The 123,883-nt window shown below is 42.3% G+C and overlaps 2 protein-coding genes across 7 annotated transcripts; one reads left to right on the plus strand and one right to left on the minus strand.

Annotated features, from left to right (window-relative positions):
• The first annotated feature begins 46,252 nt into the window (after positions 1-46,252).
• RAB1A (RAB1A, member RAS oncogene family) lies at positions 46,253-79,233 on the plus strand. The gene is made up of 6 exons (XM_045978623.1): positions 46,253-46,607; positions 64,428-64,500; positions 70,025-70,120; positions 74,516-74,611; positions 77,043-77,174; positions 77,407-79,233. Exons 1-6 carry the CDS (start codon positions 46,585-46,587, stop codon positions 77,602-77,604), a joined length of 618 nt encoding a protein of 205 aa, XP_045834579.1. The 5' UTR covers positions 46,253-46,584; the 3' UTR covers positions 77,605-79,233.
• Positions 79,234-81,511: 2,278 nt separating this feature from the next.
• CEP68 (centrosomal protein 68) lies at positions 81,512-105,890 on the minus strand. 6 transcript variants are annotated; one of them, XM_045978617.1, is made up of 7 exons: positions 105,760-105,890; positions 94,291-94,696; positions 91,112-92,626; positions 89,622-89,744; positions 86,706-86,802; positions 83,343-83,515; positions 81,512-82,401 (listed from the first exon to the last, which is right to left on the minus strand). In XM_045978617.1, exons 2-7 carry the CDS (start codon positions 94,651-94,653, stop codon positions 82,381-82,383), a joined length of 2,292 nt encoding a protein of 763 aa, XP_045834573.1. In that variant the 5' UTR covers positions 94,654-94,696; positions 105,760-105,890; the 3' UTR covers positions 81,512-82,380. The 6 variants fall into 6 exon arrangements, with proteins under 6 accessions (XP_045834573.1, XP_045834574.1, XP_045834576.1 ...); XM_045978618.1 differs by lacking the exon at positions 105,760-105,890 and adding an exon at positions 102,438-102,573; XM_045978620.1 differs by lacking the exon at positions 89,622-89,744.
• Positions 105,891-123,883: the final 17,993 nt, after the last annotated feature.

The following is a 123,883-nucleotide window of genomic DNA, read 5'->3' on the forward strand; positions in this document are numbered from 1 at the left end:
TGTTCCGTGGGGAGTCTGCTTCTCCTCTCTCCCTTGATCCTGCTCTCTCTCTCAAATAAAATAAATAAAATCTTTTTTTTTAAAAAAGGAGCATCAAAATATATAAAGCAAATATTAATGGACCTAAAAGGAGAAATCTACAATAATACAGTAATAGTAGGGGACTTAAACACACTACTTGTATCAATGAATAGATTAATAAGGAAAGATCAATCTTAAATAAAACCAAATGGATTTAATAGACATATATGGAACATTCCATCCAAAAGCAGCAGCTTATTTTCCTCAACTCAAAATGGACTATTATCCAGGATTGGTCATATATCTGGTGACAAAACAAGTCTCAATGAATTGAAGATTACTGAAATTATATCAAGCTTTTTCTCCAAACACAATGGTATGAAACTAGAAATCAAGTACACAAAAACTGGAAAAACTGCAAAAATGTGGAGCTTAAACAACATGCCACTGAACAACCAATGGGTCACTGAAGAAATCAAAGAACAAATAAAAATATTTGAGAGAGACAAATAAAAACAGGAAAATGATCTACCAAAATCTATGGGATACAGCTAAAGCACTTCTTAGAGGAAAGTTCATAGCAACACAGGCCCACCATAAGAAAAAAGGAAGATCTCAAACAATCTAACTTTACACCTACAGGAACTAGAAAAAGAAAAACAAAGCCCACACTTAGTAGAAGGAAGGAAATAAAGAGCAAAAAATAAATGAAATGGATACTAAAAAAAAAATAGATCAATGAAATTAGAAGCTGGTTCTTTGAAGAGATGAACAAAATTGACAAACCTTTAGCTAGACTAAGAAAAAAAGAGGACTCAAAGTCAGAAATAATAGAGGAAAAGTTACAACTAATACCACAGAAATACAAAGAATTTATCATAATTACATGCCAACAAACTGGACAACCAAGAAGAGATGGATAAATTCCTAGAAACACACAGAATTCCAAGACTAAATCATGACAAAATAGAAAATCTGAATAGGTTGATTACTAGTAAGGAGATTGACTTAATAAAAACCTCCCAAAAACCAAAAGTCTAAGACCAGACAACTTCACTGGTGAATTCTACCAAACATTTAAAGATTTAATACATGCTGTTATCAAAACTTTGCCAAGTCTTGCTCAAACCTACACAGTCTGATCTGGAAATATGGCCTTGATATGTGATGTCAGTGTTTCCGTCAGTACTCAAAAAATACAGATTTCATTAAGCTGGATTAAATGAACTTCCTTAACTGCAGATATCCAAAATACCTACCTTACTGCCAACTCCTTATACATAAAATAAAAATACTCTAATTATGAGTGCTTTAATGTGGGGGAAAAAAAAAAAGGACCTTGGGCAAATTGTAGACATTTGGGAAAAATGTACAAAGAATGTACATTCCATCACTTGCATAAATTATTTCCTGCTATCATCTTTGTAGACCCAAAATACACACACAAACAGGGACCATGCTGTACATATTTGCTTTCTGAAATACACATTTCACTTTCTGAAATACATTAAGCACATTTTTTCCATGTCATTAAATAACTTTCAAAACCGTGAAAAAAATGCCCTCAGAGCTGAGATCTGATCTAACTTACATATTATCTACATGCTATCTTGTCTCTTTTGAGTCACTTTTCTCTTCTTTATTTTCAGGGTTATCAGAAAAATCAGAGTGCTATCAAAAAGGGAAGGTCTTTATTGCTCCTTGCAGCAATGTGACCGTAATAAATGCATGTGTTCTAGATAGTCTAGTGACACAACATTGAGCTCTGTCATCAGCCTACGAAAGCTGACACTTTTGCAAAAATACAATAAGATGAAGCGTTGCCGTGGCATATGGCTTTTACCCCGGTTCGATAAATCATTAACTCAGGTACTGTGTGGTACAGGATATTTGACTAACCTTGTAAGCCACGCCAGGGAGCAAAAGTAGAGTCTGTGGCAGTCTTCCCCTCTGAAGCAACAAGGGAAGAAAAATAATTTAGTGAAGAGTTCCAAGCACCATGTGCCCCAGTCCAGCTTTTGGTTCTCTCCCTAAACAGGTCTTCCCACCGATCTGTGAGGAAAAAAACATCGTTAGGAAAGGATTTTAGAAGATCTCTTTTCCCTCTTCAGTTAACTAGGGGGAAACTTTCAGGGGGAGCTGAGCGGGCTGTTGATTGATCTACTACACAATGTCAAAAAATGATCTAAGGAAAGTTGAAATGTTTTATCTTTCCCCAAAATGAGCTTTCCCTTTTCGTGGCCAGGCAGCGATTTCTGGGTCAATGCGTGCCTCCTTGGGCAGCTGCAATGAGTAAAACAGATCATGTGGTGATGTGAGCTTCCTCAGCCAGAAGGGGGCGAGCAGGAACAGATGCCGAGGATTTCAATGAAGTCAGGTGTCTACTGTTCACATCCACTGGAGGCGGCCGGATTCACTTACCTGAAATGAGCCAGGGTGAAACTGCCTCAGAAACTTAGAGCAGCTCTCCACAGCTCAACAAATTAAGTACAAATTCTGTGTTCTTCAAGGCTGGCTGCGGAGAAGTACTTCAGTTAAAGCAGCTCGTGTGTTTTGGTCCTTGTTGAGGAAGTGCAAAGGCAGACCCTGGCGATTGCAAAAGTCTGAGTAGTGAGGGCAGCGACAGTTTTGTTAAGCAACCACGCTTCCTCCGACCAGCTTCGCTGTGAAAAGTCTATTGCTCTTGAGGGAGGTCCCTGTGAGAAGAAAGCAGAGAGAGCCAACACTGGTAAGGAAAGATAAAACACCCAAAATGGCTTTCTCTGGATTCAAACTTAGGCAATTATTTTCAGCTAGCCTCAACACTCATCCCTGGATCTTGTTATTACCTGGAAAGAAACTAGAATACTTTCAGGACTTCCCCATTTCTCAGCGACCACCAGGTGCAAGTCATGGATTAAAAATCCTCATCTGATTTCACTTCACCAAATGGGAGAATATTTTTCTACTTCCTGTTAACAAAATATCAAATGCTAGGCTAGCTGCTGACTAACGATTCTTAGTGGTATCTACATTTCTTTTTCATCAGCTATATAGGAAATGTTTGAAGACAAAAGTGACTTCAATTTAACTTTCTGACCTGTGTAGGAAACTCCCAGCCCAATCCAGGGTATTTGTCCATGTCCCATGCAGTGTTGGAATATAGTGCTTTCCAAATAAATCTAAATATGAAAAAGTAAAGTGGGGCATCTGGATGGTTCAGTCGGTTAAGCGTCTGCCTTTGGTTAAGGTCATTATCCCAGGATCCTGGGATCAAGTCTCGAATTGGGCTCCCTAATCAGTGGGGTGTCTGCTTCTCCCTCTGCCCCTACCCCCTGCTTATGATCTCCCTCCCTCTCTCTTTCCCCCACTCAAATAAATAAATAACATCTTCAAAAAAAAAAAAAAAAAGGAAAGTCAGTGATGACTGGGTGGCTCAGTTGGTTAAACAGCTGCCTTCAGCTCGGGTCATGATCCCAGGGTCCTGGGATCGAGTCCCACATCGGGCTACTTGCTCGGCAGGGAGCCTGCTTCTCTCTCTGTCTCTGCCTCCCACTCTGTCTGCCTGTACTCGCTCTCGCTCTCTCTGACAAATAAATAAATAAAACCTTTAAAATAAAAAATAAAAAAAAGAAAGTCATAAAACATTAGAAGAAAATATGAGAGAATATTTGTATGACCTTGAGGGCGCAGTCATCTTCTTAAGGAAAATGAGAAACCCAGAAAATTTAAAGGACAAAAATGGCCTTGTTTGACTATATAAAAATTATTATTTTTTTTTTGCAAGGCAAAAGATACCATAATCAGAGTCAAAAGAAAATCTGAGGGAAAATGTTTGCAATAAAAATGATGGAAAATGGCAAATGTCTTAATAAACTAAGGTTTTGACAAATTAATAAATAAGAGATAATAAAAAATGGACCAGGGTTATGAAAAGTCAACTCATAAAAGAGGAAGTAAGAGAAGGTTCTCAGGCTCACTGGGAGTCAGGGAAATGTAGGAACAAAAATATATGCATGAAAAGGTGTAAAAATACCCAGTCTGTGAGGGGTTGCCTCAGGGTCCATGGACCTAGGGGAGGGTAATAAGCCTGGGATTGGAAGTCAAAAGGGCTTTCAACTTTAACTGCAATGCTTTATTTCTTCTATTAAAATATATTAAGATTTAAGGGGAATGTAATAAAAAGGTAACTTATCAAAATTGAGTTTTATCTTTTGGTTAACATTTATGTGCATTTCTGTTGAATATATGACTAGGAGTAGATATCTGTAGGTCTAAAAACATTCTGTTTCTAAATCTGGGTATTGGTCATAGGGGTGTGCTCAGTTTATGAAAATTCACTGAGATATATACTTACAATAGGTGCATTTCAGTAAAAAATTAAATAATAACAAAATAAAAAGTATAGGGCAACACTACTTCACAACCACCAGCATGACTAAATTAAAACAGCAGGAAATACCAAGTGTTGGTAAGGATATACAGCAAGTGAGTTACTCAGGTATTACTAGTGGAAATATACTTCTATACAGTCCCTTTGGAAAACTGAAATTATTTATGAAAAGTGAAAATATATGTGCTCTGTGATCTGACGATTCCGCTCATAGGTAGACACACCCGGCAGAAATTTGTCTATATCGTTACCAAAAGACATGCATAAGATTTATGAGAAGCCATTTTTTTCATTATGTTTTTAACAACTTTATTTGAAAGATCTTGGCATAATATATTTAAGATGTGCAACTTGGTGTTTTGATATATTATGATACCATTCTTAAACCATCAGACTGAGAGGAAAAGAAATTATGGCACATCCAAGATAGGAACTTTATACAAATTTATATATATGGAGTTGGTGGGATATCCCTAAGAAGTTAAATGAAGAAAACAAGTTGCATATAAATTGTCCTCATTTTTTTCAAGCATAAAAAACGAAGACAAACCCCTTTTATGTGCATGTAGATATATAAGATCAAGAAGGAAAGACTCCAAGTAAGTTAATGAAACTTTTAATATGGGAGGGTAAGGTTAAATGGGGAATGAGGAGAGAGGCAATTAGCTTTTTCTTTAGTTAGCTCTGTATTGTTTGACGTGCTAAAACTAGAATTATTGATGAGATAATTATTTTTTAGGTAATTCATATACAATAAAATTCACCACTTTAAAGTATGTAATTCAGTAATTTTAAGTATGTTCACCAAGTTACACAAGAATTGCCACTAAGAACATTTTCACAACTCCCCTCTCTACCCGCCCCCAAAAACATACCCATTAGCAGTCACTTCCTGTTCTTCCCGCCTCCTAGCCTCTGGCAACCACTAGTCTACTTTCTGCCTCTCTAGATTGTGTATCATGCACATTTCATATAAATAGAATCATGTAATATGTATGTGACTTTTTTTGGTCTGGCTTCTTTTCCTTGGCATGTTTCTGAGGTTTAAACATGTTATAGCATGTATCAGTGGTTCATTCCTTTTTGTGGCTTAATAATATTTCACTGAATGGATATAGGATGTTTTATTTATCCATTCAACACCTGCTGAATTCAACACCTATACCACTTGGATACTCCAGAATGACCTTATTTTAAGATCATCTGAATAGGAACTTAATTCCCCTTTGCCTTCTAACGCTAATATAGTCACAGGTTCTGGGGATTAGGATATGGAGAACTTTTCTCTGGGTGGGGGGTCACTATGCTGTATACCAAGTTCCATAACACAAACTTTGGATCTGGGGAACCCTCTTATACAGTTGGTAGGGATGCAAACTGGTATAACCACTCTGGAAAAGAGCATGGAGTTTCCTCAAAAAGTAAAAATAGAGCTACCCTATGACCTACCAATTGCACTACTGGGTATTCATCCAAAGGGTACAACCATAGTGATTTGAACAGGCACCTGCACCCCAGTGTTCATAGCAGAATGTCCCTAATAGCCAAAGTGTGGAAGGAGCCAAGATGTTCTTCAGCAGATGAATGGATAAAGAAGTGGTGTGTGTGTGTATATATATATGCATATATATATGCATATATATATACACACAATAGAATATTACTCAACCATCAAAAGAATGAAATCTCGACATTTGCACTGACATGGATGGAACTAGAGGGGGTTGACTAAGCAAAATAAGTTAGTAGGAGAAAGATAATTACCATATGATTTTACTCATTTGAGGAATTTAAGAAACAGAACAGATGAACTTAGGGGAAGGGAAAGAAAAAGAAAATAAGATGAAATCAGAAAGGGAGACAAACCATAGAGACTCTTAACTATAGAAAACAAACTGAGGGTTGCTGGAGGGGAGGCAGGTGGGGGATGGGTTAGCTGGGTGATGGACATTAAGGAGGGCAGTTGTTCTGATGAGCACTGGGTGTTCTATGTAAGTGATGAATCACTAAATTCTACTCCTGAAACCAATACTGCACTATGTGTTACCTGACTTGAATTTAAATAAAAACTCGGAAGGAAAAAAAAAAAGAATTAAAAAAATCCAAAACCTTGGATCTGAATGCAAATATTTTTAAATAGTTTGCATTGATGTTGGTTAAATGAGATTTAAGATCATATAGTAAGTAAGTGACAGAGCTAGGCAGAGGACACAGGTGTTTAAATTCCCTGTGTGGTGATCCACTTACCTCATTTTTCATTCAGGAAATACCTACTGAAGGGCACCCAGGTGGCTCAGTCCGTTAAGCATCTGACTTGATTTTGGCTCAGGTCATGATCTCAGGGTCCCGGGATCAAACTCAGGGTTGGGCTTCACACTCAACAGGGAGTCTGCTTGAGGATTTCTCTCCCCCTTCCTCTTGCTCTCTCTCTCTCTTAAATAACTAAATCTTAAAATAAAGAAGCATTTGGACATTGAGCATTTGGATGATGTGGCATATAACATTATGCTCTTTTAATAATGGCATTTCAGGATTAACCAGCTAATTGGGCTTTGAGTTCAAGATCTCCAAAATTTCAAACTTCTAAATAATTTTCAAAGAAAATGTAAAGACGGCTGATGACTTCTAAGGAACCGACAGTGAAAGCGTACTAGTCACATGAAGTCAAAAGTCAGTCAATGACCCAGACTGTGAGGCCAAGGCAGGGAGTGCTGGTTGGCAGGGGCTGGTAGGAAAGGAGCAAGGGAGGGGGAGCACAGTCGGTGTCAGGTCGCCAACCGTCCCTGCAGGCACGCTCACCAAATGGGCAGGGGACTTGTTTCCATTTCTAAATGGATGTTTCTAGATGCTAGATTAGATGTCAAAACAGGGAAATGTATCCATGCAATAGCAACCAGAGAAGCTCAGTCCGTGGCTGAAACAAGGGAAAAACCAACAACAGGCAGAAGAACGTGTATTTCAGAGTTAGTTCTTTCGTGTATCCAGCCCTTGAACCAGCCTAGACTCCAGTCATGGAGCCCCGTATTGCAAGCCACCTCCCAGCCAGGTGCTCCCCTGCTTGAGTGGGGCCACTCAGGGAAAGGGTGGGGCGGAGAAGTCTGTGCCCTGTCCAGACCTGCTCCCTCCCCCTCCAGCCACAGCCCTACTCACTGACTGCCACTGCCCTGCCCCAGCCCTGCCCCTGCCCTGTCCTCTTCAGTTCTCAGTATCTCCCCTTCCCCCACCTTCCTCCCACAGAGTTTGGCTTCTCCTCTCTCCACATCTCCCCTCCCCCAGCTACCAAGATAATCCTCAAACTGTAGTAAGCCCAAACAGCCCACTTCCTGGGTTGGATTTTTCAAGGAATGCAATCAGGGAGAGGCAGGAGTGGTATGCAGGCCTGGAAGAAGGCCGGAGAGGGGGTGTACAGGGCACAGTGGAAAGGAGAAACAAGAACTCTCCAGTCTCTGTCATCTTCATAGGACAGGGTAGTGAAGTGGTTAGAATCCTGTTGTCTGAAGGTTGGGGTTGCCTGGGTTCAAGCGCAGTGTTTTCTCTTGCCACCAGAACTACCTTAGACACTGTCCCTTAACCTCTTTGAGCCCATTTCCCCCACCTGTAACACTGGAAGAACAGTGATTTGTAAGGTTTTATTTCATGAGGTTGTATTCGTCACATGGCTAGAGCACACAGAGCAGCATCTCCAACATGACAGGTGACCTCTGTGTTAGCTAAAAGCATGATGTGGGGAACCCTGTGCCACCACGGCACCAGGGCGGGCCTGCCCCGTTCTCTCAGTTCTCCTCTGCAGCTCTAGTCCTGGTGGCCTGTGGGTAGCTCTTAGGCAAAACTCAACATATACAATGTCACGAGATTAACCGCGAGTCCTAGGGACAGCAGCCTAAATTCATTTTCAGTGGAAAAAGAAGGTTTGTGTCAAAGGGATAAATCTGCAAAGGTTTCCACAGCCCCCTTGTAAATGACCTCCAAGGTCATTGTGCAGAATGATTTCTTTCCTCTTCCCTCAATTTGCCTGCTTCTAGACTCCCCACCCCCACCCGGGGGGGGGGGCTCCCTCTGCCTAACAAAGCCCATTTCAGTGCCTTTCCAACAAGAAACATCCCTCGGCAACTCTCCTAGAATGTGCAAACAGCTCATTTTAAAATAGAATCCTTTTTTCTTTGGTTCTTCTACATTTAGTATACAGCGTACTAAGTGGAAAACTGTCATCATAGTCCTTCCCATTTTCTGCCGTTCTCTCTGTTCCACTCTACTCTTCTGGGTTTCTTTCCTTCCCCTTTTATTGTCTTGGTTCTCTGTTTCCTCGAATTCCTCTTTAGGGCTCTGGACTGAGCTGCTGATGGTATTGTTCTGAACGAGATAGCTGCCAAGTCTAGGAAATAGTTTCTTTTGTGAACTTGGTGCTGGGCTGGGAAGGGAGAGGGGAGTTTCTTAGGTGAAAACCCAAGGGTGGAGAAAGAAGCAACCGGGTCCAAGACAGGGCATCCCCGAGCTGACCCGTTCATTTCCGGAGCTGTCTCTCTCCAGCTTCCCTGGAGTGGCCAGACTTTCTCTCTGACTGAATAAAATGCATGATGTTGAACCCAGGCATACCCTGTTCTCCATCCAGTGTCTTATCTCTGGGTTCCAGGCTGTAGATGACATCAACTATTTTTATTTATTATAAAGTGTCTTTTTAATCTTGAATCCACATCTGATTAATTTTGTGGCTTGTTATTTCCTGAGACATGAAGGGAGAGGTTCCAGTGTTCAGGAAACACAAGAATGGATGAGATTAGCTTGATGGCTTAGCAACCTTAGAAAACTTAGAAATGGATGTTTTCAGAGTTCTGCCCAAGGATCAGGTACAGGGAGGGAGTTTGCTCTTAACCTACAGATACCCTATTTATCTCAGCTGTTGTTCGAGTATGTACAATATTTCAAAGGAAAGAAAATATTGTAGTATTTGGCCACAGTTTATTTTGTGTAGCTAGATGTGAATAGCATCTTTTAAAAGAGGGGGGGCACCTGGGTGGTTCAGTGGGATAAAGACTCTGCCTTTGGCTCAGGTCATCATCCCAGGATCCTGGGATCGAGCCCCCCACATTGGGCTCTCTGCTCAGCAGGGAGCTTCCTCCTGCTCTCTGCCTATCTCTCTGCCTACTTGTGATCTCTGTCAAATAAATAAATAAAATCTTTAAAAATATTTTTTAAAAAAGGATTAACTGTGGATTGGAACAAAAAAATCAAATTGTTATTCAACTTTTTTTTTCTAAATTAGTTTCTGAATTCAATTGATTAGTTTGTTTTAGTTTTGAAAATGGATTTATTATCATCATCATCATCATCATCATCATCATCATCATCATTTACCATTTCAGATAGCAATGCTGAGACCTGGCTTCTCCATCACATAAAGAAGAAAAAATAGTTTTTCTTTTCCTATTCTGAATTTGTGGGTGAGACTTCTATAATAAAAGACAGATTAATGTAATGAGAGAAAAACAAACAGAACTTGATTAACATCTATACCTCATTTATACCTGGGAGACACCCAGGGATGTGGCTTAGAGGTGGCTTAGAATTCAGGATTACCCATCATCTTAATAAGGAAAGGGGAGGAAGAGTGTAGGTCTCTTAAGAGAGAGTAAATGATTTTTAGGAAAGATGAGTGGGTCCTCAGAAGAACAGATGGAAGGGATGAGAGTGTGTGACGTTTGTCTAGGGGTGCTGTGGACTTCTAGTTTCTTCACCTGTGATAAAGTTAGATCTTCCCAGGTTGATGAAAATCCCGGGGAGAGGATTTTTGACAACTGAGCTCCTTTTGGAGGATCTGTCTTTGGGCAGTTGAGGTGAGTTTGGAGAAAGCCTCTCCCTGCATTATTATTTTTTTTTTAAATCGGTTTTTGAAGCACCTTCAGCTCAAAATAATCAAGATATTAAAGTAGCATCTTCTAGGGTGGTGTATTCTGCTACCTTTCAATCCTTTGTGGAGGTTTATTAGGTTATTTAAAAACAATCCGACGGGCGCCTGGGTGGCTCAGTGGATTAAGCCGCTGCCTTCGGCTCAGGTCATGATCTCAGGGTTCTGGGATCGAGCCCCGCATCGGGCTCTCTGCTCTGCAGGGAGCCTGCTTCCTCCTCTCTCTCTGCCTGCCTCTCTGCCTACTTGTGATCTCTCTCTGTCAAATAAATAAATAAAATCTTTAAAAAAAAAAAAAAAAACAAAACAATCCAAAAGAGTTATTGGATTCCTTTCACAATTACTTCCGTCTTAAGTAGAACAAGGAAAAAATAAATTGTCAGTTCCGTAAGAGTGAAGGAGAAACCCCAAAGTTATAAGGACAAATCCCATGAATGGCTTTCGTATCTGCCTCTTTACATTCTGGTAAAGGTAAGCAATCAGAAGAGAATGTCCACCACCAGCACTAAAGTCTCCTGGTTTCTGCCTCTCTCAGTGGTTGCTCCTTCTAGGTTCTTCCTCTTCTCCCAGAACCTTACCCTTGCTATGCCCCAGGGCCCCTTCCTTGGCTCCATCACTATCTGCATTCATTCCCCTGTTATCTCATTTAGTCTTAAGACTTTATATTCCTGTCAGGAATGCAGGAGTGTTCTGGGGTGAAGCAACAAGATGCCTCCAACTTTCAAATGGCTTGTTAAACAAAGAAAATAAGAACTTTTTAGAGAAATAGAGAGTTAAAATGGCAAAATGTTGATAATGATTGAAGGGAGGTAAAGGTATACATACTAAATATATCTTTTACATGTACATGTAGAAGAATAGAAATACGTAAATTATCCTCTATGTACTAACTCCCAAATTATGTCTCCTGCCCAGACCGCTCTACTGAACTCCAGACTCACATATCCAATTGCCCTCTAGTTTCCCCATTCATTTGTCAAAGTAATATACCCAAACTGAACTCCTGATCTGCCCTCCTCCCCAAAAGCCTGCTCCATCTGCAGCTTCCACACCTCAGTTGATGTCAACTCCATTTTTTGCAGTTGTTCAAGATAAAAAACTTAGGAGATACGTCGACTCTTGTCTTTCTCTCCCAGCCCCCATCCCGTCCTTCAGGAAATCCTGTTGGCTCTGCCTGCAGAGCGTGCCCAGATAGTGATCACTTTCACCACTACTATCACTCTACACCCTGGTCTAAACCACTCCCAGCCCTTCCTTGGACCATTGCAATAGTCTCTCAATTGATCTCCCCGTCTCTGCCTTATCCTCCTCAGTCTCTTCTCAACTAAGAAGCCAGAGAGACTCTTTCGAAAGAAATTCACATTGTGTTCCTTCTCTCCTCCAGAGCAGCGTCTCACCCAGAGTAGATAAGGAGAGAATGGAAGCTGAAATCCTTCTACAACCTTGGGCCCTATGGTCTCCTTTCACTTCCCTCCTAGCCCACCATGTTCTGTTCCCTCTGTCCTCCTTGCTGTTTCTGGAATAAGTCAAGATGCTCCTGTACTGGCTGTTACCTCTTCTTGGAAGTCTCCTCCCCCCAATTTTTGCACCTTTTCCAAGTCTTTGCTTACTGTTTACTTCTTAACAAAGCCTACTCTTACAAATACAACCTGCTCCTCCACTCAGGCTAGATCCATCTAACCTTGCTCTTATTTCCCTGTAGCTTTCCCCACTGTCTACTACATGACTAATTTACTTACGTAATATATTTCTCATCTGTCCCTCCCACCTGAACGTCGGCTCAGTGAGGATAGGGGCGTTTTGCTTGTTGTCAAACGCCCTGTGCCTGGAACACTGTCTGGTCCAATTTGGGGCCTGGCATGCACTGAAAATTTGCAGAATGAAAGAATTGAATGAATAGTCACACTTCGATTGTATTGCTTGAGCAAAGAACCTGGGATGTGAGCTTTATTGGGCCACAAATTAAACTTAAATCAAAACTTGTACATCAGAATCCTGAGCTACACTCTCACTCTAACTTGGTCTTTTATTTTCGTACTATGGTGGCACAAAGCCATCTGTGAATGGGTTCTTGTATGAATGATTTAATTGATCTTTTTATTCTGTATGTTGCAATTCTTGGAATGCCTGTCAATTCGGCTGTTTCATTGATTTCACTTAGTACTTCCTTAAAGTGAAAGGATACTGCTTACTATGTGAGACTCAGTGTGAATTAAAGTCCGAGTAAGAATAATCCCCTGTTGAACTAGCAGAATTCCAACAAGGGTTCCATGGGATCTGAAGATGCCCCTTTTATATCCATTCTCCCTAAAACTCACCCACACACACTCTACATTCAGTAACAAGCTGTGCTCCTTCTAAACATTACTAGTCCCTTGGGCCTGCATAAAAAATTTCTTTTTGGTAACATAATGGATTTCTCCTGACCTTTCTTGGCTGATTCTTAGATAGCAGAAGCACAGTTACCATTACAGTCCCAGGAAGAGCTATTTATATAATGCAACACCCTTCTTTTCTACAGTAATTCTGCTACTATAAATAGTATATTCTAGAAGGTTGCCCCATTTTTTTCCCTAGCTTGACCATATTCATAGACATGTTAAATGTCTTTCTTGGTTTCTCAAACTAAATCTCTTAGTTTTAAATAAAGGAAAACTCAGTGGTTGGGGAGTAGAATAAGTTTATCCTATCCTTTGTACTCTATCTCTTCCCTTTCTGTTAGAATATAAAATTTAGTGAATCAGAGGAAAATAGAACTAAAATAAAGCACTGGGGGTGTCTGGGTTACTCAGTTTTGAAGGGAGGTAGAAGGTATATGTACTAAATATATCCACATTTCTATACATGTAAAATGTATGTATAGTCTGCCTTGGGCTCCAGTCATGACCTTGGGGTCCTGGGAATGGAGTCCCACATTGAGCTCCTTGCTCAGTGGGGGGGTCTGCTTCTCCCTCTCTCTCCGCTCCTCCCCACTATTTGTGCACTTGCTCTCTCTCTTTCAAATAAATAAATCTTTTTAAAAAATAAAGTAATGCACTAAATGAAAACTAATTGTATAGAAGTAAGTTGAACAGGGCTTTAGAAAAAGGTCTGGTCCCTGAAAGAGGAAGGTAAAGCTAATGTGTCAACTGTGTTTTGGACACCTCTCTCATCTTCTGCCTGGGCACTTGCTAATAATGTACTGCTAGGGACTAAGCACACAGCAGGCAATTCATAACTACTCTTTGGGGCAGCCAAATACTATGTCTTCTGATGTAATACAAGGAAGTACCACTATCACCTATGACAGTCTGGCCAAAAATGTTTAGTTGGAACATGTTGAGCTTTTGGATTCAATTTACAGTTCTTGGGAAATACGAGGGATACAGGATCAAGCTAATACACATTAGCAAGCAATCAGACGAACCAGAAAGTGAAACAACTGGATGAGTCTCTTCACTAAGTTGGTGTCATGCCTCAGCAGTCTGGGCTAGATTAAAAGAGATTTGAAGGACAGAATAACCAGATGCAATGGACATGGGCTGAATTTTCTTTTCTTTTCTTTTTTTAATATTTTATTTATTTATTTGAGAGAGAGAAAGAGCAAGAGCATAAAGGGGGTGAGGGGCAAAAGGAAAAGTGTGAGCCAGACGTAGGGCTCAATCCTGGGACTCTGGGATATGACCTGAGCCAAAGGCAGACACCCAAATGACTGAGCCACCCAGGCGCCCCAGAAATGAGCTGAATAAAATTTTCTTGAAGAAACCAACTGATAAAGACAGCTTGGTATCTGGGAGTTAATTGAGATAAAATTTACTAAAATGGACAGAGAATGCTGACCAGGAAAAAAAAAAAAAGCAGGTTACAAAACAGTATGTACAATATAATCTAATTATGGTTAATAATTATAGAGCTAAGGATTCAGAATATGCACTAATGTGATGAGCTCTTTTTTTCTTTTTGCTTATCTGCATTTCAGTTTTTTTTACTGCATATATACTATATCTGTAACAATAAAGGGTCATTTAAAAAATGTTGGAAAGTACTTTTTTACTCCAATAGGCTAGACTTGGCTCTATTTCATCTTGCTATGATTTCTTATAGTTTATTTACTATATGAAAAAAATACTACCATTCAAAAAAAAAATACTACCATTCAAAAAGACAGTGTTCAAGTGGTTTAATTGGGAGAGGAATTCAAGGTCATATAATACATTCCTAAGCTAGTTATTCATTGATACTAATGAATGTTGCACAAAATGATGTTAGTAGCGTGCCGATGCTTATACACAACAATTCTGTTTGTACTTCATTCTATATTCCTACGGCTTTACACATTGTTATAGATACACTTGTTGTTGAGTATATGTAGGAAAAGTTAAATGAGAAGATTTGATCTTTCGTTTCCATAAGCACTACAGTTTGGAGACAAAGTTATGTGTTTCTGTCCTCATTTTCTTTTTTTTAAAAAGATTTTATTTATTTGTCAGAAAGAGAGAGAGAGAGCACAGGCAGAGGGAGAGGCAGGCTCCCTGCTGAGCAAGGAGCCCAATGTGGGACTTGATCCCAGGACGCTGGGATCATGACCGAGCTGAAGGCAGCCGCTTTACTGACTGAGCCACCCAGGCATCCCTGTCCTCATTTTCATTTTATTCTGGGTACAAGAGGATGACCTAGTTACTGTTTACCGATATTAAAGTACTTATATGCTGGCATTGGTGCTCCTGTTTTGCACTTCTAATAGTTCTACAGAGCAGAAATGGCAGTGGCCTTGGAGATAGCAAACTTGAATTCCAGTCCTAGGTCAGCAACTAAGTAGGTTAGTTTTTCACATATTTAAGGTGAAAAAGCAAGGGTAGAAGAAATCAAGGGTTCCTCCGAGCTCTAAAATTCCATAATCTTAAAACATTGCTTTCTTTTATTTTTTCCAGAATGAGATTCTCCATGTCAAAACAAAGAGGCAAACAACAAACCCCCATATATATTGTGAGGCTTTAGCCAGTATCCATTTGTATGAATGGCATCCCATAATTTGCATATGATGATTTCATAAAGAGATTAAAACAAGAAATTATTGTTTTTTTTATATTTTCAGAACAAGTAAAGCTAATAGGTTGCCTCTAGTTCTACTGATGATCCAGTATATTCCAATATATATTCCAATATATCCAATGGATAACAGACGCTCTATTATCCATCACAAGGAAATATAAGTTCGTAATTCAGGTTAGGTAATGTTTGCAAATCTAAGATACCTTTTATTTCCATGGGCTGTGGGATCAGACTAACTTGGGTTAAATGATAGTTTTGACACTTACTGCTTATTTTCCAAACTTTTTTTTAAGTTTTATTTATTTATTTGAGAAAGAGAGTGTTTGTGCATATGTGTACGGGGGAGGGGGAGAGAGAATCCTCAAGCAGACTCCCCTCTGAGCACAGAGTCCAATGTGGGGCTTGATCCCAGGACCTGAGATTACAACCTGAGCCAAAATTAAGAGTCAGAAGCTTAGCCAACTGAGACACCCAGGTGTGCCCCTCCAAACCTTCTACTGAGTTCCTCATTTCCACTTTTTTATTTTTAATTTCTAGGACCATTCTCTGAATGTTTTTTCCCCCAGTAGCACCCTGTTCTTGTTTCATGGTTATTGATTGCCTTCTTCCTGCGTTATTCGTATTTCCTACAAGTTGTTTTTTTTTTTTTTTTCTTCTGTTTGTGTGTCCTGCTCCACATTTTGACATTAGAAGCTTCTTTCTGATCTCTGTTAATCCTCAGGTGTCTGCTTTTCTTCCATTGGGTTGTCTTTGTTGTTGAGTGGTAATTGTATTTTAAAACATTCTAAACACCATACCCTTATCAGGTAAATGATTTCCAAATATTTTCTCCCGTTCTGTAGATTGCCTTTCCACTTTCTTTGTAGTGTTCTTCAATACACAAAAGTTTTAAATTTTGACACAATCCAATTTGCTTTTTTTTTTTTTTTTGTAGCTTTTGTTTTTGGTGTTATAGCTAAGAAATCATTGCTCAATCCAAGATCATGCGGGTTTTCCTGTTTTCTATTTTCTCCTAAGAGTTTTATACTTTCATCACTTATATTTAGGTCTTTGATCAATTTTGAGTTAATTTTTGTATATGGTATGAGGTGAGGGCTAATTGATTTCTTTCACATGTGCATATCCAGTTGTCTCAGCACCATTTTTTGAAAGGATTATCCTTTCTCCCATTGAATGGTCTGTGGCACCCTTGCTGAAAATCAATTGGCCATCACAGTATGGATTTATTTCTGGCCTCAGGTCTCTTCCATTGATCTATATGTTTATCTGTATACAAATACTCACTGCCTTGAATACTGTAGATTTGTAGAAAGTTTTAGAATCAGTATGTGTGAGTCTTCCAACTTTTTTTTCAAGATTTATTTTTTTTAAGATTTTATCTATTTATTTGACAGACAGAGATCACAAGTAGGCAGAGAGGCAGGCAGGGGGTGGGGGAAGGAGGCTCCCTGCTGAGCAGAGAGCCCCCTGTGGGGCTCGATCCCAGGACTCTGGGATCATGACCTGAGCTGAAGGCAGAGGCTTAGCCCACTGAGCCACCCAGGCACCCCCCATGTTAACAATATTAAGTTGCCTAGTCCATAAACATATGAAGTCTTTCTATTTACTTAGATCTTCTTTAATTTTTTTTCAGCGATGGTTTTTAGTTTCAGGGTCTGCACTTGCCCAGTTGCCTTCATTCCTAAGTATTTTATTCTTTCTATTGAAAGTGGAGTTGTTTTCTTAATTTCATTTTTGGATTGTTCATTGCCAGTGTATGGAAAGATAACTAATTTTTATGGGTTGATCTTGTGTCTTGTAACTTTGCTGCATTCATTTATTAGCTTTAATAGTTTTTTTAATGGATTCCTTAGGATTTTCTATATATAGGGTCATATCATTTGAGAAAAAGATAATTTTACTTCTTCCTTTCCAAGTTTAGTTTCATATATATATTATTTATTTTATATATTATATTATATTATATTGTATTATATTATATATTTTTACCTAATTACTGTGGCTAAAATTCCAGTACAATGTTGAATAGAATTGGTGAAAGTGAATGCTCCTGTCTTGTTCCCAACCTTAACAGTGCTCTTATTTGAAAGAGAGCAGAGGGAGACTGAAAATCTAATTTGAAACTTTGGTGCATACCTGGACCTTATTGACTGAAATTCTCTGTGATTGATCTGACTGGGCCAGTTGATTGGGAAACCTTTGATGTTATTAACTTTAGGTTTCTCTCTTCTGCTAAATTCCTTGCCTCCTGCTTTCCAGTTTCCAAAATGGTGTTGCTGTTGTCTCTTCTCCTTCTTCCTGTCCTTTTAAAAAAATCCCTTTGCATTATATTACTGTTGTTTTCCTAGGTGAAAAGTATTTACCATCTTTCCTCAAAACTTTTTTTTTAAGATTTTATTTATTTATTTGACAGAGAGAGATCACAAGTAGTCAGAGAGGCAGGCAGAGAGAGAGGGGGAAGAAGGCTCCCTGCTGAGCAGAGAGCCTGATGCTGGTCGATCCCAGGACCCTGAAATCATGACCTGAGCCAAAGGCAGAGGTTTAATCCACTGAGCCACCCAGGCGCCCCTTGACTCCAAATTTTTAAAAAAGATTTTATTTATTCATTTGAGAGAGAGAGAGAGAGAGAGAGAGACAGTGATAGCAACAGCACAAGTGGGAAGGAGAAGGAGAAGCAGGTTCCTCCCTAAGCAGGGAGCTGGATGCAGGGCTTGATCCCAGAACCCTGAGATCATGACCTGAGCCAAATGCAGAGGCTTAACCCACTGAGCTATCCAGGCGCCCCTTTCCTCAAAACTTCTGAACTGAAATTAATGGGTATTGTGCCAGTTCTCATGTGTTCTTCCTCACTGAAGCACTTGGGCTTAATTCAGTCCCATAAATAAAACATACTTTTCACTTCTCAGTAGATTTTTAGAATTTTGAATGGATTGAACGTTCTCTTTAGACATTGGTTTATTTGAGAGAGAGAGAGATTGAGAGAATGAGTGGAAGGAGGGGCAGAGGGAGCAGACTCCCCACTGAGCAGAGAGCCCGATGTGGGGCTCCATCCCAGGACTCTGGATCATGACCTGAGCTGAAGGCAGATGTTTAACCGACTGAGCCACCCAGGCGCCCATCTTTAGACCTTCTAATAACCCGGAGATACCACTGACATGACCTACTAGCCCTTACAAGTGTTGTGGCAGACTCCTCCTTTGGAGCACCAGTTATTCAGTAATGTGGTAGGAGTGAGTCACCAGCTCATAAGAGCCATCCTGCTTGCTATTTTTGTGGACTTTTTGTTTATTTGTGCCACCAAATAAACCCTAATTATGGGGGTGCCTGGGTGGCTCAGTCAGTTAAACTTCCAACTCTTGATTTCGGCTCAGGTCAGGATCTCAGGGTCTCAAAATCAAGCTCCATGTTGGGCTTTGCTCTCAGTGAAGAGTCAAACTTCTCCCTCTCCCTAGCCCTCTGCCCCTCCCTGTGTCCCACATGCATGCGCGCACTCTCTCTCTCTCTCTCTCTCTCTCTCTCTCCCTTCCTTGCTCTCAAATAAATAAATAAACAAATCTTTAAAAAAAAAAAACTTTAATTACAGAAACTTCCTGTGAATTGGCCTTGTATCAGGAAAATGTCCGTCTCGTGACCTAGTTAAGCCGTGACACCAAGAAGTCAGCAGGAGGCCCCCAGTAGAGTCATATTTAGATACTTGTCCCCTGCTTGCGTCTGGGAATCATTGGCTTCACTAGTTTTCGGGCACAGGCTCTGAACCCCGAGTACACCTGAGAATTACGTACAGAACTTGAAGAAGGAGAAAAAGAAGGAGGAGGAAGGGGAAGAGGAAGAAGAAAAGTTTGTCTTCAGTCCTCACTCCAGACTAATTAATTCAGAATATCTGGGGATGGAGTATAGACAGTGGTATTTTTTAAAGTTCCCCTGATGATTCTAAGTGCAGCAGGCTCAAGAACACTGACTTAAAGGGCCTAATAAAACTTCTGGGGCCTCTCCAGCTTGTGAGTGTATGGCCTAGGTAAGGCCAAGTCAAAGGAACCCAGGCCACCTCCCTTCTGGAAATGAAGCAACAAAATCTATTGAGTTTTCCTTTTGAAGAAATTGTTTAAAATATGCAAGTTTCATAAGAACTTAACCCTTGAGTGTGGCAAGGAGTGCTTAGGAATTATAAAACGCCACCCTGACTTCATGCTTATGTTCTTTTTTTTTTTTCTTCTCAATAGGTTCCACACCCAGCATGGACCCCAAAGCAGGACCCAAACTCATGACCTCGAGATCAAGACCCAGAGATCAAGACCTAAGCGAGAACAAGAGCCCAGTACTCAACCAACTGAGGGATCTATGTGCCCCATGAGTTTATGTTCCATAACAGGTCGTGTAACCTCTTCTATCCTCAGTTTCCTTATGTACAAAGAAGAGGATAAACATCTCATAGAGTTCGATAAATAGCAACTCTTCTATTGTTTGGGAAATAAAAATAAAAATAAAATAAGAGCTTAAAAATGGTCCTACCGAGGTAAAAGATGCTACAGAAAGGCTGTGCTGGGCATAACATATATGTTTAGCACTGTATCCGGCAGGAAGTTGTAAGAATGGTCTTACATAACAGTGCTTTGCAAACATTGATGTTCCTACAAATCTCTTGGGGATCACATTAGGATGCAGATTCTGATTCAGTAGATTAGGTGTAGACCTGAGAAGTTGCATTTCTAACAAGCTCTAGGTGATGCTCATGCTGCCAATCTAGGGACTGCACTCTATTTTTTAAATTCTTTTTTCAAGTTTTATTTATTTGAGAAATAGAGTGAAAGCAAGGGGGAGGTATAGAGGGAGAAGGAGAGAAACAGACTCCACTAAACATGAAGCCTGACATGGGGCCCGATCCCACGACCCTGAGATCATGACCTGAGCTGAAATCAAGAGTTGGACACTCAACCAGCTGAGCCACCATGCCCCTCCTGCCCCCCACCAACCAGGTGCCACACTTTAAAGAGCAAAATAGAGTCATGGTGTCTGCTGAAACTGACCTTCCTCCTCCATAGTCCTCTTGACTGCAGCCTTGGTGGGCCTCTGATGCAAGGAGTCATCCACAGGCTGGGCTTCAAAATATAAGATGATGGAGCGTGGGGGGACCATGGTCATTCCTGGGCCACTTAGGCTAGAAATTTTCACCAAAGCACAGGCCAGGCCCCAAAGGCAGTGCCTGTAGCTCCCAAAGGGCCAGAGAATGTCTACATTTCCGTTCTGTTTGTATCTAAAAACACCCTCTTCCCCTTCCCATAGTCTGGGCATTCATTCTTCATTCATTTAGTCAGTATGTATCTAGCACCTGTTTGACTCTAGGCATGATTCTGGGCTGCAGCGAGGCAGCAGAGCGCAAAGTAAGGCCCCTGTTCTCAGACAGTTAACATTCTAGGGGAAGACTTCTTCCAACCGAATAGGTGAGCTCAATGAAAGAGGGATCCTACCAAAGAGGTTCCAGGGTCAGGCTGCTGTGTTCTGCTAAATATTTGGAATGTGTTTAAGATAAAAGAACTTGTTGGGGCACCTGGGTAGCTCAGTGGGTTCAAGCCTCTACCTTCGGCTCAGGTCACGATCTCAGGGTCTTGGGATCGAGCCCCGCATCGGACTCTCTGCTCAGCAGGGAGCCGCTTCCTTCTCTCTGTCTCTCTGCCAGCCTCTCTGCCTACTCATGATCTCTATCTGTCAAATAAATAAATAAAGTCTTTAAAAAAAAAGATAAAGGAACTTGTTACAGAAGATACTGTAAGCCAAAAAGATGCAAACACATTTCAGAAGGATCAAACGAAATAATATGTGATGTAGTCCTAAGTGTCAGTGTATAAAGTATATACGCGTTCCGGTTACAAAGAAAAGAGAGGCATATGGAGGCATTCTTTAAATTTTCAGAATTGTACTTTAGAGGGCATCTGTCTTTCCTTTTTACTGTTTTGGGTATTTCTTTTTGAAGGATAGTTGACACACAACGCTGCCATTAGTTTTGGTTGTCCAACATAGTGACTCAACAAGTCTGCACGTCATGCCGTGCTCACCCCGAGCGTAGCTGCCATCTGTCACCACCCAGGGCTATAATAATACCACTGACTATATTCCCTGTGCCGTACCTTTCATCCCCATGTAAAGGGCATTTGTCTTTAAACAACCTTATCTTAAACGGATTTGGGATAGGCTATTGGTTCCCACTTTTATGTGCAGCATTTTTCAAGTATTACAGAAGGATGCGAAAAACAATCACTGTGAATCTGTGAACTCCTAAGAAACACTTCGTCTTTTTCAGTAGCATTTACTAGCAAAGTGACGAAACTGCAGTAGGGGCACCTGGGTGGCTTAGTCGGTTGAGCGTCCAACTCTTGGTTTCTGATCTCAGGATTGTGAGACTGAGCCCCGCGGTGGACTCCATGCTCAACGGGGAGTCTGCTTGAGGAATTTCTCTCTCTCCCTCTGCCCCTCCCCTAAAATAAATAAATCAATCTTTAAAAAAAAACAAAACCGTCAGCATTCTTAATAGTGTTTTATAAAGTAATATTTAGTGTGTAAAGTAGGGTAACTGGCAACATTTGGAATTCTGATGTTCCTACCCTGTCCTTGTTTTCTATGGTAGGAAGCAGTGAAGCACAGTGGTTAAGACATAAGATTTAGAGTCAAACATACTTGGGTTCTGACCCCAACTCTGCCTCTTGAGAGTCATGTGGCTTCAGGAAAGATTACCTCTCTGACTCTCAGTGTCCTCATCTGTAAAATGGGAATAATTATAATGCCAGCCTCATGGGATTTATTATAGGGGCTAAATAAAAACAATTTATATATTGGGGAAGGTATGTGCTATGATGAGTGCTGTGAACTGTGTAAGACTGATGTTTCACAGACTTGTACCGCTGAAACAAAAAATACATTATATGTTAACTTAAAAAACAATTTATATGTAATTCAGTATCTACTGACTTTTATGAATCACTGTATTCCTAAAAAGATACTCCCATCTCTTTTCCTCCACAGTGACCCAGCATTACTAGTGGGAACAAATAAAATGGTACTTCAGTAGTGGCCGTCATAGGTATTCCTGGGTGGCTCAGTTAGTTAAGCATCTGTCATGATCCCAGGTCATGAGAGGTCAGGTCATGATCCCAGGGTCCTGCGATAGAGCTCCGCATTGGACTCCTTGCTCAACAGGGAACCTGCTTTTCCCTCTGCCTGATGCTACCCCTGCTTGTGTTCTCTCTCTTTCTGACAAATAAATAAATAAAATCTTCTAAAAATTAGTGCCTGTCATGACATCTTCTCATCTTCTTCCTCATCTTGTTCACTGCTGCTCTGTAGCCTCATGGTGGTACCCCCTGATTGACAGCCCCCAAGCTGTCGTCTCTGGATACTTCCAAACTTTGCAGTTCTTAGAGCCCAAGAACAGTGCTGGGGCAGCTAGAAATGGGAGGAAGGGGCATCTCCTCTTCCATCCCTGGTTTTGACAGGTCTCTCAAAGCCTCTTTTGAAGAGTTCTATCAACGTCTGCCTCCAACTCTCTCCCAGTAGTGAACTCCAAACCAGTCCAAGGATCTAGGTAGATGCCAGAAGCCCTTCTATCTCGTTCCATTTCCCAGCTCCTTCACTTCAGCTTCTCCCCCTCCCCACACTCCTCTCCACATTCTCTGTTACAAAATAAAACTCCTTCCGTATGCACGCAAACATGCTAGCTTGTACTGACCTGGATGTAGGATCAGTGGTGGAAGCAGAGTGTCTACCCTGGCAGTAACCAGACAATAAATGCCTTTTTTTATACATAAGTGTTTGGATATTGATTGTACTTTATCGCACGTTTATAACTCTCTTTTATAACTTTTAATTTAATCGAGTAGTATAGAATATAATTGTGTACATTATGTACCCTCCTAGAGACAGACATCCAATATTTTCTGTTACTGACAAAACAAATCAATTCCATGGACACAGTGTCAAGTATTTATTAATAGGATTTTATGCAATGAAAAGAAATAGGGGTGCTGCTTCTACCTTGCTTTTCCAGTAGATGGGAGAAATAATGTTAACTCTCAACTCCTGATCATCTACATAGCTTTGAGGCTAATGAACAGAGTCCAAGGTTGGGACTCTGAAAAAAAACCAAAAACCAACAAAGGGAGTTCTTTCTTTTGAATTGTCCAAACTAGTTCAGTGAGTCCTATGGGATTGACTTGCTTCAACAATTAGATTTTAGGGATGACTGAAATGGTTGGCTTAGCCACAAATGCAGCCCAGCTGGACATCTGAAAGTGCATTTGACCAGATTCCAAGGAACAGTGGGTGTGCCCATGGATATTACATTGATGTCACGCCCTTTACCCCAGACAACAGGATTTTTTGTGAATGAGGTATTATGTTTGCATATTTTTATGTATGTAGAGTATATTCTGATTTGATTTTTTTAAATTATGGCAAAATATACACATAAAATGTATCATTTTAATAATTTTTAAAAAGATTTTATTTATTTATTTATTTGAGAGAGAGAGAAAGAGAATGAATGGGGTGGAAGAGCAGAAGGAGAGGGAGAAGCAGACTCCCCACTGAGCAGTGAGCCCAATATGGGGCTCAATCCTGGGACCCTGGGATCATGACCTGAGCTGAAAGCTGATCCCTAATTGACAGAGGCACCCGGGAGCCCCACCATTTTTATCACTTTAAACGTATAGTTTAATGGTATTAAGTACATTGCTGCGCAAACCATCACCACTGTCCCTCTCCAGAACTTTTTTGCCATCCCAAACAGAAACTCTGTACCTATTAAAGAAAAACTCCCAATTCCCCGCTCCTTCCAGGCCCCTGAAATCACCATCCTACTTTATGTCTCTATGACTTTGACTCTTCCAGGTATGTCATAGAGTGGAATTGTACAATATTTGTCTTTCGCAACTGGCTTATTTCACTCAGCTTGGTGTCCCCAGGTTCATTCATCTTGTGGCATGTGTCAATATTTCTTCCGTTTTTAAGATTGAATAATATTCCATTGTATGTATACACCACATTTTTTTTATCCGTTTTGTCCATCTGATGGGCATTTGGGTTAATCCCGCCTTTTGGCCATTATGGATATAGCACGAAACACGCAGCCATGAATATGGGTAGAGGGCAAGCTGAAAGGTATGTTTCAGCTTATCTCAAAGTCCTTTGAAAATAACTTTTGCATGAGAAAATTAAAAATAATTTAAGTAAATTCCTCAGATAACATAGAGTTATGTGCTGAAGAAAAAAATGAGAGGAAATAGGCTATAAATCTAAGACAAATATAAGAAGTTATTGGAAATGTTAGAAAAATATCAAATGCCACTCTGTGTTTCATGATGGGTAGAAGAATGAAACCTGTCATTAGGTCTATGAACCATACAGTTCAAAGATACATGGCTGCTCTTCATTGCCTAATTGAATAATCTCATTTGCACTCAAAATTCAATCAGAGGAGGGCATGGGGGACATTTTTGATCAAATTACAGAGTTCCCTTAAAGAAAGAATCTTGTATTTTCTTTCTTATATAAATTCCAGTTCTTGGTTACAACTGTTGACCTTCAGGTATAAAATGAATTGAGTTTGATAATATATTTAGAACAAACACATTATACCGGTTTTCCACTGGAGGACTTGTCCGAGATGTTTGACAATGTCTGACACCGGTTTTGGTTGTTACAACTAGGAGAGTGCTACCAGCATCTAGCAGGTAGAGGCCAGGATGCTGCTGAACATCCTACAATGCACAGAATAGCCCCCACAGGAAAGTTCTGTGGCCTGTAATATCAAGTGTCGTTAGTGCCATCGTTGAGAAAGCCAGCACTGAACAGGGTATCTTGAACAATTCCAGTCAACCAGGACAAAACTGATACTTGAAAGCACTTAATCACAATGAGTCTATATTTCCAATTCTCATTAAAAAAATGTTATTTTCTTCCTTCCTGCCTCCCCTCCTTTCCTTCTTTTTTGTAGGGACATGAAAGAAGCTTATTTACCATCAACTCTACTCATTCTGGAGTTTCAACATTATTTTAAAGTGGTAAGAAATATGAATGGGGGGTCCAAGTTGGAAGTCAGACAGCTTAAAAGAAATCCTACTACCTCAAAATAGAAAATGTTGACTTATGACCCCAGGCGTGGTTTTCCTAACCATCCATTTCCTCCTCTCATCAACAGGCTGGGCCAATCTGCCTCATGGGCTCTGCTCCTGCTGTACTGGGAGTTCCCTGCTGGTGTCACTTCTGATTGGTTCATGCCTCATTTGGGACTAGTTGGTGCCCAAGCCAAATGTTTTATTATCGCCATACAAAGTGGATATAATAACTACACTGCCCACCCAAAAAGGCTTGGAAGGATCTTGTACGGCAACTAAAAATACTTACAAAGCATAACAACCATGTGCATGTAAAGTCTTAGGGAATCAAAGGACATAAGAATACCAAAGATGACAAACCGAAGATCAAAATGTGCACAGCCCCATCTGGGGGGTCATGGTGAGGTTATTCCTAATTTGTTTTGCTTTTCAAGCTAAGTCTTTGTTTCTGCTACCATTTAATTTGGGGGAAACAAAAGCCATTATGGCCTTGAATTTTTATCTCAGCGTAGTTCAAATCTTTTTTTGGTCACAGGAGAGCAAGTTATGACAGAAAAGAAAAAAATTTTTCTAAATAATTGGGTCATCATGGCATGAATCCATGTGAGCTCTTCTGGGACAAGATTTAATCACTTCGTAAATTGTGTATGTTGGTTGTGTTATAAATAATAATCCTGTGTGCCTCATTAAACCCCAAATGCATGTCCTTGCATGAAACTCATTCTTTTCTTGCTAGCCTGACTAGATGCATTGTCTTTGGAGTTGTCTTGGAAAACAGGTGCACCTGGCTCAGTTAGGCAGGTGCAAGATGTCTCAAGAGCAGTGCAATTTAATGCTCAACAATTTTGACAGCATGTGCTCTAGATTAACTAGCAGGGCTTCTCTCTCTCTCTGTAAATTAACCGGTAGATCAATTAATAAAAATTGCCAGATAGGAAAAATAGCTTGACTCTTGAGACTCCAGTCTGTCATATTCTATATTTAAGCCTTGAGTTTTAAAAAATGGGAGCCTGTCCTAATTTCTTCTACAAAAACCATTTAGAATATATTTACTTGGAATGAACCAACTTCCTGGAAAGATAAACCATCAAAGCTGAACAGATTTTACCTTAATGTTAAAGAATGTAACAAGAAATTCCCACCTTTCGGGGCACCTGGGTGGCTCAGTGGATTAAGCCGCTGTCTTCGGCTCAGGTCATGATCTCAGGGTCCTGGGATCGAGCCCCGCATCGGGCTCTCTGCTCTGTGGGGAGCCTGCTTCCTCCTCTCTCTCTCTGCCTGCCTCTCTGCCTGCTTGAAATCTCTATCTGTCAAATATATAAATAAAATCTTTAAATTAAAAAAAAAAGAAATTCCCACCTTTCTATGGTTTTTTTTTTTTTTTTTTAAGAGACCGATTTCTTGTGAAATTGGGCAAATTGTAGTGCTACTCAAGGTGGGATCCATTGGCTGGGGCCCTCAGCAAACTGTGACTCATCTGCCCATGACAACACAGGCACAGAAATCAAGAGTAAGCACCTGGAAGTTTTATAGCAATCCAAGCATAATTATTTTTCTAGGACTTTATTTTCATTTCATTTAGCAAAAATGTCAGTTTGTGTTGGATTGAAATGAAAAACTCTGGTCCTTCACGGTAGATAGTCTCAGAAGTGCTGTCATAGGGAATTCTTTCAGCGCTATACTCTCTTCTCCAAGGACGACTATCTTCATAAATTTTTCTTGGGCAACAGAATAATACTGTTCTATCCTTAGCTGTTCTGCTTCGAGTGTGAAGACACATAATAGCCAGTGTTTTTACCTGCAAACACGAGAGCTCTGATAGAAAATCAATTTCCATTCCTTCTGCCCTTCTAGTCTTGTGAATCCTTTCCCAGCAGATCCCATTTCCTTCTAGATCTTGTGCAATATCGAAAGTGTGCCCTTGGGATCGAGCCCCGCATCGGGCTCTCTGCTTGGCTGGGAGCCTGCTTCCTCCTCTCTCTCTCTCTGCCTCCCTCTCTGCCTACTTGTAATCTCTATCTGTCAAATAAATAAATCTTTAAAAAAAAAAAAAAAAAGAAAGTGTGCCCTTGTGAATTGTTCGTGGTACTCTGGTTGGGCTCCTGCATTTAGAAGGGTGCTAAGGAAAATCTCTCTCTGGTGCCTGTACATTCCTCACTCCCATTCCAGGAGTCGGGTTATTATCATTCTTGCATCAGAGACAGGGTTAGGTTAGCTGGAGTTGTGAGGCAACTCGTAATAGGTTATGCAGTGACCTTCCTTCTTCATAGTCGGCCTTAGATTGTGAAGGAAATGGACCTGACCGAGGCACACCCCCAGGTTTTTATTTTCCAAGTGGCAAGGACACTCGGGAAGCCTCTTAAGCCTCTATTTCTCCTCTGGCAGGCAATATGGCACTGATTAAACCTGACGGGTGTATCATCCATTTTGTATACCTATATCTCCTTTCTGGAGGTGTACGTGTGTACTGGGGGCAAGGGGACCAGACAAACAATTGTTTTAGTAAAAACTTTCAAACCCAGAATTAATAAGTGCCAGTTTTATTGTCTTTTGTATTTAATTTTTGTTTGTATTTAAAGAACCAACATATTAAGTCCTCTCCAGTCTCAGTCTTCTTCCCTCCCTTCCCTGATGCATTTACATTCATGAGGTTGGCAGGTACATCTCCTGTCTCTGTTTCTATACTTTCACTATTTTATTTCTTTTAATAAACATTTACATAACACTATACAGTTATCTATTGTTGCATTACAAGTCACCTTAAAGCTTACCTGCTCAAAGTAACATCAACAATTCTTTTATTTTCTCTCATGGTTCTAAGGGTTGACTGGGCTCAGCTAGGCAGATCTCTCATAAGGTTGGAGTTGCATCGCAGCTGGGGCTGGAATCATCTCAAAGGCTTCCTCGTTCACTGACCTGGAGGCTGATGCTGGCTGCTGGCTGAGACCTGGGGCCATTGGCTGGGACACGTGCATGTGATTCTTCTCGCAGTTTGGACTTTTTACAGCCTGGTGGTTGGATTCCAGGAGGGACTCTGCCAAGAAGACCCCGTGGAAATTGTAGTACATTTTATGATCTATCTTTAGAAGTCAGATGGCATTATTTCCCTGATAGCCATAGGCCCACCCATATACAAAAAGAGGGAATATAAACCGCCCACCTTACTTCTTGACGGGGGAAACGTAAATGTCACATTGTAGGAAGCTCATGTAGGATGAGAAATCTTGTTCTGGCCATCTTGGAAAACACAACCAGCCACAGCACTTATTATGTGCCAGGTACTATTATTCTAAGTGTTTTTCAAATAGTGCATATCCATTAACAAGATGTGATACTATCATATATGTTTTTAATCTTTTTATAAATGGTAGCATTATTTTGCAACATTTTCATTAAGCTTTATAGTTTTGAGATCTACCTAGCTGATACATGAGGGCTAATTGTGTGTGTGTGTGTGTGTGTGTGTGTGTGTAAAGCGATAGAAGTTTATGAAGTGAAGATACAGAAAAAGCTCTCAAGAGTGAGAGGGGTCCCAATAGGGTTGCCCTCTTTTTTTCTTAATTGCTACTTTCTACTGTATTGTAGGAACATGTCACAAGTTGTCTATTCCCTGTGTCCATATATCTTCATTTTAAAATTTAAATTATATAGAACATATATGTGACATCCTTTTTTTTTTGAAAGATTTTATTCATTTATTAGAGAGAGAGAGGGAGATTGAGAGGGAGAGGGAGGAGCAGACTCCCCACTCAGAGAGCCCAATGTGGGACTCAATCCCAGGACCCTGAGATCATGACCTGAGTCGAAGGCAGGCGCTTAACCGACTGAGCCACCCAGGTGTCCACTTTGTGACACCCTTTAAAAAAGTACACTAAATGGCCAGTACTTTTCCATCCCACCAAATACTCTCCCAACACAAAAATTTTAGTGGCTTCATTCTATCCATCCATCATGTCAATGGAACATAATCTTTAACTGAACCCTTAGAGTTAAATCTTAAGGTTGTTTGTAATTGTTTTCGCTATTGAAAAGAAACCACCACCACCATTCATATGTATATCTGTATAAATCTTCTATTATGGGGTGCCTGGGTGTCTCAGTGGGTCAAAGCCTCTGCCTTCAGCTCAGGTCGTGATCCCAAGGTCCTGGGATTGAACCCCACACTGGGCTCTCTGCCAGGTGGGGGGCCTGCTTCCTCCCCTCTCTCTACCTGCCTCTCTTCTAGTTGTGATTTCTCTCTGTCAAACAAATAAAATATTAAAAAAAAATCTTCTATTATTTCCTTAGGAAAATTCTTTACAAGAGGAATGAGCAGATGATAAGTATAAACAATTTTGAGGCACTAATCTTGGATACCTTTTGTTTATTTTTACACTATGGTCAATACCAGAAACACTTAGGTGTCCATGCCACTTAAGAAGTAAAACAATGCCAATAGTTGAATTATCCTGTCCACTCTTCCCATTTCATCCCCCTCCCTCTTTCCAGAGGGCCCTGCTATGTTAAATAGTCTCAGGTATTTTTATGTTTATATTAATAAAATCAAAGTACATATCTAGAGATGATTTCCATGTATTTATATATTTACATAAATGAACTTGTACTATATTTATTCTGCAACTTTGATCAACATTGTATTTGTGATATTTATCTGTATTGATACTTGTAATGCTAGTTCATTCATTCCTGCCGTGTAATATTCCATTAAATGGCTATACCCTTTGATTTGTTCACCCACGGTTTGCTCCACATGGTACTATCAGATTTATCAGTTTGATGGGTGTGAATTGGCATCTCACTGGGGGTAGCACACTTTTTAAAGCCTCTGAAAATTGGCCTTAAATCCAGTAAGGAGTGCCCAGGCTGATGACAGTTTGCAAACAGATCATATTAAGAAATAACAGAAGAAAATCAAGCTGCATGGTCAGAAAAACAGGAAGACCAGTAAGAGTTATACTGATAATCCTCAAATACAGGAAAAGCAGACATTTAGAAGGGGACTTGATTCATTATTTGTCACTCCAGAGAACAGATATCCCTAGTGACTCCATTTCTCAGACATGGTCAAACAGAAGTGAAAGGCCTGGTTTCAGGAACACCCTGGAGCACTGGCAACCTTGGTGGGGGAGATTTGAGGATGGGCTTTAAGAGTCCAGTGATCCTCCTGGAGATGTTTGCAAGCTGCTGGTAAAAGTTCTGGCTGGTTCTTTGGGAACAGAGTTCTTAGAGTTGTCTTAGAGGGATATGACCTAGATAGGACAGACAGACTGGACTAGGATCCTCCCAGGGCCTATCTAACCAGCTTTGGGGTTTTGTTTTACTAGTAGGAGATGCTGAGTATTTATTGATGGGGAAAATAAAAGTGATGGAGAGTAGGGTAGGGGACAGATTGCGGGAAAAGATTATGAACTGGTCAGTTGAGGTAGGAGTAGTTTGAGAGAAAGAACAAGGATGTCTAATGGGAACTTCTGGTTGTTTGGCTTAGTTTGCCCATGAAAATGTCAGTAAATGACACTTTGGGAGTAAGGTCTACCCAATGGGCCTTTTCAGGTTGGACATGCATACCCACAACAAGAATGTTTCCACTTTTTTTTTTAAGATTTTTTAATTTTTTATTTGTCAGAGAGAGAGAGAGAGGGAGAGAGGGATCACAGGCAGACAGAGTGGCAGGCAGAGTCAGAGGGAAAAGCAGGCTCCCCGCTGAACAAGGAGCCCGATGTGGGACTCGATCCCAGGACGCTGGGATCATGACCTGAGCCGAAGGCAGCTGCTTAACCAACTGAGCCACCCAGGCGTCCCAAGAATGTTTCCACTTTGAGGGCTTCTGGGTGGTTAAGTTGGTTGGACATCTGACTCCTGATTTGGCTCAGGTTGTGATCTCAAGGTCGTGAGATAGAGCCCCACATCAGACTCCATGCTGAGCATGGAGCCTGCTTATCACTCTCATTCTCTCTCTCTCTCTCCCTCTCTTTCAAAAACAAAACAAAAAATGTTGCACTTTGTATGGAAGGTTGCAGTATTTGGCCTCCAAGCATCCTTAACTACCCATCACAATAAGATAGTACTGGTTCTCCCAGAAATGATTGCATTTTAAAAGAAGACCTGCAGAAAGTAAGCAATGCAAAACCCCAAGGAATGCCTCATTAATCTCAGAATTTCAATCATGGGCTAGGCAGGTAGATGATTAATGTTAAGGAACATCCTGATTCCTCTCAAATTGTACCACTATTGAAAACAGCCTAAAATCATAGAATTTGGGGGGCTAACCTTCTTCATTGCAAAGGTTCAAAATGGAAACATAGAATTCCCTTCCTCATGCATATGGGTTAGAATTAGTAAATGACTTCTAATAAATAGAGTATGGGAAAAAAGTAATGATTTTATATTGGAGAAATCTGTCAGATACCACCTTAACCAAATGATCAACTTAACATCACCAGTAATAAGTCATGTTACTATCATGTCCCCCCTGATATGAAGAGAAGGGCACATCACTTCTGTACTCCTTTTCCACAAAAATCCATAATTGTAGCCTAATCATAAGAAAATATCAGACAAAAAAAAAACCAAAAAGAAAATATCAGACATCCCAAAATAAAAGGAAATTGTACAAAATACTTCGCTCTTCAAAAGTGTCAAGTTCATGAAAAACAGGAAGAGACTAAGAGCTGTCAAGACTGGAGGAAGCATGATGAGTAAATGCAACATGGTGTCCTGAATTAGATCTTAGAACAGGAAATGGATGTAAGTGGCAGAATTGGTAAAATCCAAATAAAATCTGTAGTTTAGTATTGTACCAATGTTAATTTCTGAGTTTTGATAGATAGATGTGTCATGAGTATGTACATTGTTAATATTAAGAAAGTCTGGAATCTTTAGATTTTCTATGAATTTAAAATTATTTCAAAATAAAAGTTAAAAAATACAATTTCAGTTAAAAAGTACTGAAGCTCAGAGGAGTTCATTGATATTCAAGATTACACAATAGGTAAGTAGTTTACCTGAAATTAGAGTACAGGTATCTAGACCCAGACCCAGAATTATTTATCCTTAAAGCCGTCTCCAATAGGCCACCCTTACCCTGGGGTCCATCATTCTCCTGCTCATCTTAGAGGATACTTCTCTGGACTTTCTGGGTGGGAACTAAATAAGATTCTTCCAACTACAGTCTTTCCTGCAACACTACAACCCCATCGTCCCATTGTCAGAAGCAACCATTTCAAACTTTTTCCACTCCTCATTCTTCCAACCCAATCACCTTTTTCCTCATTCCCTCAGATGGCCAGATCTACTTCACAGCAAGCACAGAAGCCATCAGAGAACTTCCTCAAGTTCTGATGACCCAACCTACAAACCTACCTGCTTCCACACCCACCTGCATTTCTCCACCCCCTACCATCTCACCAAAAGAGATATTTGCCATACTGTCTCCAACTGTAACCCTCACCTGTGTCCTGGATTTTGCTCCTATTCCTGCCTCAGGGACCTCTACCTACCAATGAACCTCCCTCCTATCTCTCTAACTTCTCCCTCTCTACTGACATCTTGAGATATCTTTTCTCATCTTCAATCTAAAAACCGTATTTCCTCAATACTATAGGCACTCAATACCTTGCCCTTCATAGCCAAATATCCTGAGAAAGTCATCTAACTCATTCCTTTCTTTGCCTCCCACTGCACTATTCTTTTTCCCATTTGATTTCTCTGAGCATTTAGCACTATGAACCACACCATATTCTTCTTCCTTTTTTTTAGTTCACCCATTTAATGTGTACAATTCAGTGGTTTAGTATGTGCACAATTTTAAAATATTTTCATCACCTCACAAAGAAACCTTGTACCCCTTAGCTGTCATTCCCTTTTCACCCCATCATCCCCTACCATCCCTAAGCAATCATTAATCTACCTTCTGTCTCTATGGATTTGCTTGTTCTGAACTTTCATATGAATAAAATCACATAATATGTTGACTTTTGTGATTGGCTCCTTTCACTTAACATAATGTTTTCAAGGTTCATCCAAGTTACACATGTATTGGTACTTCATTCCTTTTTATGGATGAATAACCTCCCCTTGTATGGATATACCACAGTTTGTTTATCCATTCATCAGTTGATAGCATTTGTCTTATGTCCACCCTTTTTTTACCATGATTTTTAAAAAAAGATTTGCTTATTTATTTTAGGGAGAGAGGGAGAAAGCAAGAATGAGTGTGGTGGAGGGGCAAAAGGAGAGAGAGAGAGAGAGAGAGAATATCTCAAGTAGACTCCCCACTGATCACAGAGCTGGACATGGGGCTGGATCTCACAACCCTGAAATCATAACCTGAGCCAAAATCAAGAGTCAGATGATTAACCTACTGGGTCACCCAGGTGTCCTGGAACAATTTTTCTTAATACTAATTGTCCTCCAACCTCTCTAGCTCCTCCTTTTCAATCTTTTTGTAGACCTTTTTTCTTTTACCTTCCCCTGAATGATGGTCTTCTCCAAGGTTTTATCTTCAGGGATTGTTCCAGGCTCTCTCCCTTTTCACTCCTCCCTGTATTTCTCCTTTACTGTCTGATTAACTACTATTCATCCTTCAACCCGCCTCTCAAATAAGCCTCCCAGACTCCCCAAGTAATATCGACTTTCCCTCTTTCAGAGCACCTACCGCCATTCTAATAAACAATCCATTGTGTAATTAGTTGTTTAATGTATACCTCTTCCACTAGACCATAAGCTCGATGACAGCAGGGAGCATGACTGCCTTTTTCATTTCCATAATTCTGAGGCTGAAATAATTATTTGTTGAATAGATGAATGAGTGCATGAATGGAAAAATAAATGTATGGTTACATGATATCATCATCCATTTCCATGGTCTTGGTTTTCAGTGTATTGGTGAGTGAAAAATCATGTATTACCAAGTCTTTTTCTCTTTTGAAACTCAATAAGAAAATGATATTCAGGGAAAGTCTCTTGTTATAAACAAGTGCCAGAACATCAGAATTCCATGTAGATGTTTCGAAATGCCAAATGTCAACAAATGGGGCACACTATTCAGCTATTGCTTGATCTCGGATGTAGTCTTTACTGCCCACAAAGTGTTGGGAGACAAGTCTCCATGTGTCTCTCTTCTTTCTTCAGGTCTTGTGAGTAGAGGCACCAACAGTCTTTTGTTCTGCACTATCTTTTCTAGGACAGTATAGCCTATGAAGGAGATAGTGTTTTTCTCCAGAGCAGAAGGTAGGTTTGTTTGCTATGCAGTGCAATAAAGATAATGTCTCCCTCCGGAGCAAAGGTTGAGCAATGGGTTGCGTCCTGTCCATTATACAAAACTGAGGTTTCCTAATCTTGGGGTTCTTCTCCTGGAATGTGATTAGCTGGCACCACCTGGCTCTCATTCTGTCACCTGTAGAAACTGGAGTTGGGGAACTAAGGCCAGAAAATAATCGTTCTCTGTCTATTTCTATTTCTGTGAGTAATAAACTGTTCTTTCCGTCACTATCCCAGATTTGCCTCTGGTTAGCATCCACAAAACTGTGGCAGACTAACTTGTTAGCTTGCAAGTGGAAAAAAGATCTCAAATCCTTCATGGTTCTTGACACAAAGCAGCGATTTATAGACATTCATATTAATTGTTTGGTATCATGTGGCAAATGTTTTAAGCCTTTTACAACCTAGTATAGCTGATTATCACTTACATATAGGTGCTTTACAGTATTTTAGTTAGGACTTAGAAAACTGAGAGTCTGGGGTTAATGTATAACCGATTATACTTTTCTCCCTTTAAACTACACAAAATAGGCTCCCTGTTTGGGTTTGCACACAGAGTTTCTACTTTTCAGAAGAGCTTTTTTGCTATTGCATGGGGGATGCCTGTGCATTTGTCCATACTTACTGGTATGTGGTTTGGGAAGCGCCTTCACATACTCTCTTCAGTGTGCGTTTAGCATTGCTAAGCACTACCTCAAAGACAAGAGTCATGCTTGTTACTCTTTTGTATCTTTCTCCTCCTTGTAAGGTTTGGTACGTGCTTCTGGTCCAAATATTCTCATCATTCCAACACGGTAGATTATTCTTTCCAAACATTGCTGCAATATCTCCCACCTCTCCTGCATTGCTCTTGTGCCAAGTTAACTTGTCACTCCTTCATCAAGATGTGGCGTCAATTTCTGCATCCCCTTGAATCTGGGAAGGTCCTGTGATTGCTCTAATAGAATATGGCAGAAGTAACACAGGGGAAGTCCTAGCTTAGTATCCGACTGACCCAGCAGCTTCTGCTCCTGCTTCTTGGGATCTTTGTTCTTCGACTGCTTCCTGTCATCACTCAGCCTTCATGTTGAGAGAAGTGGGGGCCACGTGGAGAAAACAAATGCAGGTGTTCTGGGCGACAGCCTCAGCTGTGCTCCTGACCAACAGTTAGCATCAGTTGCCAGCCAGGTAAGTGAGCCATCTCCGCTGTCTCCCCTATTTGATCCTTCATGCAACTGCATGCAACTCTCATGCAACTGCATGAGAGACATCACGCAAAAACTGCTGAGTTGAACCCAGTCAACCCATGGCAGATAATAACAAATTGTTGTACACAGCCATAGAGAACCAGAGCAAAGAGGCCCCTGAATAAAGAATTTCGTTTGACCATGTGGTTCTAAACCCATCCCCAACTGCTTAGAATCCTTAAAAACAGAAAGCAACTTTCACTCAAGATTTAGGCTGGTAGCTTGTACCCCATAAACATTACTGAAGTATTCTTATGAATTAATGAATGATGGTATTTAAAACAAAAATCACTACAAAGCAGAGGTCTTAATCCCAGGGCTTTTAAAAAAATGTTGATTTGCCCACTTATAAATTAAACACTTGGAAAAAAAAAAACTCTTATTCCTTAATTTAAATTTATCTGGCCTCCTGGGCATGGCCAAATCTCCAGACCAGAATCAAGTTAACCTGTTTGATCACAAGTCTAAGCACAAGTAGGAGGATTCTAGAACTGGTTTTGCTGTTGTTGGGCAACATTTGAATCTTATGTTGTTATGGTAGACTATCATGGAGGCTCATTCATCACTCTTTTTAAAACTTTGAGAATGTTAGATTTTTGACTCTGGGGATACTGTCTTCAGATCTCAGAGCATTAAGTGTGTTTTTTGTTTTGGGGTTTTGGGGGGGTTTTTTGGTCTCAAAAATAAAAAGTCACTCTGAAGCATAACAGAGGTCAGCAATCTCTTGCCCACTCCCAGCCAATTGGCCTAAACTGTGTGCCTCTTTCTTCTCATTCCTGTACTCCAGCCTTGCTAATCTTTCATACTACATATTCCTCCCTGCCACAGGAACTTTGCACATGCTATCTTATCTTTTAACCGCCTTCCTCTCCATTTCTTCATCCTGCTGAATTCATCATTTTTGCCTCAATTCAAGTACAAGTTCCTCAAAGATGCTTTTTCTGACCTCTGCAGAGTAGGTGAGGTGCCCCAGTTACATGCTTCCATTGTACCCTATATTTATCCATCAGAGCATATTTTGCAATTATAATTACATATTTTTAGTTGTGTAATTACTTTATTTCTTTGAAGGGGTATATTTTTCACATGTTGATGGCACCATCTAAGTAGCACAGTCTCTACATCAACATGACTTCATCATTCCAGGCAACTCTTTATCAGGAAGGTAAACGTTACAAATGACTTTATTGTTGATTCCAGGACCTGCCTGAAAGACACATCTACTCTTCAAATAAAGCACCAAATAACAATTTTTATTTCAAGACTCTTTGAGCCCCATGCCTCAATTGCTGTGTCTATCAGCCCTAAACTATTATATCGTGATCCTTATCCAATGCTAACCAAGACTTCCCTTTCCCCTCAGTGAAAGATTCACATTAAACTAGACTTTTGAAGTTCAAAAATAGCCCAATTTTGTCCTTAACTTCCTTTGAGATGCTACAGAGGCTATCTCGATAATGCTTTCCCTTACATAGGTAAACAATAAACTGGGTTTTGTCTTAGCAACACATTGCTTTAGTGATATTTTTGGAAGGAATGTGTGATGGCGATATCAAATCAATATGTGTATTTAGTGTGGTAGCACTCTTTTTCCTCCCGAAAAGCTGTTATTAAGTCCATGATGGAAAACAATGATGTCTTAGATTTGAGGAAATGTAGTAGTTAACAGCTATATCACTTATGAGAATTTACATTTTTCATAAGGGCATAGACCCACTTAGTTTTTCTCATTGGTTTATCTCCATGTCAGAACAAAACAGGTGCTTAATACATAATTGTTGAATGAATGAGTGGATCAATGAGTAGATGACAGACCAAGATGAATGGATTGCCCAGCCGAGTTATGTAATACTGCCATTAGGTGAAACAGAAGTTGTCCCCAGGGTTGCCATTGTTTTAGAAGTGAATGAAAATGAGTTCCTAGCAGCATATAATAGTGTTGGTGTGGCTTGGCTAATTGAAGAGTGAAGGGTAGCAGAATATGCCGCCCTAAAATATGCCACTTTGACATAAGGATGATTTATTATTTTGCGGACCCCTTATAGTCACAGGTGTTACACTCCTCTGTGATGATTCTGAGACTTACTTAGGAAATCTTTTTTTTTTTTTTTAAAGAGACAGCTGGGGAATTTTTTTATCTGATTTTATTTGATGCATCTGTGGCCTGGCCTTGCCATTTGCTGAACACTGTGGTGACCTTGGCAGTACCCTGACCTCAAAAATATTCCAAACTGGGGACAACTCCATGGGAAGTAGAAGTCAGGGAAAGAGGTGTTCAGACAGAGGTTCTTTTCAGCATATTGCGAGTGTGGAGTTTGATATTTATGGTAGGCATAGCATACTTCAGCCAATCCTTTCCTTTGCCATTTCTTCCCACTGACCATGCCTAGATGGACAGGAGTTTCTTATCTATTACATTTTAACACATTGTTCTTCTTTCTGGGAAGATGGGCTGAACTTTATTTTTGGCTGAGAATATAGGGAAAAGGTTTAAGTAATCTTAGATATTACTAATGTGGCAATTCTTTCCTGAGGATCCAATCAATGAATATGTTGGATATTTATTAGGTATAAAGCACTGCGCTAAGTGGGAGAGGGATATAGAATTGATAAGGTGTGGTCCCTGCCCTCAAGGAGCTCATAGTCTAGCTAGGAAACTGAAACATATACACAAAAAATTTTTTACAAATGATATGTAGTGCTAATAGAACTTTCTGCAGTGAAGGAAATGTTCTTTAATGTCCATTGTCTAATACGGTAGCCACTAGCCACTTATGGCTGTTGAGCCCTTGAAATACAGGTAGTGCAACTGAGGAACTAAACTGAATTTTTAACTTAACTTTAACTTATTTAAATAGCCACATGTGGACCAAGGCTTCTGAACTGGACAGCTTCATGTGAGGCATTACATAAGCACTAACAAAAGGGCTCAAGTAGATAAGAGAGGACAAAGAGCATCCACTTCAGGTTGATGTAGACGGGGAAGGCTTCCAGAAAGGGGTGTAATTATAGTGTTCTGAGAGGAGAATATGTGGAGGATAGGACTAGCTTCTGGGAACTTTCAGAGAACACTGTTGAGGGTACCAGAGAGTAACTATTGCACAGAGCAGAGTCTTATCTTGGGTTTCATTAATCTGTTGTGTTAAAAAGATGACTGGATTTGATGAGGCAATTATCTCTCTTTAGTGCTCTGACACTTCCTCTCCAGGGGTCTGAGCAAATACTCTTAATGGCAATGGGAAGAGCACTAGACTGGGAGTCAGGAGACATAGGTTCTATTCTTACTGTGTCATTAACTCATACACAGGCTTAGTTAGGGTTTTGTTGTTGTTGCTGTTGCTTTGTTTTGTTTTGTCTAAAAAGGATCAAGGGTTCTTTAGCAAATATTCTCAAAGGTTGTTGCTGAGTGAAGTCTATTCTTCTTACCGCTTTAACAAATGTCTAGTTTTGGGGTTCCTGGGTGGCTCAGTGGGTTAAGCCTCTGCCTTCAGCTCAGATCATGATCTCGGGGTTCTGGGATCGAGCCCCGCATCGGGCTCTCTGCTCAGCAGGGATCCTGCTTCCTCCTCTCTCTCTGCCTCCTTCTCTGTCTACTTGTGATCTTTGTCTGTCAAATAAATAAATAAAATCTTAAAAAAAATGTCTAGTTTTGTCTTTTTTTTTTTTTAAGATTTTATTCACTTGACAGACAGAGATCACAAGTAGGCAGAGAGGCAGGCAGAGAGAGAAAGGAGGAAGCAGGATCCCTGCTGAGCAGAGAATCCGAAGCGGGGCTCGATCCCAGAACCCCGAGATCATGACCTGAGCTGAAGGCAGAGGCTTAACCCACTGAGCCACCCAGGTGCCCCTCTAGTTTTGTCTATCTTTCTTTCTTATTTTTTTTAAGATTGTATTTATTTATTTGACACAGAGAGGAAAGAGTGAGAGAGGGAACACAAGCAGGGGGAGTGGGAGAGGGAGAAGCAGGCTTCCTATAGAGCAAGGAGCCCAATGCCTGGCTCAGTCCCAGGACCCTGGGATCATGACCTGAGCCAAAGGCAGATGCATAATGACTGAGCCACCCAGGTGCCCCATCTTCCCTTTTTTTTTTTTTTTTAAGTCTATACATTACTCAGTGCTCATGATGATAAGTGTACTCTTTAATCCCCATCACCTATTTCACCCATCCCCCCACCCACCTCCCCTCTGGAAGCCCTTTGTTTGTTCTCTAGAGTTGAGTCTGTTTCTTTGTTTCGATCTCTCTATCTTCCCCTTGCTCATTTGTTTTGTTTTTAAAATTTCATATATGAGTGAAATCATATGGTATTTGTCTTTCTCTGACCGACTTATTTCGCTTAGCATTATACTTTCTAGCTCCATTCACGTTGTTGCAAATGGCAAGATTTCATTCTTTTTTATGGCTGAATAATATTCCATTGTATATTTATTCCATCTCTTCTTTATCCATTCATCTATCAGTGAACACTTGGGTTGCTTCCATAGTTTGACTATCATAAATAATGCTGCAAGAAATATAGGGGTGCATGTATTCATTTGAATTAGTGTTTCTGTATTTTTAGGGTAAGTACCCAGTAGTGGAATTACCAAATAATATGGAAGTCTATTTTTTCTTGAGGGCCCTCCATACTGTTTCCCACAGTGACTGCACCAGTTTGCTATCCCACAAACAGTGTAAGAGGGTTCCTTTTTCTCCACATTCTTGCCAATATTTACTGTTTCTTGTCTTTTTTATTTTAGCCATTCTGACAGGTATGAGGTGGTATCTCGTTGTGGTTTTGATTTGCATTTCCCTGATGATGAGTGATGTTGAGCATCTTTTCATATGTCTGTTGGTCATCTGGAGAAATATCTATTCTTGTCTTCTATCTCTTCTTAAATTGGATTATTTGTTTTTTGGGTGTTGAGCTGTATTAGTTCTTTATATATTTTGGACACTAACACTTTATCGGATATGTCATTTGCAAATATCTTCTCCCATTCAGTACATTGTTTACTAGTTTTGTTGATTGCTTCCCTTGCTGTGGAGAATCTTTTCATGTTGATGTAGTCCCAAAAGTTTATTTTTGCTTTTGTTTCCCTTGCCTCAGGAAACATAACCAGAAAAATGTTGCTTATAGCCAATGTCAGAGAAATTACTGCCTGTGCTCTCTTCTTGGGTTTTTATAGTTTCAGTTCCCACATTTAGGTCCTTAATCCATTTTGAGTTTTTTTTTGTGTATGGTGAAAGAGAGTGGTCCAGTTCCATTTTTTTTTTTTTTTGCATGTGGCTGTCCAGTTTTCCCAACACCATTTTTGAAGAGACTGTTTTCTTCGCATTGTATATTCATTGTTGAAGATTAATTGACTGTATAATTGTGGGTTTATTTCTGGGTTTTCTATTCTGTTCCATTGATCTATGTGTTACTTTTTGTGCCAGAACCATACTGTTTTAATTACTATTGCTTTGTGGGACATCTTGCTGGCTCAGTCAGAAGAGTATGCAACTGTTGATCTCGGAGTTGTGTGTTTGAACCCTACACTGAGTACAGAGATTACTTAAAAATAAAATCTTTAAGAAATTTACTACTGCTTTGGAATATAACTTGAAGTCTGAAATAGCAACAACTCCAGCTTTGACTTTCTTTTTCAAGATTGCCTTAGCTATTTGGGGTCTTTTGTGGTTTCATACAAATTTAAGACTGCTTTGGTTTTGTGAAAAATGCTGCTGGTATTTTGATAGGGATTGCATTAAATCTGAAGATAGCTTTGGGTAGGATAGACATTTTAACGATATTTGTTCTTCCAACCCATGAGCATGGAATGTCTTTACATTTCTTTTGTGTCATCTTGAATTTCATTCATCAGTGTTTTATGGTTTTCAGAGTATAAATCTTTTACCTCTTTGTTAGGTTTATTCCTAGATATTTTACCGTTTTTGCTGCAATTGTAAATGGGATTATTTTCTTAATTTCACCTTCTGCTGCTTCATTATTGGTGTATATGAAAGGAACAGATTTCTGTAGATTGATTTTGGATCCTGCAACTTTACTGAATTCATTTCTTAGTTCTAATAATTTTTTGGTGGAGCCTTTATGGTTTTCTGAATTTGTCTTCGACAGTCAGTTGTGTGTGTGTGTGTGTGTGTGTGTGTGTGTGTGTGTGTGTGTGTTGTTTCAGAAAGAGGACAATTTCTGGTCTTTCTAGTACTTCTACACCAGGGCAGCTTTAATTCTGCCCTCAAACTGCACAGTCTTCCACCTGTACCTCTCTCCAAGACCTTTCTCTTCTGTTCTCTGACTTTAACTGGGGCCTTGGTTTCCATGCTGGCAGGTAAACTGGATGTTTCTGGGTCACTTTTAGCACCCCCTTCTACCCTCCACACGTTCAGGTTCTACATCTTGCTCTCTGGAATCTTCCTTCCTTTCCATTCTGGATGAAACTACTCTACGTCAGGACATCAGCGTCTTGCCTAAGTGAATCTAAGTACCTTTTAACTAATCTTCCTATCTCCAGTCACCAGAGAACTCCAAAGTGCTTCTTTTAAAACACTGACATACATACATACATACATACATACATACAAACATAAAACACTGAGCTGATCACTTTCCTTCTCAGAACTTTTCTTGGCTCTCTCCCTGACCTACTGAACAAAGTTGAAACTCCTTAGAAGGCATTTGGGGCCCTCCTTACCTTACCTTAACCTAAATATCTCCTACCTTATCTACCATGGAACCTGTGATCTCTGTTCCTTAAATACATGTGTATCCACACTTCTAGGGTTATGCTCACATTGCTTTATCATTCTGGGATGTAAGACTCCCTTTTCCCCGTTTCTGCCAATGACCAATATTTTACTTTTTTCAAGGCCTAATTCAAATATCAGTTCCTTCATGAAAGCATTCTTTTCTTTTTTTTTAAATATTTTATTTATTTGACAGAAAGAAATCACAACTAGGCAGAGAGAGAGGAGGAAGCAGGCTCCCCGTGGAGCAGAGAGCCCGATGTGGGGCTCGATCCCAGGACCCTGGGATCATGACCTGAGCCGAAGGCAGAGGCTTTAACCCACTGAGCCACCCAGGCGCCCCTCATAAAAGCATTCTTAATAGGGTTTTTTCTTTTTTTATTTCTTTTCAGTGTTCCAGCATTCATTGTTTATGCACCACACCCAGTGTGTGCCCTCCATAATACCCATCACCAGGCTCACACAACCCCCCACCCACCTCCCCTCCAAAACCCTCAGTTCGTTTCTCAGAGTCCATAGTCTCTCATGGCTCGTCTCCCCCTCCAATTTCCTGCAACGCACTTCTCTTCTCCATCTCCCCGTGTCCTCCGTGTTATTCCTTATGCTCCACAAGTAAGTGAAACCATATGATAATTGACTCTCTCTGCTTGACTTATTTGACTTAGCATAATCTCTTCCAGTCCCAGCCATGTTGATACAAAAGTTGGGTATTCATCCTTTCTGATGGAGGTATAATACTCCATAGTATATATGGACCATATCTTCTTTATCCATTTGTCCATTGAAGGGCATCTTGGTTCTTTCCCCAGTTTGGCAACTGTGGCCATTGCTGCTATGAATATTGGGATACAGATGCTCCTTCTTTTCACTACATCTGAATCTTTGGGGTAAATATCCAATAGTACAATTGCAGGGTCATAGAGAATCTCTATTTTTAATTTCTTAAGGAATCTCCACAGTTTTCCTAAGTGGCTGCACCAACTTTCATTCCCACCAATAGTATAAGAGGGTTCCCCTTTCTCCACAGCCTCTCCAACATTCCTAATAGTTTGAATTAGAATTGTTTCCTTCCTCTGTATCAGCTCATATCTTTTTTTTTGAAAGTCAGGTTTATAATTGAGGTATAATATATATACAGCAAAATTCACCCCTTTCAGGTATATAGTTCTATGAGTTTTGATAAGCAAAATATGTAGTTGAGTAACTAGCCATCACCACAATGAAGTTATACAATATTTTAGAGAAACCAAAAAGTTCCATTGTGCCTCTCTGTAGACAATTCCCTCTTCCCATTCCCAGTTGCTGGCAATCACCGATCTGATTTTTGTCCCTATACACTTCATATCATTTAAATGAATTTTTGCATTTTCCCCTACAGGCCTTGCAGACAGAGAGCTGTAATCACTCACCTTTGTATTGTTCATGGTTCTAAGTACAAGTTCCAGACACACTTATTACATACCAGGTCATAAATATTTGATAAATGAAAAAAGGAAGAAAAGGAAGAATGGCAGGCCAGAAGAAAGGAAAGAAGAAAAAAGAAATGAAGAAAAGAATGAGCCAAAGAATAAATGGACAAATAGCCCTAGGAAAATTCTGATTCAGTGATGGGGCAGCCAACAGAATAAATGCTAGTTTAATGAATTATTCTGAATTATTAATCTGAACTACAAAAGCAGTTATTCTTAAATACCTAAACATAAAATATATTGAAGTTTGAATCAGCAAAACTGACACCCTACGTTTGGGGAGGAAATCTTAATGTGAATGACATAGTTGTACTAGCAGGTAGGAAAGGACCATCCACTCCCAGGCTAGGCTGCCTCTGATCTCCTCACATATCACACCACCATTACCAAGATATGAAATGTTCTGTTCTTGGTACATAGCACATGCATTTAAAACTTCCAGGGGAGTTAAGGGAAGGAGAAAGGCAATGTTAAGTGCCCCAAAGTAATGGTGTTTTATGCTTTGTACTGTTTTATTTAATTCTTACAACTACTCTCTCATTGAAGTTAAAAGTAATTAGGAGGTAACTCTTTATTGGGAAAGGAAATAGATAATTAAAGGAGGTTTAGTGGGTACTTCCTAAGGGGAGAGACAAGTTAACCATTTTTTATTTCAGCGTAAGTTCTTTGAAATTCTGAGTTTTTCTTCTGTGAAATCACACTAAGCAAGAAGGGACAAGAGTCCAGAGTAATAAATTTTTTTTGGGGGGGATGTCTGTCGTTGATGCATTCAGGGTACTTCTGGTGTGGTGACCATATTCATTTCAGAAGCCAGTATCATGTGAAGGAATGCTAGTGTGCTGTTTGATGAGGTCGTCAACAAAGGCACATGGTGGAATTTGGGGGTTAAGGAGTATAGTTACTAAGTGGGTAATAATAACTGCTTCTTTCTATATTATAGTGTCACGAGAATTTAAAGTGATTTTGCAATCACTCTTGGGAGATAATTTCTTGGTTCTTAGGATAAGCTGGAACATAAACTTTGGACAATGTATTATACTATGCCCTTTGCAATTAAATAACCCAAGATAATATGTTAACGTTTAGTGGAGATTTAAATTCCTGAGCTGATTAAAGAGAGTTAACACTATTTGGTTTTATAAATGTTATTAGTCCCGGAGTTTCTAGACACTAGGTAGTGATGAATTGCTTCTTTCCCTCACTTATTATTTTTCAATCTTGCAGAACAGCTCAGCATTAAATAACTAAAATTACAGTTCAACTTGAGGCCTGGGACCAGGGCAGAAAGATCTTAAATTTCTGGCTGACTTCGCGCTGCATCGCTTCCTGGAAAAGTGGAGCCATTGAAAACTGTGGGTTCATGATGGAAGTGCTTTTTCAGGGAAGAGAAATTTGGCTATGTGTGCAAAGGGTCTGGGGAAGAGAAGAGAGGCAGCCTCCATTCGGAGGCTCCTGTAATATCGAGACTGAGGTGATCAGAGCCGCGTGGGAAAGGGAATGGTAAAAAATGAAAACAGAAATTGGCAGTGTGGTCTGTGGCCAACACTGGACGATAACCAGATCCAGTGGGGTTGGGTAAGGAAGGAAGAGAACTGAAAGAACAGCTTCGTGTTCTCCAGAGACCTGAAGTTCTCTACAGAGGCCCCTCGACTCCTCTCACGTCCTTAGTCCTTATCGCAGACGTCCTGGGATCTGCAGGAAAGCTCAAGCTTCAGGCTGGCTCACAGGCGGAAGGAACCGCCGGGCGTATACTCCAGCCGGCCTTCCTTCCCCGCCTCTGCTATCAGGTTGCCCCTTAATTTCTACCCATCTCTTCTCACCCTTCGGAGTCCCCAGATCACCCCCCGCCCCATCCTCAGTTCTTGGCCGACACCGCCCTCTGCCCCTCCCCTCCCCCACCCCCTCCCCCTTGGGGCGCTGACTCGCCCGGCTGCCACGTCTCACTGATGACATCACCAGGGCCCCTCGGTCTTAGCCAATCCGCTAGGGGGAGTCCGAGCGAAGTCCTAGCCAGCAAGTCAGCGGGGCGGGGAACAGGGAGGGGCAAAAGGGGGAGGTGAGAGAGTGGGGAATGGGGCGGGCGACAAGCTCTTAAATACGCATGCACCAGGGGCGCGGGGCTTGGCGGGAAGTTGAGTCCTGGCTGCCGCGCCGCACCGTAGGTCTTCAGCGCCCACTGGGTGTTCGAACTCTCTTTCCCGGCGTTCCGCGCGGTGCGGCCACCCTCTGTGCTGTGTAAAGACCCCTTGGTTTAAGGCTTTCCTATTTCCTGGTTCGCCGGCGGCCATTTTGGGTGGAAGCGATAGCTGAGTGGCGGCGGCTGCTGATTGTGTTCTAAGGGGACGGAGTGGGGAAAGACGTTTGCTCTCCGGGAACAGCCTATATCATTCCTCTCCCTCAGTTACCCGTGGCGTGAAGAGTCAGGGCGGCGGCTGCAGCAGCAAGGGCGGCGGTGGCGGCGGCGGCAGCTGCAGTGACATGTCCAGCATGAATCCCGAATAGTGAGTACAGGAGAGCACCGGTCGGCTGGGTCTGTGGGCCAGCTTGGAAAAGCTTAAGGGGGGCGAGGAGGGCTGAGGCAGGGGTGGGAGCCTTGGCTGCGGTGAGGTGAGGGTCGTAGGGCAGGAGATGCTGGCGGCCGGGAGTCGGGCCCCATTGTCTGACGGAGAAGGGGCGGCTGGGGGGAGGGGAGGGGTCGGGCCGGAGGGGTGAGCTGCCCGGGCCTGGACCGGTCAGGTTGAAGGCCTTGAGTTGCCGGGCCGGTACGGAGGAGCAATCTTTTGATGGTGTTGGGGCGTTTGGGAGTCGGTGGTGGGGCGGTGGGAAGGAGTAGCTTCACGCGGAGGCAGTGACTTTTGAAGGAAGACTTGTTTTTAAGGGGAGAGGCTAGGGTGGGAGAGTTCTCCTAGAGGGCACTGTCAGACCCTGCGCCCGCACTCTGCGGAGCTGTCAGAATCGTCAGGGTGGAAACCAGCTTTACTTGTAAATCTTGAGCTTGTTGGTTCTATTCTTTCACCCTTCCGGCCAGGTTGCAGGTAATATGGATGCTTTTCAGGACTGCGTGGGATTGAGGGGAATGAGTAGATGGTGAGAAGAGATTTTAAATTTTTAGTTTTTTAAAGTTATTTCCTGGAGTTCTTAAAGAACTCAGGGGGCCCATTGCCTTCCTGAAAACCTGGACGTTTGTGAGAATTTTTTTTAGAGGACACTGAAGTCATTTTGTCTTCTGTATGTCGAGAAATAACAACTAAGACTTAGGAACAGTTTTCTGATATTATCAAATTAAAGGAAGACTGCTGTCAGGTTGAAAGAGAAACGAATGGGCTCTATGATCTGTAGGTTTTGGGTTACCTGCTTGAATGCTCAAAGATAGGGAGTGAGGTTCCATGACGTGTCATGAAAAGTTAATGCATTTCTTTTTCTTGCTTACTCAAGAAGTCACCACAGCATATGTGACACACTTGACACCTTTCCTGGGAATTGGTGTTCACTTTCCTTGGGAAGACTTCGTTGGGCTCTCCTTAATGGCCCTTTAAAATCTCCTTCAGTTTAGTATATAAATTAATGAATAATTGGAGATTGGATTAGTATGCCTCTTCAGCATCAGAAGGCTTTGGGGGAAAGAGGGAATACTTATTTTTAAAGTAAAAATCAGTATTTTAAAAGCTGAGTATATTTCTCCTTTGGTCAGTTACTGCTAAGCATTTCCCCTTAAAGGTCCACCCATCAGTTTAGCTGACTGTCATGTGTGTGTCACATGGCTCTTGCAAAACGCATTCTGACTTCAAGTTTTGTAATAAGGTGGTTTGATGCCGAAATGTCCTCCTTTGCACTAAACAGAAGCCACTGTATTTCATTAAAATTTTATATACTTTAAGAAGTTGAGTGTTCTCATAGTGCCATATTTGCTATGCTGGCCGTTTTTAATTTCTTTATCAAGGACTCCGAGGACAGAGTTGGTTTTGCACAGTTAGGGAGATCAGGGAGGTCCCTAATTTGGTGGTTTTCCTGGCAGCAGTAAAGTACATGGATTTGCCACTTACAGAGACTTGTAAACCTCCTCTTTTCAGGGAGTTTCTTATATTTGCTACATTTATGTAGTACTATAAATAGATCTTTAGGGTTACTTGAACAGAATCATGACAGATTTAGCCTCTGAATTTGTTTCTCCTTTTGTAAAATAGGATAGTAGGAGTCCTTACTCTTATCAGGGTAGTTGTGAAATTCAAGTATAGGTAAAAGAAAACATAAGAGCACTCTAGGTGGTATACTTCGTTAACATGTATGATATTCCTATAGTGCTAGGATTTAGGAATATGATCCTTACCCTTAAGGAGTTTAAAATGGGCTATAGAAAATAGATAGTTATATATGTCAGATACCAGTAGATCTAGTTTGTTCCACATGTGCAGGATGGATAAGAGCAACAAGATTTCAGAGGAGGATGGAGGGTTGTGGTTGGCCAGTTGGGTTCAGGAAAAATTTATGAAAAGAGACTTCTGAGGGAATTATTAGCAATAGGTTTAGAGAAGTAGTAGGGAAATGAGGATTTTTCAAGGGGGAGGAAGGAAGACTTGTTAATAAATGGCAGTGATAGCAGTTTTTAAGTAAAACCATGCCAAACCATCGGTTAGATTAATGACCTTAACAGAATCAAACCCAGGAATCATTTTTATACTTGTTCTGCCATTGACTAGGCCAGTACCAGGCCTACTATATTTATATTCTAGACTGTGTCTATAAAATAAGAGTTTGGAAAAACCTTTGGAAGAGCATTACTGAAAATTATTTGGAGGGAATGCGCTGGATATTTTATTGGAGAATGTCACAAAGGCAACCAGCAGGCAGATTTTTAACAATGTGACCTCAGCAGTTTTTTCATTCTGTTTTTAATGAAGTTTGTTACCATCATAAAAGTAATTAGTGAAAAATTGGAAAATAGAGAAAAGAAGGAAAGAAATTCTTAGAGTTTTATCACCGAATACAGGTCTATTTACTTTAATACCTTGTTCTGAACTTTAAAATCTTAAATTTTTTCTTAAATTCAAACTTTTAATGGGTGAGTGCCTTTCATGATTCCATGATGTTGTCTTAATACCTACCATTTATAGCTATGAGTATGTTAGGTATATTATATATAATACATGTGTGTTATAGCACACGCTTATATGCTAATGTGAGGGGGGTAGTATACTAGATAATGTTTAAAAGTCCAATCTGGGGGCGCCTGGGTGGCTCAGTGGGTTAAGCCTCTGCCTTGGGCTCGGGTTGTGATCTCAGGGTCCTGGGATAGAGCCCCGCATGGGGCTTTCTGCTCAGCGGGGAGCCTGCTTCCTCCTCTTTCTCTGCCTGCCTCTCTGCCTACTTGTGATCTCTCTCTGTGTCAAAAAAAATTTTTTTAAAGTTAAAAAAAAAAAAAAAAAGTCCAATCTGAATGTTCCTTGGTTTTGGTTATCATCTACTAATTTATCTTATTCCTTTTAGAAACATTTAAAACTGCTTCATGGGTGCCACTGAATTTAGTAATGAAAATGGGTTCTTGACAAAATAGGTTTTGTTCTCTCAAAAGGAACAGGATTTTAGATTATTGGTTGACATAGGATTACTTGTAGGTAGCTTTTTTATTGAATTTACTTTATGATCTTTAAATTGTAAGCTTGTCTTGGGAGTGAGGATGATAAATACATCAGTCAAAGGTTAAATTTTAAGCTGTCCCTTTGACTACTTTCTGTGTTATTTGGCTAATAGGGGAAATGACAACCCTGGGTTATCTTTATAGTAGAAATTAAGGGTAATGACTGATTTGTATAAATTTCAAGTACAAACAAAAAGAAAAAGCAACTGAAAGTGAAATCCGAATAGTGGAAAGATGGAAAAGCTCAGAGCTTTCATTTTTCTGGAGATCTGAAGAAAGATTTTGATTTTCTGAGCTAGGTGGTGAAGCAGGCAGTGATTATTTCAGCACACTGGTTGAGAAAATACTTAACATTATTCTCATTCCAGAAACATTTTTTTCTAATCCATTGGCTTTTAGTGGATTTTTTTAGTGTCAAGGAAATCATTTTGGCTACTTCATCTCTAAGGAATGTGTTAATAAAGTATGTGCACCTATCATGGATATTCCAGTTAACTATAATAGGAAGGACTGTAGTAGTCTACTTGGATCAACTGTAGTTCTTCAATGCAGAAAAATTTTATAGTAAATGCATTGTTTTTGTTTTGTTTTTTAATATGGCTCTGGAGTGATGTTTAAGATTATGGCTCAAGATTTAGTCAGGCTTTTAAACTTTGCTCTTCTGTCATAGTAGACTTCAGGAACATTTGACTCCCCCCCCCCCCCAGCAATGTGCTTTGTATTAATTTGTTTTTTAAGGTAAGGATTTGAATGTAAAAGCAGCTTAATCAGTTTTGTTGTCTGCGTGTCAGTATAATTTCGTTAATAAGTGTGTCATAATTGGCTGTCTTAGAATTTTTACTTAGAACTTTTTTAATTAGAAAAAAAGCATAAATCAACAATAAGTAAGTTGCTTTTTTGTTGGTTGTCGTGATGACGTTTTGGTGGTGTTGGTAGTGGTTTGAGAAATCCAGAAAATTTTAAAGAAGAATAATAACCAGTATTCTCACCATAGGGTATATGATTTCTTAATGTCTGTAGAGAATCAGCAGGTATGATTCTTTGGGTAATGTAAGTTTCTAGGAGCTCTGTAGAATCCACAGAATGAATCTTAAAGAGTTTTGTGTGAATAGACGGTCTCGTAAGATCATTTGAAGATGATGGAAATTTTGCATTTGAAAATTTCTTTTTCATAATTAAGTTAAAATGAGAGTTGACACTTTCTTACATATTCCAAATAAAATTTTTAATGTTTGAAAAGTAATAAAGATGGAAGAGCTTCAGAATCAGATGTTCTCTTGACAACTCTTTAATTGACTTTTGAAGAGAATTTTGCTTTATAAGTAATTTTATGTCTTAGATAGTTCAGTCTTTTTAATTCTGGAAGCAATCTTAGTAATTTGTGGTCTGACATTTTATATTCACATCCTTTTAGCAGTCCCTTGTGTACATGTGTTTTCTTGGCCACTTTTGACAATAAATTTAGGATAGTTTTGCTATTTGTAGTTGTAATAATTTCATTTTTAATAATTAAGAATATTCTTTTTGCTAATGTTACCTACTTTTGTCTCTAATATGTGAAAATATTTAAGGTCTAATAAAATCCTATTTAAAGTTTTTGAGTTTTGTTTTTTTAAGATTTTTATTTATTTATTTGACAGACAGACAGATCACAAGTAGGCAGAGAGTCAGGCAGAGAGAGAGGAGGAAGCAGGCTTCCTGCTGAGCAGAGGGCCCTATGTGGGGCTCCATCCCAGGACCCTGGGATCATGACCTGAGCGGAAGGCAGAGGCTTTAACCCACTGAGCCACCCAGGGCCCCCCGAGATTTTTTTTAAGATTTGCTAAAAAATACTTTGTTTCAAGATAAAAATAAACAAAAAATGGTTATAGAATGCCAGTGCATGAGATATTTTAGATGTGTCACTTACAGTTTTTTTTTTTACCACTCTGTCTGAACTCAATTTTGAAGTTTTAGTAATAGAGTTAGGCAAAAAGCCTTTTTTTTTTTTTTTTTTTTTAAATCTTGCAGGGAGAAGGGAGTGGTCAGACTATTCCACTGTTTTCCTGTAGAAGGTGGAGCTGATACTGCTTCTTTGATGTCTACAATAGAATTTAGGGAAGAACCCCTAGGTCTTTGCTTTTCTTTGGAACTGCTCTGTGTTTCAGATTATAAAATGGTAATGGTGGGGTGATATTTGAAAGGAAAAAAAAATAGTCTTAAGGAGCAAGAGAACAAGTGTTGGTGTGTTGACTGACTTTAATAATTAAAGAAATTAAAGAAATGGGGTTCAAAGGAGAAGTAGGAAATGAAGCTTTCCTTGGTAATTTTGTGACTGGTTGGCTCAGGTGGCCAGAACACTCAGCTTTATTATAATCCAAGGTTGTGATAGGTTCTGATTAAGTTTACTCTGCTCCCTGTTTGTGGACTCCTAATTATGACAAGAAGTATTATATGTAAGTGCCTTTGCTCACATGTGGAAACACCATTTTTTAATAGTAGCTAGTATTTAGCGAGTGCTTACTCTGTGTGCTAGCCGCTTGGCATAAGGTCTTTACACAGGGTATTTAATGCAGTCTGCCCTTCAAGCTAATGAGCTTTACAAATGAAGTTGAATGAATGATGCAGTTGAAGTTTTCCAAGAACAGTGATGGATTCAGCTTGTCTGAATGTATTTCCTTTGAATAACAATAGTACTTAAATGGAATTATTGTCATTTCCACTCTGCCTATAGATATTTTCCAACAACTTGATTAAGGATAATTATTCTTTTTTAAAGTTTTTATTTTAATGCTAGTATCTTAACAGTGTTATATTAGTTTGAGGCGTACAATATGGTAATTCAGCACTTCCATACATCACCTCGTGCTCATCACAAAAAATTCACTCCTTAATCCCCGTTACCTATCTCACCCATCCCCCACTCCCCTCCCTTCTGGTAACCATCAGTTTGTTTTCTATATTTAAGAACCCTTCTTGATTTGTCTCTCCTTATTTTTTTTCCTTTGCTTGTTTGTTTTGTTTTTACATTCCATATATGAATGAAATCATATGGTATTTGTCTTTCTCTGATTGACTTACTTCGCTTAGCATTATACTTTAGCTCCATCCATGTTGTTGCAAATGGCAAGGTTTCATTCTTTTTTTATGGCTGAATAAAATTCCATTAATTATAAATTCATATTTATATATCTTTTGTCCATTCATCAATCGATGATCACTTGGACTGCTTCCTTGGCTATTACAAATACTGCTATAAACATAGGGGTGCATGTATCCCTTTGAATTAGTGTTCTTGTATTCTTTGGATATATAGGGCAGTTATTCTTTTTTTTCTTTTTTTTAAAGATTTTGTTTATTTATTTGACAGACAGAGATCACAAGTAGGCAGAGAGTCAGGCAGAGAGAGAGAGAGGAGAAAGCAGGCTCCCTGCAGAGCAGAGGGCCCGGATGTGGGGCTCCATCCCAGGACCCTGGGATCATGACCTGAGCGAAAGGCAGAGGCTTTAACCCACTGAGCCACCCAGGCGCCCCAGGGCAGTTATTCTTAACCCATTTATGGTTATGTACTCCTAGGAGCATTTGATAAACTCTGTGAACCTGTTCCTTTTATGCATATATGCTCATACATTTTGCATAAAAGTGCAAACCTGAAAATGACAATTTAATTTAAAATCTGGTATTCTGAACTGATGAGTTTTAAAATGTGAGATGTGTTTGGGCATGCTTTATTTTGATGACTTATTCTGTTCTCCTTTTTTAAAATGCTACCTTTGTTTTTCTCATTAAGTTTTTAATACATGAGCCTTGTTTTCCAAGTACCTTGTTTTCCAAGAGCCTTAAAACAGAGGCATACAAACTTCACAGACCATAAGCATTCTCATGAAGAGCAATAGGTCATCTCTTTAGTATCTTTACTACCTCAGAATGCATATGGATGTAGTTAGAATAAATGCCTAACCAAGTTTAAGATAGTCAAGCTTTTGATGGAACTTATAAAAATAGTTGAATAGCTAGGTTTACAAAAGGACATTTGAAGCAGCTTTGTGAAATACATGCTGTGGGTATTTATGCTCTATTTGTAGATTGGTAGCACCTGTCTTCATGAGGCGCAGTTGGTTCATCACTTACTAAAAGCTAATGAAGTCTGAACTCTAAAATTTACCATGCTTTTTGAGCTGAGCTAACTTACTCCCTACTAATGCAGATGTCCTAAGTTAATTTAAACAGTAAATCACACTTTTCTTTATATTTGGTCAGGTCCTGTGTGCCAGTTCATAAATGGTTTGATTTCATTCTCATAGGTTTTTATATGTATGATTTAACTTACTGACATTTTTATCATCTAAGTATATAAAATAAATCATTGAAGGAAAGTGGTGTGATAAAAAACAGTTACTTGGAGTTACAAACCCTGGGTTTAAGTTCAGACTGCCAATTACCTCTGCAAGTTTTTTGTGATTTTTGAGCCTGTTTCTTTATCCAAAACCACTTCAGTTCTGAGTCTCCAGAGTAAACTGTACAGTACTATGCAGGTGTTATTTGACATGTATAATCTAATAAAGGATGTTAGAATATATATGTAAATGGCAAGTGGTTTCAGTTTTAAAGCTTTTCTCACACATGGTTAATCATCACACAATTATGTCTGTTTTTGTCTAACAGTTTTTTCACTACAGATTTTTAAAAAATCTTCCAGTAAATGCATACATATATGTGTGTATACACACGCACACACATGCACACACACTCAGAGTTAATTTAATCTTAGAAGAAAGCTTGATAAAGAAAACAGCCAGCCCTTTCTCTGTCACCAGTAAAGATTATGCTGAGGGTTGAGGGGTTTTTGTTGGATTTTTTTGATTATGAAACATGGACTCTGCTCCCAGGTCCTTACCAATTAGTTAAGAACATGACTCATGCTCAGACAAGTATAATCAGTATCATAGCATTAGCACAGACTAAATCTTGTGATACTTTCAAAGAATAGAGTGGCAAAATAGTGCAAAAGATTTAGGGAAAAGGCCTGTGATTTCTAGTATTAACGGAAGGTTTGATTTAGCTGGGGAGTAACAGAGCAATGTTGAGCAGCAGGACTTTCCAGAACCCTTGGTGCTAGTAGTGGGATGTGGTCAACAACTAAGAATTTGAGTTGTTACCACAAGCCATAAATTTTATATATGTATATTCTTTCTCTCAGTCCCAGGAAGAAATAGTGTCCTAGTTTTATAGATGGAGAAACAGAGGCAGAGAAGAGTTAAATGGCTTGCCTAGGGGCGTCTGGGTGGCTTAGTGGGTTAAAGCCTCTGCCTTCGGCTCACGTCATGATCCCAGGGTCCCGGGGTCGAGCCCCACATCAGGCTCTCTGCTCAGCAGGGAGCCTGCTTCCCCCTCTCTCTCTGCCTGCCTCTCTGTGTGCTTGTGATTTCTGTCTGTCAAATAAATAAATAAAATCTTAAAAAATAAATAAATGGCTTGCCTAAGGGCTTTCAGAGTAAATAGCAGAATTGGAATTTTAACTCAAGGGCCTGTGATTTTACAGTCATAGTATGTTGTTCTAATTTAGTGTGTGTGCTTAACTCCAGGAATTTAAAATCTGAGCCAGTTAATTAAGTGATTAACATTTCTGCGGTCAGTTTGTTTTAAAATTCATGATTAGATAGGTCTTTTTAGAAATGTTAAGGGTTTGTGAAGTACATGCTATAAGGTACATATTATGGTCTTTGATTTTCTTCACATCTTGTGCTGGGTTGATATTTAAAGCTTCTTTAGGCTTGAAGTTAATTATTGCATCCATTCTCAGTTTTTCTACTCTCCTGCCTGTTCTTGAATATTGACACTTGGGGCCTAAGAAGTCATGGATATCTTTCTGTGAGTAAAAGCAGGTGAAGCAGAGAACTGTCTTTCTTTTGCTGGAGAGGGCACAATTGCTGCAGACCCTGTTACTCTTTTATGTGTTACTAGGCTTTGGGAGTTGTGACTGGTGTGATCATAGTATGTAACAACTGTTAGTTGCATAATTTTTAAATTTTCGCTTTAGATTTCAGTAGTGAACTCATGATATTTTGTCAGCTATTTGAACAGAAGCTTGGATAAATAGCTTCAGAGTTTTTGTCAAAGCACTTGAAGGTTTTCATCAAGTTACCTTGCAGTTTGGAGAAGGGAGGAATGATAATAATAATAGCCACTTATTGTGCTCCAGTATCGTGACAGATACTATGCTACAGGTTTTAGAGGCATTATTCCTAAATATTTCTAATGCCTAATTATTTCTTACTACTTCTGTTCCTGATAAGAAGCTTAACTGGATGATAGAGGGTACTAATGGAATTTCTTACAGATGAGGAAATTGAGGCTCATGGTGGGGAATGAGTACCTTGTCTCAAGATCTGACAGCTAGTATGTGATGGAGTCTGGAATTCAAATACAGGTCTTTCCAGCTCTAAAACCCACGCAGGCTTTGAGAGATAGAAGAGGTAGAGGATAACACACCTCCTCCCTGGCATAGTTTTCAGCAAATACTTGTTTTATAGGTTGTGAGACCATCTATCTACTTTCTTGTACACTTGAATGACTTGGGATTTCTTTAGCACTACCAAACTTTCCTTCACTTTCTGAATTCCTGCTTCAAATTTTTAGAACACTGTTCTAAACAGAGCTAAAATGGAACCTGGAAAAAGTGATTGTCTCTAAATATCAAAAATGTGTAACCTTTAGGAGTAGGTTATGGGGACAGTTTTTAAAGAATTGCTTGGCTATTTCCTTAAATTTGGAGGAATGGCTCTTTTACTCTCAGATTCTTGATAATTGATTATCTTGACTTTATTTTGACTAACAGACTGCTTTTGTCCATAGCTGGAGGTTTATTTTATTTAGTGTAACCCTCAAAGTAATTAATATGTGCTTTATAAAATTCAAACAATGTAGAAACATGTGAAGGAATGAAAAGTTCTTACCTCTTTTCTCCAGCCTGATGGTCAGTTTTGAATTCTTTCCTGTGGAGCATACTTAAAGTGAGTGAGGAAGAAAAGTGGGTGTTAGTCACAATTAACTGCAGCCCAAAATTTTAATTAATCATTCTATACTCCAAAGTCTAATAATGTATAATTTAATAGTGAATTAAAATTTGGCCACTGTGTCATGATATCATAGTCATAATTTTGTTTTAGATTTTATTTATTTGACAGAGAGAATGACAGCAAGAAAAGGAACACAAGCAGGGGGAGTGGAAGAGGGAGAACTGCAGGAAGCCTAATGTGGGGCTGGATCCCAGGACTCTAGGACGATGACCTGAGCTGAAGGCAGACGCTTAACCATTGAGCCACACAGGCGCCCTGTTTTAAATTTTATATGTGAGCTTAGGCTATTCTCAAGTATGATATTTATAAAAAGGTAAAAATAACATTCCCATCATGCAAGTGAATTTGCAGATAAAAAACAAATTTACTTTCCACTGAACTTTTGAAAATAGTAGGCCTTTTCTAAGGTATATTTATATTATAGGTGATGTTATGAAATTTGTATTTTGGGGGTACTGTGTGGATAAAAACAACTTTATGTTATAGTCCTCCACTGTTTTACTTTTGCCTTTTCTTCCTTCCAAAGGTTAGGGTGATGAAAGTTTGTTTAAATGTCAGTCAACTTTCCTTTATAAAATATTCACTGACATGTGAACTGTATCTGATAAATTTTATTTCAAGGGGCGCCTGGGTGGCTCAGTGGATTAAGCCGCTGCCTTCGGCTCAGGTCATGATTTCAGGGTCCTGGGATCGAGTCCCGCATCGGGCTCTCTGCTCGGCGGGGAGCCTGCTTCCCTCTCACTGCCTGCCTCTCTGCCTACTTGTGAGCTCTCTCTGTCAAATAAATAATAAACTCTTTAAAAAAAAATTTTATTTCATAAAAGAAGAAAAAAATGTTTTTCATTTAACCCAAAAAGTTGATTTCATATACTTGTGACTGTATTGGGAATGTGCCAGTGCTATCTGCTTATAATCTCAGTCCTACTCTCTACCTGCTTAGAAATCATATCTGTTATGACAGTTACGCTGAACAAATTTGCAAAGGTGTTAAGTCTTTGAAAAACCCTCTAATTAACACTTTTTCCTCCTCAACATTTTTTTTTGTTATAAGAGTAATAAGAGCTTAATGCAGACTTTGAAAAAAGTATAAAGAAGAAAATATCAATTATAATCCTAAAATTTAGAAGTATCCATTTCCCCCCATATTTTTTATGTATGTGAAAATTTAAAAAAAAATAAACATGTGAAATGGGTTATACTAAGTAAAATGTAATTGTTTCGCATCAGAGTGTTTCACATAAACAGTCTTTTTAGAGATTTTAGAATTTCCAGTAGCATTTTATTTTACTTTATTTTTTTAAGATTTTACTTATTTATTTGCCAGAGAGATAGAGAGCACAAGTAAGCAGAGCAGCAGGCAGAGGGAGAAAGAGACGCATGCTCTCCGCTGAGCAGGGAGCCCAATGCAGGGCTGAATCCGAGGACCCTGGAATCGTGACCAGAACTGAAGGCAGCCGCTTAAACAACTGAACCACCCAGGTGCCCCACCAGTAGCATTTTAGATTCAGACATAAACAGATTAATGCCTTACTACATATTTTATGTATGCAGTTTGGTAACTTCATGAGAAGGAAACCATTTTACCTAAGTACAGTTTTGAACCAAAGTTTATTTTAGTAACTTTTTTAAAGTACAGTGCTTCATACTCTCACAGTAGTGTAGTAGTATGCTTCATACTCTTGCAGTAGCGTCTTTTTTAAAGGTACAGAAAATTTTCTGTTAGTGCTTGCATGCAAAAATGATAGAGGTATCAAGATTATGTCCAGATCTTAAATAATGGAAATAAAGAATCTCCAGTGATGCTAAAATAGACCATGAATTGAATTACAGAAGAAACTGATAGCAAAAAATTTTTCACTTGGTTTATTTTTGATGCCCCACAATCCAGTTGTTAAAGGCTGTTAATTTCCCCAAATCTACCCCTTTCTGTCTAGCCTTAATCTATGTTAGTCTTATCTTAACTTTCTTAGCTTTCTCACTAATTATCTCCTTTTTTTTTTTTTAAGATTTTTTTATTTATTTGACAGACAGAGATCTCAAGTAGGCAGAGAGGCAGGCAGAGAGAGAGAAGGAAGCAGGCTCCCTGCTGTGCAGAGAGCCAGATGTGGGGCTCCATCCCAGGATGGAGGCTTTGATCCACTGAGCCACCCAGGTGCCCCTAATCGTCTCCTCTTTAAATTAAAATGTATCATCTGCTTGTGTTGTTCCAGGTTCAAGCAGCTCATAAGAATTTTCCCTGAAAATAAAAATACATGTGCCTCAAAAGCACCTGTTAAGATTTTATTTTATGGATTATAGCAGATTTATGATTTGTTGATTTAACTTGAGAAAACACAAAGTATGTGTCTCTTTTAAAAATATCAGGAGCTAACTTTTCAATATTTTATTTATTTGACAGAGAGAAATCACAACTAGGCAGAGAGGCAGGCAGAGAGAGAGGAGGAAGCAGGCTCCCTGCGGAGCAGAGAGCCGGATGTGGGGCTCGATCCCAGGACCCTGGGATCATGATGTGAGCCGAAGGCAGAGGCTTTAACCCACTGAGCCACCCAGGCGCCCCAGGAGCTAACTTTTCAAAGAGATTTTTGTTTTGTACCCATTTAACTAATGCCCTCATACTTTGTTTTTTTAAAACCTTTTTATTTTGAAATAAATTTAGATTTATAGAAGAGTTATAAAAATAGTACAGAGAATTCCTGTATACCCTTCACCTAGCTTCCTCTAATGTTAACATCTTTCATACCAAGGTACATTTATCAAAATTAAGAAATTAACATTGGTACATTATTAACTAAACTACAGACTTTTATTGCAGTTTCTTCAGGTTTTTTTTTTTTTTTAATGTCCATTTTCTTTTGCAGAATCTAGTTCAGGATGCCGTATTGTATTTAGTTGTCCTATGTGTTAGCGTCCATCACTCTGTGAGTTTCTCAGTCTGTTTTTCAGACTTGGTCTTGACACTTCTGAAGAGTACTTTTAGGTATTTTGTAGAATGTCCTTCAATTTGGATTTGTCTGATGTTTTCTCATAATTGGACTGGGGTTTTGGACTTTGGGAAAGATACTGTAGAGGTGAAGCACTCTACTCACTACATCATATCAGCGGGTACATGATATCAATATGACTTATTCTTGGTGATACTCACCTTAATCACCCAGTTAAGGTGGTGTTTGTCAGGTTTCTCCATTGTAAAGTTACTGTATTTCCCTTTCCATATGCTTAGAAAGTAGTCATTAAGAGCCCACACTCAACAAAATGGAATTAAGTCCAGTTCAAAGAATTGGTGGACATACATTAAAGCCACCACTGCAGTAAATATTTGGGGGGACATACTTTGAGGCCATGTAAATATCCTGTTTTTCCTTAAAGTTTTATTCACAACTTTTAGCATTCACTGGTGGATTTTGCATTCAGTAGTTTCTGTGGTGATCTATTGATATGAGTTTCTATTTCTCTAATTCCTTCTACACATGTTATTTAGACTCCTGTAAAGAAGATTGGTCTCTTCTCCCATTTATTTATTTAATAATTGATAGCAGTATGAATTCATGGATGTTTATTTTATTCTTTGGCTTATAACCCAGTACATGGTTGTTTATTTTGTGGCTCTAGTTATTCTGCCTTGACCAATGATAGAACCTTCATGTTGGCTTCTCTGTCCTTTTGACATGCCATGTCCTCATCTATTTTTTTCACCTAGTTTTATCCGAAATGTTAAGCAGTGATGGCTGTAGATCTTCCTTAGTTATATTTTACAATGAAAGAGACCTGATTAAAAATGCAAAATTAAAATGTTCTCTGATCTGTTAGCATGTGCTTTGTAAAAGGCACAATGCTTGATTTTGGATACACAGAATAAGTCAGTTTATCTTCACACTCAGACAGATATGTCAGACGCTCAGGTTATGATCCCAGGGTCCTGGGATCGAGCCCCGCTTCGGGCTCTCTGCTCAGCGGGGAGCCTGCTTCCTCCTCTCTCTCTCTCTCTGCCTGTCTCTCTGCTTATTTATGATTTCTCTGTCAAATAAATAAATAAAATCTTTAAAAAAGAAAAGAAAAAGACTAGAGGAAGTTCTCATTTGAGAACAGTGAATAGGATTTACTAGAAAATCTAAAGTAGAAGAGTGTTATTAAAACTGTGACTATATTTCTAAACTGGAATAATCCAGTTTTTTCATTTAGGTCCAATTATATTGTAAACTAATCCAAGATCTTGGGGAATAGAGGAAGAATACATTTAAAGTCTCACCATTTGCTAAATTATTCTTTTTTTTTTTTTTTAAGATTTTATTTATTTGACAGAGAGAGATCACAAGTAGGCAGAGAGGCAGGCAGAGAGAGAGAGGGAAGCAGACTCCCTGCTGAGCAGAGAGCCCGACGCGGGACTCGATCCCAGGACCCTGAGATCATGACCTGAGCCGAAGGCAGCGGCTTAACCCACTGAGCCACCCAGGTGCCCCTGCTAAATTATTCTTGACTCTATACCAGAATTCTCACCTTGTGCTCTCTATTTTTAGATTTGCGTATTTTTGTCAACATTTTTACTGTGTTATTTTATAAATTATAGTTAGAGAGTATTATTAAGCAGTCTCAAATCTCTGAATTCTCTTAAACATTGAGAATATTAATAACGTAGAAATAAGGTACTACAGTAGTAGGTAATTGTATTTTATTACTATTTTTTTGGTGGTGGGTAATTTTAAATGTCCCAATACAAGTAACATGCTCTTGATCACACTCTCCAGGTATGTTTATTCAACAAGAGAAAGAAGTCTGTGAGATTGATTTTGTTTCCCATTCACCTTCATGTCTCTTATGTTAGTAAAGCTGATTGTTTGGGAGAGAACAAAGTAGTCTTTAGCAATAATTATCTCATTGCAAAGAAGAGGGTGTAACTGTTCATATTATTTATAATAGCTGTGAATCTTAAATTATCAGAAATTCATAAATTAAATATTTTATAATAACATCATTAAAGTTAAAAAGAATGTGATAATTGAAAAAGTTGATTTTTAGAAAATTGACTATTAATTTCATTTAACCATAATGTAATTTGTAACACACTTACTAGGTAGCATTCCTGTTGTTTCCCAGCATTGTGGTTACTCTGAAATAGAGAAGTTGATCTTTAAGGTAATGGATGATACCTCAGGCACATTTGTGGCCCAGTGTTGTCCTTTATTGTAATGGGTTACAGTACAGCCAATTCAGGGGGTGTTTTTTGGATGTCTGGCACAGTGCTCTGGGAGATTGGTTAATTCAGGGCATTAGTTGTTTCTAAATTTCTGTTAAAAATGAAGTAACTATAGTAGTATTAATGGTGAGATTAGTCTTGCTAACATGAAATGTAATTTGTTAACATGTACTGTGTACTCATTGCCAATGTTCAGTGTTCATCATTCTTAAGAATTTATTTAGTCTGGGATGCCTGGGTGGCTCAGTGGGTTAAAGACTCTGCCTTCGGCTCAGGTCATGATCTCAGGGTCCTGGGATCGAGCCCCACATGGGGCTCTCTGCTCAGTGGGAAGCCTGCTACCTCCTTTCTCTCTCTCTGCCTGCCTATGCCTAATTGTGATCTCTGTCTGTCAAATAAATAAACAAAATCTTAAAAAAAAAAAAGGAATTTATTTAGTCTAAGGAGCATGTCAGTAGTACTAAAGTCAGCAGCTTTATTGGCTAATAAAAATTGTTTGGTATTAGGTATTTATTAAGGGTAAATTTTATAATTATTATCCACTTCCCCTCCTTTTTTCTTTAGGATCTCAAACTGGAAATGATGTTAGTTATTTAGTTCATCCTGTGCTTCACTCCCCTTCCTAATGACTTGTTTAAAAGCTTCTTATTTCTGGGACGCCTGGGTGGCTCAGTCGGTTAAGCGTCTGCCTTCAGCTCGGGCCATGATCCCAGGGTCCTGGGATCGGGCCCCACGTCGGGCTCCCTGCTCAGCAGGAGGCCTGCTTCTCCCTCTCCCACTCCCCCTGCTTGTATTCCCTCTCTCACTGTCTCTCTCTATCAAATAAATAAAATCTTTAAAAAAAAAAAAAAGCTTCTTATTTCCTTCTGTGACTTATTTTATTGCTGACAAGGGCACTTTGGATTTTTTAAAATTTTTTCAGATATAATTAGGAACAATAAGTGTATTAAAATAACTTGGTCCCCCCCCCCCCCCCGTCCCCCTGAGTGTTCCTCAGCCTAGCATCCCTCCAGCCCAGCAGCCCTGCCCCTCCCCAGCACCCAGCTGGGCCAGAGAGAGCCGATTGTGCCAACGAGGACTGGGCCCTGCCCGGCTGCCCGCCTCAGGGATGGGCCCCTCACGCCTGTCTCGCCACCTCCTGTGCCAATGTTGTCCCACCCCCCCCACTGGGGGTGGGGTGCAGCTTCCACTCACTGGTTAGAAGACATCACTGCCCAACCTCCCTCTCTCCCTGTCTGGTGTCCTGTGCCCCCATCTGTCTGTCTGTCCATCTGTACTCCCCTAGAAGTATTTGGCCACATATAAAACCGCCGTCCTGTCCTTTAAAAAAAAAAAAAAAAAAACTTGGTAACCCTAGAAAAATTTAAGTAATATGTATCTCTGTGTAAACCTAGGTAGCGGTTGATGAATATCCACAGAGATAATCAGCACTGAAAGTTTTATATCTTATTTACATTTAAATAATAATTGTCATCTAAATTTAAATTGTGAGTGATACTATGTTTCATCTTAAGTTAAAGTATCATTTTTTTTTTTAATGACAAAGGACAAAACTGAAAATTATGAATAGGTTTCTTTTAAAGATCTGTAAATTCTGGGGCTTTGGGTCCTTTTGAAATGACTTAAAAGAATACATAGCAGTGGTCCAAGTTGAAAAGGATCTCTGAGGGATTCCTTGGGAGGCTGTGGCAGTATGTTGTCTTCAGGTCCAGGAAGCAATCCTGCTCCTGGAAGGAATCCCTGGGGCTGGTTTTTGAGTTAGGCCTGGCAGGTTAATGTGTATAAATAGAGCCTAGTTTTCAGAAGAAAGCTTTAATACAAACTTAGAAAGTTGGTAAAGTTATATGTTTATGTAAACAGCATTTGATTTTACCACATTTCAAGTCTAAAATATTTTTAATACAGGTTTTCAGAAGTTAAGTGATCCTTTTTTTTTCTTCTTCTTTTTTTAATGGAGAGAATTCTAGGTACATGGTAGGAAAGGATCATTAAAAGCCCCTACATTGGAGGATTGCCATGAAATAATGATCTGGTCTTGGAATTTGAAGGAGAGATTTATGTTTCATTGACAAGAACAATGGAAAGTTAACTCCCTATATTCTACTAATGCAGAGGAGTGGAATTTATCTAGCATAAGTCTCTTGGGCTCTCCAGGCATATGCATTACTTATATTTTCTCTCATTCTTTCCTTGGAAGTAGAAGTTCATTGATCTCAAGAGATCATGGGTGGCATTGCTTATCTTACTTTTGCAAAAATTCTGTCATGTTCAGTGATTCATGAAAAGGGCTTCTGCTCTTGGTTGCAGTTTTGGCTTCTGAAGCCATTCGTGGGCCTTTTAGAGGTCCTCAAGTGATCTGTTACTGGCCATATTTTTGTTGTAGAACTTACAGTGCAGTATGCTTTTTATTAATGTGATCTTCTTTTTCTTTTTGCAGTGATTATTTATTCAAGTTACTTCTGATTGGCGACTCTGGGGTTGGAAAGTCTTGCCTCCTCCTTAGGTTTGCAGTAAGTTGAAATTGAAATGCCTTTAAAGAAATTAATGCTGTGTGTGTTTTTTAGGTAGAGGATCAAACCATTTTATTCAGAATTAAGTAGTTCTTCCAGAATTTATATATTTAAAAGCCTCCAAGTGTACATTCCCAGTAATATCTTGGACTCTTAAGTAGAAGAAATGCTGTTGCTTTTAAAAAGAAGTTCAGCAAAGCATGATTATAAAGTTACAATGTCTGATATTTTTGGTAGAGTTCAGTTAGTTGCCCTGTATTTAAGTGACTGGATGAAAAATGAATCGTCAAGTAAAATTTTAGTCGAATAAAAGAAAAAGCAGGGCCTGGTACAGACTTTTTTTTTCCTGACAGTGGCGTAGTGTTTTATATGCTACACTTTACAAACAGGTGTATAACTTTAAACCTACTGAATAGACTCCACAGCCGCCTTCATAGCTGCCTTCAAATTTAGCCTGTTTTCCTTCTCACTGTCTAGGTCATTGGTTCTCAGAGTATGGACCCTTGGGGATAATCAAGACTTTCTCAGAGGGTCCGTGAGATTAAAACTTTTATCTTAATAATACTAAGCCATTAGCATTTACTAAGTACTTACTTAGTACTAAGACAAAGACGTTTGCCTCTGTCACTGTTGACACCTGCTCTGCTGGTGCAGATGCAGTGGTGGATAAAACTGCTGGTGTCTCAGCACCATGGTAAGAAAGCGCTAAGTGCTGAACTGTACGCGTAGGCACGTACTTACCTGTATTTATTCATGGGGCGGGTGGGTGTTTTCTCTTCAGAGTGTCTCAGTGGGTTAAGCCTCTGCCTTGGCTCAGGTCGTGATCTCAGGGTCTTGGGATGGAGACCCACGTTGGGTTCTCTGCTCAGCACGGAGCCTTTCTCCCCTCTCTCTGCCTGCCTCTCTGCCTACCCGTGATATCTATCTCTCTCTCTCTCTCTCATCAAAAAAAAAAAGATTAATTTTTAAACCTCTTGATCCTTGAGTGTTCTTTTTAACATGTTCTGTGTGAAAAAAATGAGGAGTGCATATAAAGCACTTGTACTGCACACTGAAGTATGTTGATTGCCTTGAGGAGAGTAAAAGCACTTACATAGTTGAGTGAGCCGAACTAGCTGCTTTTTCCATTTTTTAAATTTGTTTCTTTTTTGTTTTATTTGAAAGAGCAACTGACAAACTTGTAGGTATGTAGAATTTGGTGGCATTGGGCAGATATTTTCTCAAATGAACTGAGACTCATTTCAAGGAAAAAATCTGATAGCATTTGCTGCCTGTAATAAAATTCAAGCTTTCAGGGGAAGATTAGAAGTTTAAGAAAACTTAAAATTCACCACTGTGAGCTTGATAGCATATCAGATACTTACTGTGACTTTTCTGATGAGTGACCATATTAATGAATATTACTAAAAATATACATAATTCTGGGGCGCCTGCGGGGCTCAGTGGGTTAAACCTCTGCCTTTGGCTCAGGTCATGATCTCAGGGTCCTGGGATCCTGCCCTGGGATCAAGCCTTGCATTGGGCTGTCTGCTCAGCAGGGGGCCTTCCCCACCCCTCCTCTCTGCCTCCTTGTGATCTATCAAATAAATAAATAAAATCTTTTTTAAAAAATTTTAAAATACCTAATTTTTTAAAAAAGATTTTATTTATTTATTTGACAGCACAAGCAGGGAGAACAGCAGAGGGAGAGGGAGAAGCAGGCTCTCTGCTGAACGGGGGCCTGATGTAGCTTTGATCCCAGGACCCTGGAATCATGACCTGAGTCGAAGGCAGTTACTTAACTGACTGGGCCATCCAGGCCCCCCTAAAATATATATATAATTGTATTAAATGTAACAGCTAGTGAAACTAATTAACTACTAGAATAAAACATAGGCGGCTCATAATCTTGTGTGAAAATACTTTCTAACATGGAAACATATCAGGAAAGGATTGTTAAATTTGCATTAAAATAAACATCAAGCACATGAAAATGTAGAAAACATGATACTAGCAAAAATATATATATATGAGGAGGGGATGACATTCTCAATATATAAAGCACACTTACATACTAAATAAGAAAAGGATGTTTGTCCTGATGGAAATACGAGCAAATACACGAACGGGCAGTTCACCAAAGAAGAAATACAAGTTGGCAGTAAATACAAAAAGCTCAGTTTTATTTGTAATTAAAGGACTTTAAAACTAGGTAGTATTTGATTTTTATTTAGTTAGCAAATATTAAAATCAGAAATCATCCCTGTATTAGATCAGCAATGCTGGGTATGTGGGAAGAATTTGGAGTCTCTTGATGAAACTGGTTATAGCCTGAGGTGTCTGTATTTCAAAGAAAATCCTCTTTGGGATGCTTATTGGTCTAAGTCACACGTTTTCAGTATTGCCCACCTACACACAGAATTGCCTGGGAAGCTTTAAAAAGTACTGATTCCCTGGTCCCTAGAATAGAGATGAGCTGCACAAAGTATAATAAAGAAATACATAAGCTATGAGAGCACAGAAATATATAAGCTACAAGAGCTACGAGAGCACTATTGGCCAAGGAGTTAAAGAATGTTTGGACAGTATTTCCTGAGCTCAGAATCTAAGAATAAATAAAAATTGTGACCCAGGGGCTGGGAATTAGGAGGTATGCATAAAGAAATGTTGAAAATTTGGACAGAAGGAAGAGAATGTGCAGTGGCTCAGAGGCCTGCAAGTAAGGCAAATTTAGGAACGTAAATAAGAATTCTAACGAAGCATTAATAGTATTTACAGCAAAGTACATGTCATGTGGGAGTGCTAAGTGAATATTTATTGCACTCACTTTGTTCTTCGTTCACTTTCTATTGTACCTGATACTTATTAGGCACTCATTTAGAAGGAAGTAAGATTTTAAAAAAAATGAATACCTAGCAATGGTGACCAGCATTTTGTCAAATTTCATTCAATGCTTTAAAAATATCCTTTTATCCAGTGATTTTTGCATGTGTATAAATGTGAATATATGAAGAAGTCAACATGGCTACCTCTAGCTACTTGGAACTCTGACACATTTACAGTTTTTCTTTCTTTTTTTTTTTTTTTTTTTTAAGATTTTATTTATTGATAGAGATCACAAGTAGGCAGAGAGGCAGGCAGAGAGAGAGGGGAAGCAGGCTGCCTGCCTGCTGAGCAGAGAGCCTGGTGGGCCTCCATTCCCGGACCCTGAGATCATGACCTGAGCTGAAGACAGAGGCTTAACCCACTGAGCCACCCAGGCACCCCACATTTTACAGTTTTTCTTAAGAGATCTGTTTTGTTTTAATTCCATGGACACATTACATTCAACATTATGTAGACTTGCCCACACAGTTTTCATTTCTTCCCTTACTTTTTTGGAGTGTTGTAATGTGAATCCCAAATATGTCATTTCACTCCTTTATACTTTTCACAATGCATTTCTAAAAATTGGACATTTTGAGGGTGCCTGGCTGGCTCAGTTAGTGGAGTATGTGACCTTTGATCTTGGGGTTGTGAGATCAAGGTCCACGCTGCTTGGATTACTTAAAATCTTTTTAAAAATGAATAAAAACTGGGTATTTTCTTATAACAATGTCATTGTCAGCTTACAAAATAAAGTTCACTGTCTCAGAAGTGTGGTATCACAGTTGCTTTGAATCAGGATTCACACATGGTCTATACATCCCATTTGGTTGTTTGCTGCTCAATTTCTTAGAGTTTTTCCAACCCCCTTTTTTATTTATGTATTTTTCATGTCTTTTATTTGTGGCAGAGCCTGTGCAGTTCCTCATATAGATTTTCCAGCATTTTAGATTCGTCACTTTGCTTCTTTGTGGTGACTTTAAACTTGTTCCTTTATCTCTCCTGTTACTGTAATTGGAAGTCCCAGAACTGTGCTATTCTTATGGTAGCTATTAGCCCTGTGGCTTTTTACATTTAAATTAATTAAATTTGAATAAAATTTAAAATTTGGTTCCTTATTCTCACTAGCTAGTGGTTACTATACTGACTAGCACAGTTTATAAAACCTTTCCATCATCAGAGTTCTGTTTGATAGGGCTGCTCTTTTCAGTGGGTTTAGGTGGTGATAGCCTGATCTCTCCATTCACATATTTTTTCACAAACATTTTCACTTTATTTTTTTTTTAAAAGATTTTATTTATTTATTTGTCAGAGAGAGAGGGCACAAGCAGGGAGAATGGCAGGCAGAGGAAAGACGAAGAGGCAGGCTCCCCACCAAGCAAGGAGCCTGATAATGGGACTTGAACCCAGGACTCTGGGATCATGACATGAGCCAAAGGCAAACGCTTAACTGACTAAGCCACCCAGGCATCCCACATTTTCACTTTAAAGAAAAAAGAAGTTTTGTTTCCATTCTGAATGTCGTAACAGATACTTGAGGAAAACAGGTGTAATTTTAAAAGTTTATTATTGGGTTAAACATTGTTCACACAAAAACTTGTGCACAAATGTTCATAGCAGTATTATTCATAGTAGCCAAAAAGTGGAAACAACCCAAATGTCCATCAGCTGATGGATAACAAAATGTTATTCAGCCATAAAAAGGAACAAAGTACTGGTACATGCTGTAACATGAATGAGCCTTGAAAAGTTTACGCTGAGTGAAGGAAGCCACACACAAGAGGCCACATCCATTCACATGAAATGCCCAGAATATGCAAAGCCACAGGGGCAGAAATTATATCAGTAGTGGTTTCTGGGGTCAAATGGGAGATGAGGAAATGGAGAGTGACTGCTACCAGGAACAGGGTTTGCTTTCGGGGTGATAACAACATTCTGCAGTTAAATTTATGGTGATGATTGATTACACAACTCTGGGAATATGAGTTGTGCACTTTAAAATGAATTTTGTGGTATGTGTATTATATCTCAATTTTTTTTTTTTAAAGATTTTATTTATTTGACAGAAAACACAAACAGGCAGAGCAGCAGGCAGAGGGAGAGGGAGAAGCCAACTCCCCACTGAGCAGGGAGCCTGATGTGGGGCTTGATCCCTGGGATCATGACCTGAGCCAAAGGCAGCCGCTTAACTGACTGAGCCACCCAGGCACCCTATATCTCAATTTTTATTGATCCATTTTATTATATATAAGTCATAGCTAGGAAGTAAAATTGACTTCTTAAAAAAAACTGGAAGAGAATGACATGAGCATTTCTTTGTGGTGAATATATTGGATGGAGGGTCAGGGGAGCAAGAATTTTGCTGATTAGCAATTAGAAAAGTCATTTGTAATCATTGAAAATATAAAACCTTTTTTGATATGATGTATGTAAAGAATTTGCCTAGAGATGTTTGGTAAAATTAAAGAACAGCTATTGAGAAAATCCTAAAAAGAAACTGCTATTAAATAGGGTATTGTAATCAGAACATGAACTGAGTACTGGAGTGGGGTGAAGTTGCTGTTTTCAACATGTTATGGCTTATAAACTTTATCAAACTTTGTAGATGTAAGTTGACATTATATTTTCTTATTTCCTCTGTTGAACATTAATTTTATTTGTTGACTTTTTTCCCCTTCAGGATGATACATATACAGAAAGCTACATCAGCACAATTGGTGTGGATTTCAAAATAAGAACTATAGAGTTAGATGGGAAAACAATCAAGCTTCAAATAGTAAGTCATTTTTAAAGTAGAATTTGTTTCGGGAAATCATTTTAGTAAATTTAAAATGTATTTGTCACTTTTTAACATGCTAAAATTTAAAGGATCTTAATCACGCACCTGTGATAGAACGGTAGAATAAGAATTGTTAAGATTAAAAATGACTTCTCTCGTTGAATTTTATGCTCATAAAGTAAAGAAATACATATTGTAAGTTATACTTGGTTCTAGTTTTTTCTTGTGCTTTTATCAGTGGGGGGAGAGGGGGTCTCAGTTGAAGTTTACCCTGTCTTAATAGTCAAAGTAGATTGAGCTTTTCCTGATGTCTTTTACTGTGCTGAATACCGTGGAACAATAAAAGAAACCTTAGGAAAGGGTTTTCATATGTGGTTAGTGGGAGAGTTTTATTTAGTTCTTTTGTATTTATTAGATTGTATGTACCAACTCTGTAGAAACAAGAATTATTGGAAAGGAATTTAGCTTTTTAACATTTATGTTAGTGTTTGCTCAGAAATAGTTTTACAGCTTAGAAAACTAATGCCAGGAGATTTAATGACTTGCCCGCAGTTACTGGTAGAACCAAGTGACTTACAGCTTGCTTTCCTCAGTATTTTGTGTCTCTGTGCCATCCTAGCCCCCTTATCATTCCTTCTATCCCCAAACCTGAATTAAAAACAGGCGATGGTAGTAGTTCAGTTGTATCACCTTTATATAGGGTTTGGGCATTACTACTGTGGACATATCATTGGTCTTCAAAAACATTAATTTCTGGGTCTCTTTTGGTATTGACTCTTCATACAAGGTAACATAGAGAACCACTGACTGCCAAAAGGAGTTCTGGATTTGGAGTCAGAAAACTTGAATATATTATCCTCACTCTGGTATATATTGTCAAAGAGTCATGTGTTTAGCCTAGTTGAGCCTTTTTCTTGGGACTCCCTTTCTTATCTCTAAAATGACCATGATGATACTTGACTTACTAACCTTACAAGGTGGTTGTGAGAACCAAATCCAGTAGCTCTGTGTCTGTGGACACAATAATGTATGTGAAAGCCTGTTGTAAACTTTTGGGCATTACATAAATGTTATGTGGTTATGTGACATACCCAAATAAATGGATGTTTGACAGTTTTTTTTTTAGTTGCTCCCTTTTTTCATCTGCCTTTGATAAGAAAAAAGAAGGTACATTACAAAAGAACTGGATTCGATAAAAAGAGCATACTTAATACTACAAATTAGGACTTGCAAGGATATGGTAATCAGATAGCTTACTCTCAACCAGTGAACAGATAACCTTCCATATTGATTTTTCCCATTTTCTGTGGAGTGCCAACTTTATACTTGGTACCACAAAGAATGTTGCAAAAAAAGATGTACCCAGCTGTCTAACTTAGTTACTGATGTGAAATGATTATATTATATGTGATCATTGAGCTCATAAGGGGTTCGAGTGTATATTTGTGAAACATCCATTTATTGCTCCTTTTCTGTGGCTGGAAGGCATCTTACAGGTCAGTCACTCAGTCTTCCTTTCATCTTCAGTAGGAATTTCCTTTTCCTATCTTGTGCCTTTTTTTGAATACTTCTGGTAAGTTCACCATTTTTCAAAGCAGCTGGTTCCATTTATAAATAACTTCTGATTGTTAATTCTTTATATTGAGCTGAAGCCAGTTTCCTTTAATTTCTCATTTCTCTGCCTTTTGGAGCCACCTAAACATGATTAATTCATTTTCTTTTGGCAGCCTGCCCTTTAGGTTGATCTTATCACAGACTTCTACCTCTGAAGTCAGTCATTCCTTTCTGGAAGCATGCTTCCAGAACTTTTTACAGTTTGGGTCACTCTTGCACATTATAGGAGTGCCTTTTATTAAAATGTAATTCCTAAAATCAAATATGAGATAGAGTCCAGCCAGTGTGGACTACATGGGGTAAATTTTCTCTTGATTTGGACTTTGAATTATTTTCTGCACTTCAGGATTCATGCCCTTTTCTCATAATTAATCCATTCAAAGATAGATGCAAGATTACAGACATGAAGGAAACAGCCCATAGGAAGAGATGCCATTTCAGTAGGAGAGACAAACATGGAAAAATCAGTTACCCTGTGATTACAAGGGTTAATGAGAATTAGATACAAAGAGTGACCAGATGGAGAGGAAAGTACTGTTAGGATGAGAAGTCACAGGAGTTTTCAGAGTGGCAAGGAGACAATTATTTACGTTCATGTTTGTTCAGAAATAGTGTCTTCCTTTTCTTGTCTAACTTTGCTATCTTTGTGAAAGGGGTTGGTGGGTAGAGAAGGGAACTAGTATTTTTTTTATGAAGCAGCTTCTGTAATCAGGCTAGGTATTTTACAAACATTAGTTCATTTAAACCCCTTTAGCAGTTCTATAAGGTGAGTGATACCTAGGATCTGCAGTTGAGGACAATTGTTAGATGACTTTCCCTAGTGTTAAATAACTAGGAATGTAGGTTTGATGTTTTGAAGTCAGGTTGCCTTGACTCCAAAGCTCATGCTTCTCCATGGATATCCTGAAAGAATTTGAGGCTCCTCACTTAAACTGTATGTGTAAATAGTCTTCTGTGCTCTCAAGCTTAGCACTTTGGACAGTAAAGGTAATGAAACTCTGGTGACTTGTTTGCTTTAGATTAACAGTTGTTAACATTTTACCTTATTTGCTTCATTCTTTTTTTTCCTGGAGCATGCTGAATTACAGACATTACATTTACTCCAAAAATACTTGAGTGTGCATCTCTGTTTTACTGTGTAACACCATTTTCACATCTAAAAAAATTGATACTAATGCCATAATGTACTGTTAATATCCAGTCTGTATTCAGATTTTCCCCAAATTGCAACTTGTTTTTAATACCCCTGTGTGGGCTGGGTCTTAAAAAAAAAAAAGAGGAAGTGGTTTCACTGAGTGTTCCTGAACCTTTAGTTTTGCCATTTAAGATGTTAGGGGGTATCAATGTCAAGTTGATGGATATATTCCAAAACAGTTCCTCCCTTTAAAGGCTGTTGGGGTTCCTTGCTGGCTGGGTTGATGGACTGTTGATCTCATGGTCTTGAGTTTGAGCAACATGTTGGATATGGAGATCGCTTAAAAATGTTTCATTTTTTAAAAAGGGGGCTATTGCTTTTTAATCTCCATTTGTCTTAGGCATCAAGTCCATTTCTTAAAATGGTAACCATTAAGTAACAATTGTGCTATTTCCCCATCAGTATTATCTTTAACCAATTTCTTTTAGTGGGGTAGTTAGCTATTCTAATTACACAAATATTTTAAGAAGTCATTGACTAGGGGCACCTGGGTGGCTCAGTGAGTTAAAGCCTCTGCCTTCAGCTCAGGTCATGATCCCGGGGTCCTGGGATTGATCCCCACTTTGCCTTCTCTGCTAAGCGAGGGACCTGCTTCCCCCCTCTCTCTCTCTGACTGCCTGTCTACTTGTGATCTCTATCAAATAAATAAAATCTAAAAAAAAAAAAGAAATTGACTAGGAGTAATTCCAACAAAATTCTCATTGCTGTCCTTAAAACCAAGGCTTTTAAAATTTAACAGTTGAGGGCGCCTGGGTGGCTCAGTGGGTTAAAGCCTCTGCCTTCGGCTCAGGTCATGATCCCAGAGTCCTGGAATCGAGCCCCACATCGGGCTCTCTGCCCTGCAGGGAGCCTGCTTCCTCCTCTCTCTCTGCCTGTCTCTCTGCCTAGTTGTGATTTCTGTCTGTTAAATAAATAAAATATTTAAAAAAAAAAAAAATTTAAGTTGTTTGCCTCTTCATGTTTTTAACAATTAGTTTTTTAAACCCAGAATTTTAATGTAACAACATAAGCATTGTTTTCATTGCTTGAGTCTATATGGTTGAAGTGTGGTAAATGGATCTTAAAATGAGTTTTAAAAGATATGTAATCATCTTACATTGTTTTTCCTAGCATTGAGATAGTATCTTACTGAGATAGTTAAAGTGCTATCTTGACTAGTAGTTACCCGAAGGAGGTCCTTTAAGTGCATGTGCTAACAAGTGATTCTTTCTTATTTGTGAAAGGATACAGTGTTAATGGGGTGTGAGGCCAGCAGCTTTCCTAATTGAGTCAGCCTGTCTCTGCATTCATACTGAATGCCTTGCACAGTGCTAAGGGCTATAGGGAATATGAAAAGTATGATATAGTTTGTGAATACGTTTACTGGGAGCATTTCAGCAAGCCAAATTATAGGCATTACCTTCTTTTCCGAATCTTCAGGTATTTGGCATGCAGTTTAGGAGTGTGAATATTGAGGGTTAATGTTTCCATGTCAAATCTTGATAATCTCCAAAACTATGTAAATTTTAAACTCTCCTCCCTCTTCCTGCCCTTCCCCCAACTCTTATTTAATTGTTTGGATTTCTTGATTATTTTGTTAACAGTGGGACACAGCAGGCCAAGAAAGATTTCGAACAATCACCTCCAGTTATTACAGAGGAGCCCATGGTATCATAGTTGTGTATGATGTGACAGATCAGGTAAGTTCCAGGAGGAAACTGTGCTGCTGTGACAAAGTAGGAAGTTCCTACTTGATAAATTTCAAATTCTTTCAATTTTGTACATATGGCATCAGTGCTACTTACATGGCATAATACTTTGTCTACTCCCAAATATAAATGAGTCACATTGAAAAACATTTAAAGCAGTACTCTTTTTAAAACAGGTACATTGGTATTTTTCTTCCCTCCATTACTTGAATATCTAATACATTGGCCAACCAAAATTTTATATTTTTATTTTTTCATTTAGTAAATAGGAAATTTAGCAATTGGTTTTATGTTTGCTTTCAAGGGACTCTCCTTATATTTATTACCAACTAACTTTTTGATCATTTTGGCAAGAGTTTGTAGGGAGCTGTGGATCGTTCAGTGTATACTGTGTTCTTGGTGCAAAGTATTAGCAGGAATTTGTTAGTAATTAAACCTCTTAGTTCCCTGAAGTGAGATTAGAGGTCTTTGCCTATGGAGGATATGGTTCAGAAATGGAATGAGCTGGAGGAAGATTTTTTTTAAAGATTTTTATTTATTTGACAGAGACACAGCGAGAAAGGGAACACATGCAGGGGGAGCGGGAGAGGGAGAAGCATTCTTCCTGCTGAGCAGAGTCTGATGTGGGGCTCGAACCTGGGACCCTGAGATCATGACCCTAGCTGGAGGCAGACGCTTAAAACGACTTAGCCACCCAGACACCCTGGAGGAAGATTTTTAAGAGGACAGTGAGGGGGCACCTGGGTGGCTGTCTCTTGAGCAGCCAACTCTTGGTTTCAGATCATGATTTTGGGGTTCTGGGATCAAGCCCTAAATGGAGCTCCATGCTCAGCAGGGAGTCTGCTCCCATCCCTCCTCCTGTGCCTCCTCCTGCATGAGCCCTCCTTCCACGTGAGCATGCTCTTTCTAACATAATCTTTAAAAGAAAAAAAAATGAGTATTTAAGTTTAGCTGTTGAAATAATGTAGGGGGTATAGAGACAGTGTAAAGATGGTAGTCCAGGGGCCACGAGTGTTCTTTTGATCAGAAAGAAAATTTCAGGGTCCTTTTTTTCTATCAAAGAATGAAGATAAACTTTGAATATTAGAATTTATTTTTCTTGTGGCAAATTTAAATTTTACCTCAACTCTGAAATAGCTAATTAGGAGATAACTAGAATCATAGACTTTGGTCAGTGACATTAGAAGTATTGGATGAGGGGCGCCTGGGTGGCTCAGTGGATTAAGCCGCTGCCTTCGGCTCAGGTCATGATCTCAGGGTTCTGGGATCGAGTTCCGCATCGGGCTCTCTGCTCTGCAGGGAGCCTGCGTTCCTCCTCTCTCTCTGCCTGCCTCTCTGCCTACTTGTGATCTCTCTCTCTCTGTCAAATAAATAAATAAAATCTTAAAAAAAAAAAAAAAAAAGAAGTATTGGATGAGCCACTGGGTGGCTCAGTGGGTTAAGCCTCTGCCTTCGGCTCAGCTCATGATCCCAGCAGGGTCTTGGGATCAAGCCCCACATCCGGCTCTCTGCTCAGCAGGGAGCCTGCTTGATCCCTCTGTCAAATAAATAAATAAAATCTTTAAAAAAAAGTAGTGGATGAGTGATGTCAGCAGGAGAAAAAAGTGATGCTAATTTTAAAAATCTCAAGTCATTATCATGAGATACTTAAGTATGAAAATTTTCCTCCCTTAAATGTGTCTTGGAAAAGAAAACAAGCATCTTTAATAATTCAATTTTATAGTATCTTTTGATCTAGTATTCTAACACTTAGGCGCTCTTGTTCATGAACCAACATTTTTTTTTTAAAGATTTTATATATTTATTTGTCAGAGAGAGCGAGTGAGCGAGCAAGCACAGGCAGAGTGGCAGGCAGAGGGAGAAGCAGGCTCCCTGCCGAGCAAGGAGCCTGATGTGGGACTCGATCCCAGTACGCTGGGATCATGACCTGAGCCGAAGGCAGCCGCTTAACCAACTGAGCCCCCCAGGTGTCCCATGAACCAACATTATATTAGATTTCAAAAATCGGCTGTTTATAGGTGTGCTTAAATTGCATATTCCGGGATGCCCGAGTGGCTAGTCAGTTAAGCATCTGCCTTTGGCTCAGGTCATAGTCCTTCTCCCTCTCCTTCTGCCTGCTGCTCTTGTGCTCTCTGGTGCTTGCTCTTTCAAATAGCTGGAATCTTTAATTTGAGCTGTAGCTTATTGATGAACTGTATTTCTCTATTTAAGCCTTCAAATTCTAATCTCTTTTTATGTAGGTACTGATAGTCATTTTAATATATCACTTCACTTCCTTCCCAGCACTGCAGTTGTAGCTATAGCTAGAATTGTCTCACTAGTTCTTCATAGGCCAGGAAAAGACCTTTGGTTTTTACTTGCTTATTTAGAGTGGTTGTGTTCAGAATTGTATGATCATTCTTAAAAACGTCTGTCTTCTTAGGAGTCCTTCAATAATGTTAAACAGTGGCTGCAGGAAATAGACCGTTATGCCAGTGAAAACGTCAACAAGTTGTTGGTAGGGAACAAATGTGATCTGACCACAAAGAAAGTAGTAGACTACACAACAGCAAAGGTATGTTTCAAGTTTGATTTTCAAACTGAATGTGAACTGAGTGTTCAATTTGGATGATGTGTGGGTATGGAGTCACCCAACAGCCACAACCAGCTGACAGCCTTTACAGTCCAGGCAGTGTCTGTCTGGATTCTGTAAACTGCAGTCTGTCCTCAGTCCCCATTTCAGATGCTAGAAATGTACTAAGTGGGAAAAATTTTTCAGTGTTAATTAAGCCTTACTATTCTCTTAGGAATTTGCTGATTCCCTTGGAATTCCATTTTTGGAAACCAGTGCTAAGAACGCAACGAATGTAGAACAGTCTTTCATGACGATGGCAGCTGAGATTAAAAAGCGAATGGGTCCTGGAGCAACAGCTGGTGGTGCAGAGAAGTCCAATGTGAAAATTCAGAGCACTCCAGTCAAGCAGTCAGGTGGAGGTTGCTGCTAAAATTTGCCTCCGTCCTTCTCTCACAGCAATGAATTTGCAATCTGAATCCAAGTGAAAAAACAAAATTGCCTGAATTGTACTGTATGTAGCTGCACTACAACAGATTCTTACCGTCTCCACAAAGGTCAGAGATTGTAAATGGTCAATACTGACTTTTTTTTTATTCCCTTGACTCAAGACAGCTAACTTCATTTTCAGAACTGTTTTAAACCTTTGTGTGCTGGTTTATAAAATAATGTGTGTAATCCTTGTTGCTTTCCTGATACCAGACTGTTTCCCGTGGTTGGTTAGAATATATTTTGTTTCGATGTTTATATTGGCATGTTTAGATGTCAGGTTTAGTCTTCTGAAGATGAAGTTCAGCCATTTTGTATCAAACAGCACAACCAGTGTCTGTCACTTTCCATGCATAAAGTTTAGTGAGATGTTATATGTAAGATCTGATTTGCTAGTTCTTCCTTGTAGAGTTATAAACGGAAAGATTACACTATCTGATTAATAGTTTCTTCATACTCTGCATATAATTTGTGGCTGCAGAATATTGTAATTTGTTGCACACTATGTAACAAAACAACTGAAGATATGTTTAATAAATATTGTACTTATTGGAAGTAATATCAACCTGTATGGTGATAAGTATTGTTTTAATTCTTATGGTTAAAGGGAAATAGAGCCTTGCATTATACTCAAAACAGCCATTTGTGTGTGCAGCCAGGGCACTATAGATCTATCTTAGAGCAGCATCCAATATGCTTTCCAGATAATATACCCAGTATATGACCTAGGGTGGCTTCTGTGTTGTGTAGGGATTTAACCAAGCTTAGTGGTTCAGGGAGACTAAGTTGTATGGAAAACAAGTTTAGAATGTATGCTACCTAGTCTATTATCTCTGCTCCTTCTCTAAAACCATTTGAAATGGCTTCATCAATCAATATTTTGTTCTATGGTAGAGGTGGAAAGCAGCACACCTTTCTTAATTGGCAAGTGATCAAACTAAATTGTGTGTGCTCATACTGTTTCTTCCATGCTCTGAGTCACATGTCAAACTCTTTTATCCTCCACAATTACGTAATTTAGGTTGGAGGAGAGTTAAAGCATTAAAGTAGAAGCAGGAAATTTACTATTGATTGCCCTAATTTTAGGAATTATATCCCTAAAAATTAACTGAAAACACAAATGCTAGGTGGGAATGATAAATGAGAAAAATGTATTTATTTCAGTGGAATTTTGCACATGTGAAATTTTGTTAAATAGGACCTTGAAGATCCTCAGATTTGTTTTTATTGTGGGAAACAAAAGCCTCTTGCTAACGATGACATTTTGAGGTGACAGAAGTCAGAGATTGTTTCCTTGGGGTTGAAATAGCAGCCAAAACATTATCTACTTAGGCACTTGGGATGTGGCTGTTGGCAACAAGTTTTATGGTGGGATCTTTAATCCAGTGATAAAATTTAAACTAAAAACAAGCCAAAAATGATAGGTTTCTTTATTTTCACTAAACAGGCAACTGAAATACATGGTACAAAAATAACTGGTAAGATTATTGTAAATTGAAATGGACAGAATAAATATTCAATTTAATTTTTCCATCTATGAGAATTTCACAATAAAATCATAGTTTACTTTGTATTATAGATGTGCTTGTTGGATCTATTCATCCTCACATAAGGCAACTGAAAAATCCCTCAAGTTTTACCAATAGTTATTTGGGTAAAGTTTTTCTTTTTTCTTTTTTTTTTTTTAGTGCTTCAAAGGTTTGGTATTTGCCTTAATGATACATACAGAGGGGGAAAGAATTCAGAAAGTTTTCTAAAGTAGATGAATGCTACAAATGTTAGCGTGATGCTATTCAAACTGGCAGCTTATTGGTGAGTTAACAAGAACGAACATTACATGAATTTAAGATGTAAACATATTTACATACTTATTTCGTTTTGAAAATCTAGTGTTCTTTCCCCCATGGCAGTCAAGACTGGGGCTTACCGCAAAATGTTTCAGCATGCTTCCCTATTTGCTTTTTTGTGTAGGACAATAAATGCAGTTCTGAAAAAAATATACAAACACTTCAAGCTACTATGGGCTTTAATAATTTGTTCCTTAATAAGGGGAATTCCCACTTGTCGTATTTTAATGTCCCTGGCTGTCATGAATTAGTGTATGTAAGTGAAGTGTCCTAAGCCTGAGGGGTCGCAATCTCTGGGAAATCCCGGTAGAATGATAGGCACTCTGGTCTGAGCAGGAACTTCCGGTTCTTTGACTGAAATTTCCTTTAGCATATGTGTTGCCATTGCAGCATACTTGACATCATCCCTTCTGTTCCCACTGAAGCTTCAAAATAGCCCTACATTGACAGTCTTCCTATCTGCAGATGAGCCTAGCCGTGGAGCTGCAACCCAAACCCAGATCTTAGTACTACCACATCCCTGTGGACTTTGATTCTATTTATTTATTTATTTATTTATTTATTTATTTATTTATTTATTTATTTATAGGGACTACTAGCAGCTTTTACTACAGGTAAACTTGGGATCTCATAACTACTGTTATGTCTGTATAAGCCACTGCTGTCCTTAAGGCGAATGTGCACCAACCACAGTGCACTGGCCAGCCCAGCTGTTTGCTTCTAACCTGGCCACGTCTGCTCATGGACCTGCTGCTGGCAGCATCTTCCTAGGCTGAAACCATTTCAGCTGAAGCTTTAAGGGTCTTAAGGTCTTAAACTCCTTCCGGCACTGCTAAAGATAGAATTACAGCTGTGTTTAAAAAAAAAAAAAAAATTACAGCTGTGTTGAGACCTCTTCCATGGCATTCATAACTAGATCCAGAGTGCCCTCAGTCACACCTTATTTCAAAGGTTATCTTATTTCAAAATATCTTAGATGATCTCTGAGTAAAGTAGTAGTTTCTTGGGAAACAGGGTACTCTGAATAAAAAATCTGTTGAAACTGGTAATTATTAGGCTGGATGAGAACAGTATGGTATATTCAGCATTCACTTCTTGCTGTAACACTGGCCAAGTTTGTTTCCCTAGGGTTGTCATCTTTGCGGGTCCCCCCCCCTTTTTTTTAATAGAAACAGGTCTATCAAATACTAGCAAATATAAATGGGTTTAACACCTTACAGCTACCCTGTAATAGTAGAAAGGCATGTACCAATTTACAGCCACATCAAAGAGAAGGTGAAATAGATCAGTTTAAGAACAGAGACCATTATACATTTTTAAAGTGTAGGTTTTTAAGAATATTTTACACATGTAACTATTTGCTCTGGAGGTGTTTTGTCCTTTTTAAATCTCACAATGGAACCAAGATTAATATGGAGGTGGCAGAATCAAAACACAGTTGAATTCTGATCATGTCCCTGCTCCATGCCCTTGCTCATTGGTAAATCATACCATAGCAGCAGGCACTTGAAATAGTGCATTTTACATAGTCTACTTTTGTAGTTAATCTTTAAATATTAGAATTTAATAGCAACTTTTCCCAGTGACGATAAAGTCAGAGATTTTAAAGCAGAAAAGTCACATTTAATAATAGGACTTTAAGTTCACATGGAAGTAGATGAGATGGTGGTAGGATTGCATACATGGCCTTAAAACTAAAGTCCTAAACTTTTAAAAAAAGCTCATTTTATATTAAATGTTTTGTCCTAACAGGACGTCTGCTCATGAAAATAACTGTTCCAAAGTCACCTTCTTTAGGTTCAAGATGACTTGTTCATTTTTCTTTATAAACATGAGATCTTCCTTAAGAACGAACCCTCCTCAAATGAGAATGTGGAAGGAGTTTGAAAAAAGATCTTTTAAGTGCTTATTTCACACATATTTAAGTGTGAAGAATCCTTTTCTGAAGTCTTAACATTTCGCTTTAGAAAGCTACAGAACTGATGGTTGATTATATATTTTTTCTTATCAAGGTACATGTCACTCCCAAGCAATGAAGAATTTCCCTTTTTTCCTTCACTACCTACAGCCTTAGTTTCTGTAGTTAACCAGGCTGCATGACCCTATCTATGCCCTTCTCCTCCCTGATCTTGTACTACTCTTCTAAGGAAGAGCAGGAATACACGGTGGCCTCCTTCTAGAGGTCCCCTTAAGGTGTGGATAATCAGGCCACAGTCCTGCAGAAGCTCAATGGCAGTTCCCTAAGTCCCTGGCACATTTTCCTTTACCATATTAGTTAGGCAGGCAGATGGAGCCCTACTGAACCCCAAAGACAACCTAAAAGATGTCCCAAACAGCCAAAAATAATTCGTTCAGAACTTTCTATTAATTTGGAGATTTAAAGTCTCTTCTAAAATCTTCAAGAGGGACTTATAAACCTAAGTTAATTTTATAAAAAGACCCTAAGTTCTTGGCCAATAACTCGTTTTTTTCAGCCTCTTGGGTTTTCTGGTATACCGGAGAATACGGAGTATTTGGTACCTTCTCTCTCACGTGAACCTTCTTCAAAGGCTCTCAGCCCATGGACTATTTTAGGAGCTCTGTCTGGTCTTTTTAAATGGATTGGGGTGGGGCAGGGCAGTGAAAGACCTCTAAGCTTTATCAGCCTTATTTGATCAAAAGCTGCAAAACTACATGCTTTTCTAGAGAAGCACCAAAAAGAAGGATTCATTTTAAATAAAGAAGAGTGACTCAACAGCCCTTATACTTCAGGGATGAGAAAGGCATTTTAAAGCTAGTACATTACAGTTAAGTTTCCCCCTTGATTTCAGCGTTAAATGGCTCTTCCAAGGGCTTCCTGAAAGTTTCCCACCAGCCAGATTTTAGTCGACAGGTTACATATCTACTTGAGATGCCTGAAAGAGAAAGAGAAACTTCTTTTTTTACAGGCAGAATGCTGCAGAGGAAGAAATGACAATAATCACTGTATTCATTTTAGAACTAAAATGACTCTTGCTCAAATTTCTGAGGCAAGTACAGGGACTCCCTTGACATACCTTGATTTTATCCTTTACATTCTCTTGGCTACAGTGAACCTAGAAAGTCTGTGAATTAAGTACCACATTTTTTGGCTGTGGGAGAGGAAGTTTCAGAAAAAGTGCGGTCCAGCTGTGGAATCATACAGAATGTTAGGCAGTGGCAATCCCACACTGGGCACCAACCCCTCTTCCCTATCATTCCCTGTTCAACTTTCCCAAAGATCTAAAGATGTACTGTTAAGTCTCTAAGGCAGGTTACATCCTGCCTATCCCCCTAGCCCTTTTTGGGCGTTTGCAGATATCACTGTTGGGAAGGGAGGGGAGGGGGACCTATCAGTAACAGTCTCTGTGGGCACTTGGTGCTGTCCAGTTGCTTGAAGATGGAGCACCAAAGGAACTGGGCAGGAAGAGCCTCCAGAACAGGCAGCCTGACAGTGGCCCTATACTGGAGAAGCTTACATATCCAGACAAAGTTTAGGGATAGAGGAGTTTTGCAACTGTTGTCTGGAAGGGGTGGAGGGACTGCCACAAAAGTGCAAGCATGGGGCACCCTAGTCCTCAAGCAGGCAGCAAGGGTGAAAGGAAGTCATGAAAAGGCACCAGTGAGCTAGCTCACCACAGAAAGACGCCCAACCTTCTTCCTGGCAATGGTAACATCTTCCTTTTTCAGTGTCAGGGTCCCCTCCTAGCATCTCATTTACTTCAATAACTCGGTTCAGCAAGCTTCTAAGAAACAGCCAACTGTTAGATGAGCTCTGTACCCTAACTGGGCACTGGGGTCCGAGGACAGATTTTCTTCTCTTGAGCTGCCTACTTACCAGGCTCATCCCCTTTACATCAGTGCTCTTGGGTGCCACTGGCGTGTTGTCAGGAATGAGGGTGCAGCCAGCTAGCATGTCCAGAGAAGCTAAGATAGCATCATACAGGCGATCTGCGTGACTCTCCAGCTCACTGGGCTGCTTTGAGATCCTCCCGAGGACATCCTTTAACACTACCAAATGAGGTTCAAAGCAATTAGGCCAAAAAACCCTCCCAAAACAAAAACCCAACATGTAATTACATTTTCTAAAGAATCACAGAAGGCTACAACATTTTACTCAGAATAGGAACAGGGTCACAGTTTCAGGATGTCTATGCTTGCTAACAGTGACTCGGGACTGCTGCCGCACGGGAGGATCTATGTTCACTTCTGACTGGCTCCACTCTGGATTTACATAATTCACAAACAGGCACATAAGCATGGTTCTCTGGTGACTGGTGTTATCTGGCTTTTAAAGTTAAGACACAAGGCACACCCAGATCCTATGAGGCAGACTTACATAAAACAAGATGCCAAGATTAGGACACTGGGTCCTGTTATCAGGTCCTAACAGCTTCTGTTGGCTGGGGAACTGGTACTTAACATGTATACAGCTAGCCTGTTAATGTATTCGGGAACGCTTGTGAACCCTTTTTTGTGGGTCCTCAAGGAAGAGACTTCAAAAGAAAATGATCTGAAAGCAGGCTGACAAGAGGTTAGTGAAGCCAAGATTTCCTCCAACAGGCCAAGTGTTCATCTGAGGAAGGGATGGACTAGGTTCAGAGTGCATCACACACAGCAGGCTTGCTTTTCTCTGAAAAACCGTATTTCCTTTGTTAAACACAAAGGCCGCCTTAGCTTCCTGAGCCTTTATCAGCTATGTTAACACTCCCTCCAGTTTCCTGCTACAGCTGCAACATCTGCCAGCAGCGGAAGGGAAAGGGGAAGCTGCCTATCTGCAGAGGATGCGGCACGAGGAGGAACCAGGGCATGTGGCAGTGAAATCAGCCTCTACGGAGGCCAGGGCCAGAGCAGGGCCAGGGCCGTGTCATGCTGGCGGAGCCCAGGCGTGCGGGTGGTGCGGGTGGTGTGCAGGCAGTGGCTGTTCTCCACTCCACAGTCACCAGATCTTTTTCCTTAGTGTGGAATTCAGAGACCCTTTATTTTTGTTCTGAACTTTTATTTTAGGATGTTAGAATATTTGGTTGGGGCCAAGTAAAAGGAAAGCTGGGAGTGAGAATGCAATCTTTCCCAGCCAGGCTTTTGTGTTTTAATTGAATACAGACATACAGGAGCCTGGTTCAGCTTCACGCCAACAGGTTTCCAGCCATGTGATCCACCTGAACGTGGAGTTTGGGTACGAGAAAGGACTAGCAACACGTGCACGGAAGCGGCCAGGCCTACATAAGGCAAAAAAGCCTCTGGGAGGAGGCGGAGGCAGAAACATTTTGGAGGGGGAATGAATTTGGTTCTTGTCCCTGTGGTTCTGCTTGTAGCTGGAGAAGAAAGCGGGCTGTGAAGTTCAGTAGGAGATGTGTGAACTCAGGCTCTACCCATGCTGGCCTGTACCCTGGAGAGAGTCAAACACGCGTACATCTAGCTGGAGCAACTCTGTGAAGGTCAAGGGGAATGTGTGGTCTTCATGCAACGCCCAAGTTTCTGGTTAGTCGGAGCAGAGGATGGGAGGGGCAATGTGTCCATCTCAACGAGCCTGGGTGCGTATCTGAAAAATCACAGGAACCCCAGATGCCTCTTATTTTGAAACAAAGGAAAGGGGGATGTTCTTTTTCCAGATTAAGCACTGAGAAGTATTACTGGATTGGTTTTTGGATGAAGGTCAAAAAACCTGTAATTTTTAAGAGGCCTATTGTTATAAGCGGCCTCTGGGCAGAGTTTCCTACTATGGAGCTCTCTCCCTTCCTGCTCAGGCCCCCACACCTCCAGACACGGTACAGCGGCAGGGCAGTCAACATCTAGGGGGCTTGAGGCAGGCTGTCCCTGCTTGCGTGTTCCAAGGCAGGTTCACAACTCTGAGGTGAGTAATAATAACACCATCCATCTCACGATGACTAAACAGGAGGAAAACCCTGATACGTCAACTGCTGCAGCGCAGCGTCCGGGCACGGCGTTCAGGAGAGCAAGTAGCACAGAAGCCTGAAGGACTGTTTCTGCCCCAATAAAACCCAAAAACCTTAGTGCAGGAACCAAAACAAAGAACTCCCACAATTCACACTGGATAACTGCCCTGCTGAAAAGTCCTTCAGTGGCTCCCCGTCCCACTGAAACCCCTCTGCCTGTACACAGTTCTGAACCCTGGTCATCCATCTTCCCAGGGGATATCTGGCAACATCTGGAGGGAGGTGAGGCTGTCCCTGCTGGAAAGGAGGTGGAGGTACCACTGGCATCTAATGGGTGAAGGCCAGGGATGTTGCTAAACTTACTGCACCGTGTAGGGCCGCCCTCCTCACACAGCTTGATATGGCCCCAAATTCGGATACTGCCCAGGCTGAGAAACTGCTCTAGGCCACCTCGCGCGCACGGGCCCATCTGGTCTGGTCAGCGCCACCTCACCACCTCCCAAGCCCAAAGGTACGGCGCAGCTTTGCTTCTGTGGTTTCCAGCAGAAGCCCCACCTCACTCCAAAACTGAGGCAGAATATAAAGGGGATCTTTTAGCTCTTGCCTTTTAGTCTTACGGGAAATCAGGGGCTGCTTTTGGCAATCCGTCAGTTCTGCCTAGCATTCTCTAAGCTCATCCTCCATGTCCCATCTGTCCACAGCAAAGGCAACACCAATTGTAAATCCTTGCACCCTGCATGCTTAGGTGTACTCTCAAAGTCTGATTTTACGTTTTCCTAAGTTGGTAAGCCACCCCGCAAAATGAACTTGAGCCTGTCCCCTCTCATCAGCACACTTCTTCCTTCAGCCCATTCCCTTAGAATGGACTGCTCTCAAATACGGAAACGGATACTTCCTCAGAGCAGAAGACCAGAGGGCAGATAACCAGAGAGGGGTTCAGCCTGTGCTGGGAAAGGAGGGGAACCCCTGAGCGCCCCCTACTGTGAACATCCTATTAAAGAACCAAGCATGACTGGATGAAAACCAGCATTCCCATGCAGGTCAGTATCAGGGGAGGTAAAAAAAGAGTGTTCTCGCAGGCTCGACTCCGCTTACCTTTAGGTGACCGGCTGGCTGCACTGCAGGGACAGTGATGAGGTGAGGGCTGGCGGGCAGCCATCAGCATCTAAGGCAGTGGGTGCCAGGGGGTGGGGGGAGGGTGGTGCTCTTGCACTGCTGGATCCTTACCAGTGACCCTGTGGCCCCTGGACCTGCTGCTGAGAGGGAGTGGGTGCCGGCTCGATTCAAAACTTTAAGCATCTCACCTGGAGTGTTATCCAACAGGCACTGAAGAAGAATCTCCCCCTTCTGTAAGACACTCTCCGTCAGGGACTGGTGTTCATCTATATCTTTCTTGAATTGCTTAAAGCATATCAGAAAAGAAAAGTTTTGTTACTATTGTTTGATAAAACTTACTCAAAATGATCCTTTGTGGAGAGGTAGCTCAGTTCCCCTCTAACCTGAAGACAAACCCACCCAATCACCGCAATTCCCCCAGTAAGCAGTGCATTAGTTTAACTTCACCTACTATGAGCCCAAAGTAAATACCCCATCCTTTTTTCCATTTACAGTTGGACAAAATAAGAGTTTCCTTCTCCCTGACAGAGCCTGGTTCATGAATAGCTTGGGAGTCCAGGTTTCTTTCTGTCATATCTCACGGGGTTTTGGTTTTCTTTAAAAACTCATGAGGCGGGGCACCTGGGTGGCTCAGTGGGTTAAAGCCTCTGCCTTCGGCTCAGGTCATGATCCTAGAGTCCTGGGATCGAGCCCCGCATCGGGCTCTCTGCTCCGTGGGGAGCCTGCTTCCTCCTCTCTCTCTGCCTGCCTCTCTGCCTAGTTGTGATTTCTCTCTGTCAAATAAATAAAATATTAAAAAAAAAAAAAAAAAAAAAAAAAAAACTCATGAGGCTACAGGATTCCCAAAACACTTCTATTCTAACAAACCCAGTAAGACCCACAAGAGAGGGACCCCCACCCACTTCTTCCCTCAGTGTCCTCCTCTGTGCGGACCTTGGGCCTCGGGAAAGCATCAGAGAAGCTGTGAGTCTCCTAAATAGCTGATTTGTTTTCCCCTTGTGGGTACCAAGCCTTGTAGTTGTTTTTGATGTTCCTCTAGCTGCTAAGATGTGTAAAGTCAAACCCATGACGACCTTTAGTACAGGGTACAGAACTTGGTGGTTCACATTCTGGAGTTAGAATCGTAAATCTTAGGGGCGCCTGGGTGGCTCAGTGGGTTAAAGCCTCTGCCTTCGGCTCAGGTCATGATCCCAGAGCCCTGGGATCGAGCCCCGCATCGGGCTCTCTGTTCAGCAGGGAGCCTGCTTCCTCCTCTCTCTCTCCGCCTGCCTCTCTTGCCTACTTTGATCTGTCAAATAAATAAAATCTTAAAAAATAAAAATCTTAATCTTAGATTTAACTATATTCCTATCTTTAGTTTTCCTTTGCCCTAATACCTGTACTTATTGTTTTATTCTTTAGTTATTTATTTTCTGTAGTTCACATGCTGCCATAAGCCCACTGTGTTTATGGGACACAAAGTACATGAGATGGAGTCAGAGTTGACAGTATGTGAACACACACAGAGACATGCTTGTATGAGCTATCATCTCAGCAGGGGTCAAGGTAGCTCTCCCACACACATGAGGCATGCACCAATCTGTGTGGGCAAGGGGCCGACAGCAGTCCCACTCTGTGACACAGCTGTGTGGGTGACACACAAGAGGGCTAGTCTTACTGACTTGTGAGGATAACGCCCAGCTCAGATCTCAGTTCTACCCACAAAGCAAGAAAGCTCCTCTGGCTAGCCTGCATGATGATGGGGAGGAGGACAGAGTGAGGGATAAAATGGAGAGACTGGACTTGTTCTACTTGGCACCTGCCTTGATGGGGATGAAGCTCATACACTGGGCCCAGACTTCTTGGCAACTTGCAGGCAGTTTCCTCTCTCCCCACAGCGGTACTGCCCCTGAGCCCCGAAGGAGTGGGCCCTGCTCACCTCTGCACACACACTTGGAAGCTACACACGGAGGACCCTGTCCCACTCAACCTTCTCTTTCCTCAAGCATACTCTGGGCAGGGAACTCAGGGCAACCTCTCCACACAGCAGTAAACAGCACTCCCACTGAAGTACAACAGCTGGCCCATTCAGGGAAGGCCCTGCCCTTACATTTTAGTTGGTGCCACGTTGGAAAACAAAGGCTCGCTCTCCTGCCAGGGTGTGCGGGGGGGATGCTAGGGTGTGCTGCTCTGCTAAGGTGCCTCTAAAGGCAATTGCTTATGTGACAGAAATCCAAAGAACTGTCTCAGAAAACCCTTTCTAGACTAGCCTCACAGGCTCAGACCCCACACACTACCTCTGCTCCTTCAAAAAAGGTTAGAAATGCCTGGCCAACCAAGCATGCTAGAGATCTGTGGGTAGTTCAGTCAAGGTTAATGTTATACTTAGGGTAATTGTACAATCTATCATACATCTCAGAACACTTCTGAAAATGAAGGGGGACCTATTGACAACGATTCCAGAACAGCAGGCACACACTATCACACCAAACACCTACTCTAAACTCAAATTAACTAGAATTCATAATTAAAGAAATTTTTAGAATACAAAAACCTTAATGAAAAAGAGGCAAAACAAAAACAAAAACAAAAAAAACCCAAACTCAAAACACCCCCCAACCCAAAACCAAATACACTGAGAAGCAGGTTCCAGTTAGGGCTGTCCAACAGAACCTTCCATGATGATGGAAATGTACTATCTGCACTGTTCAGTATAGTAGCCACTAGACAAACATGATGCCTGGACACTTGGAATGTACTGGTATAACTGGAAAATAGGAATCTTTAATTGTACTTAAATAGCCATATGTGACTAGTGACTCGTAGTAGTGCAGTTCTACATTTAACCCTGAGACATCTGCAAAATTACATGGCAAATTCCCTTAAGTAGATCGGACTGAGGATCAATATATTTTCTCCAAACTCTGCTTGGCCTGGGAAATAGCTCCTACATTTTAGTTTCTCAGCAGTAAAAATCTGCAAAGGGCCTCTGATTAGATTTCAGATAAAACAGTCAACTGCGCCATCACATACCGGATATCAGTTATTTGAGCTTTTACTTTGTAATCAAGTATTTAGCCACCACTCTGGTGAGTGAACAGCCAGAAGCCAGGACCACATATTACCCGGTAAAGCTGCAGAGAAGACTTGAGACCTGTAAGATTGGACTTGGATGGAATCAAGTGGTCGGTAACGTCCACTACATTATACAGCCAGCGGATCAGCTCTTCCAGCTGACAGCAGAATGTCTGTGTAGACAAAAGAACACAGGTCTGGTGTTACTGACCAAACTGCGGTTTAGGCGTTCAAGCCAGGGGATTCTGGGAGACAGACTGTGCACCCTTCCTGAGCATTCCCTCCCTTGAGGAGTCAGTCTCTTCCCTCCTCCCCTGCCTGTCCCCACCCCATGATTCCAGACCTCCGTGAGGGCAATATGGTTTCGGTCTCCCCTCAGCCTTTGTGACACCAAAAATGACAGGCTGAGCGAAGCCTGCCCTGCACAAGGGGAGACCAGCCCAGAGCAGGCACACCTGCCATGCGAACCGATTCTTGGGAGAGCACCACTGCTAACTTCTGTCCCTGAAGAAAACAAAATAGATGACTATAATCGTGACAAACTGGAACCCATGGCAGGAAACAAGTGAATCCAAACTGTGTGTCCCTGTTTTGCATCTGCCTCAAAGACTGCCTTCAGTATTTTACCACAGAAGAGGCACATGCTAACATTTGTCCTTCCTGCTTCCCAGGACAAACAGAATCATACATGGCCATCACGGGGCTGATTCAAGCCCTCAAATGCTAGGAAATGTCTGCTGTGTCGGCTCTGGGTCTCGCCACCTGGCTTACTACTGCGCGTGTGCAGTGTCCGTGTGCTCACCCAGGGCCCAAGGCCACGCGTGGACTGTTGTGTGTGCGGAGAGCCACGTTCCCGAACATCCTTGTGTCGGGGACTACGCAAAGCCTTCGGCATGAATTATTTCATGTGATCCACACATCATCCCGAAGAGACAAGGCTCCACATCTCACAAATGAGCAAACTCAAAAGACAGAGCCAAAATTCCAAATATGGCAGTGCTATGGTTGAAATTCAGATCTGCCTGATGCTGGCGACCCCGTTGCACAGACTATCAATTCTACCTCCAGACAGCCCCCAGTCTACGAGAGGTCTGGTGACCAAGATGGCCAGGACACAGTGCCTCCATGACTTCAACTCAGCGGCTCCACCACTTTATCAAACTGAAGCTCTCAGAAGACCTACAGAAAGAAAACCATTTACCTTTGTTCAGTTCAGTATTTCCTAAGGGCACGTGAGCACAGACGTTTCTTGTGCAGAATACCTTTCAATCCTCCAGGTCGAAAGCCCTAGGAAGCAGCCTGGAGTGGTGGTTATTAAGTCAAGCTCCCGCCTCGGGTGGGCAGCTTACCTAACCCCTCACCGCCTTTTCTCCACATGTGAAACCACCACAGCAGTCCTTATGGGCCCAGTTGTGAGAATCCAGTAAGAGAAGGAACAGCACAGTGCCCGGCCCGTAAGAAGTGCTCCAGGTTACTACGTTTGATCCCATGCACTGGCAGAACACATCCCTCTAGGCAAAGCCCCTTGAATGTTGTTTACCTTCACACACTGCAGGAGCGATTCTTTCCCCTGCTCTCCCTTCCCGGGAGGCTGCCCTGTAGCATCTGGGTCCAAGCACGCGCGCTGGTCCCACACAGCTGGCAAGGAAGAGCGTGATCTCAGCAGTCCAGAGACCCCCAGCGCCTGGCTGCTCCCCAGACTGCCGTCCCCTGCAGGGCCCCTTGCCTGGACGAAGGAGTGCAGCAAACAGTGGTTCTGGCCCTCGGGGCCCCTGGGCCCTCTGAAGACAGTCCCCGAAGGAAGCTGGCTTTGGCTCGAGTCTGATGGGAGGGAAGCTGGCCCATCACTGTCTGACGCGTCCAGGGAGGTCTGCCCTTTGGCAGCCCCGGTGGGCAGGGTCACCAAGGTGGGAATGGAACCTAGATGTGAAACCAAACTAGAAACCTGCGTCAGCCGAGTGGGCAGGGCAAGATACTCGTCATCACTTTCTACCTCCTCTTCTGATTTCCATCTGGCCTCTGTGCAGGCAGGGTGCCAGACACCATGGCTGGCCCCCTTCTCTCTCTCCGTCCCGGGCAAGGGCCACCCTCTGTCCCATGTCTTCAGCTGGGGAGATCCCACCTCAAGGTGCCCGCCCACGGGGAGCCAGTCCTTCACACCCCTCAGGGCTGGCTCTCTGCTCTCCCAAGGAGCGTTTCTACGGCCTGGGGCTCTGGGGGTAGATGTGAGTTGGTTACAAGATGCCAGTCCCAGGCTGCCCTGCTTCTGGGGTACTCCAGAGGGCCACCGCATAAGGCTTGGCTCCCTGGGCCTAGAGAATGGCAGGGAAGCCTCTGCTGATGGGCAATTCTGGGAGCCATTAGTGGGGGACTTCAGGGTACTTGCTGGGGAAACAGAAAAGCTATCCAGGTCTACACCTGAGTCCTGCAGGACAGGGTCAGCCAGCGTGTGGCTGTCAAAGTGCTTTGGGTGCTGAGGCTTGGGCCTAAGCGGATATGTATAGTCCAGCAGATCTTCATACTCTTTATTCGGGTTCCAGAGCGGGGAGTGGCGGTCGGGGGAAGGAGGCAGGGAGTCTGGCAGCACACAGGCCCAGTACTCGGCCTGGAAGGAGAGGCGCCTCCTGCCCAGCCCAGGAGCATCAACCCCGGAAGACGCGGGCTGTGGTGACCACTGGAGCCCCGGCCCCACCACAGAGGGGGCCAGAGGAGGGACGACCAGCTGCAGGGAGGAGGAGACCTTGGCAATGGAGCAACCTGGAGGCTCTGCCTTCTCTCGGTGACCCTGGAGACTGCTACCCAGGGAGGAGGCAGAGACGCTGCAGCTGGAGAACTGAGGAGCAGGGGCAGCTTGGCTCGCCAGTGGCCTCCACCTTGGTGGGAAAGGGAAACCTGAGTAGTGGGGCTGCTGGCTGAGGTCTAGCGCTCGCGGCGACTCCACCGGGGATGAGTCATCTTCGCTATCGGCATCGTGTCCTGAGCAAAGGCCTGTGGCTCTGGGAACACGGAGAGTCTGAGGTAGATCCTCTGAGGCAGAAAGCCTGGTCTCCTCCATCTGCAATGAAAAGAGGGAAGAGAAAGCACTAAGGTGAAAATAAGCAAACCAAGTGTCTTTCTCAGAGGACAGCTGTGGAATTTTCCTTGGGGACCCAGATGATATTCAGGAGAGCTCTTGCAAACAGAGTCTGCCATCTGATGCGAGAACTGGACAGCGTGTGGCAAGTGGCCAGCATGGAAGCTCCGCGTGCTCTGGGACGCCAACCGTGGTCCCCAAACCACTCCTACCCTCCAGTCTTCCTGCAAGCAGGCAGCAAGCACAGCTCGCGCAGCTGTCATGCTGGGGCACACCACCTAACCACGGAGAAGCGTGTCCTGGGCAGCAGGAAACCCCTGCCCTGAGATACATCCACACCCAACAGGCAGGGGACCCACCAGCCCCACCTGCTCAGCTCATGCCTCTTATAAACGAATACAGTGAGTCCCTCATCTCAGCCTCTTCAACTCTGAATTTCCAGTCTGTTTGATGAAGAACTTGCCCCCGAGGAAGGTAGGACAACTCAGTAGTTAGGGGCATGGACTTTGGAACCATTCAGACTTATGCCAACCCAACTGCCACCTTCCAGCCGGAGGACTCTAGCCTTCCTTCCCTGGTCTGTCAAATGGTGACAGTAACAGTACCCCTTCCTCAGGACATGAGGATTAAAGGAACTCAGGTGTGAGAAGCACAGGGTAAGAGCTCAATGAACAACAGGTACCACAATACTAAGTCCATTTGTAGTAAGCTCACGAAACAGCTACTTCCAGGTTTGCGTACTTGCTTCCCGCCTCACCAAATCTCTGACTCACAGGTGCCCTGGGCTTCCCACCACCCCCGGCTCCCGGGCAGATGGGCCTGGCTGCTGTTTCTTCCCAGTCATGCTCAGCCCATCCTCACAGGACAGAACCACATGGGGGCAGCCTGCAGCAGCCAAAGCCACAGGGATACTGAAGAGACCAAAGCCATTCCTGTGGGAGGCCTTGGCAGAACATAATAGGATGTCAGAGCTGGGAAGGACATTCATGATCTGGGAAGTTTCATTCAGGTCACCTTCCCAATACACTGAGGGCCTGAAAGATTTGGTGATATGCCTGAAGTCACAGAGCCAAGCAGGACTGCTTGCTCCCTGTGACTTGACTAGGCAAGGCTTCCCTGCAGTCAGCAAGGGCCAAGAAATTCTTCTTACCCAGGGACAGTGCCGCCCACTACGACTACGGGGGCTCCAGGGTGGCTCCAGGGCTCTGCCAGGTTCCCTGGGTCCCAAGGGGATACAGTCTCAGAGCCTCAAGGAGCCCACAGCCCTGGACCCTCCCTCCCCAAGTCTCTTCAGGGTCCCCTCCCCCTGAAGAGTTCAGATCACCAAAGCAGAAATGGGGCCCGGCCCCCTCTGGCCCAGCCCTCTGGGCACTAGGTCCTGGCCAGAGAATCCCCAGTCTTCAGAAGGTCACACTCTTGAGGAATAGGACATGTGTAGACAGAGTCCTCCACTGGCTCCAAGGCCCAACTCTCCAAGTGAGCCTATTAAACAGAAATCATCACACCCAGATACCCCCCCTCCACCCACCAATTCCCCACCTTGTACAGGGGCTGGGAAAGCAGGTAAGATGGTAAGAAAATGCTAGAACATAATCCCAAAGGACCACATTAGTTAAACCTACAGCGCCATTTGCCTTATTACCTACCTGGCTTCGCACAGAGTGCAAAAGGTCTCTAGTCCCCGTGCCAGCAGGAGGAGGCAGGCAACCAAGAGCAAGCTGAGCTCTACCAGCCATTGGCTCCCTGCTGCTGGCGTTGGCCTGTGGCTGGCAGGCTACAGAGGGGCTGGGGTCAGCCCCATCACAGCAGGCAGGGGCAGACAGCCCCTCTGTTCCCCATACAGGGGAGGCAGGCCCTGCCTCAGCTTCCAGGCACAGTGGTGGCTCCTGCTCCCTGCTCACGAGCCCCAGGATGTCCACCTCCTGCTCCCTGCAGCTCCACTGCCCATAGGACGGGGTCTTTGTGTCCACGGATGCTTCCACCTCTGCCTTTTCTTCTCCCAAGGCCATTGAGATGTCCCTAGGTCGGGGTTCCCCTGAAGCCTTCAGCTCTCTACAAAACAGGAAAGGAAAAGAAAAAGATATATTCTCTGCATCTGTGTCCAGGAAACCTTGCCTTTTAATGGTTAAGACAGACATCTGCAATGAAGGAAACCACCAAGAGAAAGAAAAGGTAACCTACTGAATGGGAGAAGATACCTAAAAATCATGTCTCCAATAAGGGTTTACTACCCAAATATATAAAGAACTCATATAACTCAACACCAAAAAAATAATCTGATTTTTAAAAATGGGTAGAGGGCCTGAATAGACGTTTTTCCAAAAAAGACACACAGATGGGCCAAGAGACACATGAAAAGATGTTCCACATCACTCATCATCAGGGAAATGCAAATCAAAACCACAATGAGAGCTCACCTCACAATCTGTCGGAATGGCCAAAATCAAAAAGACAAGACATGGGAAGTGTTGGCAACAAGGTGAAGAAAAGGGAGCCCCACGGAGTGCTGGTAAATTCCCGAAACCAGAGCAGCCGCCATGGCACATGGTACGAAGGCTCCTCAAACAGGCGAACTGGCAGTGCCGTGTGCTGCTGCTCGCCCACTCGTGGACCGTCCCCAGAGGAAAAGGGAAACGGTATCTGAACAGATCTATGCCACCCTGCTCACCGCAGCATTACTGACCACAGCCAAGATACGGAAACAGCTGAAGAATATGGAAACAAAGAATGAAATCTGGCCATTTCTGACAGTATGGATGCATCTAGAGGGTATTAGGCCAAGTGAAATAAGCTGAGAAAGACAAATACCGTATGTTTTCATTTACACGTGGAGTCTAAAAATCAAAACAAGAGAACAACAAAAAGAAACAGACTCAGAACAAACTTAGTGGTTGCCGGAGGGGAACAGGTGGGGAATGGGTGAAGTGGATGAAGGGGATTAAGAGGTACAAACTTCCAGTTATAAGTAAGTCACAGGGATGAATGAAGTAAACAAGCACAGTACGGGGAATATGATCTATAATATCGGAATGACACTGTACGCTGACAGATAGTGACTATACTTACCCATTTACGGTGGTTAGCACTTTGTGACATGTGTAACTGTGGAACCACTATGTCGTACTTATGAAACCAATATGTCAAAAAAAAAAAGGACTTTTTCTTTTTTTTTTTTTGGTTAAGAAAAAAAAGAATAAATGGTGTTTACTTCCTCAGAGAACACAGGTCTGGCTTTTCCCTGGCCCTGGAGTTTTCTGAAGGGGACAGACGAGCAGACCATTATGTCCTCCGCTTTTACACGGCCAACACCAGCCCCAGCAGCAGGTGCCCAGGTGGGTGAATGCAGGTCCCAATCAGAGCCAAGGCTTATACTCCCCCTTTCGTCTGGGCCCCAGTGCATACGGGGCCTGGCTAGGGCCCTCCCCGTGCCAGGCCAGCCAGTTCCTTTGCTGCAATGCTGTCGGCAGGCCGCTCTGGCCTGGTTCTGGCCGCTCTGCTCCTGGGAACAGCAGGTCAGGGCTCCGGCCTGGGGTGTTCCCGCAGTGCCCACTGTGCCCAGTGGAGGGGGAAGGATCCTCTCAAAACACAGAAACCCCACCTCGGGCTGTGAGGCAGGTGGCCACCTCTCATTCCGAGGATGGCCAGCGACCAGTGAGAGGGCAAGCAGCAACTCTTCTCCCACTAGCTTGGGGTATGATGAACTTGCACCTGAGGGAAGGTGGGGAAATGCAGGTGGGTAACAAGAACAATGGCCACATAGCATGTATGCATGTAACAGTGAGAGAGAGAGAGAGCACGCGCGAATGAGCACGCGTGATGTGCACGCGTGGGCAGGCAAGCAAGGGAGACCAGGGTGAGCACTTGGTGGGGGAAGAAGGAACAATGTGGGAACTGGACCTAAAAATAACAACCATTCCTTTAAGAGTTGTAAGGATAACAGAGACCCCCTCCCCTAAGCCTAAGGGTACAGGCAACAAGTCCAGGCTGGGAGCACTGGTGGATGGGGCTGTGGCTGGTGGGAGGGGAACAGCTCCCGGAGGATTTGCAAGGGGCACAACGGAAGCCTAAGTGCCCGGGATTTCAGAGGCCACCCGGAACGCACTGGGCCAACCTGAAAGCTAGAACCTGGACAAAAATAGTCCTGCTTCCGCGGAGACCAGAGGCTGGAGGGATAGCAAGAGGAGGTGCTGGGAGCAATGGGGAAGCTGAGAAAGTGGGGTTGGCCATGGAAAGGGCTCAGCTCGCGCACTGGGAAACTGGGTGGGCACAGCTGCCTCTTGAGAGCGCTCTGTCTGCCTGGGCACACGAGGCTCCAGGTCCAGAAGAGCACACACACTTCACACGGACTCTCTTACTTCTCACAACCACCGGGTGGGGCAGAAGAACAATGTTTCTGGACAGGTAACAGGTAGTTGTAATATAAAATACACTGCCGAAGTCTCCCTCTGCCCTTGTCTCCATCCCTCACTAAAACCGGGTGAGCCGACAGTGACCCACACCCGGTCAATACTGAGTGGCAGCGGGGGTCATCAGCATCGTGGGGGGATGTGGGGCACCGAATCAGTGCCAACAAGTCACCTTGCAAGCCACAAAGGAATCCAACAGAGGGAGAAAAAACAGCCAATGTTTCAGAGAACAAAGGCAGAATATTTATTATTAGATATTCCCATAAAAATAGGTGAAGAGGCTCAGTAATTTGTGTGTATGTCTCTCATCTCTTGATGCATATGCAAACAAACACAAAAATCTTTCATCCTTCTCCCTCTTTACATGAAAGCAGTGCACTCTTTTCAGGATGTATTCTTTCCTTTTTAAAAAAAAAACAATTATCTCAGAGACCTTTCCTCAGCAGTACAAAGAGAGTTTCCTTTCTTTCATATCACTGCCTAGCACTGTATTCTGCCGGAAGGGTGCCTTTTGGTTTATTTCACAGGTCCCTTATGGGGGGATCGTGTGGTTACTCCCCATCTTTCCTCACTACAAGCAAGGCAGCCAGGAATCACCACCGGCCAGGCAGAAGCGGGCAGAGCACACAGCACCTGCGTCCAGAAGCTCAGCAGCTGAGGGGAACGCACCTGCATGTCCTTCACCTGTGTTGCCAAGTGGTCTCTAAGGGTGGCAGCGATTTACAACTCACCGCCCCCGCCCCCCGCAGTCTGTGAGCTGGTCTTCCCAAGGGAGGAGGCGGGTCCCTTCTCTACCTTCAGAGGGGAAACCAAGGCTGAGAGAGATTCAAATCCTGGATGCTATGACTCCAGAATCCAAGCTCTTTATGAACCATCAAGGGAACAAGTTACAGAGCAGATCAGCACATGGAGAAGAGGCAAGAGACAGGACAGACAGATGAGTGACCAAGGCCTGCTAAAACAGGTTTCCATGGAGCCACAGCCTCACCTTGTGGCTGTTTAAAAAGCTACACACAAAAATGTGTGTAAGCTGAGCCCGTGAGCTGGAAGAGTGTAACCTGCAGACCCCAATTTCGACTTCTTGCTCCATTCCTAGAAACTCTCAATGGCTACGGTCAGGCCATGATGGGTGGCTAATTCCCCTTCTACCCGCTTTCCCCATCCACTAAAGGGTGTGGTCTTGTGACTGGGCAGGAAGAAGATGATGCTGTGACAAGAAAAGGGTGCAAACAAATGATCACTTTGTTTTGATGATGTAATTTTTATGTCTTGTCTGGACTCATTCAAAAAAGAAGGTACCGGGGCGCCTGGGTGGCTCAGTGGGTTGGGCCGCTGCCTTCGGCTCAGGTCATGATCTCGGGATCCTGGGATCGAGTCCCCTATCGGGCTCTCTGCTCAGCGGAGAGCCTGCTTCCCTTCCTCTCTCTCTGCCTGCCTCTCTTGTGATTTCTGTCAAATAAAAGTTAAAAGATTTCTTTAAAAAAAAAAAAAAAAGGTACCCATTTATCCTGGGGGGTGGGAAGTGGTGAGCTAGAATTGTAAGCTTATTCAGGACACACCTCTACGTAATTTTTAACTGTGCATACAAACTGGAACTAGGTTAACACTGTCCCCAGAGGCCCTTCAGCAACAGGTTAAGATGGTCTGAAGTGATGATTTTCCCGGAAACAGTGCTCTGGAAAAGGCAGGTTTATTTTCTCAGTGTGGATAAACAGTCTCTTCATAATCTTACTTGTTAATCTGCCTGATGAATCATGCCCCTCCAACTACACAAATTATGGGAAGACAGACACATGTGAAGAAGACAATGAAAAGAAGTCCACAAGGGTAGTTCCAAGTTGTATATAAGATGCTACAGAGCACGAAGGATAGGAAAAAGCAGGGAAAACTCCTTGAAGTAGTGACTGTTGAAGGCAAAAAAGCATTTTTATTTTATTTTTTTTTTTAAAGATTTTATTTATTTGACAGACAGATCACAAGTGGGCAGAGAGGCAGGCAGAGACAGAGAGAGGGGGGAAGCAGGCTCCCCGCAGAGCAGAGAGCCCGATGCTGGATCCCAGGACCCCGGGATCATGACCTGAGCCGAAGGTTCAGTTCCGGAACCATGGCTGCTGACTGGGACTACCAGAGGCTTTAACCCATTGAGCCACCCAGAAAAAAGCATTTTTAAAACTTCAGTCTTGATGAAGTGGCCTAGCAAATGCTCAAGTTTTAGATTTCTGAGGTTCAATCCTGTCTGCCCTTGCCAGGCGGGCATCTGCATGAAGGTCCAGCCCTCATTTCCGTAGGGTCTAGATCTTACACATTTTCCCTTCTAACCTTCTGAGCTGAGGGTGGAGCTGCGGATTCTGCTTAGACACTTTCAATGAGAAGCAACTTACTCCTCTTTCAGTGGACAGCTCCTGATGCCGAAAAGGACTTGTGTTGTTGGACCAACACTGCCTCCCAGGCCAATAGCTTTACAGAACCTCTAACTCTATGTGGGGCCTTCCTGCTCAGAGAGCACAGATCTCAGTGTTCCTACAGGCTAGCGGCTCTGGGATGAGCAGAGGCCTCCTCCGTAACAGGGAAATACCGCAAGGTTGAAGTGAGGGCCTGGAGGTCTCAGAGTGCAGAAAATGAACAGTAAATTCCACCCTCCATCTGGAAAATGTCTATACGCACCAGAACTGCCCTGTCCTTGACCAAACCAAGACACAAGCCACATAAGCTTCAGGATATTCTAGCAACCACCTGGACTTTGCTATTAAAATTCTCCATCAGTCTCCCGCAGAGGCCATATGACCCACCAGATACATATAATTAGGAGTGAGGTAGGCTTGGCATCCGCTTGCCCTACAGTAAAAATATGCTCCCACGTCACCTATGTGGCAACGCTGACTCTGCAGGCCTGGACACCTGACCCTTCGTGGTATCAGCTGCCCCGGTCTGGTGCAGCCCGGTTACAGCTGCCAACACTTCCTCCTACTCACTCCTACCCAGGTCGGGGAAAGGAAGGCTGGGTTAGGAGAGAGATGATATTCCTCTAACTAAACCATTTGGATGGGGGCACCTGGGTGGCTCATTGGGTTAAGCCTCTGTCTTTGGCTCAGGTCATGATCCCAGGGTCCTGGGATTGAGTCCCACATCGGATCTCTGCTCATCAGGGAGCCTGCTTCCCCCTTCTGCCTGATTGTGATCTCTCTCTCTGTCAAATAAATAAGTAAATGAATCTTTAAAAAAATAAAAAATAAACCGTTCGGATAGAGGAATGAATGACCAACCAGTGAGCAATCCTCCTCTAATCAAACTGAGCACTATCTCTCAGTTAAATCACCACCTCCATACAAAATAATCTTATTTATACCAATAAAATTTGCCAGGGAAGCTGTGCTGGGGCAAGGCCCATCTCTGTCCCCAGGCACACAGCCAGCCACCTGTACCAGCTACACAGGGCAGGTGTCACTTCACAGAGCAAGCCCTACTACTGCAGCGGCCAAATGCGTCAGACTCCCCGGGTTCTCACAGGAGGCCACAGGTATGGGTGGTGAACGCCATTCACACATAGTGGCGGAATCCGACCAGAGAACCAGACAAAGAGGCTCTTAGTACTGCTCTTTCTCTAAAAACATGAAACTGCCCACAAGGAAAGGGGGAGGGGGCGGGGTAGGACCCAACATTGTCAGGTTGCTGGAAAGCTTCAGGGGGAACTATATTTGTGGGAAAGAACTTAAGGCAGAAGCCAATCTGGGCGTAGGAGGCAGCGTGATAGGGGGTAAATACATATGCAGGGGAGGCTAACAAAAGGGACAGTCACAAGAGGCCAGGGCCTGCCTCAGAACTGGGTGGATGCCAGGAATACTGCGGCTGTAAGTTTGAGAGTGGGAGGTCAATAGCCAAGAGCAACCGCCATTCTACCTGCTCCCTCCCTGGCTGTCCCAGCCCCCAAGTCCCTTAGTCTTCCACACTGACCCTGTCTTTTCCTGTGGGGCAGGTCACCCTGGGTGCTGTGTCCACCTTTTTATTTGAAGGTTAAAGCCAAGTAAAAGGAATAAGCCAAGTAAAAAGAAGGTCGGGGTGCCTGGGTGGCTCAGTGGGTTAAAGCCTCTGCCTTCGGCTCAGGTCATGATCCCATCGGGCTCTCTGCTCTGTGGGGAGCCTGCTTCCCCCTCTCTGCCTACTTGTGATCTCTGTCAAATAAATAAATAAAATCTTAAAAAAAAAAAAAAGGAAGGTCAAAGCCAAGTGAAAAGGAAGAAGAGGTTCAAAGCTATAGAGGGTAGACATGTTTCCCACGGCTTGGTAACATGCAGATGCCATTCTCAGAAAACTCTGGCACCAGCAGCCCCTTTCCTTCCCCTCAGTCTACTTCCCCCCCTCGGGCTACTTCCCTATGTTTTGCTTAGAGTCAGAAGGACTCCTCCAGCACCTGGGAAAGAGCCACTGGCTCCCTCTAAATCAAGATGGTGTGAAGGCTGTGGCCAGGCTGCTTCTCTTGCTTTCTCACTCACTCACTCACTCACTCACTCACAGGCTGGCTGGCAACTGATTGGGACTACCACACAGCCTCGCAGCAAGGCCGGTCTTCTAACTCATCATGCACGTCTGTGAAAGGCCTTTAAAGAGATGCCACTTCCCTATCTACAAGAGCTTGGCTGGGCTTCCCCTGTCCACTCAACCACGAGCTCTCTGGCCTCCGTAGCAGATTGTCCCCATCCAACAAAACTCAAACGATGAGGATACTCAGGACTCGATGTGTTAATAACCATACCGTCCGTTCCCACCAAAGAGCAACGCAGAAAAACAGCTTTTCTGTAACAAAAATCTCTCCTACTGTCTGAGCAAGCCAGTCCCGGAACCATGGCTGCTGTTCCACAAGCCACTGCTTCTACTACTGTACAGAGTGTTTTCTTTAAGGCAGTCAGGTTACACGTATTAGGACTGATAAGAATCTTACTGATAAGAACCCTGCTCACCCAACCAAAGGATACTCTTTTGGAGAAGCCACCAGAGAATTCTCTGGTCTCCATTACAAAAACAAGTGTTTCACTGAACAGCCAGTTTGTTTTTACTTGAAAGGTACTGGCGAAACTGGTAAAATTTTCCTCTTTGCTTTGACTACTAGGAAACTCAGCACCAAATCTGCAATCCTATCCAAGCAAAAAGCTTATGACAGAAAGGCACTCACCTTTTATACTAATCTTACCCTTTACTTCCTCTCACTTTTCTTTCAACCTATCTGCCTCAATTACTTCTATTAAAAATCTTGTTATATGGAAAGTATCTTGGAATGATTTCTCAAATAGTTTTTTGGAACAAAATATAAGATTGTTAAAAACAATAACATAATAAATTTTTAAAAGATCATAAATTCAAGACTTTATCTCAAAACCATAAGAAAACAAAACCTGTTTTTAGCAGTACTTCTAAAAACCAAATGCAGGGGCTCCTGGGTGGCTCAGTCAGTTAAGTGTTCTGCTTCAGGCTCAGGCCATGATCCCAGGATCTGGGGTAAAGCTCCATGTCAGGCTCTCTGCTCAGTGGGGAGCCTGCTTATCCCCCTTCCCTCCGCTGCCGGCTGCTCCTCCTGCTTGTGCTCTCTCTCAAATAAGTAAATAAAATCTAAAAAAAAAAAAAAAGTAAAAACCAAATGCAGATACTTATATTAGCATGTTTCTTTTTTTTTAAGATTTTATTTATTTGACAGACAGAGATCACAAGCAGGCAGAGAGGCAAGCAGAGAGAGAGGAGGAAGCAGGCTCCCTGCTGAGCAGAGAGCCCGGTGGGGGGGGGGGGGGGCCTCCATCCCAAGACCCTGAGATCATGACCTGAGCCAAAGGCAGAGGCTTAAGACCCTGAGATCATGACCTGAGCCAAAGGCAGAGGCTTAAGCCTCTGAGCCATCCAGGGGCCCCTGTTAGCATGTTTCTACTCAATGTGTGGTCTGAAGACCAGCAACATCCCTGGGCATCACCTCAGAGCCTGTTGGGAATGTAGATTCTCCAGCCCTACCAGAGTCTTGGAACCAGAATTTACATTTGATCAAGATTTCCAAGTGACTGGTAATGTTTCAGAAGCACCAGGTTATTCAGTAAGCCTGTTTTGGCATATTGGAAAGAACTACTACAGTGGCTTTACAACCATTCACTGTCTTTTTTTTTTTTTTTTTTTTTTTTTTTTTTTTTTTTTTTTTAGATTTTATCTTTAAAAAGTAATCCCTACAGCTAATGTGGGGCTTAAACTTACAACCCCAAGATCAAGAGTTGCAAGCTCTACAGACTGAGCCAACAACACACTCCACTGAGTGCCTATCCTATGCCAGGCACACTTGAGAAGGAAATTTATGGTCCTTGCCCTTAAAGTCTTTGCAACAGGACACCAGAGGAAGTTCACACCCTGTAGCAAGTTTTTAATAGCTAATTATAGTACGTCAGATCTGGAAAGGAGACCCCAGAAAGAATTCAGGATTCATTATGGCTACATTAAAAACTGAATCAGAGACTGGAATTCTTATGACAGTTATAAGTGAAAAGGAGAAGGTATTTGTTTTGGAGACTCCAAATAATTTAAGAGAAACTGATGTGTCAAGGGGATCTACAGCTGGAAGGAAATGTACAACTTAGCCTGCTTCCTGCCCCCAGAAAGTGGTACAGGAAAACCTGGAAGTGAGGCAACATCCCCTATATAGGGTTCTATCTGCCACCTCTAGGTCAAGACAACAGGTCTAAAGCCAACGAGGAGACTTCTTCCACTTTTCACAATGTCTGTGAATAACTTCAAAGACAGGAGACAGTTTCTTCATGAGAACACAGTTAAGTTATAAGGAGAAAAGCCACTCCAAAGCCATCTCCACAACCTCTACCTTTCTGGCTGAACCAATCATCCTGAAGATTTCTTGTTAGCCACAACAGGCCCCATCTGTTCCTCTGCTCTTACAGGACCATTATGAGTATCAGACCACACTAACAGTGTATCAACTACTACTGTAACACTTGGCCAAATTATTATCTGGCACTTCATTTATAGTAGGTGGTGAGACTCTAAATGAATAACAGATAATCAATGGAATATTTTCACTGTGGGGGAAAGTCAGAAGAGGCTTAAGGACTTTGTAAAATCAAGCAACAGAAAAGGACTAACAGGCAGAGAAACCCTAAAGGGTGAAGTATACACAGATACTTAACATGAGTAAATCTATTCAAGTATCTGTTTATTTTTATCCTAATAACTGCTAACAGCTCCTGAACATTTTCTTTGAGCTGAGCCACAAACTATCTAAGCACTTTATATCAATATCTTATTTAATCCTCAGAACCCATAGTAGGTACTACTGTAACTCCCATTTTACAGATAAGGAAACTGAGGCACGGAGAAGTTAAACAACTTATCCAGAGTTAATAACATGACAGATAAAGCCTGATTTAACTTAAGAGCCAGAAGTCAACTGCATTCCTCATCTGTAAAAAAATAATTGGCCCAACAAATTAAAAGAATGAAAATTTTTGTTTTGTCAAGTTTTGGCTACACTGCTGGTTTTTTTGTTGTTTTGGCTTTAGTCACCAAGTGTCTTCTATGTTCCAAGCACTGTGCTAGGAGCTGGGGAAACTACAATGTGATGTTTACAATGGGATGTTTAAAGCAGAGGCAGTAGAAACTAACCTAACCTAACCTAAAGGAAGACGTGATTAATTAGCTGTGGGGTGGGTGAGAGCTGTAAAAGTTGTTCAGGAGAGGTGAAACTGAGTTCTGTACTCTTTTCAGTACTGAAACTGAGTTCTGTACTCTTTTCAGCCTAGAATTGATCCAGGTGACCCAAGGAACGAGGATTAAGTGGTGACCTCTACTTCTTTTAACCAAACCCTAGGCAAAATGACCTATACATTTTGCCAAGCATCTTAGCAACATCCTTCCCACCCTAGATCTGGGAGCTGTTAGGGTATTTATGAATACTACCAATCTTCGCGCAGGCCCCAGTCCCCACGGAATTCGCAGTGAGGTTCAATCTGCCGTGGCACTGGCAGGTTTCCGCTCATTTTCATTACAAACAATACACGGAGCCCAACCAAATAATTACAAAGGACCACAGCATGTGCCCCCAGGCTGCTGAGAACAGTTCCAGTGATGAGAGTCAGAAAGAGTGGCCCTTCCAGACAAAAAAGCAAGACATTGTGCTTTTCCCCCCTCGGCAGCTGCTGCATTCACGGCACCAAGAAAGCATCATTCGTCTCCATCTTCCCTGTGGGAATGACCCTGAACGGGCGAGAGAGGGTCTCCGAGTTAGCACCGACCGCAAGCAGCGCCGATGCCTGACTCCCGGGGCCACTTGGCCCCCGGCGAGAGCGCAGGGTAAACAGCACACGCCCGAGGACAGGCCGCGAGGGAAAGTGAGTTCGGCCGGGGCCGGGGCCGACCAGCCGCGCAGCTGCTCCGGCAAGAGGATACGTGGACACGCGCGCCCCCCTCGGCCCGGCCTCCCCGCGCTCAGGCTCTTCCAACCCCGGCCTCTCGCTTCCGCGCCCGGCACTCCCCGTTCCGCCTGCAAAATGGAGGCGAAGGCACGAGCCCCCCCCGCCCCCAGGAGCCCTTTGTGCCCTTCCCAGCAGGGGACGCGGGGCCCGGCGACGCGCCCCGTTCGTAGACCCGGAGAGGCTGCTGGGCAGGGGGAACGGGCCGTGCGGGCGGGGGTTGCAAAGCCTCGACTTCCGCGCCCGCGCGCCGGAGCCTACCTACCTCGCCTCAAGCCCTCTGAAGACCCCGACCACGCCTGCGGCGACGGCACACCAACGCGGCGGCCCCAACACTGGGGTCCCAGGTGAAGACCGCGGCCCTCACGCCCGAGCCCGCTACGCCGGGGGCGGGACCGAGCGCCGGTCACGCCCCTAGGGCACGCCCTCCTCGCGCGGAGGCGGCCTTTGAGGCTGCGCGGCCAGTCCCAGCCCTAACACTGGAGGCTCGACCAATAGACGACCGGTGCCCCCAAAGAGCCCACCCCTCGTGCCGTTCTGGCCTATAGGAGGCTGGATCTTCTTCGGCAGTCCGTCCTCGCCTTCCGCGCTCGCGGCTCACGTTTGTCTGTTTCGGGAGACCGGGTTCTGCGAGGGCGCGTCCTGGAGCAGTGCGAAAGGGCGTTCTCTCCTAGCGTGTGGGTTAGGCGCTGAGTCATGCATTCGTTCATTCATTTTGCGCAGGGCACGCGGTAGCGTTCGAGGAGCGCCGCCACGCGGGAGGCGGTCCCACGGTCTTGGCGTATTCGCGTCCGCATTCGCATCTAAACACGCAGGCGTGTGACCGAGGCGCGACTCGGTGCGAGCCGGCACAAGCGCAGGAGTGGTTGGGGAAAACCTAAGGGGTGAGGTGGGACTTAAGCAGTCTCGTAAAGGGAGGCGTCTGGATACATGAGCCGGGAGCCGCCAAGTCTGATGGGGAATCCGTGATGGAGTCCGAGGGTGGACGGCTCTGATGCTTGTCCCTTTCCACCGTCACCCGCCAGCAGTGATACCTAGAAGCCCGTAATGACCCAGCTCTTTACCGTTTACTGTCCTGCGGAATCCTGGAGCATAGACAACTACCATCGGGCTGGGTGTGGGGGAGGGGAATCACAATGTTACCTGTGTTAGACCCGTTCATCCCCTCTGATCCTTTTGCTCAGCAGCACTTTGAGCAGTCTGGGTTACATTGAATGCCGCATTCGTTTATAAAATAGGTCTGTAAAAGTCTGAACCCCAGCTGTGAATAACGTACACACACCTTCTCTCGGAGCTGGGGGCCTCAGGCAGTTACGACGTAAAGATTTGGGTTTTCCTGAACCTGTCCCGATAGCTACAGCTTTTGTCTAAACCAAGAGTCACAGCAAAAGCAGAAAGTAGCACACTGATGGGTTTGTTTGGGTTTGCACATTGATTTTATTTGCCTTTTTTTTTTTTTTTCAAGATTTTATTTATTTATTTGGCAGAGAAGGAGGGAGGCAGGCTCCCTGCTGAGCAGAGAGCAGGATGCAGGGCTGGATCCCAGAGACCTGAGATCAGGACCCAAGCTGAAGGCAGCGGCTTAACCCACTGAACCACCCATGCTTTTGTTTTTTAATAAAAATTAAATCCCACGAGCACTGCTTGTGAAATAGGGTAGGAGGCAGAAGACTTTTATAAAATGAAGAGTAAAGAACAACGAAAAGAAAAACAGAAAATATCCAATTTCTGGAGCCAAGGAGTCAGCCTCATTAGGGGTGAGGAGGCCCAGAGGATTGGATTTTGGGGATTGGCTGATTAACAGGGATTAATTAACAGTCAGCCTCTTCACACATTTGTTACCTGCCTGAATACACAGAAGACCTTTGGGGGAGTCACCTAACCCCAGGAACTGAGATTTGGGTCTTTTCCAGCCCAGATACCCTGCTGGACAGAGAACGGGGCCAAGTCCAAATAGGCAACCAGGTCAAAAGGAGAATCAGTGGACCACTACCTTACACCACACAGGAAAATAGACTCAAAATGGATGAAGGACCTCAACGTGAGAAAGGAATCCATCAAAATCCTTCAGGAGAACACAGGCAGCAACCTATTCGACCTCAGCCGCAGCAACGTCTTCCTAGGAACATCGCCAAAGGCAAGGGAAGTAAGGGCAAAAATGAACTATTGGGATTTCATCAAGATCAAAAGCTTTTGCACAGCAAAGGAAACAGTTCACAAAACCAAAAGACAACTGACAGAATGGGAGAAGATATTTGCAAACGACGTATCAGATAAAGGGCTAGTGTCCAAAATCTATAAGGAACTTTGCAAACTCAGCATCCAAAGAACAAACAATCCAATCAAGAAATGGGCAGAGGACATGAACAGACATTTCTGCAAAGAAGACATCCAGATGGCCAACAGACACATGAAAAAGTGCTCCACATCACTCGGCATCGGGGAAATACAAATCAAAACCACAATGAGATATCACCTCACACCAGGCAGAATGGCTAAAATTAACAAGTCAGGAAATGACGGATGCTGGCGAGGATGCGGAGAAAGGGGAACCCTCCTACACTGTTGGTGGGAATGCAAACTGGTGCAACCACTCTGGAAAACAGCATGGAGGTTCCTCAAAATGTTGAAAATAGAACTACCCTATGACCCAGCAATTGCACTACTGGGTATTTACCCTAAAGATACAAACGTAATGATCCAAAGGGGCATGTGCACCCGAATGTTTATAGCAGCAATGTCTACAATAGCCAAACTATGGAAACAACCCAGATGTCCATCAACAGATGAATGGATAAAGAAGATGTGGTATATATACACAATGGAATACTATGCAGCCATCAAAAGAAGTGAAATCTTGCCATTTGCGATGACGTGGATGGAACTAGAGGGTATCATGCTCAGTGAAATAAGTCAATTGGAGAAAGACAACTATCATATGATCTCCCTGATATGAGGACATGGAGATGCAACTTGGGGGATTAGGGGGGTAGGAGAAGAATAAATGAAACAAGATGGGATTGGGAGGGAGACAAATCATAAGTGACTCTTAATCTCACAAAAGAAACTGAGGGTTGCTGGGGGGGCTTGGGAGAGGGAGAGGGGGGTTATGGACATTGGGAAGGATATGTGCTATGGTGAGTGCTGTGAAGTGTGTAAACCTGGCGATTCACAGACCTGTACCCCGGGGATAAAAATACATTATATGTTTATAAAAAAATAAGAAATAAAAAATTTAAAAAACAAAAACAAACAAACAAAAAAACCAAAAGGAGAATCAGGACACCAAATCAAAATGAAGGGAACTTCAAAAAAAAAAAAAAAAAAATCACGGTCAAATAAATAAGGTCTCAAAAAGCCAAGAATTTACGGGTGGTAGAATTTGAGATAAGCAGACTATGAGCAGAAAAGTAATTCTGAACTTAGCAAAAGACCAGTATAGTCCACCCACTGTGTATCAGGTCCCAGGTTAAACCCCCCACCTTTATCAAGCCCACCCTTTTTTCAACCAGACCTGCACTACCCCTTCCTTGGAACTCTGCAACATTTGTTGTGTACCTTTACCATGGCCTTTATCATTTTCTACCCTCCCACTGGCTGCTCTCCTTACATGCATTCCACCGAACTCCCTCCCCATGCCCGGCTGCCACCATCTGACTTACTGCCCCCCATCTTTTTGCTTCAGATAAGGGGGCCAACGGGGGACGGGGAGGAGAGGTGGGGGGTGGGCTGTGGTGGGGTTGGGGTAAGGGAGGCTCGCTGGGTGCCACTCTGCCTCCTAACCCTGAGTCTCTCCCCCCTCCCCATGTCTGAACCTTTCTCCTTGATGCTGATGAGGGAGCAGGAGGCTGGCTGAGGACAAAGCAAAAGCTGGCACCTTGCACCCCATCTCCATCCGCTCCCCTCGGTAATATGTGTAACATTCCTCAGGCACCCCTGACCACCATAAGCGAGAAACAAATAGTTCCCCTTGGTTTACAAATGTCCTAGAGATCTACAAACAAAGAAGTTACCTTGTGCTATTGATAATTTCCAGAGGCAAATAACTCAAGTTCCTCAAGCCCTCCCCTCCATACACAAAACTGAAGGAGGCTGAGGTAGAAGGAAATGTAAATAAAGTTAAATCTCTTCTGAAACTAAATCTCACTAACAAAGATGCTTGATAGCAGGATTGTGACATCCCACCAGGAATCTCCCAACTATCTTGCTGTTAATAGCTTGCCACCAGACAACATTGATCAAGCCAGAAGACCTCTGGGTATCCCGGAAGACCTCTGGGATTCTCCCGGCACCCTGTAGGCCCTCTTTAGCATATGAAAACTCCATTGAAACCTCCCTTCCCCTCCCCTTCCCCCAACCGCAGGGTACATAACCTGCCATCCCTCACAACCCGGGGCAGCAGCTCTTTCTGCCCATGGGTCCTGTCCCTGTGCTCTAACAAACCACCATTTTGCACCAAAGATGTCTCAAGAATTCTTTCTTGGTCATCGGCTCCGGACCTCAGCCCACCGAACCTCACCTAGGTTCTAGAACTTCATCAATGCTAACTGACTGTCCAATTTGCTCACCTCTCTCTCTCTCCCATCTCCTTAGTCCGCCCCTGTCCGTCTCTCTGCCTCTGCCATCTGTCTTGTTATGTCTTGGTGTCTGTCTCTCATCCCTTCTGTCTCCCTCACCGTCTCTCTCCCTGACCCTCTGCTTCACCTCTTTCTGTCTCTTGATCTCTGTCTCTGTGTTTCTCTTTCTCCATCTCCCGTCCCTCCTGGTCGTTTCTCCCCTGCTTCCCTGTCTCTCGGTATCGAGGGTGTTCTGGCCGGTCAGGGCTTTCACTCCTAGCAACTTAGAGGGCCTAGATTGGCCACTAGCTCGGATGCCCTTGTGACTGGGCTCCTCCCAGTTCATTCGTTTGCCTTTGATGTGGTAACAGGACAACTTTTGTAAAGAAGCCGCTAAACTGGGGCCTCTGGCAGGCATTTTGAGGCTTCTGGAAGGGGCTGGTGTAGAGAGGAACGCTGCTTGGCTTATGTACACTGCCAGTGCAATGACAGAAGACACGTGCAGGGGAAGCGGATTCGGGAGCAATGGTGAGGCCGGTTTGGGACAGAAAGTGGAGGGAGGTGTCTGGGTAGTGCTGTCATTCAGTCCTTTGGAGACGTGGAGCTCAAGTTAAGAGGTCAAGGCTGGAAATGGAGCTCGGGTAGTTGGTCATAGGCCCGAGACAATGAAAGCCACAGACGGGAGGGACTTCCACAGGCATGGAAGACACTGTAAAGCCGGGAAAACCAAGTGCCATTGCTGTAAAAATAACTGTTCTTTGAACCACCTTCACCAAAACTTCAGATATTTGCATCTGGAATAAACAAGTGGGATAAACGGTTGTACAAACTGTGTGGTGTCCAGACTACATCAGCCTCTCCGTGCAGCCCACAGACTTCATGTGTAGTATTCGCAATTTTAAAAAAGATTTTATTTATTTGTTTGACTAAGAAAGAGAGATCACAAGTTGGCAGAGAGGCAGGCAGAGAGAGGAGGGGAAGCAGGCTCCCCACCGAGCAGAGAGCCTGATACAGGGCTTGATCTCAGGACCCTGAGATCATGAGCTGAGCTAAAGACAGAGGGTTAACCCACTGAGCCACCCAGGTGCCCCGAAAGGGTATAGATATTGTTAAGGCTCTCCATACGTGCTCTGGATGTGTCGTGCCTTTTTAGAGTTTGATTTTAAAATGAGGACGTCTCTTCAGCAGGGTCGCTTGCGCCCCTAGTATTCACATTTTGACCTTGACTACTCCAGCTTCTCAGGGGAGGATAATTAGCCGAGACATGAAGGTGGGATTTCCCCCCAGGTTTCTGCCTTCCTCCTCCAGCTGGTAGCCAGGCATTGTGCTTACTTTCCCCCAGGGAGGTCTGTGGCAGGCTCAAAGAGGTTGTCTACAAAACACTTCCCTTCCTGCCTTTGTTTTCAGAAGCCAAAACCCCCTGAGGTGATTTAGTGATGGCTACAGGCAGAGGAGACTGGAAATGGCTCTGAGGGAAAGCTGAGGTGGTGCTGGGGACCTTCCCCAGGCAAGAGGTCCTCAGGCCAGGGGAGGAGTCCATGCTTGCCACGGCAGCACTTCAGGAAGGTGACCAGACCTCAGAGAGGAACAGTGAGGAACAGCCCCACGGTGTATCTGTGTGTCCCCAAGGGTGACATGCAGGCTGGTGAGCTCCTAGAACTGAGGGAACCAGGCAAACTGGGGGTGAGGGGGGCTTCCACAGTGACCAAGGAGGACCCACGCTGCAGGGTCTTCCAAGGACCTCCCCAGAATGGCCTGGGCCACGTTTTCCTGTTGGTTTGGAGTTGAAACGAACTAATTTAGATAATATATCCCATAATGGAGTTTTTAAAAAGCGGTAGAGGATGACTGTTCCACATCAATAACACTGTCCTCCTGCCATCTTTGTGCATTTAACTTTTTCTATATATGCAGGATTTTTTGTTTGGAAGTAGATTCATAGAGAATTATTGATTGAAAGGGTATAGACATTGTTTTTTGGTTGTTGTTTTTTTAAGATTTTATTTGTTTATTTGACAGAGAGATCACAAGTAGGCAGAGAGGCAGGCAGAGAGGGAGGAGGAAGCAGGCTTCCTGCTGGGCAGAGACCCTGACGTGGGGCTCGATCCCAGGATCCCGGGATCATGTCCCGAGCTGAAGGCAGAGACTTTAACCCACTGAGCCACCTAGGTGCCCCGAAAGGGTATAGATATTGTTAAGGCTCTCCATACGTGCTCTGGATGTGTTGTGCCTTTTTAGAGTTCAATTTTAAAATGAGGACGTCTCTTCAGCGGGCTTGCGTGCAAGAGGGACTGATGGCGTCCATGATCGAAGGAGCAAGACTGATACAAAGTGAAGATCAAGCGAAGCTTTATTTCATGCCAGCACTGAGAATCAAACCGACCAGCCAGGCTCTCTCTTATGAAGAGAGCGACCACCCCCAGCTTCACAGACTAGCTTTTATAGAGCAAAGGCCATATGGTTGAGCCTGGCCAATGAAATTGTCTCCACCTGGCCTGACTTGTCCTTGCATTCTGGGCTCTGTTATCTCTACCTGACCTGACCCGTCCTTGTATTTGGGCTCTATTATCAGGGACTGGTCAACTATATTTTACTGTTTTCCCAGACTTGCTTTTAAGTAAGTTCCTCGGGGGGTGGGGGTAGGGTCAGTTTAAGTTTTACTGCACAAACAACAAAATGGCTGTTTAACCAAGATGGAGTCGCTCTGGCTAAGTAGGCCCCTACAGGATGGGAACTGTTAGGAGACTGTGCAGGATTTCATACAAGGAACAAAGGGAAGGGCCAGAGGAAGATTATGACAGTGGGAAAAGGGAAAGGACATGTTCAGTGTCCTTTAGGAGGTGGGGCCAGTAAACCATCTCCACACGGGAGGCGAAGGAGACAGAGTAATCAAGAACACCTTACAGGTTTCCAGCTTCCAAACCTGAGTAGATGAAAATCCTATCAACCAAAAGGAAGTATGGCTCGGTTGAAAGAGCCCGAGTTGTCAATCTAATATACCTAGTTCAAATCCCATTCACCTACTCATTAATTGTATGGCCTTGGGTGAGTTATTGAAACTCAGGGCCCATTTGCCTAGATTTCTTCACCTGTGAAATGGCCACAATAACAATTGTCAGTCTCTCAGGTTATTGTCAGATTATATGTGAAAGTGTTTTTAAAGCGCCTGGCCTGTTGTGACTCTGAAGAAACCAAAGAAAATGGATAGTAGTGGTAGAAGAGAATGTAGGGACTTGTGAGAATAAAGAATATAGATGGTTCTGATGGGGGACAGAAGCAGATGTTCACCGTTAGCCCAGAAGGCTGACCTAGGGCCCGCATAGTTCCGACAAGGATCAAAAACGTACTGGTTGCTACATTCTTAAAGGGTCTTGTGACTGCCTGCCTGTATGTCTTACCAATAGTTAATATCAAGCTGGATGATAAGCACCAGATAAATCTTGCAAAAGTATTTTTAAAAGTAGAAATTCGAAGAAAACATCTATGATGTAGTACTCCCTGCATGTCCCTTCCCCCAGAGCACTAAGCATTTAACGACCAGCTTTATACAGTGAATCTGCAGCTTTCTGCCCACAGGTCCTGTCCCCACCCTATTGAAATAGACTTACTAAGTTGCCGGGTGCAACATCTCAAGGATTCTCTTGCCCGTGCTCAACGGTCCCACAACAGTTTGAGGCAAATTGTGTTTAATATGCCTGCATGAGAGTCCCCACAGTAACTTTTATTTGGGTATGCTTTTCTTTTTTTTAAGAGACCTTGAGGTATGAAAAGGAGTAGGGAAGAAGGGACCTGGATCTTGTTGCCCTTAGGGGAAACCCGAGGGCAGTGGTGCAGTTCTTAAGTATGACCGCAAGATGGAGTCTGTTTTGTCTCAGAGAGTGTCACAGACCGTGGACTGACTGGGTGCAGTGTTGGTTAGCAAAACAGCCATAGAGGGTCTTCTCTGTGCTGGAGTCTGCCTTCCAGAAGCTCCCTGACATGTATGGTGTAGTCCGCCCCTTGGCGGGAAGCAGTCAGTTCCTGTTTGCACGCTTTACCCGATCAGAAAGGCTTTCCCTCCAGGATGGCCCCTGCCGTGTCTGACAGGTTCAGACTCAACAGCAAAACTTAGTTCCATAAGAGCTAGGACATTTATATTTCTGAAAATGCACTTAGGAAAAAGAGAACATTGGGGCGCCTGGGTGGCTCAGTGGATTAAGCCGCTGCCTTCGGCTCAGGTCATGATCTCAGGGTCCTGGGATCGAGTCCCACATCGGGCTCTCTGCTCAGCGGGGAGCCTGCTTCCCTCTCTCTCTCTCTGCCTGCCTCTCTGCCTACTTGTGATCTCTCTCTGTCAAATAAATAAATAAAATCTTAAAAAAAAAAAAAAAGAGAGAACATTGAACAGAACTCAAGAGATTTCCTGAGGCTTTTTACTAAAGCTCATCCCCACTCTCTTTTCACACACACACATACACACACACACACACACACACAATGAGGACATGGACACATTTGAACAGGGCAAATCTGACTGAAGGCACAGATCTTTCCTGCAGAGAATGCTGGGGGACAACGAACCTCTGCTAGCTAGACAAAATAAGATGCTGTATTAATAGGAATTACCCTGTTGTCAGCATTATTATTTTTGTTAACATTTTATTTATTTATTTTTGAGAAAGCGAGAGAAAGAGAGCATGAGCAAGGGGATAGGCAGAGGGAGAAGCAGACTCCCCCACTGAGCAGGGCCCCCCAATGTGGGACTCCATCCCAGGCCCCTGGGATCATGACCTGAGCTGAAGGCAGAAGCTTAACCGACGGAGCCACCAGGGGTTGCTGTAACTTTAGTTTTAAATCCCATCCCCTTTGCGGGGATCGGGGTGGGGGTGTTAGTAACTCTTCCCCCTCACCTGCACCAAACCCTGCAAGCCTCATTACTTTTAAGTAAACAGAGGTCATAGCTTTAAATCATAGACCGTCTCAGTTTAGCCATTAAGATGTCAGTCCTAAGTATTCAGAACTCCAAATCTGATTCTGTATCTTCTCCCCCCCCACAAGGGCATGCTATGAGGTGTGTGTGTGTGTGTGTGTGTGTGTGTGTGTGTGTGTGTGTGTTAGGGGGAGAAGTAATAAGCCTCCACCTGCTCCCAGCTCCAAGAACCCAGCCCCACCCAGTGTTTTAACTCTGCTTTTGGACCCGTCCGGATTACAGGAGTCAGGGTTAGATGGCACCAGGTATGTTTTGACCTGGTACTATGGTAGGAGGGCTTCATGCTCTCCAGGCCAGGAAGGGTTTAAAACTGATTTTTCTGGGGGCACCAGGGTGGCTCAGTCATTAAGTGTCTGCCTTCGGCTCAGGCCATGATCCCAGGGTCCTGGGATCAAGATCCACATTGGGCTCCCTGCTCAGTGGGAAGCCTGCTTCTCCCTCTCCCACCACCTGCCCTCTGCTTGCTTGTGTTCCTGCTCTTGCTGTCTCTCTCTCTGTCACATAAATAAATAAAATCTTAAAAAAGAAAGAAAATGATGTGTATAATTAAAAAAAAACAGCTCATTTTCTCATGGGGTTCTCTTTCAAGAACCCTAATACTGCTGGCTTCACTTGAGTTCTCTCCACCTAGAAATGCAGCAGTTTCTTTGCTCCACACAGTCCTTTAAACTCTACTTTGAGGGGCGCCTGGGTGGCTCAGTGGGTTAAGCCGCTGCCTTCGGCTCAGGTCATGATCTCAGGGTCCTTGGATCGAGTCCCGCATCGGGCTCTCTGCTCAGCAGCGAGCCTGCTTCCCTCTCTCTCTCCGCATGCCTCTCTGTCTACTTGTGATCTCTCTCTGTCAAATAAATAAATAAAATCTTAAAAAAAAACCAAAACTCTACTTTGACCTTCTCCTTTTCTCCTCCATTGTTCCTCTAGATGGGCCTTTTGCTGGCTGTCTAAGACAACCCCATTGGCTCCATCTCTCTCGTTCAGCCACTATTATGTCCATGAGACATACTCTTGTGTTCCATGCCCTGAGAAATGGGGCGGGCAGGGGTCACCCGTCCTCCTTTCAAAGCAGCTCATCAGCCCAACTCTTGCCTGTAGATTTCCTGAGTGATGGGGAGACACTCATCCACTTGCCTCCAAAGCTGTAGGGAACACAGCCAGCCCCCCAAGACATCTAGTTGATGCCCCTCTCACTAAGCCTGGGTGAGGGCAGGCACCACCCCACCCTGTCAGTCAGAGTCCAGTCCAGAGACAGAAACCACGTCAATTATTTTAACCGAGAAAAGTTAACATAAGAGTTGTTAACTGGGCAAAACTGAAAGGCAAAAGAACAGTCAGGTTCCATGGACATAGTATCTGCAGGAGGCCACTACCACACCACTGCTGGGAGCACAAAGACAAACAGTTGGAATTCTTTAATGTAGGAGCTTGTCGAGGGGCCTGTAGAGCTGAAACTCAGATGTCTGGGGACAGGGTGCCAGGCAGATGGCTCTCCATGCCGAAGTGGATGTGAGCAGCTACGTCAGAGAGAGGTAGGAAACAACTGCAATCAGCTGATGCCATTGGCATGAACTATTGCTGCGAAGGTGAAGAAGCGTTGCCAAGGTGGTGGAGACCTGAGGAGTACACAGACAGGAAGGAAAACGCCCTTTTGCTCCCTCCTCTGCTGCCCCCTACTGGCAGAGCTTAAATGGAGCCGCAGGCCAGGGAAGAGCTCCCCCTCACCCCCCAGAACCGTGAAACCTAGTGCAGAGGGTGAGTTCATAGCTTAATGACTGCCAAACCCCTTCTTTATTACTCTAAAGAAATGCTGTGGAAATTCTCTCCTCATTTCCAACCACGAGAACCCTCTGACAGCCTCAGTCTGGATAATTTGCCTAATAGATCTCAGCCCTCTGTTTTGAAAATCCTACAAATTAGTCTCTCAACTTACATTAGTACCCTAATCTATTGTATATTGATATCTCCATTGACACTTCTAAGGTAATATCCATTACAACAGTAATAGCTAACATTTAAGGGACATTTACTATGTACCAGGCAATGCTAAGAAATTCACATAATAATTAAATTAATTTTAATTAAGTTAAAATAATTTAATTATTAATAATTTAATGATAAATTATTAAAATAATTAAATAATCTCACCAATATTAAACTAATTAAATTTAATCTCACAAAGGGTTTTATTATCAAATACTATTATTGGTATTCATGTACTTTTAAAATCCCCATTGTATAGATGAGGAAACTGAGGTGCATAGAGATTAACTTCCTAAGGCTATAAAACTAGTCAGTGATGAAGCCAAAAGTTGAACCCAAATAGTCTGGTTCTGCAACTGGCATTCTTTTCCCCCATACCTTCTTTTTGCCTTTTCATGTCTTCCTATTCTTCTGCATGCTGTTCAGTGACCTTGGAGGCTAAACTGGATTACATTGGTGCACTCCTTTGTCCTCTGCCTTCCGCTTGGGGGTTTGGCCAGGAACCTCCCCTGTGCTCCTGTGGAGCACCAGGAGAGCTCAGAGGATGGTTGGGAGTATTTGTTAAACTTCTGTCTCTCTTGGGGCTCACAACACATTGCTTTCAGCCCTCCCCTGTGAGGTAACCCTCTCCATACAGACCTTGCTGTCTGCATTCTGGTCATTACTCTCCCCAGAGGTCTAGAGTGGGAACAGTCCCAAGATACTTCACTATTCTTGAGTTTTCCCTACACTTTGCCATAATTGTGGATTATAGATACATATATATGCATATATATAAAAAGATTTTATCATTTATTTTAGAGAGAGAGAGAGCACGAGATGGGGGATGAGGGGGAGAGGCAGAGGGAAAGGGAGAAGCAGACTCCCTGCTGAGCAGGGAGCCCAATGCAGGACTTGATCCCAGGATCCTGGCCATGACCCAAGCTGAAGGCAGCCGCCTAACCGACTGAGCCACCCAGGCACCCCATATATATTTATATATATTCATTGCTCCTCAAATTGGCTGTAGCAGCTGTTTCCTGCTGGAACCTTGACAGGCTTTCACCTTGGACAGTAGCAAAATGTTTTGTAGCAGTCCCAAATCATACATTTTCAAACCACATTGCTCAAGGGAAGGGAGAAGTTCTTGTTTAGTGGTTTGAAAGTTTTAAAGAGCAAGGCAGTGGTGGTATAGGGGAACATAAGGACTAAGACATACCAATCAACTGCAGTGTGGACCTGATACAGATCCTAATTCAGATAAACCTTTTAAAAGTTATAATTTTGGGGGGGAGGCATGTTAATCATCAGAGACTGAGGAGGACTTTGCCAGCAATTTACAGTTGGCCCTTGAACAAAGTGGGGGTTAGAGGCACCAACCCCCATGCAGTCGAAAATTCACATGTAACTTTGCCTTCCCCACAACTCAACACTAATAGCCTACTGTTGACTGGAAGTCTTCCTGGTAACAAACAGTTGATTAATATGTATTTGGTATGTCATATATATTACATACTATATTCTTACAATAAGCTAAAGAAAATATTAAGGAAAATATATTTACAGTACTGTATAGAAAAAAATCTGTATAGAAGTGGACCCATGAAGTTCAAGCCCATGTTCTTCAAGGGTCAGCAGTGTTTAACACAGGTTCAGTGTGAGAATGTCACAAACCAATAGCTTGTCTCAAGCCAGTAAATAACACACTCCAAACCAATGAGAGATTAATCACATAATTGCTCCAGACAAGGAAAGACAAAAGGAGTAAAGTCTAAATTTAATTGTGGTACATAATTATATAGTTGGTACTCAGGAGAGATGGTTTAACGAACTCAGGGCTGCCATCCTGTTGCCAGTGCAAAAGTGAAAATCCCGGTTGCTAGGGCGCGTTGCTGGGGACGCGTTGCTGGGGACGCGGGCCAGAGGATCTCCTTTATGGCTGCTGCTCAGCTTTCACGACTGGAGGAAAAAGTCACCTTTACGGCAGCCTTGACCCAGGTAGAAGCTGATCGCCCCAAGGTCTTCCGAGAGCTATTTACATTAGCAAAGAACGGCTGAACTCCGACAAACCCTCTCTGAAAGCCCTCACCGTCTCTCGCTCTCGCTATTTGTAGACTAACTTGCCATAGTTGCTTCTTACGTCTTTACTGATAAGCCCCAACAGGGCCCCCACCCTTGCACTGAGCTCCCCGGCTCTTCTCAGTGAGAACAGATGATACCATCCTGACACAACTTACCACATATCAAAACAACTTTACTTCTAAGAACTTTTTTTGGGTCTTTGTCATAAGCAAGTGGTTTAAAACAACTCAAGTCGTAGACAAGTGGAGTTGAAATCATATCAAACTAATACATATTGTAACTTTACAAAGCAAATGAAATTAAAACCGACCAGTTTGATTTTATTACATAATTACTGTTAATTTTTTAAGGCATGATAACGGAGCTTGGGGAATTTCTTTAAAGATTTTTTTTTTTATTTGACAGAGAGATCACAAGTAGATAGAGGAGGCAGGCAGAGAGAGAGAGAGAGAGAGAGGGAAGCAGGCTCCCTGCTGCGCAGAGAGCCCAATGCGGGACTCGATCCCAGGACCCCGAGATCATGACCTGAACCGAAGGCAGCGGTTTAACCCACTGAGCCACCCAGGCGCCCTTGGGGGGATTTCTTTAAAGAGTCCTTACGTGGGGGCGGTTGGGTGGCTCAGTCGGTTAACCACCCTCGGCTCAGATCGTGATCCCAGGGTCCTGGGATCAAGACCCCTGTCAGGCTGGGCTGAGCTCCCGTCCTCAGTAAGGAGCTGGCGTCCCCACCCCGCGCATGCGCACTCTCACTCAAATAAAATCTTAAAAAAAAAAAAAAGAGTCCTTACTTGTTAAAGATTATACTGAAACATTCATGGATAAAATTATATGATGTCTGGGATTTGCTTCAAAATAATATAGGAGGGGGGATGTGAGTGGATGTAGATGAAATGAAATTGAACAATGAGTGATGAATATATGGAGGTTCCTTACCTTATTCTATTACTTCAATGCGTAAAGATTTTTTTTTTTTTTTTGACAGATCACAAGTAGGCAGAGAGGCAGGTGGGGGGGGGCAGGCTCCCCGCTGAGTAAAAAGCCTGATGTGGGGCTTCATCCAGGACCCTGACATTGTGGAGGCTGAGAAAAATCAAGGCCGTCCCATCTCAGGTTTAGCCTTAGCATAAGTACAGCCATCTCAGACCCCTGTGCCCAAGGGCTGAACTTTCCTTACTTTACTTTAGTTCCAGGAAGCCCCACCCTGCTTTAATAACAGAAACCCATAACTACCCCTAACAAAGCTCTCCGCCCACTCCGCAGTGTCTGGGGTGTACTTGGGCCCAAGCTTAAGCTTGTCAAATAAACCCTCATGTGATTGCATTGGTGCTTGGCTCCTTGGTGGTCTCATAGACGTGAAAACTCGGGCACAACAACATCATGACCTGAGCTGAAGGCAGAGGCTTAACCCACTGAGCCTCCCAAGCGCTCCCTTTTCTGTGTATTTAAAAAACAAAACAAAACACTTTTATTATGGGAAATTTGAAAGGAAAGAACCCAAGGTAACAAAAACTTAACAATTGCTACCCAGTCCCTGTAGATCTAGCCCATAGCCCATTAATGTGAAAAGATCAAACTAGCAATCTACTTGGCCAGTCAATATACAGTTTTCAAATTCTTTCTTAATAGAACATTTCAGGTACGTTTACAATACATTTACACTTAATTAATATCCTATTAATTCTAATGGAAAGGAGATAGTCCAAATTTAATTAATCATTTATGACAACCAGAGAAGACCCTTTAAGTTAAATGCTAATTATTTTGGTTAAACGTTTTCCAAAATGTCTGTATCATTTCCCAGTAAGAAATTAAATTACTAACAATTGTTTTTCTTTTTAATTTTACGACTCATTGTCGTTGTTAGGAAAGCTCAGGCACTGAGCCTGCTGTAATTTAGCCTAGGGAGCTCTTTAATTATCTGGTGTTATTAGTGCTGAATCAAAAGCTCTGAGACTTCTTCTTTCCTAGGTGGGTAGTCTCCCTCGTTCTCTCCTCCTTGTGCCAGCCAGCGGGTCTGCTTCCCCCCGCCCCGCTCCCCCTCCACGTGCTCTCTGCTATCCCTTCTACACTCCTCATGGCAGCCTGACAGGGTGCCCTGTGCACAGTAGGCACTCAATAATCACTTACTGAATTAGATTAAACCTGGGAAAAATGGAAGTTTGCCAGAGGAAATCAAATAATTAAGCTTATTAAACCATTAACCCTAATTTTAGATAATCAGTTAAGCTGCTGAGAATAGTTTGGGAATTCATACCTGAGTTCCAGATGGTTAAGGTTGCCAGGTATCTGGCTGCTAAATTAAGGGGGGGGGGGAGGGTATGGCTCTATTAGATATTAAAATGTATGTCTGCAGGCATGCATAATTGCTCCTAATTTGCACCGCGGGAAGAACAAAAGTAGCAAATTGGTAAAGGAGTTGTTTCTACTTCTAATGTGAAGAATAGTCGTTCATTACCTTAAGTACAACCTCTGTGTTCATTGTGTACAACCTCTATGTTCATTGTACATACAAGTGCATGAAAGTATTGTCTGTGACAATCCACTGAGTAGCTTATTGAAATTAAAACATTTTTATAAAAGGAGAGATATATTGACTAAAACAAAGAACTGGGTAAATTATGTGGAAAGAAAAACAACCCATAATCTTCATTTAATTGGTCTTGCCTACTAAAACATTTGATTTTTATGCAATACATCTTAAGTATATCTTTAGTAGGCACTTAATTATTTCTCACTTAATATGTTTTGCTCAGGCACAATACCTTGGAGTCCACCTAGATTTCCTTCAATCTCATCTCACATCCAATCCATCCGTAAATCCTATTGGCTCTACCTTCAAAGTGCATCCAGAACCAGCCATCTCAACACATCTAACTGCCATACCCCATCCAAGTCACCATTCCCCTCTCCTGAGTTTTGTTCTAGCTTCTTACCTGTTCTGCTTCCAACGACAATCTGTTCTCCATCTATAGACAAAGTGATTATTTATAAGACAGTCTTCTCTCTTCCCTTAGTTCCTCCAGCAGCTCCCATGACCCATCAGTCCTCATTGTGGTCTACTTGTCTAAACAACCTGGCCCATGTCTGCCTCTCAAACTCCTTTCCTCTACTCTCCCTCAGCTATTCTGCTCCAATCACATAGGCTTTCACTTATGTAAATGAATGAAATGCAACGGTTGCTGAATGAATGACACAATAATTACATTCAGCAAGTTAGTACAGCTGCTATGCTAGCCCAGCCCAGGGAGATGATCTTTTACCTAGATGGTCTAAACTGGTGGTTCTCAGACTACCGGCCATCAGAATCACCTGGGGGAGGGGAGTTATTAAAACTCAATGGCTGGCCCCACCCCTAATTTCTGATTCAGAGGGTTTGGATGGACCTAAAATCTGCATTTCTAGTAAGTTCCTAAGTGATGTTAATGATGCTGGTCTAGGCACATACTTCGCCTAAATCTTCTAGCTAGGAAAGCCAATAGAACATTCTGAACAGAAACTTAGCAAATATTGTCTTGGTGTTCCTGTCTGCTCTTTAGGGATGAAAAGATTAATTGCAGAAATGTAGGTGGGGGGACCTTGGACCTCATTTTTTGACACTTAGCCACAGGGTGGCCCCCTAGCTCCAGTAATGACTCCATTGGTCCCAATTAAGATGGTTTTGTTTCTTTGGTGAAGTTCCAATCCATTTCTTTTTAAAAAGAAAAGAAGGGGTGCCTGGGTGGGTCAGGGGGTTAAAGCCTCTGCCTTCAGCTCAGATCATGATCTCAGGGTCCTGGGATCGAGCCCCGCATTAGGCTCTCTGCTTAAGAGGGAGTCTGCTTCCTCCTCCTCTCTCTCTGCCTGCTTGTGATCTCTGTCAAATAAATAAATATTAAAAAAAAAAAAAGAGAGAGAGAGAGAAGAAGAAAGCAAAGAAGCAAAAGAAGAGAATTTAGTCGTAGGACCAGTACTAGGACCAGTCATTTGCTGTTCACAAAAAGAAAATCTCAGGAGCAGGCTAGTGGCTACCTCAGCAACGAGCAATTCTGGGCAATTCTGGGCTCTGTTGGAAGACACCAACATCCCTAAGGTGGGAATGATACAGGGGGAAGTATGTTTGTAAGTGGGAGAAGATATTAGTCAGAAGGCGAAAGGAGGTTTCACTGTAGCCAGCAAGGAAGCAGTATACACAGGACAAGTATTTAGCTCTGTGTAGCCCGTGGAGCCCTGACCATGATAGACATGGCATAGACTGATCAGCCCGACACCCTTTCAAGCCCCTTGCTGCTGTGGTGAGGAAGGCGCCTTTCCCTCAGTTGCCCTTCCCTCATGTCTTTACTTCACTCTCGTCCAGATAAATGGCTCATCTAATGACACTTTGTCCACCAGACATTTTTTCAATGATAATAGTTTTAGTGGGGGCGCCTAGCTGGCCTGGTCAGCGGAGCATGTGACTGTTGATCTCAGGATTATGAGTCCGAGCCCCATGTTGGGTGTAGAGTTTACTTAAAATCATTAAAAATATATATACATATACACATATATATAGTGTTACAAGTTTAAATGTGTTCTTTGCATGTGAATAAGCAACTCAATTTTTTTTCCTCAATAAGGATCTCATTGAGGCTATGGGTTGACCGCTTTTGTTACTCCTGGTAACAAAAGGTAACCAGGTAACTGGTAACCAGGTAACTGGTAAAACAGGTAACTGGTAAAAAGGTAACTGGTTTCCTTCAGTTTTATTAAACTTATGAGACCTATGCTTAATATCACAAACATCATTCCTCTCATTCTGCTTTTCTGCTCATTTGAGGGATAAAAAAGAAGTGCAAGTTCATGTAACTGTC

Source organism: Meles meles, chromosome 15, assembly GCF_922984935.1.
Source record: "Meles meles chromosome 15, mMelMel3.1 paternal haplotype, whole genome shotgun sequence".
NCBI lineage: Eukaryota > Metazoa > Chordata > Mammalia > Carnivora > Mustelidae > Meles > Meles meles.

Excerpts from the sequence above, each read along its gene's own strand:
- RAB1A (XM_045978623.1), top strand. The coding sequence starts at position 46,585 with ATGTCCAGCATGAATCCCGAATA. Across the intron at positions 46,608-64,427 it reads TCCAGCATGAATCCCGAATA|TGATTATTTATTCAAGTTAC; the intron begins GTGAGTACAGGA and ends TTCTTTTTGCAG. Across the intron at positions 77,175-77,406 it reads TAGACTACACAACAGCAAAG|GAATTTGCTGATTCCCTTGG; the intron begins GTATGTTTCAAG and ends CTATTCTCTTAG.
- CEP68 (XM_045978617.1), bottom strand. The coding sequence starts at position 94,653 with ATGGCCTTGGGAGAAGAAAAGGCAGAGGTGGAAGCATCCGTGGACACA. Across the intron at positions 86,803-89,621 it reads CTTCTCTGCAGCTTTACCGG|CAATTCAAGAAAGATATAGA; the intron begins GTAATATGTGGT and ends ATATGCTTTAAG. Across the intron at positions 82,402-83,342 it reads ATGTAAAGGGGATGAGCCTG|GCATCTCAAGTAGATATGTA; the intron begins GTAAGTAGGCAG and ends TTTCTCTTTCAG.